Below are 109,207 nucleotides of genomic sequence, written 5' to 3'. Positions count from 1 at the left end.
AATTGCCGGATCCTGAGTTTTATTTCCAGTTATTCCATTTTAAGTAACGCACCGTGGCCGTGCGGTCTAAGGCATCAGGCTTCGGCTATGGGACACACGCAGGTTTGAGTCTCCTGGGGAAAGTGCAACAACTTTTCTCCTGCGACTTCAGTCTTTGTAAGGGACTGGAATCGTGAGGAATTTGGGGAGCTATGAATGAGTGGTATAACCTACAATAACGAGTGGGGGTTCGTCCTACTGATCGCACGTCACCCGGTAACTGGTTGGATGATGCCCTGGCACTCAAGGGCTGTTGCGCCATGGGTTATCATTTACTTGATTCCATTTTTTAAATGTAGGTTCTGGTAGACAAACCTCTTTGTGACATTTTGTTAAATACAGCATGATTCTTTGTGATCCAAGTTGCACTGTATTGTTATTTTTCTAATGCATATTGAGGCAAAATTTAGGCCTCGATTTTTGTAAAAAATAATAATATGAAATGTACTAATCCAGTTGATTCAGTTCAAAAGGAACAAGCATAAAAATATTTAACCTTTAGCAGACATGAGTCACTTCCATATGTTAACCTCTCCAGCAGACGATCTGTTTTCACTTGTACGCATTTCAAACTTGCTGCAATGTACAAAAAAAAAATCATGCCAGAAGTACCATCTTTATGCGTGTATAATGTGCACCCTGATTTGTGATGGGGAAAAGGAACAATTATATTTTGTATACCGGGTGAGTTTTTTAGCTTGACACAATGAAATATCTCGAAAAGTACGCATCTGATCAAAAAAAAGGTCTGAATGAAATTTGTTAGTCTCGAAGGGGTTCATCCAATGATGCCAAACTCCAACCCCCCACCCCACCTGCTGGGGGTGGAGCAAGGGGCAACTTTCAAATCTCAAATGGGAACCCCCATTTTTTTATTGCAGATTCGGATTCTCCAGACAAAAATGTGTAGGTTTTGTCAAACTTTTTGTTGGATTTGTGATAGATGGTGCTGTAATCACAAAAATGAAATATTGCGGAAATGGTAAAAAATGCACTTTTAAAATGACGTGAGGCATGTTGAATTTTTATAAGAAACTGCATTTAGCATAACCCAGGAACAACGATGTGTATGTAGCAGTAATTTGTTCCCATCGGGGTGCTTGTTTTAGGTGAGTCCCCTCGCCTCTCACCATCGGGGTGGTTGTTTTAGGTGAGTCCCCTCACCTCTCACCATCGGGGTGGTTGTTTTAGGTGAGTCCCCTCGCCTCTCACCATCTCAAAAATGTCACCACCCACTTCGATACACTGATTTATCTGCACTTGGAATGATTGGACACAACTGAGAAGCATGCCCGGTGTAATCTTTCAACATGCATTGGTGATTAGCTCAATCATGTTCTCACGCATTGTTGGCAGTTCATTATAAACTTCACTCTTCACGTAGCCCCACAAACAAAAATCAGGCGAAGTAAGATTTAGCGATCTTGCAGGCCAAGACACTGGACCACCTCTTCCGATCCACCGACGGTTGTACACGCGATCTAATACTTCCCGTGCTGCAACGGAATAATGTGCTGGACAACCATCATGTTGCAACCACATTGTTTGTCGCACGTCTAAGGGAAAGTCTGCAAGCAATACTGGAAGTTCGTTCTGCAAGAAGTTTCAATATTTCTCACCATTTAAGTTCCCATCGATAAAATATGGACCAATAAGTTTATCGCCAATTATTCCACACCAAACATTTACATTCCAAGGGCGCTGATGTTAAACTTGGCGTAACCAATGTGGGTTTTCGACACTCCAATAATGCATGTTGTGTCGATTAATCGTACCGTGGTTTGTAAAAGTAGACTCGTCAGAGAACAAAACTCGAGTAAAGAAATTGGGGTCTCCTTGTATTTGCTGAAGCGTCCATTGACAGAATGTCACTCGGTTCTGAAAATCATCGCCATGAAGTTCTTGATGCAACGAAACATGAAACGGATGATATTTTCTACGCTTCAGTATTTGGCACACAGTAGTCTGCGAATTTCCCGATTCACGACTTATTTGTAGAGTACTAACGTGGGGGCAATGAGCCACTGCAGCTTATACCGCAATTTCATTATTTTCTCCAGCAATTGTTCTTCGGCGATTCCTTTTTTTTTTTTTTTTTGTTGTTGTTGTACAGTTCCCTCGGTAGAGAATTGTTAAACAACTCTGCGAAAAGAAGCTTGCGATCGCACCCAGATTTTCTCTTGCACCGTTATAGCCTGCATTAGTATAACCACTAATGGAGTCAAGAAAGAAAAACACTACTTCCGTCCTCTTCTTCAGGCTTCGTGGAACATTATGCCGTGTCTGTTTGACTAGGAAACAAGGAGAAATGTCATTAGGAGAAAACATGCGGTCTTGAAACATGCTCGGCAATCTGTTCAAAACATAGTTAACCACTTATAAAACTGTAAAACGTTGAAGATTTCAAAGCTCCGTAAAAACCTTTTACCATGTGAAAATAAACAATCTCACTTCCGCGGAATGGATCGTCGAGTTAGTCGTCTTCACAGCTAATGTTGTGCTGCTGATGTACTGCCGATGGCTGGTACTAGCCCTGCCAACTTCTCCCTCCCCCCTCCTTTTCCCCGCTACTAATGAATTATTACATCATCCCTCCACCTTGAAACTCCTCTACCATCATGAATGCTTGTGTCATTTCTTTCGTTACATTAAAGCCCATTTTTTTATCTTCTTCCATTTTGTTTAATATCTTTACCCATCTTTCCTCTACATTCCCTTTCTTCAACGTTTTACAGTTTTATAATTGGTTAACCTCGTTTTTAACAGATTGCCGAGCATGTTTCAGTACCGCATATTTTATCTTAGAAACCATTACACCTTGTTTCCTGGTCAAACGCATATTTTATCTTAGAAACCATTACACCTTGTTTCCTGGTCAAACAGACATGGCATAATCTGCGACGAAGCATGACAAAGAGGACAGTGTATTTCTAGAGAATTGTGCAAAATCTTACTTTTTGCGATTACAGCGCCATTTATCACAAATCCAACAAAAAGTTTCAGCCTAAACCTACGTATTTTTGTCTGGAAAATCCGAATCTGCAATAAAAAATGGGGGTTCCCATTTGAGATTTTAAAGTTGCCCCTCACCCCACCCCAGGAGGTGGGGTGGGGGGTGGAGTTTGACATCATTGGATGAGCCCCGGCTCGGGTACCCTTTTCTACACCCTCGATTTTTCGCACATTTCAAATATTCTCGTTACGAAAATTAGTTCTTCATAAGAAACGATGTTTCTGAATAGCGCGGAAAGTAATTTTTTTAGATCTACGTGCTAGGAAACTTACGTTTTTCAATATTTAGAATCCTTATGTAACGTCGAAACGGTTTTGCAGGGATTTCATCATGGCGCATCTTGGATTCATGTCACAGGCGCACGTCTGAACATTTTCTTTTTCTTCTTATCTTTGACTTGTGCAATGGGATAATTTGCAATTTCTTCTTGTTATGAATGACTTGTGCAATGGGATAATTTGCGATTTCAATATATTATTTATGTAATTTATTGGCGGATTGGATATTTGAGACATTGCAATTGTTTTGTGCGACTTTAGACATTGGAATTGATTTGTGCGACATTGAATTAATACAAAAGGACTAAATATGAGATTGACACACGTTCAACGGATGAAGGACATAGAGGGGTTTGTTCGACGAGACATACGGGACATTGTACTTGACTTACAGGGAGATGGTCTGCTGCCCCACGAACCATTGGCGCTAGGCCCACGAACCATTGGCGCTAGCCTCACGAACCATTGGCGTTAGCCCCACGAACCATTGACGCTAGGCCCACGAACCATTGGCGCTAGCCCCACGAACCATTGGCGCTAGCCCCACGAACCATTGGCGCTAGCCCCACGAACCATTGGCGCGTGGATAGGTTAGTTCAGTTAGGTTGAGATCGATAGTTAAAATTTGGTGTCGTGTTAGTATCACGATCTAGAAATTGGAAATAATTGCGAACCATTTCAAACGACAAAATTTCAACTTTAAACGGCTGTACAGTCGTAAATACTTCTTTCCGCGCTCCAATTTTTTTTTATTCACAAATAGGATCATATACCCTTCATAATGAAAGAAAAAAAAAATTCAAAATTCGAGGGTGTAGAATAGGGTACCCGACCCTGGGCCCCTTTGAGATGAACAAATTTCATTCAGATCTTCTTTTTGATCAGATGTGTACTTTTCGAGATATTTTGTTGTGTCAAGCTAAAAAACTCACCCGGTATAATGTGCTGTACAATTCAGGTCAAGAAATTATTTTCTTAGTTGTAGGTCGTGAAGTTGTTGCTATGCCGATCAAGAGTGAATGACATCAAACCTATTCACCTGAGTAACCTGTTGATATGTGGACCACGAGGAGAATATTGTCTTGTGTACAGAATGAGTCACCAACTCTCACCAAATTTGCAGGGAAGTACAACAAAAGACCTCCACTGGGAATGAAGCTTGGAACCCTTGATTACAAGGCAACAACATTAACACTATGCCAAAGAAAAGGCCCAAATATTTTTTTTTCACTGATGATATTAGCTCTACTAACCAAGCTTTAACTAAAGTGTAAATCAACAACCCTGAGACCTTCTGTAAACAAACGGTCTCACCGATTCGATGTATCACTCCGCGTCAGCTGATTCATGACCGCAATCATCTGCTGTTACACTCATAGTTCGCCGCACCTATTCATTTTATATAAGAGCCTCTGAATGTGAGAACCCGCTCTCAAAACATCAGACGAATATGCAGCCTCATACATTGTTACTCTCCCGGTCATTCTCTTTCATAACCCTTAAAACTGCAGACACTGACACACCACTGCCCTGGGATACCAACTTAACCACTTCATTTACTGGTTTCTCAGGATACCACTGACAAAACGTTGCATAAATATTGAGTAGAATCTGTTTCTCACACCTTTTGAAAGGCTGTCCTTGCTGGTGTTTTGAAAACAAGCTCGGAGAACACGGAGACCTTCCCGCACGCATAGAACTCGGCATGTTATTTTTCTAAGGATAAGTCAGGCAATATTACTAAGTTGCACTACTTCCTTGCTGTTCACATGATTATTTTTAGAAAATAACCAATGTTATAAAATATCATTATGTACACAAATCTCTAAGCTCATTGAAAGTTACAATGCATATTACTACAAAATGTTCACACTTATCTTGCCTTGCCATGTCACCAAGTTATTTTACGAAGTGCACTATATTTGGCGGAACAAAAATCGTTATTAGGATGCTTGTCAAAGTTTCCAACCGCAATAAATTTACGAACTTTCTTTGTCTTGTTTTGATCATCATCATCAATATATTTATTGGACTTACAGCAATGCATATGGCTGTTTATGCCCATTATATATTTTATTTACATAAGATAAAATTTACATAAAATCTACACACAAATTTCAAATGCACTCCTATCTATATCATCCTTAGAAATATACATTACCATGTTATATAATTTTGTCTAAAAAAATGCAAGTAAAATATATTCAATTCACATGCAAGAAAGAAGCCAAATTTATGGGAAATGATTACTGGTGCAAAGAGTTAACCATAAAAGTGAAGCAATAAGTAAAAAAAAGAAAGATCATTGGGTTTAAAGTGAGACGTCATTTGCGGCAGCGTATCCCACACTTCAAATTGGCCATTGGTTTACCTTACGTAATGAATCCTGTAACAACGCTGGATTTTCGTGTGGATTATTTTACTTCTATGAGTTTGCAATGCTTTCTGCATGCAAATGGTTTTGTTTACAGAAGGTCTCAGGGTTTGTGATTTGAACTTTAGGTTAATGATTTTACAATGATGTGATTTTACAGGGTGTCTACCAAAATAACAAATCTAAAATTCTTGACTTTTTCTTGACCTTCCTTTCCCCTTTCTTGACATGTGTTTGTTCCCTTTTCTTGGCAGTTTTTCCCTTTATCTTAACATTTATTTAATCACTCCCTACTTAGGTATAGTTGGAAATTAAGAAAATATATATTTTTATTGAAGGAAAAACCTCTACCACAAGACCGGTTAAGATATAAATTGAAGCTGTACCTTAACAAGAGATTTATACTTACTTTAATTATTAATGCTCCAGACTTCATCCTGGATGGGAAATGGCCACATTACTTTAATATTTTTACAAAACTTCATGCGTATAAGAATGTATTTCTTAAGAAAAAGGCAAAAAAACCTTGACCATAAATATTCGATTTTATCAAATCCCAGCAAAGGTATGTAACAATGTAAATTCACTATACTGTAAAAAAAAAACAGCAAAAAATCTTGACCACAAGCGTAATTTCTTGACTTTTTCTTTACTTTCTTGACCTACTAGCTGATTTCATGACATTCTTGACTGGTAGACCCTGTTTTACACAGGCTAGAATTTAATTGAAGAAAGTTTCATTAGTAAAGCTGAAATGTCAGTACTTCACAGTATTAATGATATTAACAAGTAATGTACACCATAAAGAAGAATTGTTGTTACATTATTACACAAACTTATGGTTAATAACATGATTTCTTTGAAAAGTTTGTTTTATAGTTTCTCTTTATGGACACACAAGCTAATCAGGGCTGAAACTATAGTTTCAAGTTGATCCTGGGAATCAAATGCAGAATCTGGTAATTTTGGAAGAAAATGGGTTCTTGTTAGTAAAACACAAACTGTTAATAACTTAGACATGTAACAGTTTAATGAAAAACAGACCACTTGAAACTACTCAATTTATGATTATGTATATAATATATAAGCATATTACACAACAGATTCTTCTCAAGCACTTCCCAGCAGGTAAAAACAAGATAGAAAAATCACAACAAAATTCACTGTACCAATGTGAAATCACTGGCATTCACAACTGGGTTCTCACATAACATTTACGTATTACCGAAACCAAAACATGGAATTCCAAAAGCAATTCTCCTGACTAGAAACTATTTAATTTACAAGTTCAACAACACTGTACAGTTAAATATGACTTCTCTCACAGATGCATTTTTCTTAGAACCAGTTTGTACAGTTGATTAAGTCCATTTACTTATATTGGAGGTAAGTAAAAATACAAACTGGATCTTGCTCACAAATCACAGTCTCAACAATTAGACACTCGTATTTATTTTAACAAATTTTCTGAGGCAATTACAATTGCTCCACATGAAAGTAATTAAATGTAATTTTTAATTAAGATATGACATTGCACAAAACAATTTAATTATTTCACAACGACCCTGTAATAATTGTAAAATTATTAGTGAACTAAGTGGATTATTCTAGCTGTTCAGATAATTAACTTTAGTGATGTACAATACAGAAACATTTTATCTCTTCCACTACTGTATTGCCATGTCTGGTTAAGGTAAAGATACCTAAAAGATAAAAAATTGATTACAATCACAAAATTAGTATGTGTACCAATGTTTAATGTTATGTAAGTAAAAATGCACACTAATTTTGTTCTCACTAGAGGATCAATAATAGGTTCAACAAATATTAATTTGTCATCTACTTCTGCTCTACACGAAAAGTGCTGCCCTTTACGATGTCTAACGCGAAAATGGAAACAGGTACCTCCAAGTATACTTTTTTGTTCCTACTCAGTTCTATCTCAATCATGATGCTTTAGATATGCATCATCGAACATCCCCAGTTCCTTAGTTATGTAGTTTGCCTTATTCCGCAGCACCTTCGCTGAATTGGCAGCTTCCTCCAGAGACTTCAGTTGTGATTCAAGTTGTTTGATTTCTGACTCCATGTCACCTGTTGCTTCGTCCACTAGATGGCACAATCTTGCAAAAGTACTGGAGAGTTCCCTGCACAACAAACACAATAAATTGGTCAACCCTTTCGTGCCAGACATAGTACAACAAACTCAACTGTACTAACTGTATGAAATACAGATTCTAAGTTCATGTTTCATTTTTCTGCGCAGCTTTTGTTCGCAATAGATTTCGCCACCTGTCACAATAGTACATTCCTGACAAAGCAACCAGACAGGTGTCAAAATTGATTGCGAACAAAAACTGTGTGGAAAAATGAAATGTGAACTTTAGAGTGAATGAAATACAGTCTCTCCCAAAAAAAAAAAAAATTCCCTGATTGTATTAATTGATTTGGATTATCTTGCTTCACTTTTCTGTCACTTTTGGCTAATTGCAAAGATGAGGAGGAGTGATGATATGATGAAATTGACCAAGGGGCAATCACAAAGAACACCCATACCCAGGCAGAGATTCGAGCTCAGGGTCCCTGGCATTGCAGCATGCTGTGCTAACCACAGAGATTGGCAATTCCCTGATTGTAGTTAGTTATTTGTAACTTTCCAATGTTACATTTGACTTCTGGTTGCCTGTTGCAGGTGCACAAGCCCCTTTATTGTGGAAGTTTGTGGGCCAGTTCTTGGCAGTTCCAAATTACGTCACCAGAAGAACAAGATAATCTCTAAATGTCACAAAACATGTAGCATGAATTAGAATACCATTTTGACATTTGGATGTCAGCAGAGTTGCCAACACTGAGTGCATGAAATGACATGAAAATATATGTCCCATGTTTGAGTTGAGTTGGTGTTTTAAGTCCACTTTATGCACAGTAAGGCTAATCGGGACTGAACCTACAGTTTAAAGTGGAATCCAAACCACCATGTGCCTCCACCGTGTATCGAACCTGGGACCCCTTGATTACAAGGCGACGACGCTACCATGCACCATCGGGGAGGCCTACATGTCCCATGTATGAGGCATGCAGTGAAAATCTGTGAGCAGTTGAAACCGGGATTATTTCTGGGACAACCTGTAGCTTATGGAACACTGTACACATTAACTCACTAAAAATGGTCATTATAAGCTTACACAGAGATGCAAGTTGTCAAAATCGAGGGGATCCAGAGGTTGGATTGGTAGCTCATTGGAATGGAAGGACACTGAACCTCAATCCTTGGCCGAGCCTTACATTTGTATTAGCTTTTCAGTAGGGATGGGACCGATTAATCGGTACTCTATCGGTATCGGCCGATATAGGCATATCGGTGTATCGGTTTATCGGTAAAATTACCGATTATTTTACCGATCCGATATATCGATAAATATCTTATAATTTAGTGCAAAATTCTGCCATTTCATTGTAATTTTTATGGATAATCTCCATGCCCTACTTTCTGAAAAGTAAATTTCTAAATATTCAACTTCTTTTGCATTGCAATCAGCTTGAAACACACATTTATTACGGAGATCAATGAAAATTTCAGGGTCTTCAAGGACCATTTCTAATTTTATATCGGATCGGTAGAATATCGGTTATCGGTATCGGTAAATTTTATATCGGTACTGTATCGGTATCGGCCAAAATTTCATATCGGCCCATCCCTACTTTTCAGTAATTTAACATTAATCTTACAGCTATTTCAGTTTGAAATTATTTCCAATGTGTGTACACATACATGTTATATTTTGAAGTCTAAATTATAGTATTATTATAAATTATAATATAATTATAAATTATATTTTCTGTAAGATGACAACACTGCTTTTTTAATATATTATTATTTTCTTCTCCAAGAAGGATCTGTCTCTTTTCAATGAGACTTTGCTTGGTTGTAGGAATACACACATCATTTTTTCATTCAGTTTGGTCTATTGTGGTGGTAGCCACAGGGGCATACTGAAGATTAATTTTTGTGTAAAATTTCACCTCTGCTAAGAGTCCTGTCATTCCGAAAAAAAATAATAATAAAGATTTCATCTCTGTGACACTTTCTCTTGCTACAATTTTTAATACCATTGCTGCAAGTTTGAAAAACACATGCCTGAAAATCCCTGTCTGGAGAGGCTTAACATGTAGATGAGGCTCCCATTCTCTAAACGTTAATAGTGACATTTTCTGTATTATTTTATAATATCTTCATTACCACAACCTTATTGAATGGAAAAATGTGGATACAAAAAATTGACTGTACATTCAAGATGAAAGGCAGCTAATATCTCCCTCCTGCATGTTAACTTCAGTCATAATGCAATTTACCCATTGATACATTTAATTCATGTCTGTAGTAATTCAAGTTAGATATTTAAAAACATTCACAGGAATGATAATTTTTTTCACTATCACTATGCCTGAGTAAAACAGTTAACTGTACTTACTGTTGAACTTGATGACTGCAGTTGGCTGATGTAAGGTCAACAATTAGACGTAGTTTCTTTGTTGCATGGTTGACATATTGATTTTTAAATGTCCTCTCCTTTGCCTTGTTTGTCCATGTTAGCCTTTCATAAAGATACAGGCAGCTATAGATTGCTCCACTAACTAATATTAGCCTCCAACCAACAGTCTTCAACATCTGAAAGAAAGACAAGGAATTATCTTAAGAGTCCATTGTACTTATATAGTTGCCAACTTTAGCAAGAAGTTCTTAAATCTAGTGGATTAATAATTCTAATTGATGAAACTGATGGAAAAATTTTCCAGACTAAGTCTGAGGTTTCAAGTTTCTCAAGGTTTGTTACAAATTTCCTCAACTTTTCAAGTTCTTTCAGGTCAGTGGGAATGCTGCAACCTAACATAAATGTAGTAAACAGTACTTACAAAACCAGCAACAAGCAATCCACCCATTGTGCCCTGAGAGCTGATGGAAGCCAAGGCTATTCTCGATGGGATCGACCAGTCGTCTGGTGAGGAGGAAGTATATTTCACTGGAAGCTTCTCTGGCTCATCTAGAGGCGACAGAATGGTAGAAGCAATCTGAAACAAAAAGAAATCTAACTTTTAACTAACAAGCAAAATTACTACTACTAGAGACAAATGGATATGACATTTCTACTGATAAATAAACAATAAATACTGATACAGTGAAATCTCAGTTATACACTTTATGGGAGACAGAAGGGAAAATACATATAACAGAAAACATATTATTGAAAGATAATTAACCCCTTACTGCATAATGGATCATATCTGAGCTTAACCACTAAAACAGTCATTATAACCTTGTTTGAAAGTTCACGATCTTTTCGTGCATGTCAGGCCAGAAATGAGCCAAGCCTGTTGGTCGCGCAATGTGTGCTGCCACCTGTTAGCCGCGGGACGAAGTTCTTGCAGTGTGTGATTGCATCTGATCCATACGGACGAAGGGCTTGGTAACAAAGGTGAGTTTTCTTTACATTATCTTGATAAATATCTCAAATTAGCCAAATATAAAAATATCTCATGATCGTTGATTATGTCGAGAACGAGAATCTCAAAAAAGTTTTGATGAAAATGTTATTATAATTTGCTACTAAGAAGAAAACGGTTTGGTTCATATATGGCCTTCCATACGTGGGTAGTTAGACAAAGAAACAGAGCGTGGTCCATATATGGCCGTTCATGCAGCTGATTGTGTGTTGCTAAGCTGCACATTATGGCGTGTGTGTAGAAAAGGTGTTGTTGTTTTTATATATATATATCACATGTGTGTTTACCATGCATATTTGTCATTGCTGGATGTGGGTATTTATTATCTTGCTCTTACGTAAATAGAAAGTGTTGGCAAAAAGACGATGTTACAAGTTTTATTCTCTATATTTTCAGATGTGTTTCCTTTTCTGAGTTTCACAAGACGATAAACATCAGTTGCAAAGATTATGGAGTGGTGTGGGGGGGGGGGATATTCTAGACAGCTCAAATCAATTATAAAATGCATTGCTTTTTCTAATGTAGCTGCCCATGTAAATCGAACAGCAATGTATCTGCACTGTAGATATTACAAACCATATAGAATATTTTAGTATATTTTTTACATTTATTGAATTGTTATACCAAGTGGTTCATTTGTGTTCTAAACTATTTTCTCATCTTTGCAGACTGGATATGGATCCTTCCAAATTCTATGGTCATTTGTCATGTGTGACAACTGTTCCTGGAGATGGTTATCTCAGTGAGGATTCAGATCTGTCGGACGATGAGGACCATAGCAAGATGAGAAAGGTGCCCATTTTAGCACCCGACTCCGAGGATGAAGATATGTATAATGTAAGAGATGCCATTATGAACCCTAATGTGACTGTTATTCCCGAAACACCCTCCGAGAATTCTGAAGGAGAATCTCAACCGACCCCATCAACATCAAGACAACAGCCTTCGGATCTTCCCACTCAAACAAGAAAAAAGAAGACAAGTGCGAAGAAAGGTAAGGAGAAGATCATGTGGAATGAGGATTCTCTCCTGTGTAATGGCAATGATGTTGAATTTGGAGGTGATACAAGTTTGCCTTTATCTTTTGAAGAACTAAATAGCCCCTTCGATTATTTCAGGTACCTATTCACAGACGAGCTAATCAACCACATTGTTCAGCAAACAAACTTATATACAACGCAACAGAGACCAAATAAGCCAGGAAATGTTACTAAACAAGACATTGAACAATTTATTGGTATTTTGCTAAACATGTCCGTGATTCAGTTACCTGCTTGCAGAGATTATTGGAGCAGTAAAATTGGACACCCTCGGGTATTTGAAGTAATGGCAGTCAATAGGTGGGAAGATATACGCCGTTTCCTTCATTTCAATGATAACACCGACTTTATTCCTGCTGGTCAAGAAGGCCACGACAAACTTTATAAAGTGAGGCCCATTGTAAAGTTCCTTCGTTCATCTTTGCTGACTGTACCTAAAGAAGAAAAACTCTGCATTGATGAACAAATAATCCCCTTCAAAGGACGGAGCTCCATCAAGCAATACAATCCAGCTAAGCCTTATAAGTGGGGCTACAAAGTGTTCGTTCTTAGTGGCAAATCAGGGTTCAGCTACGACTTTGAAATATTTGTAGGTGCTTCAGATAATGTGCTACTTCCAGGTGAACCAGATGTTGGTGTTAGTGGGAATGTTGCTATACGTCTCTCGCGCACTGTTCCAAGGAATATAAATCACACACTTTTGTTTGACAATTGGTTCAACAACATAAAACTTCAGGTGTATCTGAAGAAAGAAGGTATAAATGCACTAGGTACTGTCAGACTCAATAGGCTTGGTGACATTGATATGCCGAGTGAAACAACAATGAAAAAAAGGGGGAGGGGATCATTTGTTGAGAAAACTGCAATTGTTGATGGTGTGAAGCTTTCCTCAGTGGCTTGGTATGACAACAAGTTAGTGTGTTTTCTATCGTCGTTTTTAGGAAGTCAACCAATTGGGGAAGCACGGCGTTTCTTCAAATCCAAGAATGAATTTGAAATGATTACTTGTCCAAACGTCGTAAAAATCTACAATCAATATATGGGAGGAGTTGATCTATTGGATTCCATGTTAGGCTACTATCGGATAATGATCCGATCCAAAAAATGGTACATGAGAATCTTTCACCACCTAATTGATATGGCAATTGTCAACGCATGGTTATTGTGGAGACGGAAAACAGGGTTGTACATGCCATTAGTAAATTTCAAAATTGAAGTGTCAGACGCACTATGCAAACAAGGCAAGACCTCTGTACGGCGTAGACGCCCAAGCAACGAACTTGAGAATGAAATTCAGAAAAAGAAACGAAATGGGCCTTCTGTTCCAATCCCTCAAGTGCACATTCGCCGAGACAATGTTGGACACATCCCAAATTGGGAAACTCGAATGAGGTGCAAATATCCAAAATGCACCGGTAGGTCCTTGTACATTGTGTAAAGTGTAAGATTCCATTATGTTTGAACAAGGACAGAAACTGCTTCTTGTTATTCCATACCACGTGATTCAGACAATATGAAACTGCTGGGTTCAAACAGCTCAGAAACAATTAAATCTAGTGTACTGGAATATCCATAAATGTAGTGTACTGGCATATCCATAAATGCATGTTGTGCCATATATGATCCAAACATATTTTTTAATAGAATTTTGGAAAATAAAATGTTTTTTCAAAACTGTTTGCTATTTTTGTCCACCAATAACAAAAGTAACAACATATATTTTTTTCAGGTATTTCTAAAAAATCATGCAGAAAGGGGTTAAAATGGTAAAATTAAATGCACAAAGAAAGAAAAGGAGTACTACATATACACCAAAGTTTGCTGTATGGCACTGATCTGTTCTAAATAGTTATTGTAAATTCACAAAATCAAGAGAAATAGACAGTGAAGGCACCGAGGGGTGGAAGCAAGATTTACCCGCCAATTCCCTGCAAAAAAAACAACAAAAAAAAACATGTTGAACATTAGGATGCTTATCTCGATCTTATATTTACCATAAACCTCTTTTTCCCGCTTTATGTGTTTTCCACACCCTGCTGATGACAAAATTTGCCAGAAGGCTGTTCTGTATGCCAGGTACCCTCTCCTTGCTTTTGCAGCAGTCTCATTTATTCACAATGCGACCTTGAACTCCTGCCTAAGATTGGGGAACAAGTGCCCTATTGCCAAAACGATAGTCACTAAATGCTGCTTTCTCTAGGGTTTTAACACATTCTAAAAGTGTGACTCAGGTGTCTTTGTTCTCCCTCCCTCCACAAAAATGTATGTGGACAATCACTATTCACACTTCTTTAGAGACGCTTTTACGTAATCCTTCCTTGTATACGGGAGAGGGAGGGGACTTGCTTCAAAAGTTTTCCTTTAATCTAGTTTGCTGGGAAAGAAATGAGAAGAATTTGCCAACCCCAGTTATCCGATATTGGTTTATGAACGAGTGACAAAAGTCACTAATCTCCTCTCACAACAGATAATTAATCTGCAACTGCTGTGCAGGGGTATACAATAATTTCATGAAGCAGCCTTCTTTTTCATGCAGCTACCTGCATAGGAAATATTGCTCGTGTGTCCCTTACAATACAATAACCCTTCCCCCCCCCCATTCTTTCTGCAACTAGGTTTGGGAATAAGCACGCTGCTGACTCGCAGACTAAAAAAAAATTAATGCTGTACTTTAGCTTTTCTTGTCTTCAATGGCACGCTTTAAAACACGTAGAACCTTCTATTCCGCCACCTGTGTGTTGGTCCCAGTCTGTCTGGAGGGAGGCTGGTACCGGTGCCAGCTCTTCCAAAGCAGTTCCTTGCAGATATCGCTTTTCACAGCAATGACTCATCAAACATAAAGGATGCAATTTTTCGTTCTTGCCCTGCCTTCTCATAAATAAAACCGTAACTCTTTTGAACAATAGAGCCAGTGGCATGACCAGGATTTTTCAAGGGGGCAGGGGGGTTTATGTATACAATTTTTTTGCCTCCCCAATGGCATCGTGGTAACGTCGTCACCTTTAAATTAAGGGGTTCCAGGTTAGATACCCGATAGAGACACATAGTGGTTCGGATCCCACTTTAAACTGTAGGCCCAGTCCCAATTAGCCTTCTGTGCATAAAGTGGACTTAAAACCTTTAGCGGACGGAGCTTCGTGCGCCTGTATTCTCGTTGAAGTTGGTGCCTTTTCAAGTATGTGCTTTTCAAACTTGACGCAAGTACAAAAAAGTTGTAGCTCGAGAACTAATTGTCATGGAGAGAAGGAAATTGGTTTTGTTTTCTTCCTTAAAGGCAGGGCTTTTAGCAGAGGTAAAATTTATACATTGTTCCTCCTAACAACTAGGGTTAACTAAATTTGGAGGGAAGCATGACAAAAAGACCACTCTATGAGGATATGTAATGGTAGTGTCGCAACTTTGAGAGAAAAAATTGGAAATTTTGCGTAATTAAGGAATTTCGCTTCTAGCATCGGCCATGGATGGACTAAATTTTGAGCAAAGCACAACAAAAGACCACTCTATTACGATATGTAATACTCGTGCTGCAACTTTGCAGAAAAAAAACTGAAATTATGGCAATCGGAAATCTTGCGTAATTAAGGAATTTCGCTTCTAGAGTCAGTTCTATGGATGCTGGATGGACCAAATTTTGAGGGAAGCACTACAAAAGATTACTCTATGAGAATATGTGATGCTTGAGCCGCAAATTTGGAAAAAAAAACAAATTACGGCATCTGGAAATTTTGCTTAATTAAGAAATTTCACTTCTGGAGTCGGTCCTATGGATGCTGGATGGACCAAATTTTGAGCGAAGCATGACGAAATACCTCTCTATGAGGATATGTAATTATCCTACTGCAACTTTGGAAAAAAAAAAATAGAAATACGCCGTTCACAAATTTTGCGTAATTACGGAAAAATTCGAAATTTGGGCTTTTCCCCCGCTTTCTCCCTGGACCCTTAATTGTTGGATGTTTCTTAAAATGTTGCTTTTTGTTCATTCTTAACAATTTAGAATTTAAATAGATGCAGTGGATGAGCAGTTATAGCCTTTTATCTTCAATTTATCCCATAGTGACAAAAGGGAAATAGTGTTGTTTTTTTTGTTTTGTTTTTTTCAAATGGCACTTGCATAAGAAAATGTACACAGTGTTTAGTATGATGCTGCTTTTCTTCATTACCATTCACATGGTAAAAATAAGTCACGGTGTTCAATAATTTGTTTATCCGAGTTTTCGTTCTGAAAAAAAAAAAAAAAGAAAAAAAAAAGAGGTCTGCAACTTCTCTGTTTTCATCAACCTTATAATCTTTAAATTTCACGGTAATAAGGCACAGCCGACGAACTCCCTGCAGGCCGCTGTTGACTCCCTCTACCTTTCTTTAGCTTGTTTGTAATGTTTATGACAGGCTGAGAAGTGTGGCGCCAGTGACTTGTCTGACAGCTTGAAAGATATCAGTTTCCAATCTGCTTCAGGCAGATACGACTTGCCCAACGCAATGCAAAGAACAAAAGCAGGACTATTTAACACAGATAATATGGTTTAAGGTTGTATTGCCCATTCCATGCCCTCCGATGCAAGCAACAAAAATAGAATTCCAAGTCGAGAGTCTGGTTCTGTGGTTACAGCTGATAAGAAAACCTGGAACGGGTGGCAGATCTTATCATCATGGAAATCTTGAACTCCAAAAGCAGCAATTTTTCCAGCAAGAACAGTTAAAGACATATAACTGAAGTCTTTTCCTTGTTGGGACTGAACTCGTTGAACGTATCTGGGAAAATCATGTATCTGAAAATCGTATAACTGAAATATAATAGTATGCAGCCTTAGGGGAATTGACAGAAACTGCCAGAAAAAAAGTACTAACGAGAAAAACATACTATCGCAAAATGTATAATTGAGATTTCACTGTATAACATTTCAAATGTCTGAACGGTACAATCACTTCCTTAATTAATATATTTATCCAGGTGTGCTAGTCTCCATGGGAGAGTGGTTGGCACAGTGTACAATGATGCCAAGGATCCAAGGTTCAAATCATGGCAAGGGCATGGTGTTCTTTGTGACTGTCCATTCATCAATTGATCATATCATAGCCAAAAGTGTCAGAAGAGTGATGCTAAAGAGAAAAACTAAAAAAAATAGAGTTGATTGTAATAAGCTCTACCTTAGGCATTAAATTTACAAAACCAGAGTGCATGAATTTTATACATTTATATTAATTTAAAATATACAAAAATGGCAGCATTTAGCACTAAATTACAGGCTCGTTATCAGATTGGTAAAAAAATTTACAATGTAAAGCTACATTTGCTGACATCAATTAATCTGTCCTATCCCAAGTACATATATAATATCCTACAAAAATATAAATGTAAACTTGGTGCAACATTAACACAAAAGTAAATGTTTTCAAGTTCTCCCAAGACACCATTTCCCAGAAACTGTTCTAGAACTACAATGGTTAGGAATATCTTATTACATAATGCAATGCACTCATCAAGAATTCATGAACTGGAATTCTGATTTTCTTCCCAGATTTTACATTTGCTCACATTATAAGTTCATCAATCAGTGCCCTGAAAAATGTTACACTGTAAATAATAAATGCAATACACATCATGCAAACAAATTAAGGTGTTAAATTAGAGGAAAGCATTAGCTTACCCTTTGATTGTAATTAGCCAATGCTATTTTGTTAGCATTCTTCCCAGATAATCTAGCGATAAGAGAGGTAATTCCCCACGAGAAGCGGAACTCAAGATCTTCATGGAAGTCGGCGCACAAATTATCACAATTCAGCCTGTAGAGAATCTCAAAGGGTTCTCTCCTTGGCAACACATTCAAAGACACTTGCTTCTTGTCGAGTGGGATCAGGGCTGACATCCTTTCTGCAAAACAAAAATCTCATTACAATACTACTTCCATCACTTAATTACTTATTTACATACAATGTAGATGAACAAATGAACATGGTTGAACAATATGTACTACGTAAAACACATATTATTCTGAAGCTGTATACAGTGGATATGTTTGCAGTTAAAACATGAAAGTTTGGGCACACCATTAAATTTATTTTAACATCTTTAACTTGGTACATGTTAATTATGTGATTTTACAGTATACAAAATAATGCATACTTTTCTTAAAAGATGCCAGAATGTACAGATTGTTTCAAAAGACAGGGCAAAATTCTAGGGTGCTAACCAAGATCATATGCCACAAAATGTTACTTTTCCACTTCACATATGATATTGCTATTTCTGAATTTCATAGAGTGCTGAATTCTAGAAATTTCTGTGAGTAAATGGTAGGACTGAGCCCATACCACTTTGAATGGATAATCATACGCATGTTAATGCTCTTATCAATTCCCATCTGTACCGATGTTTCAAAATATTGATTAATTGTCATGGACAGATATTCCACTCCAATGATAAGCTTCAATTTACCAGTTTTACTACAAAATATTCAAATATTGGGTTGATGCATAAGTTCGTAGTATTTTTTCACTGTGGCGAAAGTATTGTTATTTGATACTAATTTGAGATAAACAAAATACAAATTAATCAGTAATATATTTTCCTTCATTGTCTATGGCTGTCTACCAACGCTGGGGCAGTTTTTCAATTCAATGCCTGAAGAAATCAGCTGATTTGGGATTTGAAGAGCATTTTCGTCACCAAAGGAGCTTCCTTGAAGATTGGTGGATAGAGAGCTGAAAAGGTAGTATAAGCACAACAATGCCACTCCAATTGATGAACATTAAATGATAAACAAACTCCTAACACCGCAGTGCTACCATACCAAACACAAATGCTACGAACTTATGTATCAACCCAATATTAAAATGTACGGTATGTAATGACAAAATAGTTTCACACAATATTGGTGAGAAATTAATGGAAATTGAATTCTGCAAAATTTCCGGATAATTAGATTCTGCAAAAGTGTCGTGTGACATTTTTGCAGATCCTGTGAAAGACCCAATATGCCAGAAAGCATTGGCGATATTGGCCGATACTGATAAAGCAAACCTGGTGTAAATATCTCTTGCAGTGTTCAGGTTATAAGTGATAAAAGTTAGAAACATAGGCAATATTCAACTCCAAAGCAAACACCTAAAAATTGATGTGTAAATAGAATGCTCTAACATGTGCAAAAAATTTACCCGAAATCTGAGAAAATCCTAAGTGTACATTCACACATCCCATTCCACTTGCCTTTTTACTAGACTGAACCAAATATACATAAAATGCATAAATATTTAATAATTCCATGGCTAAAAAAAACTGTGTGATAGAAATGTGTTCCTTTAAGTTGCAAGAAATACTCAAATTATTGTTGTAAGAATATTTTGCAACAAAACTCTGATAAACAATAACAATCATGGTGAGGTTGTAATGTAATATTTACATTATAATGTTCATTGCATATGCATAATTACCAGTCATTTCCCTTTGATTGTTCTCAATGTTCATAGCCAATGCCGTCGAAAGTCGAGCCCGAAGGTTGCTTCCTAGCCCATTCTCCACATGGTGATGCAGTTCCTTCTTGTATACATTCAATACCAGAGGTTCTGGATGGAACTGTAGATTGAATTCATCAACTAACACAGATAATCTTCTGATTTCCTCACTTAAGGCCTTGGAAACCTTTATAAAATAATAATAATAATAATAATAAATCAGATTCACAGATCCACATAAAAATGAACAAATGATTTTCTTGCATTAGTAACACATGCATCAAACATGTGCAATAAGAAAAAAATTCATTTCTGTCAACAGCTCAAAGGTTCTTCATAAAAGCTTCACATTACATTACAGTACATAATATTGATGGATAGAAATGTGGCAAGTGCATTCGACAGCAGAAGAAACTATACAATGTTTGAACAGAAACTTGCAGAAATCTGGTCACCCTTCTGTTATACTATCAAATGCACCTGCCATATTTCCATCCATCTGGAACAACTATCAATGAATAATAAAAAATTAGAAAAAAAATATTTTGTTTATGGTTTACAATGTCTAACAAGCCTTAAAATGAAAACTTCCCTGTATTAACAACAATCATAGAAGGAAATTCCATTATAATGGAATGGCTATGATGTCTTTCAATCTGCAAAATTTTTCATAAAATTACCCAATGGCTATTGAAATGCTGTAATGATTGTAAAGTATACTCAGGGTGATGAAGAATATAGATAGATCCAAAAATCCAGAGGAAAACTATGCAGATATGTATTGTGACTATCAAAGTTAGGTTACGATACAAGTGACAAGTGTTTTTTTTTTTTTTTTATTTTTTACACACACAAGCAATATGAATTCAGCTTACCTTCTGCTCTACATCTTCAACCATTTGGTGTATTTTATCTTTCATCTCCTGTGTTAGTAGATGAAGTTGCTGCTCAGTGAAATTCAACTTCTCCTGAAGCTCCTTCCTTCCAACGGCCTTTTCCGATTTTAGTTTCTGAGCCTCGTTATATACACCATCCATAACAGTTTCAATTTCCCTGCAGATGAAATAGCACATGCATTATTAACAAAATCAAGCAAAAACCAAATCTATTTTTATAGTTCAAAATCTTTTTTTGAAAAAACTTATTTCTTTTCATCGAGATTATATACCATAAGCAGCTTTAGTCTCAGGGTCAAATAGCAATTCTGCTGTTCATGTCAGCGATCCCATAAACAATTCAGATAATTATTTAGTGTTGTTGTTGATTTGGTTCATTTTACTTCGTATTTCTGCCACTTTTGGCTAATTGCGATAAAGATGAGGACGTGTGTGATGATATGATGAAATTGATGAAGGACACTCGTAAAGAACACCCATCCCCAGGTTGGGATTCGAACCTGGGACCCCTGGCATCGTAGCACACTGTGTTAACCAATATGTAGACACACATAATTTTGGTAAATAAAAAAAGGAAAATTTCTGTACAAAAAACCGAGTCAATGTCAGGTTCAAAAGCAGTAAATAAAATAAAATTTCGGTGTTATAGCAGTGAAAAAATAGATGAAAAGTGTTATATAAAAATACATTTTGGATTTAAAATTGTGAATAAAATCCTAAATTTGAATTAAAAACTACACTTATTACACAAGATTAGCATTTCAATTCTAATAATACTTTTCAAAGTATTAAGTTTATTTCTGTGCAAAAAATTTAAAGGTAAAGTGCTCCCCTGTGCTTAGCAGCATACCATGAAGGCGTATAGGGGGTGTGGGGGTAACGCCCCACTTTTTCTTGATCCGGTCGTGAGTGGGTATGATGTGATCAGCATCATGACGCTGACCACCTTTACCCCCCAGGTCCCCATGTTATTCTTCGACGCTGGGTGGGTGCCAGGGCCGCTTCCAACATTATACAAGTTAGCATGGTAGTCAGACGCGTTACCGACTGAGCCACTGCAGCCAGTGTAAAGGAATCCATTTTTGCTTCTCCAATATTAACAGCAGAATTAACTAATTTTCCGTGAATTGCATATCTTCAGGACCTCAGAAGGTGTTGTGTCTGTAAATAAACCCTAAATTTCGTGTTTTAGAGTTTATTTCGCATTTTGCAGTTCATTTCGGATTATTTCGTGACAAAACATGGGAGCAAAATGCATCACACACCTTTCAAAAACATGAAAAATTAACACTACAATGTGTTTTTTGACATTTTGTTTTTTCGTCAAAAATGAAATATGCATGCACCTACCTATCTGCCACAAAGCCCGACAACAATTCAGATAAAGTATGCATGGTTTCTGTAAGTACATTCGTTTTCCAGTACTGTCGATCCAAAGTTAATATAGGATCAATCCATATGAAGTGGTACAACATGGTTTCTTGACCATGTGTGGTGTGAGTCTCATATGTTGACAGTTCAGAACCACTGTTATTTTAGTTTTACTATCACCGATTTCAAGATGTTGGGGATTTTTTTATCATGGCATGCTCCATTCGTAAGCATCAGCGGCAATTTTTTTATCTCAGCTCTGGTAAGTCCTAGGACAATGAGACAAACTCTGTGATGTTAAGCACATTATAGGCTACAATTATATTTGTGCGAAATTTTCTAAATATTATTCCTTATAATAAATTTTAAAGTCAAAATTGTGTATTTTAATCGCTCAAACTGATTTTTTGGACATTTTTTGTAGGGGAAATGCAGTTTGTTTTACACTTGATTTTCTTTTGTACAAATACCTGTGTACCAATAGTGTATGTCAAAATTATTTGAAGCTTGAGACTTTAATCCTTTTTTTCTACATGGTCATAAACATGTACTTTTTGTTAAAAATCTGAAATTTGTACACAATACAGTACTCCATGATAAGTAACTTCAGTAAACGTTTTGACATTGATATTCAATTGGTTTAAGAGATACAAAACTTGTGAAAAATTCAATATTTTGCATTAAATATGGTATGCCTAATTTCATTTCTTATTAACATTTTGTGTTAAAATTCTGCAAACTGTAATTTGGAATGTCAATCAACAACATTACAATCCTGAAATGGCTCTGCAATATAGTATATATATGAGGGCATGTTGAAAATAAAGCTTTTTTTTTTAAATGCATTTTGGATTTTGAGTAACCATATATTGCACTTATAAGACTTTCCTGCTTCTCCATTGAAGGTTTCAAACTTCTATCGCCAGGGGGTGCTGAACTATAGCGAGGAAAATGGCAACATGTAACCATGCAACGTTGGTCGAGCACCTGAAGTAGCGTGCAGTGATCGAGTTTCTAACTGCAGAAAATGTACTACAAATTGACATTCATCTGAGACTGAAGGAATTTTATGGGGATGAATGCGTAGACATCAGTACTGTGCGATCTTGGGCTTTTCATGCTCGTTAAGAAACCCCCAGCTGAAGAACTCTCAGCGTATATGAGAGAATGGAGTGGAAGGCCACGTACTGCAACTGATGGAGGTCATCGGAATCGTGTTCAGCTTGGTTTTTCTTTACGAGCATGAAAAGCCCAAGATCGCACAGTACTGATGTCCACACATTCATCACCATAAAATGCCTCTAGTCTCAGATGAATGTCAATTTGTCTTTAAGTGCAATGTATGGTTACTCAAAATCCATAATGAGTTTACAAGGTAATAAAAAAATAAAAACATAGGAAGGCTTTACTTTTCAGCATGCCCTCGTATATATACTTTATTGCAGAATTTTAACACAAAATATTAATAAGAAATTAAATTAGGCATACCATATTTAATGCAAAATATTGTATTTCTCACGAGTTTTGTTATCTCTTAAACCAATTGAATCTCAAACTCAAAATTTTTGCTGAAGTTACTTATCATGGAGTACTGTATTGTGTACAAATTTCAGATTTTTAAACAACTGCCCACCAGAGATATTTAACCTTGAAGTTGGATTTTTTTTAACAAAAAGTACATGTTTATGACCCTGTAGAAAAAAAATTAAAGTCTCAAGCTTCAAATAATTTTGACAAACGAGGTGTGGCTAGAAAAAATACGGATTCATGTTGCTGTCGACAAACGGCAAGCACGTCAAGGTCAAGTGGTGCATGAGTGTATAACGTGATATCCTGCCTATCGACTGTGTGATTGCCCAGGCTGCACGGTGCTCAGTTCCCCTGTAGCTTGTGAATGAAGTGAACCGTACATCTGTGCTCCTTCGGAAAAATGTTAAGTATGAAAGTAGAACAGCGTATCAATTTAAAGTTTCTTATGAAACTCAAAAAATCCACCACAGAAACTTATGGTTTGTTGAAGGAAGTGTACGGAGATGAGTGTTTATCACGCACGCAAGTGTTTGAGTGGTTTCAAAGGTTTAAAAAGGGGCGAGAAGTGTTCGCGGACGACTTGCGTCTTGGACGGCCTTGCATGTCAAAAACTGAAGCAAACATTGCAAATGTCGGTGAATTGATTCGAATAAATCAGTCGCTTGAGTATTCGAGCTATTGCAAAATAACCAACATTATTACATCACTGTGCTGACGATCCTTCGTGAGCAAGTAAGAAGGTGACGACCTGATTTGTGAAAAAGCAAGTCATGGATTCTTCTTCAGCACAATGCTCCTGCCCACACGGCATTGTCAGTCAAGGCTTTTTTGGCCAAGCATGGGATCGCAGTGTTAGAACATCCACTCTATTCATCGGATCTCGCACTGTGCGACTCTTTTTATTCCCAAAGGTCAAATCAGCACTGAAAGGAACCAGATTTACGACCGCAGAATCTGTAAAAACAAAAGCGACGGAGGTCACGAACATGGTTTCAGAAAATGATTTCCAGCAATCGAAGATTCGTATGGAGCGGGTTATCGATAGTTCAGGGGAGTACTTTGAAGGGGATAATGATCGCATTGTACAATATAACCAATAAGAGATTTTGTAGCAACAGTCTGTTTTTTTTCTAGCCACACCTCGTACACTATTGGTACACAGGTACTTGCACAAATAAATCAAGTGTAAAACAAACTGCATTTTCCCTACAAAAAATGTCCAAAAATGTCATTTTGAGCGATTAAAATACACAATTTGACCTTAAAATTTATTATGAAGGAATAATAGTTAGAAAATTACACACAAATATAATTGTAGCCTATAACATCACAGATTTTGTCTCACTGTCCTAGGACTTACCAGAGCTGAGATAAAAAAATTGCTGCTGATGCTTACGAATGGAGAAAATGACGCACGCCATGATAAAAAAATGCTGGCCATCTTGAAATCGGTGATAGTAAAAATAAAAGAACAGTGGTTCTGAACTGTCAACATATGAGGCTCACACCACACAAAATATAAACTTTTTTAAAAATGGTCAAGCAACCATGTTGTACCACTTCATATGGATTGACCCTATATTGATAATTCTGATTCAAGAGTAGACTATGGAACATTATAAGCTCTCAAGTAATTTTATATTTTGCCAGAAAGCAAAGCTTAGAGTTTTTAATTTTCTCGGAATTACCTCCCTTACCACTAATATGCCAGTGCATCTTACATTATAATATTTTAAATCATTAAATCACTTGAATCTGCAGCCTAAAGTTTAAGTAACTGCACAAGTTTAAAGAGGCTGTACCACCCTTCCTTTTAATACACCAAAAGAACAAAGAATGTGGGTCTATAACAATCCTTTAGAAATAGCCTATCTTCATGCAAATTTGAGACATCATGTGTAGATGAAGCTCTGATGTATAACAAATAAAACAAGGTGCGTTTCACTTTAGTAACATAATTTTAAGTGGCAGGATATTTAAAAAAGTAGCCGTGCATTCCAGCATGATGCTCATTTGCATCACTGGAAAGTGTAACAGTAAAGAGAAATGAACACACAGCACCATTGTAAATCAATAACTTACAATCCACATCTCCTTTCAAAGGATATATACAACCTCTGACAAAGTTCAGTGAATGATCCTGAACATCGAAAGTAGACAAATTCTTAATGAAACCTACCTTACTGTCCTTCGAAGTAGTCCCCTCCCATGGCTATGCACCGCTGAGAACGGCTGTACATGTCCTGGAAACTTTTAGAAAAGTCTTCTTTCGGGATGGTGTTCAAGACCCTCATCACGTTCCGTTGGATGTCCGGAATATCCTCAAATCTCTGACCTTTCAAAGCGATTTTGAGGCATGGGAAGAGAAAGAAATCTGGAGGATTCAGATCCAAATTTCTTGCAATGCATTGCTACAGAGGATGAGAGCTGGTGTGTGAGGTATGACCCTGAAACGAAACACCAAAGCATGGAATGGCGTTCTCCTGCATCACCCCGTCGGAAGAAGGTCAAGGCGTAAAAATCACACATGAAGACGATGCTTATCACTTTCTTTGACAGTGATGGCATGATCCACAAGGAATTCCTGCCAGAGGGAACAACATTTTTTCCGCCTTGGCCTTCTTCCGACAGGGTGATGCAGGAGAACGCCATTCCATGCTTTGGCGTTTCGTTTCAGGGTCGTACCTCACACACCAGCTCTCATCCTCTGTAGCAATGCATTGCAAGAAATTTGGATCTGAATCCTCCCGATTTCTTTCTCTTCCCACGCCTCAAAATCGCTTTGAAAGGTCAGAGATTTGAGGATATTCTGGACATCCAACGGCACGTGACGAGGGTCTTGAACACCATCCCAAAAGAAGACTTTTCTAAACGTTTCCAGGACATGTACAGCCGTTCTCGATGGTGCATAGCCATGGGAGGGGACTACTTCGAAGGACAGTAAGATAGGTTTCATTAAGAATTCGTCTACTTTCGATATTCAGGATCATTCACCGAACTTTATTGTCAGAGGTTGTATATCCTTTTGTTATACTTCATGTGATTTATGCAATGATTGATTTTCTTTATTTTACTTTGCCCCTTGTGCCACTTTTGGCTAATTTGCGAAGATGGGGATGAGTGATGGTATGATGAAATTGATGTATGGACACACAGAAACATCCATGCCCAGGCCGGGATTCGAACCCAGGACCCCTGGCTTCGTAGCGTGATGTGCTAACCACTCTCCCACTGGGGCTGGCAATTTATGCAATGAAAGTAACAACAATTTGGCTCTTGCATCCCCTATTGACATGTATTAGCTAGATGTAAGGAGAGACAAAATTTCCAAATGTCTTATGTTTGTACTCACTCACCTTGCTATATGCTTTCCTCTCTGTGAATGTTGTTCGAACTTTGTCTTGACTGCTGATTTAGATATGCACTCTTCAAATTTCCTTTCAAAGTCTTGGAATTCAAAATATCTTGGTTGAAACCCATCTGCTATTGCACCAGCTGAAAAGTAAAAGTAAATTATTGTTATATGTAATGTTACACCGATATTATGTTTTTGACAATACCAACATAAAATTTATCAAAACAGACAGTCAACCAACCTGATATCAAATTGCAAATGTTTCAAGAATAACCTCCTCAATTATTTTATAAAACCAGGGCAGGCTATATAAAATCTTCATAAAATAATTTTAAAATAGTCCAACTTTGCACTAAGTTCCAGATTATTAGAGAAATATTGGATTGGTACTTGGTTCACTATACCAATATGCCTAAATCAGTCAATGCTGATAAAGAGTGCCAATTAATATGCCCCACCCATACTTAATACATGCATGAACATGAAAATTGAAAAAAACCTATTTGTCTTGTGAATGTATGGCACTCAGACGACAAGTCCCAAATGTTCAGCACAGTGTCACTTGACATTTCTGATCACATTTAGTGGAGAAAGTCCTCCAAAATATGTGTTCCATGCAACCCCTCCAGGATCTGAAACAACAACGATCAAAGACTAACAGTATGTGGCACAAAATGGAGTCATCTTCAAAGATTGGTATGAAATGCAGGTAAGTAATTTAAGTCAGTCAGTACCTGTAAGTATTGTACTTTCCTTTAGTCTGTGTTAGATCAATGTAGTAGTACGTTTAGAAATTTTTTCATAGCTTTTCATAACTCACACCACATATGCCAGAGTATCAAAAGTAAAGGGAAATTTTTTTCACAGGGCCAGTCACAACAATGGATATATTGAATACATGTTAATTTTTTTGGCCTGTTAGGTGACAGACTAACTAAATATGGCACATCTGCACATTATCGTTGCTTTCATATGGTATTGGATTATTGATTTGCATCACTAACCATCCAGCATATACCTTCAGGAGGCGACACAAAAACCAGTGCAAAAACTTTGATTGGATAAATAACTTACTATGCGCAGGCAGGCCTTTCTGTTCTTGAACACGGGCTTGAAGAACTTCCTTGGCCGAGACAAAGAAAATACGCTCCGTTGCTTCTTGCCTAGAACACACTTTCAATTCATTCACTAGAAAATCAACCGCCCTTTCCATATGTTGTGCTCTAACCTGAAAAATATAAGGAATTCATTCTTAGAGCAACTACACTGCCGTTGAGTCAAGTAAATTCAGTACACTACAATCTGATGATGACATGCACATCTTAACTACTATAAATTATAATTAGTTATTATATGCAAATAAAGTAATAAATTTGTGCTTTGGTTTATACTAACAGCCAGCAGTACATGCAACATTATAGATGAACTAAAATTGGCCAGTGTATAGACTTCACACACCTTTACTGCAAGTACATGGATGATGGCCTGAGACAGCACTTAAGCTACGACTCATCGAATGAACCAACATTTCACATTTTTATGCACACTATTAATTTATTTGTTAAAACACTAAAATAACACACAAACAGCACGATAAAAAACACTTAGGAGTTCTTCGAAGCTTTCAACTCCTTCACGGAGTCATCTTCAGGGCTGGTCGAGGAAAGACTGAGTAGACGCGGTTGTCGTTACACTGGCGTTTGTGTTATTTTAGTGTTTTAACAAATATGTTGCCGGCACGTGACGTAAGAAGTTTCCTACTATTAATTTATTTGAAGTAAGTCTTGAAGCTTTCCTGCCAAGGAATAATGAAAAGTGAAGTCTACTTCTACCCTGAAGATGAGTGTGATGTTAGCACTGGAAAGCTTGGAATGTTTTCCACAACTCACCTGGTCGATAGCCCAAGAAATCTTTTCATTAATTTATTTATTTGTTTCGGGAAGTTGCGAGAGATCTTTGTTAATTTATTTATTTGTTTTGGGAATATAAGGCACAAGTCTTTTCTTCCTCTTAACCGTTAACCATGAAAATTAAGAGAACTGCATAGTTTAAGGCAGGGGTTCCCAAACTTTTTTAATTTCACGGCACCCTAGTGTTTTAAGTCAGAATGTAGGCCTATCTAACACTTGCAATGTTCAGTTAGTGTGGTTAGGTTGCTTGCCTAAAGTTAAAAAGTAAACACATATTTCAAATTCAGAAATATTTTATATGTAAAAAGTACTAAATAAGCTCATATTTGGATTGATGCGATGGTCCGATTCTAAAACCATGTGTAGACTAACAAGTGTCATTTCAGTGAAAATAGTGAAACATTTCGTGGTGGCCCTGTAAGCCAATCATAGTGTCCCAGGACACCACGACACACACTTTGCGAACCACTGGTTTAAGGTTAGTGTTTCGGCATTGCCTTATTTGTTTCCATTCATTTCAAAGGGCCACTGCCTTTATTAAGACAGTAGGTTGTAGCATACAGGATAGAGGTGGCAGTGTGTCACTGCTTTGATTGCTCCTGGTTAGCAGTAGTTCTGATTTCCACCAACTGCATCACTGGATGTTAGGTGCTAGGTTGTATGATGAGATATCACCTTCATCCTGATGCTACAACCTGTCTTAACAATGATGGTGGTCCTTTGAAATTAATCAGATGACAACAAAAAAAAAAAGCACAGTGGAAAAACAGAACTTTACACATTTACTGCACCAAACCATGTAAATAGCTAATGTTTGCCACTATTTAAAGGAGCTACAATGGGTAGCCCAACACTATACCCTCACACTCTTAACAAATAAATTATAATGCAGAAAGTGTTTTTTAAAAAAATCATTTCACAGAATTTGCAAAAGCAACAGCAGCTGCTTATTAAAAAAAATGCATACAAAGTTATACGGACTATAGTATGAAGCAACCAGCTCACTAACTATAATATGGCAGTGTGTGTACACATTTTGACAAAGTTCTCACTTCAGTATGTTCCTAGACATGGTTCACAATTATTATGGAGTTTAAGCTAAAATAAAACAAAGATATGTTACAACGCTACAATTATGAGGATCTTTATTATTATTTCTATGGCTCATCCAGTATCACATTTATCGAATGCTTATACATAGGAACACAAACTGTGGTAAATAAATATCGACGAAAGCAGTAAAAAGATGTATTTTTCTTCTGCATGATAAATGGGAAGAAAATACAAAAGGTTATAAACTGATAAGTTACTTCATTGTGCATAAAAAGGGGAGGAGAAATGAGACAACGTGCTTCCCATTGGAACTGTTTAATGCAAAAATGAGCTAACTTGACTACAAATAGAATTACTTCATTTTCAATCGGATTTCATTTTTTTAGGCCACATTTGTGCAACAGGGAAAAATAAAAACATTTCCCAACACTTACAAGCAAAAATTCATATGACCTTGTCAGCCATTACAGTGGCACCAGTTTGCTTGCAATGTGTCATCTGCTCAGTTGAGCTATGCAGTTGAACTGAAAGTGTGGAAGTAAGAGCTGCAAGTTTTCTTTAAGTTTTGCACATGCGATACATTCTCATAGCTTCCTGCTTAACTTGCTGTGCAGGTGCACTTGAGCAATGTAAAAGAATGCTGCAGCTCTTGCAAGTTCCATGTAACTGAAAACTCTGATAAAGACCAAGACGGTGACAGGGGAAGAGACACTGCTTGACACTTGCATGTCACAAATCTACAATTTGAAGAGGGAGTCTTCCATTGTGATATTTTGCATGTTTCTGACCTAATTCAGTACTAAAATGTTTACTTTCTGTCATAGCTTCAACTTCCAAAGTGTTCACAATTCAATGGAGCAGATTCCCCTTAAGTTCTAGATCAGTTTCTATTTGCCTCTCTCTGCATAAAGTGAAAGTTTCTTCTACCAGTTCCTAGTACATTTCAGCAATTTAAATCAATTAATATTTATGAATGTCAGAAAATTGCAACTTCAAAATGTTAAAATGTGCCGGCATCAACCATGTTATTAGTAAGAGTATGGCTTCAGTTACCTGCTGAATGTTGCTGTTGGTTGGTTCAATCGTTTCAATTCACCAATTGATTTAAAACTTTCAATAGGAATTGAACCCACAATCATTATATTGTAGTTTAAAATATGCCCACATGACAAACTGTTCATAAGACTCAAAAAGCCATTTATCAATTGCCTCCTTTCATATTACACACAAAGTTTTATTTACTTAAAAATAATTTGCAACAATGATAACAGAAATAAATGTATCAATCAAAATGTCCACAGCTCTATACACAAAAAGCTGCTTATATTTTTCATTTGAAAACAAATTGCATATACAGGAACGAAAAGCTCGTAACTAAAGCTAAAAGTAGGATCTGAAGAAACATATCAGAATGTACACTGCTGGACAAAAAAAACGGACACTTGCATTTTTTGTGATAATGCATAAATTCTGATTCAAAGTCTAACTAAATGTTGCAGAAATTATTGGAAATAAGAAAACCTGAATATATTCAACAGAAAACAAATTAAAATTTATTGTTAATAAGTTAAATTAGAACAAAAACGAAAGCTACAGAAAACTACCTAAAAAAAAGGAAAACTTGCAATATTTTTTTTTTAATATTGTTAACTGGTACTGGTGGGGTATACAAGCTGTCTAGTAGCGGGTGTTACCTCCCCGGACATCAAATACAGCTTATTACAGCTTGTAACAGTCGTGGCATACTTCAAATAAGGTTGTCAATCACTTCTTGGTCCAATTGCTCTCATTCTTCTTGAATAGCACGTCTTAGCTCTTCAATTGTTTCTGGAACTATTGCGCGGTTTCTGATATGTCGCTTCAGTTGATCCCAGACATGCTCTATCGGATTTAGGTACGGACTTTGTGATGGCCATTCTAATTGCGTAATCCCAACTTCATCCAGGTACTCCATGACAATATTCACAATGTGAGGACATGCATTGTCATGCATAAAAACAAAGTCCGGAGCTATGAATGGTGCATATGGTACTACACGATCTGCCAAACATTCTGTAATATACCTGTGAGTTGTCATTGCCCCATTCTCTACAAGAACCAACTCTGTACCTCCTTGTAATGAGATACCTCCCCAGACCATGACACCACCACCTCCAAAGGGTTATTTCAACAAAACAACATTGTGCATAACACTCATTAGGTCTTCTATACACATGTTCACGCCTGTCTGATGAATGTAGGTTGAATTTTGACTCATCGGAGAATAAAACCTTTTTCCACTGCTCCACATTCCAATGTACCTGTTGTGTAGCAAATTCCAGTCTTCGCTTCCGGTGACGTGCTAACAACCTGGTACCTGTAGCTGGCCTCCGAGATGATAAACCACTTTCATTCAGTCTTCTACGAACTGTTCGTAAAGAAACCACAGCTCTATGAACATTTCTCAAACGCTGTGCCACAATATTTGAAGTCGTACGACGGTCTCTTAAAACTATGCATTAAACTATCTTCCCGTGCTGCTGTGCATGCATCGTTTCCGACCAGAACCCAGTCTTCTACCATAGGAACCAGTTGCATCAAACTGTCCGAGAGCTTCACGGATAGTACTTCGTGCTATATTAAGCACCCTAGCAATATAGCGCACACTACGACCATCACGAAGAGCTACTGCTTTTACTACCTCTTCACGTCTCATTTTCAAGCTAGCAAACTTACAATACACTTGCAAGAAAAACACCAGCAATGACAATGTCAATAATATCTGTTACTATGGTTACTATGAACCAAAATTCATGGCTCTCTAGACATCAACAGGAATTGAAAATCAATAAATTAAAACAAAATTGCATGAAATTGATTTTGAGCCTACTAGGTGTTTCAAATAAGTAAATACGAGTAAATAAATAAATAAATAATGAACAGAAAAAGTATGGAAAATTTACAATAATGAATGTTCAATTGTTCAATACTTAACTGAGAGCGTAATTCATAAGTAATTGCAATTCAGATGTCAAATATTAAGGTGTCCGGTTTTTCTTGTCCAGCAGTATATTTAAGCAATAAGCACACACAAACACATTGAAAGAGAGTATCACAATCTTACCTCCAACTGTTCATTACGTTGCTTTGGAAAAATGGGAAAAATTTGAATTACCATCAACATGTTGCTTCAAATCCTCACACACGCATATACAAAAGAATATATTGAACAATAATACAGAAAACTTAACAAGAAATCTACTAACAGTGATCATAATTTACAAACCCACCCTAATGCAGAAACAGTTTCACAACTTGTGTTAACCATGTGAACATGTGCATTTGAAAAGGTTCTCTTTACTTTAATTATGATTGTCAATATAGTGGCAATTTTTTATTATATTAACGTTAAAGTTAAGAAATATCATTGTATTTTTGTATGTATTTTTCTTATTTTAGGTCACTTTTCTGCCTCTTTAGGCAAATCATGAAGAGGATGAATGATGATCAAATTAAATTTATGAAGGGACACTTTGTTACAAATGAACACCCAAACTCACATGGGGACTTGATCCGCAGACTTTGGTGGTGAATATGTGAGCTGACCACTGAACTCCCTCAGCACTGACATGGCTTATACATGCCAATTTTGACCTACATTTTATTATCAACCAAAGGCAGTGTGTACATTTTCATTGGTCTCCGGTGCTAATAAGTAACAAATACACTTGTTCCAATCCTTATACATACTAGTTACATAATATTATAAATTAATGTGCAACTTGAAAAACTGAAAATGTACTTAACAGGAATGAAACAGATAAAAAGATGATCTTTTAAGAGATAAAAACCAGCTTCTTAAAAGATGCATGAGGGTGAAGCAATACAGGTGTGCGAGAAAATATAAAGAATTCAATTCTGGTATGTCAGATAGTATACCAAAGACTGCACTGAGTAGTCACATGATATGCTGTGGTAGAAGTAAAAATTGACTGAATAGCTTGATAATGACATTGAATGAAAAACTGAAGCTACGTGGATTTGTGAAAAAAAGAACCAAGAACACAAGCACAAATGATGGGAAAATAGGATCAAAAAGGATATCCATCATGAAGAAGCATGTCATCCTGATTTGTGACTTCACACACCAACACCAATGAACAGCACAACAATTAGGAAATTCACACTGCCAGAGGACATATTACCATGCATATACAGTTACAAAAAGGAAGAAAAAGAGTTTCATGACGAGTCCAACAGCTATTTTATATTGCAACTACTATTACACTGATGTACTGTAAACATGTTTACAAGATAAACATTCTTCACTTACACAAAAATATGCAATAACTATGCGTAACTCTCAAAAATAAAATTTATTCAACTATAGGTTTTGGTGACTCATCGCTATCATTTACAGAAGGCTGATGAATAAGCAATGTTGCTTGTATCAAATATCAGTTATGTGGCTTGACAAAATACTGTAGAGTATAGAAACATCCCCAATTTAAGAAACATAGTGCTTCCTTCTGCAACATGTGATTTTATTATTGTAAAGTAAAGAGTGCAACAAAAAATATGCACATGAAAAAGAATTATTACTTTCAAAATTGTTTACAACCTCCAATTCACTAATACTAAGAGACCTACAAATTTCGTTTCATACATTAATATTTTTTATATTACTATAAACTCCACAATAAATGTATTAATTCAGGGAGATGTCGGGTGACGTCAAATGTGCATTTTTCTTCATCAGAAGATAATTTCTGGACACAATATACAAACAAAAGCACTCCAGTACAAAGTCGGATTTTCAAAATAAGCTCCAGCACTCTTAGGTTAGGAAGATTACAATTCCACGTTAAGTGGTGGATTATCTGCCTAGTCTAGTGATACAACTTATAAGCTATTTAGTTCCCTTAAAATTAGTGCTTTCCGAACTCAAAGTTACGCTTACCCACTATTATTAATCTTCACCTACGTCCATAATGATTCTAATTCTCCATGCCAATTCATTACACCATACACTTGACTGAAGAGGAAAGAATTTGGCTAACTATTACTAAGCAAATTGTAAATATCTTAGGATAAGTAATCTTCTACATTCGATTCACACCATAGCATACCCAAGCATGCACTGTCGTCCATGCATATAGAAATGCAATCACATAAATTTCCTGTGAAATTCGGACACTGCAATAAGGGTCACTGGGAAAACAACTTTTGTCTTTTAATAAATATACGTAAATAAATTACCTGGTCTAGAAACTCGGGTTCTGATGCTGAAGCATCCCATCTGTTATTTAAAATAAAAATATTTGGTTTTGACAATCTCTGGGAAACTTTATGGAAGAAATTCTTCTCCTGTAAAATGCAGAAAAGTAATAAGTACCAGTAAATGAATTTTCCAAAACTTTACTTGTATTATATCTCCACAAATACATGCTCTTGCAAGCTGCAAATATATTTGTAGAAGTATGATATTGCTGCATGTAAAATTTGGCAATATCTATATCGCTTCCTCTATTTTGCATTTAATCACGCTCCACCCTCTTACCAAATGGATACTACTTAGTTCATCATGCTGTCATCCTCAGTACAGAAACCTTATTGAGATGCATACAAAAAATAATACTTTTGTTGTACTGTTTGAAAATTGAGAACATGATCATTTTTACATGAAATACAATTATTTGATTTATTTCACGAAAGAAAAAAGAGAAAATTAATTTCAAGGTTTCTTCCATTTTATTTTTGACACCTGAAACTTTTACTAACACACTGAATGGATTGTTGTTAGCTAAGAACAAATTGGCTGATAAGTGCATCTTCTTGCTTTATAGCTCAATCCAAAAATCACACACACATTAAACTTATCAGCGTCGAATTGTCGAATCAATACCAGAACTAATGTTTAGCATAAAAATTAACAATATAAAAAATTAATGCATACTTTACTGTTCCATGAGCAATATAAGTTGCATTAATAATATTTATGTAAAATAATTTATCTCATTAGTATTATTTAACACATACATGTTTTCAGAAACTGTTAATGCAGCGTAATATCTATAAAATCTTGAAAAATTTAAAGTGTTACTGTCCACATTGCAAAATTTAGTTCATTCTTATTTGTACTAAATATTTCTCCACATTACATACAATGATAAAAATGTCCACAATCAATCAGTCTCGTAATAAGAACATTTTTAATACAAGCAATAAAAAATATCCTAAATAACACTAATACGTACTGTAACCATTAATGTTGATTCGGCATTAGCTACCAAGACAAATACATCTGCATCCAGGCAGTGATTGTCAATCCACTCATCCAAATTTGGTGAGACATCTATTCCAGGAGAATCTACAAACACCACGTCATCCCGAAGCAAAAGGCATTTCTCCTTGGGCCAAAATATCCTCACAAGCTGACTCTCACTCAGTTTTTCTTTGCACAAAGCATGTGCAAGATGGCCAACAGACTGAAAAAATAAATGTTTCGGTGATTGACCATTACACCAATTCACACATCACATACTTATCCATAAAGTATGACAAACTGGCCTCACGTGATCCTTATAAAAATTGCAGATACTTTTAAACATCTTAAAGATAAAAGAAGTCACCCTTTTTATCACGAAACGGACAATCAGTGGCATATGGGTTAATGCCTCTGAATTAAGGAATCTCATTTCCAACATTAAGACCAGTTAATGTAAATGTCAATAAATGATGAAAACTTTGACTTTTAATATTATTGGAAATAAAAAGTATAAACATATCAGGGTATATCACGTGTGATTATCTTGGCTAAATTACAATCATTAGAACTTGATTGTGTCCTGCAAGGAAGAGAAGATTTTCATTTCAGTGCTTTCAATAACCTTTTTGCTGCTGAAACTGTAATAATACATTCCATGAAATATGTCTATGCTGAAACCACAGATAGTGTATAATCAATCTATTTTTTCTGATTGAAAATATTAACTTAGAATGTGGACGGACATGTAGGAACTGAATGGAATAAATTTTACACTGGTTCCTATCCTTGAGTGGCATGAAATGGTACAAGTTATTACTGCTATTGCACCTTGCTAGCTATGTGACTATAGGAATCCCAGGGATGTCAAAAATGATTTCTATCAGTAAGTCTCATTATCTGCACTACCTTACAGAAGCAGAAATTGAAGAATTACCAACTACAAACAAATCAGATTATGAACATCCTGATTTTGATGAAAAATTTAGTTCTGACTGTGACGATTTAGATGGCCTCTTATTGGACACCTTTTAAAAATATAAAACTCGTTCAATGTTTGTTTCAATTAATTTGGTGTGAGGATTTCCAAGACATCTGGATATTGTTTGATCTTCACATATAATCTAAGGTAAGAATTGGTCATTTCTGAGTTCATTAAGAAAAAAGGTTATTAGAAGCTATACTGTAGATAAATTGTTTTCATGTTGTGTTTACCAATTTCAGAAGGCTTCACAGAGTCCAATGCAAATTGTATAACATGGCAATTTCACTTGAAAATTGAAGGATGGCACATTTTACATTGTAACTAAAAAATGACCAAAATGTCACTTACTATGATTTACACCCAAGCCCTTCAATTAATAATTGCAAAATTTTAAAATTGTTCATTCAGCATAATTTTATATTGTCAGCAGTGAAAGGGTTTAAAGAGCAGCCCACACCAAACCGAGACTGTGATTACTACAAATATACGAGATTCATAATCTCAATTTAAAATCATATTTTGCCATGACTTAATTTTGAGCTATTATGTTACATTTGAATCACTGTATGTACACTGATTGTTCAACTAAAACCAGAATTAAATTGAATCTTCATCATGTGTTCTTCCGGTACCTGTCAGGAGTATTTAAAATGCAGGAAAGTGAAACTGGACATGTAAAATCGGGAGGGTGTACTGTACTGACCATAGAGTAAGGAAGACAGAGCCTAAGCATGTTTTCTGGGTGAGGGGAATGAAGCCATGAGGGGAAGGGGTGAGGTAAAACTGCCATCTTGGGATGTGCCACAGTTACAGCTGATACAATGGTGGACGTAGGGATTTCAGTGTGGAATGTTTGTTTATAATGCATAATATTTGTACATTTCAGTGACACTGCGAGTAGACAGTGCACAGCTTTCGCATGCAACAACAGAAGTGGCAAGAAATGTTTAAAAAATACAAATTAAGAGATCCAAGAAGATTATGTTTCCCCAGGTAAACATGCTTACAACATATTTACATTTATTATACATGCATTTGTGTTGTGATTTTGTTAATGGTATGTACAAAATTTATAATTCTGATATATCGGAATAGCAAAAATTATTCGCACGTTTCCTAAAGATAACTACTGCGAATGTTTATACTATACGTGTAGCGAACTTTGTGGAATGTAAATTCATTGAACAAACAGGGAGACTTCAGACATGTGACATGTGTTGCTTGGAAACCAACCATCAGAACCTTCCGAACAGAAGCGACACACCAAGCTACACGAGTCACTCAGACTGGGCAGTTTTCTCAATACTGTCCATTGTGTCATCATTGTTGGTGGCGCACAGTTAATTTTTTTGGTTCAGGCTGAAGGGGCCTGTGTTGCTTGTTGCCTCCAATAAGGGAGTTTTCAGATCGAATAGACATGTGACGCGTCGTGTGAGAACAAGCCAACCAACATTTACACCTGCCTCAGTGGCAAAACAGGCTGCACAAGCCTGAATTGGATAAATCCTCAAAATGGCATGTATCGCTTGTTGCTTTGGTGTGAAATCTCTCTATTCAAAAAAAGCGACAAACAACACATGCCACTTGGAAGCAAATCCTCAGTAATCAATGCAACTTTTCGAACCAAAGCGACACGGCAAGCTGCATGTGTTACTCAGACTGGCCAGTTTTTCCAATAGATATATGGTGTCACCTTGGTCTGTTGGAAGTGAAAGTGCGGTGAATGCTTGCTTTTAGGGAGATTTTACACCGAAGCGACATGTGACATATGTAGCTTGAGGATTTCACCATTCGAAGGAGGGCTTGTGCGACCTACGGTGCGACACATTGCGGTTGATTAGCTCGTTTTTAGCCCCTTCAGTCTAAAGCAAAACATTCATCACACATGCACCAACAACACACCAAAGCGACACCATGCTCCAGTCTTTTGTAGTTTGTCACCTATCAAGTGTCGCTTATTGCCTGATGTTTTGGTCTGAAATCTTCCTAAGATCTCGACTTAGGCTTACTTATTGAAGTGGCGTAAATTGTGTTGTTAAATTGGGTTAAACTAGGGATGTGCCAAAGCCGATTACAGATGTATGAAAATCGGCCGAAAATGACATATCGGTATCGGAATCGGCAATAATCCGATATTTAAACCGGTACAGATTATACTAGAGTTTTCCTTCTAATAAGTTTTATATTCTAGTTTTGTAAGTTTATTGAAAATTTGGTTATGATTCGTCATTATTGTAGAGTTTTGGTAATAAAATTATTGCAAACTCTAATTCAGAGGATCAACCTAACTATAAATCGGAAATAAAAGAGTACATTGCTGAACCAGGATCTGCTGTTGCATTGGAAATTAAAAAATGAGTATTCAAAACTGAAGCAAGTGCTGAGAAAATACTTGAGCATAAATGCTGCATCAGTATTCAGTGATTGAGTGATCAGTGTTGCTGAACAGATTTGCGATAAGAGAAGAAGTAGGTTACTTCCTGAAGTGCTTCCAAATCTCGTGTTTCTGAAGTTGAATCTGGCAGAACAGGAATTCATTTTGCATGTCAAAGAACTGCTTGTGTACTAATGTTAAATCTCTAGATTCACATAACCTTTTGTAGATGCAAATGTACATTCGCATATATATATGTATATACATATGATATGCATTCCATATTTAGAAATATACATACCAAATTTATTTTTGTCATGCAGAAAATAACATCCCATTTCTGTTTAATAATCTTATGTATCGGAATCGGTTAAATATCGGCATCGGTATCGGTTCCAAAAATTATCGGTGAGTACATCGGCATCGGTAAATTTTCAGCTTCGTCACATCCCTAGGTTAAATCTTCTGTACACAACTCATATTTTCATATTAATAATGTTTTGTGACGCACTTACAAGTGTAGGAGTTATAATGCAACTCCTATTTTGATTCTAATGTTATTTCATCAAACTCTTTCTGGTGTACCAATGAGATATAATAGAGCGTTATGTATGGTAAATGATCATGCCCTAGCACATAAAAAGGTCTAGATGTTTGTTTTTTCATCGAAATTAGTTACTAAGAACTTAGTGTTATTGTTTCTGACGATTTAAACATAAAGATACACAACAAGGAGCCTTATTTTTCCCAACGAAATTTCCTCTCCTGAATGTTAACAAATGGACGCAACAGGTGGGTGACAGCACTCACCGCAACCTATCTTGGTTTCAGCTGACGTAACACATGCTCTCTCTATTCCTTCTATACTGACTAATCAATATCACACCGGATGTCAACTATGAAATATATTTAGGGACACAAAAAAAGTAAAGAAATAGTCAGGCTCATCAAAAGATTCAACTGTAGAACACTGAAATGCGTTTCAATTACATTACTCCACTATCCTATCTAATGAAACCTATTGAATTTCTCATAAAACAACTGGCAACAAGCACATGTAGCGAAAATTTCAGCATAGTAATATTTAATATTTTTTAATGTAATTTAGGCCAAAGTCAATATTAGAAGGTATTCAATTTGAAATTATGTTCACATAATAAAAACTATGAGAAAGACAAAACACACCTTCACATTTTGCCTTTCACTAGAATCTGCTGTCACGAGGTATGCCTCACTGCTATCAGAACCTTCGACCTGAAGGAAACAATTTGTCGTGTGACCAATTCCGCTAGGCAGAATTTTGTCTCGTAACATTGAATTGATGACTGTGCTCTTTCCATTGCTTGTCCTGTAAGAAATCCCAAACATTGTCATTTTTGCAATGAAACATGCCTATTTTCATTTAGATCATATTGAAAATTTGGCTGATTTTTCTGTCCAAAAACATTTACATTTTCTCCATGTTGAAGATCAAGTTAATACTTAATGCACATGCAATATTTTAAAGCAGAAATTTTAAAATAGAAATTTCATAATTTCACAATTGTTACAAAAATTGATGTAACCACCATTCCATAAATGTATATTCTGCTTATTTTATGTGTAACTACAATAATCGTGGGTTTTGAGGATGGATATGAGCCATTAATACTAATAAACTTGAAGATACTATACCAATACTGATAATTGATCACTGTAACTTCACCATCTCAAACTAGCAGAATACCTACTACTAAAAACATATGATAATCAAATTGTTAATAAAGCATTCTGGCAAAGAATGAAAACTATGCACTGTGCTTGAGCTTAACAACCAGACTGGAATCCAGAACTGCTTACTTCATTTTACATGCCTCATGTAGTATACTAAAAATGATGCTCATTGCAACAATTTTTGCTCGAATAAATTTCTATAACTTTGTACATTTTAAACAATAACTGAAAGTGTCTTTGATACAAAACATCAGAACATATTAATGTCATGGATTTCAAAATGTTTATATTCTTAAAACAAGTAATGGGTATATGATTGGTTATACCAAACTGAGAATAATAAAACAGTAAATGTCATTTTCAAAAATGTAACAATACCATTCTGACACTAAAATAAATGTCATAGTTTAATTCTTTCACCCCAATACCTATAATTTGATATGAAACACAATAAACATAAAAATGTGAAATACGTCTACTTTGTTTACTGTTCTACCAAAAGTTAAGAAATAAACCTCTTGAGTTTGAAATTGTTGCATGGGAAACTGGACTATTATGTGGAATGATGTTAACTATTAGATGGCTCTGTTACAAAATGAAGACCTACTCAGTTTCAGCATCCCCCCCGAAAAAAAAAATACGAATAGGCAGGGCTCGAAAAATCCAGGTCGGCTAAAAATTTCAGCCTGGCGACTGTGATCTTATGCTGTAATATGTACGAAATTTTGATTTATTCTATGTTCAAATTGCAGTACAGCGTAAGTTAGTAAATTATTTTTCTTTTAATCAACATTGTGAACATTCCAGAGTGTCAGTAATAATTTCTTACTATTTGTCCCCCAACACAACAATTTCCTGTTTTTTCGAATGATTTAGCAACGTTTTGAATACAGTGATGCTCAGCTTCTTATACAGTGTGTTTGAAAAGTTGCACAACCAAAACTTTGAAAATGTATATTCAAAACCGTAAGAGATATTTACACTGGATTTTCTGTATTATAAAGTCTCATCCATTGAGATATTTGTCAATGCTTAAAATTATCAGTTTTCTCCATACAGAAAATTTAGATAAATTAATAACTGGCGGAAGGCAGCGTTATTTTTTTTTCCAGAAATGCACTTTTGAATGAGAAAAATACGTAAGAAATTATCGAAGGGTCATAATTAGATGTCTGATGACTGACGCCATGCCAATGTGTCATTTGCGACCAAAATTGGTCATGTGCAACATTTGATGGCTTTTTTATTGGCGATTTTATGAGTTGAGTGAAAAAGTGCCATTTTTGGGACATATATGGCAATGCTACAAGGTCGAAATATTGTCAACAGACGCATGCCACATGTGCCTAAGTATTGACTATACATTTATGTAAAAAATCATAAACCAAGATTTTGTGCCGAAATTTGAAATCCTAGTAGTCTGCCTCTGGTTACACTGAATTCTCTTCGCTCACTTTCGACGCTACTATGCCTGTTCTTTTAATTGATTCAGCATGGTGTATTGTTTGGAGCAGCACGTGTGCATTGCTGAAGAGTATTTTACTACTCATTCTTACACTCATGTGCAAGAGGTTTTCCAAGAAAAATCCCCTGCTTCAGCTGTACCTCACAAAACAACTGTTTTACGACTAGTCAAACACCAACAAATGATCCCACAAATTGTTAAGAGTTGGTACACACACAGATGTACTACGTAGAAATGTTCAGCGTAAAAAGCAGGCTTGACCAGGACTCAAACCTGGGTCTCTAGCACACCGTACGATACGATTTCTCTAACGACTGAGCTACTGAGCTGGCCTGGCCTCGCCTGATTTCTCGCTGTCGCTGTTTTACCTGTGTGGAATTGTCTCTGCCAGTGCTACCGCAACGGGATCTGTTGACTTTGAAACACAGTAGACTTCGACATTGCTTGGTTCCTCCCAGCATAGAGATGTTAATGCATTTTTCGCTTAAAATTTCTACGTAGTACATTTCCTGTGTGTGCCTCATCTTCAATAATTAACATCTCTACGCTGGGAGGAACCAGGCAACATTGTAGTCTACTGTATTTCAAAGGCAACAGATCCCGTTGCGGTAGCACTGGCAGAGACAATTCCACACAGGTAAAACAGCGATAGCGAAAAATCAGGTGAAGTCAGGCTGGCTCAGTGGTTAGAGCAATGGTACAGTATATCAGAGACCCATGTTCGAGTCCTGTTTGAACCTGCATTTTTCGCTGAAAATTTCTACGTTGGTATATATTGTTGAAAATCAATTCTCAGATGTTTTCAGCAAATTAACAATATTTTTTAAAATAATGTAATTGCTCTTATTTGGATACATGCGAACATAAATTTAATAACCCAGTGATAGCGTACATGATTAGTTTAGTGCAGAAAACCTGGTGTAAATATCTCTTACGGTTTTCATGCTATACATTTTCAAAGTTTGGGTTGTGCAACTTTTGAACACACTGTAATATGCACAATTGCTAGTATGTAGTTTCCTGGCGCCTGATTTTCAGAGTAGGCACCTAGCTTTGAAGAAAATTTTTCGAGCACTGCGAATAGGATAAAATTATTCATTTAACAGAATTGCTGTGCTGTTACTTTTAAAAGAATATTTCCAACATACCTGCCAAAAAAGGCTACCTTCATGTGATCCCTAGCAAGAACATCTCTGATGCCTCTCACTTTCTCAATATAGCCTGCAACATCCTTCACTTCATTTTCTGGGATTATGTTTCTTTCTTGAGAAACAACTATTATGAAAAATAGGTAACAATTCATTATTTTCATAAATAATACAATATTAAATTGAGGTACAACTTAAATAAGCTTATAAAACTTATAAATTAAGTCTTCAACCTATACTTATAGTTGGCTTTTTGTACTATATTCTATGTGCGGCAGAGTATAGGGGAGGGGGGAATTGAGTGGGCAGAGCGAACCAGTACACGCTGCTGCGAAGGCTGGTAATTGCAGTCACTTTTCCCCTTCCATGCAATCCTATTTCCTCTTACGTGTTCATTGGTGGAGCAGCCTCGATTGCTTTGTTGATTTGCTTTATTTTACTTCACTTTTCTGCCACTTTAGGCTAATTGTGAAGATGGGAATGAGTGATATGATGAATGGACACACAAACATCCATGTCCAGGCTGGGATTCAAACCTGGGACCCCTGGCTTCATAGCACGATGTCCTAACCACTCCGCCACGGGGGCCTGGAGCCGTCTCGAGTCACTACTTCTGCAGATACTTGCTTATGTTTGCTTGCTCCGACAGGGTATACCTACACAACTTGAGTGACTGAATTCTCAGATTATTCAACATATAAGTGTTTTGGACTTCAAAGGGGTTCTTCATGACCAAAAACATTTGTCCAAAGAAACTTTATTTCACTTAAAACCTGTCATATTACTTGATTGATATACAGTGGACATTGTGGCCTTAGAATGTAAGATAATGGCTATAAAAAAAAGGACAATGAGATGATTTAAAATATTTAAATGGCATTCATACTAGTCTTTTTCTTTAATTGGAAATTGCCTGCATGCAATGTGGCATAGATTAATGCCAGATCACTACATGAAGTATTTGTTTACTTGCAAGACTATTGCTAAATCACATAACATGTATGGAGCTGCAAATTTCCTATTTTCACTTCATACTTATAAAAATGACAAAATTCACATGAAATACTAAAAAATCTTGTAAAAATTTGCATTCACATGCTTTGGCAGTCTTACAAATGTGATGAGCACATCATTTTATCTAATTGTAACCACTTTCTGGCAACAATCAAAGTTTTCCAATGTTACTGCAATTGCAAAAATTTACGTCCCTACAAATTATGTATTTTTAAATACACAATGAGTGATTTACATAAAGTGACTTATTCATATGTTTTTGTACACAGTATATCGACTGCATCACAGTCATTAAAGTGAATTTTAAAAAATGAGTCACATATTACATGGGATTTCAAAAACAAAGTCAAACAAACCACAAAGACTAAACAGACAGAAGAAAAGAAATTTAAATGAATAAGAAAATTTCTTACTCTTCAGATAGCTCACACTGTCCCTCACATAGTCTTCGATTTCAACAAAGATATCATTGATTTTCTTTTTAGCTTTGACAAATATCTGCAGAGGAGAGGAATCTCGGAAGTTCCGGGAATCACCACTCATCAGGGAGGGTCTCACGTTAGGGCCATCCCCCGCCATCAAAGAGATAGTGCGATTTACATAGGCAGCCATAACTCAGGGTCATGCAGGCAACTGAAAAAAATATATAAACAGAACTAAAACTTAGCGTGATTCACACCAACTGCTCTCTACATATACACACATATCTTCAACTACTATTGTGATGTAACAGTACCACACAACGTTCATGATACAGTGGAAAAATAGCTCATTTAAAAATTAGCACAATGTTGTCAGTGCTTGTCTTGAATCACGTCTATCACTATAAGGTACTTAAAAACTGGACTACAATCTATAACATTGCATGTGTCTTGTGCTTTTGAAAATGTACAAAACAAGTAGCTAAAGTTTAAGGTGACCTTGTTTCCAGACTCGATGATAAATTAAGTTTATTCTGTGCATCAGTTTTATTGGTTTGAATAAAGTCCTTTAATTCCATAAAGTATATGAGAACTTGCTTGTGATTTTAGTCACTCTAATGACATGTATGTGTAATATCTTAGATATTGTGGTCAAAACATGATGTCACTTATTGTCATACATGACGATTCAAGTGCTGAAACTTGCATAGTATCACATTAAAGCTACTTTAATCCACTTGCTGGATGATGCAGGGAATTATGGAAAATGTTTTTCTAATACATGATGCAAGAAATTGCTGGGCTGCATTATCTGTGTAGGAATATAGCTTTGGTATATATATGCATAGTTTAGGTTAATGGTGATACAAAGATGGAATATTCCAGCGTTACATGTGTGACATTCACACATAAAATGTAAGGTTTTAGGCATGCAATTGAATTATAAAATTCATAATGAAGTGATTTCATATAATTATGTAGTACTTGTGGTGTCTGCTAAGAAATGAAAAAAAAATGAGTATGACAAGATAGCCTGAATGCATGAAACGTATAAACGAAAATGTGTTACATGTGTGATGCTTTAAAACTGTAGCAAAGATTGACTTAATTTGCCTGTGAAGTATGCAGACTACAAATGGTAATAATTTTGATTGGTGAAATGTGCAAATTATATGCATTCACAAAAATTTAAACATTCCAGAGTGGTATGTACATTAGTAGGACCACTCTTCATGGAATGCCCCACATGCACAATAAACTGATGTACTCACTAAACTCTACTACCAGCTATTTATTGTATTTTCTATTTTTTTTTTAAATTACATAGCTTTTCTGCCTGTTTTGGAAAATTGTAATAATGATTATAAAGAGACACTTAAAAAGAAATGCTCAGTCCAGGACTCAAACCTTTGGTGGTGAAGCTGTATTTGTATTTTCATTATTAGCTGTGTTAGCTAGTGACAAACACGAAAATCAAAACACTAAACAAGGCTCCTGACAGTTACTCTATTTTTTCTATTTCTTGATGTGCTATGTTTCTGTTGACTTTCTAATTATTTGAATCAATCACGATAATAAAGATGCAAGAATAGAAGGATAAACCAAGTGGTCATTCCTTGATAATTCAATCATAATCATTACACAAAATAGTTCTCAGTCTACAATCAAACCAGGAGCTAACATACATGCTGCCCAAGGGTTTCATAGGATATACTGGTGATATAATGTAGGAATGCATAAACTATTTGTTACACACTCACTTCTACAGGAATCATGCAACAATTGTCTGTAAAGAAAGTTTCAATGCCGTGCACATGAATATCAACAACTGAAAGTCAATAACAGACAAAAACTATTTTGGAATTTAAATAACTACAACAATTTCACCACTAACAACTATCCATGCTGCAAAAACACTGCACAAGAAAAGTCAACACCTAAGACCTGATACATAGAGGCAAGCATATTTAGTTTTTGACAAAAACACGAAATGTGAAATAATGTTCATTTTTCATATTTCTGAAAGGTGTGATGTGCATTTTCCTACCCTCTTTTGTCACGAAATGAACTGCAAAATGAGAAATAAGACTTAAAAACGAAATTTAGATTTTATTTACAGACACGACACTTTCTGAAGTTTGAATTATCCTGCAAGTTATGCAATTCATGGAAAGTTGATTAATTCTGCTGTAAATATTTGAGAAGCACAATTGGGCCCCTTTATACAGGATTGAACTTAATGCTCTGGTAACTACATAAATGTGCTATTAGAAGGGATATGTTTATTTTGTGTAATAAGTGCAGTTTTTAACTCAAATTTAGGATTATATTCACAATTTTAAAACCAAAATGGCATTTTACGAGGCTTATTTGTAAAGTAAGTACCGTTTGCAAATATTGCTGCTGTAGCGATGCAGTCGCGACCGTGTGAGTTCTCGCTAACGTCCTTCATACGTTAAGTTAGCCACAGGCATGTGTGCTGGTCATGCTTTTTCTTCGTAGTTTTCTGAGGGTTTGAAACGTTCAAGAAAATCAATCGGCCTGCCGAATGTCAAGTCCGGTCAGTGATTTGTTTTCTCAATGCAAGAATGGTTGAATTCTTGCCTAGAGGACAGATCACCAACAAAGATGCCTGCTGTGACACATTAATCTGGCTGCGTCAAAACAAATGACGTGGAATGCTTAGCGAAGGCATTGTGTTGCTTCACGACAATGCTCGTCCGCATACGGCCCAACAAACTCAAAATTTCATCATGTTATTCGGCTGGGAACAATTTGTTCATCCGTCAACAGCCCTGACTTGGCACCATGTGACTACCATCTCTTTCTTCATCTGTAGAAGAACTTTCTTGCTGGTCATCATTTCGACGAGGATGACGACGTCGAAGCAGCAGTGCATGGATGGCTTTCGTCACAGGCGGGAACATTCTATGATGATGGGATACAAAAACTAGTGCCACGCTACGACAAATGCTTGAACAATGGTGGAAACTACATAGAAAAGTAGTTTAAGGTCTGCAATGCAAATAAAAAAAAAGGTACGAAACTATATTTGATTTGATTTGTTGTTTTAAGTCCACTTTATGCACAGTAAGGCTAATTGGGACTGGACCTACAGTTTAAAGTGGGATCCGAACCACTTGTGCCTCCACCGGGTATCGAACCCGGGACCCCTTGATTACAAGGCAACGATGCTACCACTGCACCATCGGGGAGGCTATTTAACTTTATTTTTTACACCCTTTCGGTACTTACTTTCTGAATACGCCTCGTATATGCCATTTTTGATCAGATTTTTATAACAAATTTTATATATATATCGAAAATTTGCTTTTTTTGTTTACCAGAATTGTGTGTCTCTACTGATACGTAACAAGATTGATGAATGTATTTCTTGGAATAATAGCAAGTTGCTTTTCCAACATTTGTTGCTTATTAAAATACAATTTTTGAAAATATCATAGTATCCAATGAATGGAGCATTTAATAGCTATAAAATGTTATTCCCAGCATGTACTGGAATTTGGTGCAAATGTTGTACAAATATTAGCTACAGAACTGAGAAACTTACGAAATATAAAGCTTCTTTACAATTTAATGTACAATGTTTATAGTGTTCTGAGGATATGAGTATGTAACTCTCAAAAATTACTGTATTACGGCATTATTTATTTGTGCAAACATATGTTTAAATGATTACGCACACATTTCCTGTTTAAAAAAGAACTTCTGCTCTGGAAACTCTTACCCTGGTCATGTACACAACATATTTATATAAGTTGTAAATCTTAAATGGCTTATGTTCAAAGCACTATTATAGCTAGGGTATTCTATAGCGTATGTCACAATATCAAAAAGATATATCTTATCACAACATATCTTCTTCAAAAACAAAAATCTCATGTTACATAGAATTCATGGAAATTCAATTAATTTGTTGTTTTAAATTAAATTAAAAACAAAAATTTTTAAGTAGAGTTCATTGACACTCAATTCAATTGTTGCATTAAATTATTGTTATTATTAATCACTAGGTCACGTGTTTAGTCACTGTGTGGGTGTTAGACTGGGCAGCAGAGTTCATGATCCTTCCTACAAAAATATAATTTCTAAGGTGAGTAGATCAGACGGTTATGTTCAATGGCTCCCCAATAATCATCATCTAATAACCACAACCATCCTCAGATTTTTCCATCACCCTATACTTTATGGTGGATCCTGTTAGTGTTTTCTATAAGAATCAGAGGTCGTGACCTTCAGAAAATAGATTAGCTGGTGAAACTATATATTTCTACAGGGTGGGGCAAAATGAGGTAAATACCTTTGGGATGCTACACATTTTTAGTAAATGTTATTAAAGACAAACTTGGCCCATTACATTAAAAGAGGAACATGAATTAAGAATATTTGAAAATAAAATCCTTCGAAAAATATTTGGGCCTAAAAGGAATGAGGAGACAGGTGAGTGGAAAAGGTTACATAATTTAGAACTGCATAATATATGTATTCATGTCCACATATTATTAGAATCATTAAATCAAGACAACTTAGATGGGCAGGCCATGTGGCACGAATGAGAGGAGATTCTTGTTGGGAAACCTGAAAGATGGCCAAGACGAAGATGGAGGGATAACGTTGAGATGGACCTAAAGGAAATTGGTAAGGATGGAAAAGATTGAATTGTCAGATGGAAGCCTTGTGTTGCCACAGCCATAAACCTTTGGGTTTAAGAATGTTAGAGAGTTAGTTTGTTCTTAAACATGCACTCTAAAAGGTTTTTTTCCTTTCTTTGCAGATAAGCTCGAAAACACTTGTTGGCAACACATCAATTCAAGATGGCAACCAAGTACAAAAGGTAGCATCGTGTTCATTGTGGAAAAGTATTTGGAGAATAAATCACCAATCTTTGTGCAAAGGGAATTCAGAGAAAGGTTTCCATCAACGTACACATGATACTAGTCAGAATAAAATGTTTACTTTTATAAAGTCAACCTGCCATCTGCCAGTCATTTCGAGTACATTTTCACAGTTGGAGATGTTTTTGTATGTCCGTGTTAGACAGCTGTTGGAGGATCTCAATTTTACACTGGAACAGATGCAGTTCCTATCGAAGTATTCTTTGTAACGATCTTACAGAAATGCCTAGCTGCATGAATCGCCATGGAGTAGATCTTTTATGGTTCTGTACCCCACACTGTCTCACTCCACATTTTCATCCATCACCATGGTTCCTGGTACACCCGTGTTTCCTTTCTACTGATCATTCAAGCTTCCCATTTCATGGATTTTTTTCACGAGCAGAAATTATTCTTCTAGTGAGAATGCTCCCTTTGCACGAAGATTTGTGATTTAGTCTCCAAATACTTTTCCACAATGAACACACGATGCTCCCTTTGGTACTTCTTCACCATCTAGTGTTGCCAACAAGTGTTTTGATCATACCTGTAAAGAAAACAGTTTTTGAGTTACCGTTCATTACTAAATAAAACAGAATTTTTGAGTTACCGTTCATTACTAAACAAACAGTATGTCTTTAGATCATTTATTAAAAACTTGTAGCATCACAAAAGTGAAACTAGGCATACCCCTATAAAAAAAAATGAAATCCCTGCCTAGGAATTGAACCCAGAACTTTTGTGAAGGAGACTGCACCTGCTCAAAATTCTATATTTACAAAACCTAATGACTGAAGCAACATGCATGAAAATATGAGAACTACTGAATAGCATGCATAAATTAAGCAATACCAACAAACTGTTCTGTACTAACATACTCGCACAGTGTACATTTGTGGGGTTCATTCTATGGATGAATTGTTCTATTGTAGTATTATATGCAAAGAAACTTCTTCTAGGGATACATGAGAAGTTTCCTGATCAATCAAGTGTGTTTCATAAACTGAAACTGCCATTACAACAAAAATCCTTTTAATCAACGTTGTAAATATTCCATAGAATCGGTAACAATTTCTTACTCTTTGTCCCCCATTCCCTTCTTTCTCAAATGATTTAACGATGTTTCGAATACCGTGATGCTCAGCTTCTTATACAGAATGTTTCAAAAGGCATACAACCCAAACTTTGAAAATGTATATCATAACAACCCTAAGAGTTATTTACACTGTGTTTTCTGCATTATAAAGCCCCATCCATTGAGATATTTTTCACTGCATAAAATTATCAGTTTACACCATACAGAAAATTAGATAAATTAATAACTGGTGCAAGGCAGCGTTAAAATTTTTCAAGATATGCACATTTGAGTGAGAAAAATATCTAAGAAATTATCGAAGGATCATAATTAGATGACTGATGCCTAGACTGCCCCTGATTATGATGAATTCTCTACGCTCACCTTCGCCGCTACTATGCCTGTTTTTTTTATTGATTCAGCATGGCATATACATTGGAGCATCGCGTGTGCGTTGCTGAAGAGTATTTTACTACTCATTCTTAGTCATGTGCAAGAAGTTTTCAAAGAAAAATACTCTGCTTCTGCTGTACCTCACAAAGCAACTGTGTCACGACAAGTAAAACACCAACAAATGATCCCACAAATTGTTAAAGAGTTGGTATTTATTGTTGAACATCAATTCTCAGATGTTCTCAGCAAATTAACAATGATTATTTCAAATAATGTAATTGCTTTTATTTGGATAAATGCTAACATAAATTTATTAGCCCAGCGATAGCCTACATGATCAGTTTAGTGCAGAAAGCCAGGTGTAAATATCTCTTACAGTTTTCATATTATACATTTTCGAAGTTTGAGTTGCGCGACTTTTGAAACACACTGTACCTAGTCTTACCATAAATACTGTCATAAAGTTTTAAGTAAATTGACACAAAATGCTGAGAGATATTGTAATATCCTAATAACATTACTGAAATCGATGCATGACAAATCAAAATCACAAATCATTATTCAAAATGGCCTCGCTTAGCACGCACACATTCCGTAAGTCTTTGTGGCCAAGCATCAATTGAATTACGCAACACATCGACTGGAAAATGAGCAACTGTCTTCAGAAGAGACCACTTTAAATTTTCAATATTGGGATGACTCTTCTTGCAAGCCATCTCCTGAAGCTTGGACCACAATTTGTAGTCCAAAGGGTATAGGTCCGGAATTGCAGAAAGCCAATCCAAAGTGGAAATTAAGTCTGGTACATTAGCCTCCAGCCACTGGCGTGTTGTTCGGGCCCCATATGTTGGGGCTGAATCCTGCTAGAAGCTCCAGTTCTGACCATGGAAGAGAGTGTTGTTGACATTCTTGACTAGTCTCTCAAGCACTGTCTGCTGGTACACTTTGGCTGATGTTTTTACCCCTTTTTCACAGAAATGGTGCGTGCCCTCATAACAAATGTTCCAGACTTCAGTTCCACGTCAGATTGGCCTTCTGCAAGTCCAGACCTATACCCTTTGGACTACAAATTGTGGTCCAAGCTTCAAGAGATGCCTTGTAAGAAGAGACATCCCAATATTGCAAGTTTAAAGCGGTCGGTCTCTTTTGAAGGCAGTTGCTCATTTCCCAGTCGATGTGTTGCGTAATTCAATTGATGCGTGGCCGCCAAGACTTATGGAATGTGTGCGGGCTAAGGGCAGCCATTATGAATGTTGATTTGTCATGCATCCATTTCAGTAATGTTATTAGGATATTAAAATATCTCTCAGCATTTTGTGTCAATTTGCTTAAAACTTTGCGACAGTATTTATAGTAAGACTAGGTAGTATGCACAATCGGTAGTAGGTGGTTTCCTGGCACCTGATTTTCAGAGTTGGCACCTAGCTTTAAAGAAAATTTTTCGAGCACTGCTCAACAGCATTTCTACATCCACCATACGACGTGTCAATGTTAGCATTGCACTTATGTGTAGAGTATATCCACATAGTTACCAAATTCATTCCCACAAATGTTTTGTTCTTCACAAAATAGTGTTGCTTCATGGGAGAGGGAAAAAGAGAGAGATATCACAGTATTTCATAAAATGTCCTGATTATTGTGATTTTAGCAAACCTATAATGCAACATGCAACACTGATATATGTTCGGAATTTCAACAATAACTTGAGATGGCATAAGATGGCCCTAAATGAGAAGCTCTAAGTGAGACACCTTTCACACCTTTTCATTACGTGGCATCCTGATTGTATTATCATACACACATCTGCAAAATGAAAACATCAAACATTTGAAAGACACTGTTCAAGATTTGTACACATTAACAACTTGTTGAATAATAAGTATTCCAAAAAAAAAGTATTTAAAAAGAAAATATTTAAAAAAAATACTAAACTTATTTTACTTACGATTAGTGATTATGTAAAATTTCCAAACGACCTTTCAGGAATCAATTGTTTCCTTCATCAGGTTCCTTCTTGACAAGCAAGATCACCTCATAGCCACACCAAATTGAATTAAAAACAAGTATAAAGGGAGCAAATTTGCAATATAGAGATATTCTCCAATTTTGTTAATATTTCGCATACTCACTAATTTAGGCCTCAAAACCACAAATCTGAGCTTAAAATTTGGGGGGTCACATCTAGAAATCAGAAAATAAAGGGGTCCATGATCTCAACCAACAATGTAGAATTGCTCATTATTTATCGCAAGATCTATCGTTTCACAACGAAATATACATATCCCTGATATACAGGGTAAGTCAAAATGATGGACCCGATTTCAGACATTTATTCTGTGAAATATAATAAACAAATGTTATTGTGAGACATGTGCTAAGAAAGATAAACTGTCAAAGTTTTTTTCAAACAAATCACAAGTGTTCTATATGAGCACCTCGCGTAACATGGCACACATCAAGCCGATAGTCTATCTCCTGCCAAACCTTGTGTAGCATGTTGCAGTCAATATCAGCAATGGCTGCTGTGATGTGGGCAAACAGGTCATCCAATGTTGGAAGTGGTGGTACGTAAAGATGATCCTTGACAAAACCCCCCATGAAGAATTCATATGGGGACAAGTCTTGGGAACGAGGTGGCCAATGAAGGAGAGGTCGATCCTCCGTAGATGAACGGCCTATCCAACGTTGTTCCATGGCCCCATTGAGACAGTCCCGAATGCTGGCATGGTAATGCGCAGGGGCACCTTCAATTGGAGAATGAAATCTGCGCTATCCTCTGCAAGCTGTGGAAGGAACCATAGTTGCAGCATATCAAGGAAAACAAGTCCTGTCACAGTACGTTCATGGAAGAAAAAGGGCACATAAATCTGTTCATGAGAAATGGCACAAAAGGCATTCACTTTGGGAGAATCGCGTTCGTGTTCCACAAATTCATGGGGGTTAGCAGTTCCCCAAATCCTCATGTTGTGCCTATTCACTTTCCCTGAAAGGTGAAAAGTTGCTTCATCACTGTAAATTAACCTCTCAGAGAACCCATCCGTTTCCATTAATGTAAGGAAATCAGCACAGAAGGACGTGCGCAAAGCATAATCAGTGTATTTTAAGGCTTGAACTAGTTGCAAGCGGTAGGGTTTCATTTGTAAATGTTTCCGCAGAACCCGCCAGACAGTTTTCTGTGGAAGTTGAAGTTCTCTCGCTGCCCGGTAGGTGGACTTCCGTGGACTCCGCACGAAACATGTGTGCACTCGTTCCACTGTCTCTTCCCCAGTCGATGGACGGCCAGTCGATTTTCGTTTACAGATGCAGCTCGAATCTCTGAAATGTTCATACCCCTTACGAATGGCCTTCCCCATAGGTGGTTCTCTCCGATATTTGATACGGAAATGCCATTACACACTAATCACAGACTTGTTCACATGATAATCAAGCACATGGAAAGATCTCTGCTCTGTTCTCCAGTCAACGCCATTTTCCTGCTCACTGCTGACTCCTAGCGGTAGAAAGTGTAAACACTGCACGGAAACTAAACTTTGAAAGTTAACCTGTCGAAGCACATGTCTCATAATAACATATGTTTATTAGATTTCACAGAATAAATTTCTGTAATCGGGTCCATCATTTTGACTTAACCTGTACTATGTGACGTTCCTTTCTGGTGTTCGCGAGTGGATCACTACGTCACGGTAGCTACCCAATCTCCTTGTACGGCGGAGTTGTGAGACACTCCTTAATGTTATGCTACAATGAGCATTCTCAGGACGTAACGATTTGAAAAATAAATAGCTTCTTGCCATTTTACAAATTTAATAATACATTTTACCTTTAAGCAATCACTGCAAAATAACAACAATATTCACAAACACAATCACCTTTCAATTAAGCTGCGGCTTTTCCTTTATAACAGCGTTTTTCACAAAATTAACATCATCTCACGCAACTCAACTTACTTTTTCCTTTTCACGCACTGTTGTCCTAGCAACGGAATCAATAAAAGATTAGACAGTTCTACAAATGTTTATAAACTGGAAATGACTTTCGCTTCCGATATTGCGTGTAACAAATATACAGCAAAAATTACAAATTTAAATCAACACAAACAACAGTATTGAAACTAACAAATAAATCAAACAGAAAACAAATAAAATATTACATATGGCCAAAATAAACAAGGCGTATCAAGTTCTCCTCCCATACAAACAAAGAAAATTGAGGTAATGTTCATGTACGAAATTTTCTTTGCTACGAAAATTAGCAATAATTCCTGTGTTCTTTCGGGTGAACAATTAATTTTTTTCAGGTTGGAAAAATTTTCCCTTACCATTAATTTTTCCTTCCAAGGATCCAGCAAGTTAGCTGTGTTGTGCTTAACATTCTCGACTACATACGGGCCAACGAAGTATTCAAAGAACTTGGATACTTCTTTATCTTTAGCTGAACTTAATCTGTGGTTCCTTTTTAAAACCAGGCCTCCTTCTTTTAGTGTGTACAAATGGGGATTGATCCATAGGTTCTTTTTGTTCTTCTGCTGGTTGTTTCGCCTTTGTGCGATGAATAATTTGGTTTCCCAGGTCAGAGTCTTCCACTCACTGTCTTCAGGCCAGTCTAATTCCTGCAGTAAGTTAGCTGCTACAGGTCGATTATAAAATAACTCCACTGGGACATAACCGGTAGCCTCGGATATAGAATTATTGATGAGCCAACAGACAATCCTCACTTGTTTGCACCAGGAATCATGTTTCCGATTGTAAAACATCCTTAGAAGTCTTACAATCTCCTGATTGCTTCTCTCAATCAGATTGCTTGCTGGGTGATAAGGAGTGGTCCTAATGGGTCTAACAGAGTGGTTTTCCATAAATTGGCTTCCCCTGTCGAACAGCACATACTTAGGTTTCGGATAATGGGTGAAGTATCCCTGCTCTAACTTCCTAATAATTTCACTAGTAGTGGCTGTTCGTAACGGATAGGCTGTTAAGTATCGGGCTCCTACATCAATCAAGGTCAGGATATAGTAGAATGATGGTGGTTCCCTTGCAATGATGTCTATAGACAGAACTTCGTGTGGTTTCTTTTGGGTCGTGGTAAATTTCTCTCTACATATCCCAAGCTTATCGGGCTTGTTCTTTGAACATATTAAGCACTATTGAATATATCGTGAAATGTCAGACTTCATATTTTTCCAGAAGTGCTTTTTCTTACTCTCTGATAAGTTTTTGTAAACCCAAAATGGCCAGTGTTATCATGTTCAGCCTCCAACACTTTATCCTTTAAAATTTGCGGAACCACTATACAATGGAATTTCTTTTTACCTCTAGAATTCTTAAATAAAAGGTCTTCCCTCATAAGAAAATATTTAGCCTCTTCATCTCCATTATTTAACTTGTCTGATATATCTTTACACATTAGATCTTAACGGTGGGACTCCTTCCACAGTTAGATCTCCTGTTTAAGTACGAGTTTTCTTAGCTGACCACACCTTTAGAATGGTGGGAGTGTTTTCTTCTGTCTCCAGAAACCCTTCAGCCACAGGATAACAGCTTAGTACATCAGCAATCTTATTACTCTTTCCTTCCACATGAATGATCTCATATTTATATAGTTGAAGTTTCAGAGCCCATCGCATTAATCTGCCATTCCAGTTGCGACTATTTTCTAACCATATTAGATTTTTATGATCAGTATAGATGAAAAATTTCTGACCATACAGATAAAGTTTAAAATGATCTATCGCAAATAACACAGCTAGACACACTAGTTCTTGCACTGTATAATGCTTCTCATGGGGCTTTAATTTTCTGCTGGCATACTGAATAACGTGAATCTCAAGTCAGTTTTATTGGAGTTTCGTGGTTTCCTTGAAATAAAACTGATCCAAGTCCTAACGAAGAAGCATCACACATTACACAAAACGTCTTAGAAAAATCGGGTTGCGCTAACGCCGGCAGTTGCACTAGTTCCTGTTTCAATCTTCTGAAACAGTTTTCTCTTGCGTTCCCATTTAACATTCTTTGACAACAATTGTTCAAAGGGGCAGATTTTTGTGCCAAATTCTCTACAAAACGACGTCTCCAATTAATCAGCCCAATAAATTGTTGCAAATCCTTCTTGTTCCTGGGACGTGCAAATTTCAAAATGGCTTCGTTCTTCTTAGGATCAACTCTGATGTATGTTCCGGATATAATATGGCCCAGATATTTAATTTCTTCCTTTCCGCCCTTCTTCTATCATCTTCCTCAGTTCATTCTTATCTTCTAGCCTTCCTTCTTCCATTTTCTCAAACCTCTTTATAATTTCATTCTGATCTTCTTTCCTTCCTTCTTCAAGGATCTTCCTTAATTCATTCGTATCTTCTAGCCTTTCTTCTTCCAATTAATCAAACCTCTTTATCATTTCATTCTGATCTTCTTTCCTTCCTTAATTCATTCCTATCTTCTTTCCTTCCTTCTTCAATTCTCCTTAACCAGCCACAAAGTACCTCCATATTTAAAGTAGCACTATCCGATTTGCAATTTTTACAAACTAAGTCACAATCAGGAAGAAATTCTCTGGATATTGGCAAATTTGCACACCCTAAATGGAAATACTCCTCGCATTTCCTGCACTGAACTATTTCGTCCAAGGGCTTATCTTTATCATCACAACAACTCAATTTATCCATTTTCTTCTTGCTCTTGCTTCTCAAAATTCTCGTACTCATACCTTGACATGTCTGCAAATTACATGACTTACGTCTCTGTGTTATCAGCCTTTGTAACGCTCCTAATGACTTCACAGTGCACAAAACACACTTTTTATATATATATATACAGGATATTACAGTTACATTTATCCTTTTAAATCATCGGTGCCTTCACGTTGCTCGCCAAATTTACCTGTGACGTTCCATTCTGGTGTTCGCCACTAGATCACTACATCACGGTAGCTACACAATCTTCTTGTGCGGCAGAGTTATGAGACTTTCCTTAATGTTATGCTACAATGAGCATTCTCAGGACGTAACTATTTGAAAAATAAATAGCTTCTTGCATTTACAAATTTAATAATACATTTTACCTTTAAACAATCACTGCAAAATAACAACAATATTCACAAACAATTAAGCTGCGGCTTTTCCTTTATAACAGTGTTTTTCACAAGATTAACATCATCTCGCGCAACTCAACTTACTTTTTCCTTTTCACGCACTGTTGTCCCGGCAACGAAATCAATAAAAGATTAGACAGTTCTACAAATATTTATGAACCAGAAATGACTTCCGCTTCCGATATTGCATGTAACAAATATACAGCAAAAATTACAAATTTAAATCAACACAAACAACAGTATTGAAACTAACAAATAAATCAAACAGAAAACAAATAAAATATTACATATGGCCAAAATAAACAAGGCGTATGAACTACAACCACAAATTTTAACTATGTTTGTCTAACCCAACTGCAACTAACCTAACCTTACTGTGAATGGTGTGTGGGGATATTAAATGATGCTAATGTCCTAAATAATCACTTTGTGAACGTATGCCGCGACTTGAAAATAAACCAAGATAAAGTTTCTCAGCAGTGTGAGCGTTATTACGCTGGCTGTTTCAGTGAGAGTACGGCTGATTTCAGTTTTCGTGAAGTGGATGAATCCGTTGTCAGAAAATTCGTGTACAAAATCCGATCAAACGCGGCCGGAGTTGACGGCATATCTGTAAAAATGATAAAACTCTCACTTCCCCAAATCCTTCCGCCATTAACGCATATAATTAATTATTCCCTCCTCACAGGCTGTTTCCCGCATTCTTGGAAGGAGGCAAAGGTCATTCCCATACCTAAGAAACAGAACCCGAGCTCTGTAAATGACATTCGCCCCATTAGTATTTTGCCGGTACTCTCAAAAATCATTGAGAAAATAGTAAACGATCAAGTTCGTAAGTACATTGGCGACTATAACATTCTTCCTCCACAACAATCCGGTTTTCATCCTCACTATAGCACGCAAACTGTTCTCCTGAAAGTGACCGACGATATTTTCCATGCAATGGACAAATCCCATGTAACAATGTTAGTTTTACTTGACGTCAGTAAACTACTTCTTGCAAAGCTACAATATTACAAATTCTCTCCAATAACACTCAAATGGTTCGAGACGTATCTCTGTGGAAGGCAACAGCGTGTATTAACAGATAAACTGTCGTCGCCTCTGCTAGTGGACGCTGGCGTCCCTCAGGGTTCAATCCTAGGTCCTTTGTTATTCACGTTAGCAGCTGCCGACTTGATTACGTCAGTGAAATATTGTAATGTGCACTGTTATGCCGATGACACGCAATTGTATATATCGACAGATATATTTAATTTACAAAATGCGATTGCAGTATTAAATCAGGACTTGAAAAATATAAGTAACTGGTGTGAATCAAATGGCTTAGTTCTAAATTTAAATAAATCTACATTTACTATTATCGGCAACAATAATCTCGTGAAACAAATAAATCTCAGCAAATGCAAAATATTAATTGAAACGAAGAACGCAAAATTCTCACAAACAGTACGAAATTTGGGCTTGACCATGGATCAAAAATTAGACTGGTCTGAACATGTACTGAAACAGTGCGGTAAAGGATATTCAGTGCTAAAGAGCCTCTACACCCTTGTTGACTTTCTTTCACCCAAAATTAAATTAAATTTGGTCCAATCTTTAATATATCCTCGTTTCGATTATTGCGATGTTGTTTACGGGCCAAGAATCACAAAAAGGCTCTCAGGCAAAATTCAAAAAGTCCAAAATGCATGCATGAGGTATGTCTACAGATTTAAAAATCACGAACACGTTCTACCTGTGCTTAATCAGCACAAAATTCTCAACATGGTAAGACGGAGAGAACTGCACATGGCCTGCATTGCAATGTTATAAATAAAAACATACAGGACTATCTGAGTGTAAAGCTTAAAGCCAGGAGTGAAACACACTCATACTCCACCAGAAGCGGCGCTAATCTCCATATACCTCGCAATCTTCATTCAGTTACATGGCACCTAAAATCTGGAATGCACTCCCGAACGAAATAAAGCAACTGAACTACACACACTTTCGTAGGGCCGCATATGATTCACTGATTGATGATCAGAAGCAAAGTAAGACCACATATGATTAAAAACTGTTTCCTGTGAATTATTGAAAAAACTGGACCGAAACTAAGTTAATACATATATATTATTATCTTTTCATTTATTAGCACACACGCACTGTATATATTTTGTCATCTGTTTTCTTTTTTGTGATTTTCTTTGTGTAGTAGTAGTTTTTCTTTATAGTTTCTTTTATATTATTTTACTTATGTAGTGTCTTATAATCTTCATGTAAAATAATGTACCTAGGTACTTTGCTACATTTTTCTTTGTCGGGTTAGGTGGTAGATCAGCATTTGCTGAACCTCGCCCAAGAATAAAGACCATTGAATTGAATTGAGTATTCGCCAATGGTGCATCACCTATGTGTGCATGGTTCGACGACCCCAAATTTTAACTATGTCTGCCTAACCTTCCTGTGAATGGTGTGTGGGGCCAATCGCCATGGTTCTACACTTCTGTAGCATGGAACTGGTTAAGAGACATTTTTAATCAAAGGAACTGAATCACAGTTTTCAAACTTACCTGTAATTAAAATCCACATTCGCGCACGGTTTCTGTACAATTTCAAAGCTTGCCTGTGTGGACACATGTAACTACCCTCCTTCAGCAGAACACAAAATTCCATCAATTTGTTAACCAACTACAACCATCATCTTCTACACTCCACGTATATAACTGTAGCACATTAACAATCTTTTCATTCCTCTCCGCCATTCTTCCACGAGAAATGATGTGAACCAAAGAGAATAGATCTGAACAGCGTCACAACGTTCTAGACAGCGGAACGGACATTGTTCATCATTTCTTCACATCAACAAACATGGTTCCTATGTTTCTTTATGGGGAATCATCGCGATAATTAACAACGTTATTTTACAAGTTCTACAACTCAATGTGCAATTTAAACACGTTACCCCTAAATATTATGTGCATATACGTAAGTACGACTGCATATTTAGTGAGTATAACAACAAGTAAACTAATTATGCAATATCTCTATATTGTAAATTCTTACTGTATAAAGGATATAGGAATAACTATGGTACAAAAGGAATCCTGAAACCCTGCCCAATCCTGTTAAAACTTCCATACCCACTACTATCCCTAGGTAAAACCACAAAACTTAAGAAGACATTCTTAAAAGAACATTACGACTTGAAAAATTAAAAGACGCACGCCAATTCACTTTCATCCGTGAGGGTTCCGGATTGCCTTCTTGCAGACATTTTAAGAATGTCTTTTTAACTTTTGTGGTTTTACCTAGGGATAGTAGTGGGTATGGAAGATTTAACAGGATTGGGCAGGCTTTCACGATTCCTTTTGTACCATAGTTATTCCTATATCCTTGTTTTTATCCTATATATCCTTGTTTTTAATTCAATTTGACGTGGCTATGAGGCGATCTCGCTAGTCAAGAAGGAACCTGATGAAGGGAACAGTTGATTCCTGAAACATCGTTTGGAAATTTTACATACTCACTAATCATAAGTAAAATAAGTTTAATAGTATTTTATTAAACATTTTCTTTTTAAATACTTTTTTGGAATACTTCTTATTCTGTAATTGTGAGTAATTCGCACAAACACAAGATATGAATTAACAACTTGCAATGTTATTTGTATATTATCCATGATCTAGTGCTTCTACTAGTTATTCTTAATCTACCACTATGTTTTGAGCAGCGGCGGCTCGTGACTTTTTACAGATGCGTGCTACAGGTAGATGTTGTTTCTTGCACTTACAATTATCCCCCTCCCCCACAAAACACATACACATTTACACACTCACTTGGAGTTGCTAGCGTACGCAGGTTTTTTCCCCCCGAGGGGTCTGGAATTGTAAAGATCAGTATCACACAGCTGCTTTTTATGTACGGCCGGAATAAACTATAAAATATTTTGCAATCACCGATTTAAGCCTTCATTTTAAGTTATTCAAAGACAAAAATGGTAATCTGAGATTATTTTAAGGGGTGTTTGAATTTAACACTTTTTTTTTTCGTTTCAGAGTTCTTTGCTGCTTTCGTCTGACACTCAAAATTTGGAGATGGGATGTAGCCCCCATCAATTTCCTAGCCCCAACCTCTCGTACGCCACTGCTTGGAACAACAGAGCACAACTGTCCTTTACAATGACTGCTCCATATGCCACGTGCATGACTGTGAACCGCAAGAAAAAAAATTCGTGTCTGATTCTGTAAAGCTACCTGCAAACTTTCTTTCTTCTTATACTGGGATGACAACACTTACTGTGCTGTGAATCTGTGTAGCATGCTAGCAGACTAATTTCGCGAGCCGATTGGCTCCGACCCTACATCTCCCGTAGAACAGATGGGTATTCGGCCAAATTCGGCATGCCGCGAGGTGGCGAAAACATGCTATGAAGCCAATAGCATGGTATTCGTTGTAGGTTAAGAGCGTGAGGAAAATAAATAGCACGCTGCAAATTTTTAAGCCTCTTAACGTGAGAAGTTTCATTTCACTGCAGTGTTTTATTAAACTTCTTCAATCTATGAAATGTGTCCCTTTCTTTCTTTTCATTTTAGTAAATTGAGTAGCGTGATACAGCACGGTAGAACGTATTATGCAGCCGCCACTGGTTTTGAGAGAGCACCTCTTGTCTTAATGTGAACAATTTTTTACCAGTAGTGGAGATCAAACAGACCTGCGATGGTGCTGGTGACCTTTGTACACATGTGAGAAAATTTTACATTGTTAATGAAGATTGTGTTTCATAGGAATGTCTGTTGTCGTTTTTGGCTTACAAGGGATACATTTTAAGTTGTAATGGCCCAAGTTCCTTTTGTTTTATTGTGATTTCACCATACTACGAATGAAATTTTTACATGTTTCAATTTCAATTTGCGTCTGTTGACACATACTGCGGAGTTTCACCGATTAGTTAAGATTTTGTACAATGTATGCTTTCATGGTTAGGTTAGGCAGGTCAGGTTTCGCTCCCTTAGCATTAAAATAAATTCCCTAAATTCATTTTACTAAGGTTTCGATTTACATCTACAATTATTCTCACTAGTCTAAGTTACTTACTGTCGCTTGTCAACGAAGAATACCTTGTCCATTGGAAGCGCACATGCATGTGTGAGGTAATTTTTAAGTTGTTTTTTTCCAACATAAATAACTTTTTCTTCGAATCCAAACAGTGCTTATTACTTTAAGGAAGGTTAAAATTCCAAAATTCTAAGATTATTAATCTTTCTGCTAGGAGAATTTGAAAAAAAAATTAAGAAACAATCAGAACCGTTACTGTTGGAATTAGTGATCTCATGTGGCATCCATTTATGTGGCCACGGCAGACACCCAGCGTTGAATGACATGGGTACCTGGGGGAAACCCTGGGGGGTAAAGGTGGTCAGGGGCATAATGCTGATCACATCACCCCCACTCACGACCGGATCAAGAAAGTGTGGGGCGTTACCCCCACAACCCCTATATGCCTTCATGGCATGGTGCTAAGCACAGGGGAGCACTTTACTTTTTTTTATCCATTTATGATCTAATTTCCAACTCCCTACAATGTGAATTGCATGTGGGGAGTAACTTGTCATAAGTTTGTTTTTAGTATTGTGTATAAAGCATAACTGCTGTAAAGAACAGAAAATGTAACTTGCACATGATGTTACACTTTAGTGCATATAATGTAGCATTATTATGAGTGCCTGTTGTTGAAAACTGGCCACAACAATGTAGTATCATCGATCCAGTTGTGGCTTAAACTAGTGACACTATTGCCACTGCTTCCATGTCATGGTTTCAAATGCAGTGGTGGATATATATCTTCTGTTGTTGTGCTTATCGTACAGGCAAAGCTTGGAAAACCCGTGAAAGGCTGAAAGTGTCAAGTTTGTTCCACTATTTTTCAAATCTACTTTTTAAAAGTAGTGCAGGATACAAGAATATGGACATACTCTGGTCACACTTTGGAGCTAAATATTCAGATTATTTGTGGCTTTCCTATCTTGAAATAAATTTCAGGCTGCATACAATGTAACTGCCTTGTCAATAACCCTTACAGTATGATGCATTTCTGAACATTTGATCCTGACAGTATGATGCATTTCTCAACATTTGTGGTTGATGACCAACCTTTATGTTAACCTCTAAGAAAAATGTGATAAGCTAGAAGATTGGGTTATGAAAAAACAAAATGTGAAAATGAAGATATTGGTTTATTGCAAAAGGTTGTAATATTGAATGTAACAATTTATAAGTTATATACAGTATTAAGTATTTTTCATTCTTTTTATGCAATTAACGTTGCATAACGTTAATATTTGTGGTGTATTTGTGATAGTGAAAAACATATATTGGTAAATATGTGATAACAACCGGACACCTTTCACTCAATTATTTCCTTAATTTTACCACTGGTACTTACCTATTTTGCCTTGCGGAACATTCTTTAAGGTGAAGTTATGCCTTTTTCCATAAAATAGTGACAACTTTTCATATTACGATTGATTATTTGTCTTACTTGTTCCGCTTCTGTAATAGACAATATGGCATGCACTCGTAATGGATCATCGCGCGTCATGACGTGCCAGCTCGTGTTTTGTCGATTTTCAGTGCGCAAGCAGTGTTTCAAACCTTCATGACGGAAAATTACATACTATTTCGATTTTTTTTTTCATGTTTACTTCCACAAACCATGCAAGTTAGCCCCAAAAACCATCCACGGGTAGCCCCACAAACCATTGACGTTAGCCCCAAAAAACATCCACGGATAGCCCCACAAACCATTCACTCAAGGTTAGGTTAGGTTCTATTAGCACTCATTTCACACCTAAATTCATCGAAAAAAGAAAGTGCAGCTAACATAGTTAAAAATAGAAATTTTCGTAAAAAGAAGGCACGTTTGAAAACACTGCAGAGATCGCGTGACTTTCAACGCTCTCGCCATCTGCACGCACACATTGGAAACAACGGCATAATGTGGCAGACAATGCCAATTTCTTAAGTAAAAAGTGATTAATTCTTGTTCGGCAGCATTAAACTATGAAGTTTTTACTTTCCGTGAAAGAAAATACCTCCAAGAACGTCCAGAATGCTAAAGAAACTCATTTCAGGGTAACATTATCGTATGAGGGAAACGGATTCCTTCAAATTTACAGGAGAAAGTACTTACGGAAATCATTTTCTTTAGCATTGTGGAAGTTCCTGAATATAGATTTGATCCATTTTAATGTGAATGCGTGTTGTTTTCTGCCTAAATCTCTGTCCGACACGCTGATTCTGCTCCCGCCATTTGCTTTCTGCATGAGAGTGCAATGTTCCGTGTGTTAAGATAATGCAACCCCGTAGCCAGTGTTTTAGCGAGTATTTTTAATTATTTTTTTTTAACTATGCTTGCCTACCCTAACTTAACCTAACCTAACCTAACCTTACAGAAAATGATTTTTGGGGCTAACGTGAATGGTTTTTGGGGCTAACGTCAATGGTTTGTGGGGCTAACCTCAATGGTTTGCGACGTATTAGCATAATTTCAAATCCGGGCACGAAAGTAGATATTTTCCGGTGAATGAGGTTGCAACACTGCATAAAGCGACAAAATACTCTCGGAACGCCCCCTAAACCAGTACGCTATCATGGCCATAATGTGTTACAGATTCGAAACAACAAGTAACAGTAATTACTTGTAAATAGAAGAAATAGACATTATCTTAGTTAGAAATGCATTATTTCACCTTAAGAAATGTTCCGCATTCGAAAATAACACGTTAGCAATGTAAAGAAGTCCGAAATATATGATTCGTAGGTGTTTCCCTCATACGATAATAGTACCCACTTCAGTAAGTACTTTCTTCTGTAAATTTGAAGAAATCCGTCTGGGCGATATCGCATATTTACCCATATATTTTCTCTGCATGTATAGACGTTAGTGTAATCTAAGTATTTGTGGTTCTTTGCCGTGTTAAGCAAAACTTGAGAAGTCCGATTATGGGAAATTAGCATACTTAGGACATTTACACTCAAGTCTAAAGGTGCGTATCAATATCACGTGCCACTTGACCCAATTCGCCCCTGCAAATACGCACATGATGTGATTTAAAAGTATTGGTAATTGTACATCGTTAAGTTAGAAGTGTTGGATTGGAAAATAACTTGTTGCTGAAGGTTTTGGTTTGACTACAATAATTGTCCACTTTGGATTTTCAGGTATTCCACTGTCTTGTAAAGGTTACAGTGTTTAACAACAATTTGCAGAGTTTATGAACCTATTGTTTAAAGTATGAAATCAAGTTTCCAGATTATTTGTTTCGCGAAGATCACATTCAAGAACCACGATTAAATTCATGCGAAGCAAAGCTAAAGACATGCAGATACTTTCCCAATCGAATCCTATACGGTCCCTCATGTAACTCTTTAAGTCAGTTCTTGTACCACGAGCATTGCGTGTTCCACAAAACATCTTTATAAGTGTACATATGTATTCCTCCGTACAAGAAATTCCGGCTTGAGCATCAGTCATGTGCGTAATGCTTCAGTCTACGTTACGTAACGCGAACTTCATTCTACTCACAATACTAGAATAGCCTATTATATTTAGTAACTTCAATCAATAATTGCTCAAAACCACCACTGCAAATACCATCTGTGTAATCTTACCTCAGCTACGTTTCTCTACATTCGCATTACCTGTTTCCCGTTCTTCGCGCTAGACCTATTCCTATTCATCTAGCCATTCACCATGACATCTTTGTTGATGTACGAATAGACCAAACGTAACTAACCTTTTAAATTCCATATTTAGCGTATTTTATACTTTAAAAAACACATCTTGAGAAACATAATAATAACTACAAAAATTACGAACAAAACTCAAGATAATATAACAAAAAGAACCGTGAATTATAATAAAATAATTTGTACATTCTTGATGTACAAATAGCATCCTTATTAATGGTTATAGAGTCGCGATTCGTCCGGTATCGGACATGGACAGTAAAGTTTTGTTTTGGTTCTGAATCTAGCTTTCATTTGCTGCAGCATGAAGCTTTCCGTATTTCACCGAAATTGACGTCAATTTTGGTGCAAAAGTCTGATGCACGCTGGTGAATCTGGAAAGCGCGGAAAGAGACACATTCGACGTCAGCTGTGACGTCCAATCAGCTTCCCATAATTCCTTTAAGGTTTGTTGACCACACCACACACTATTGCACAACGCGCTACCAACTTCTGACGTCAGATGGTCAATGCTTACGTTGATAGGTTTTCGTTACCATAAATACACTGCAAATTTATTACTTATGTTAAGAGAACTTAACGCAATAAGCCTAGCCTAACAACATAGGCACTTAGCCTAAGAATGATAGTTTTTCTGGTGACGTCAGAACGCAAGGATGGTAGCGCTTAGTGCGATAAGGGTTGCGCGTTATACGTGGTTGCCTAGCAACGAGCGATTATGACGCAAATTACCTTGACATTGAACGTGTTATTGCACAGGTTGCACCTTAGGCAAGGTTGCGCTGATTTCGGTTTATGTTGCGCAATAGTGAGCAATATATGCAGTATAAAATTAGGTGAATTGTTTCTTGTAGAGAGAATAGGTGTAGGAGTACTCTCTACTGCTGGTACCTCTCGCAGACAGTACGCAGAGTGTTGAAACAGGTGGTTGTTTTGTGACAAACAGTTGTAGTTGTATCAGCGAAAACAAAAGTATGGAGGGCGAAGCGAATAATGACGTGCCTGTACACCAGGATGACACGGCAATGGAAATTGCTAAAGAAAAGGAAGACATCGATGCAGTGAGTTCCGAAGAGAAGATAGTTTGTTCATTTTTTCTAGCTGGAAAATGCAGATTTGGTGACAAGTGTAAAAACGTGCATCCAGTTAATGCTTCTACTCCTGAAAATAAAATGAAGCCCCATAAACAAACTGTGCCATGTGAGGAACTAGACGTCAGCAAAAAAGAGAAGCCATCATTGAAAACAGCTCGTGATGTGATAAACCGTATTCTGTGGGACGAAAACCTGCCTGAAGAGTACTTCACAATAGGTTATAAAGATAGGTTTATAGGGCTTGTCGAGAAGCCTTTTACAGAATTTACATGGGGAGATTTAGGTGCAATGGATTTCGAAACGTTTGCTATTCCCCAACATAGGATTCAGTTTTTCAAGTACAGAGGTGAAAAAGTGTGGGACAGAAATGACAAATTAGATATTGTATTTGGTAGTACAGGTTGCGAACAGACATTTCCAGATTTTATGACTTCCGTTGACGAGAAGTTGAAAGCACATCAGAGAGCAACAAGTGTAGTATCTGAAGACAGTGACAGGGACAGGGAAGACAGTGCCAATGAAGATTTCGATACAGATAGTGATGATGATGTTGATATCAGTCTTCCATCAGGTGGTGTATGTGTTCCCAATCAAAAGATTTTTGTTGCAGAAGAGGACAGATCAACACATTTTTTGGCCATCAAAATCACTAGTGATAGTATTAGGGACACTGCAATTAAAATTCAGGAACATATTCGTTCACAGGAACCAATTTTGGGAGACTGTTGTATGAATCCAAGCTTGATGCATGTTACCCTGACAATGCTTAGGTTAGAAGGTCCAGGAATAGAAGCAGCATATCGTTCTGTGAAGAACATGGAACAGGAAGTGAAGAAAATAGTGTCTGAAGATGAAGCTAACATTGAAATTAGAGGATTGGACACATTTGGTCAGAGAGTGTTGTATGCAAATGTGTTGCCATCACCTAGTTTCTGGGGCTTAGTGGCTGCTTTAAAATCAAAGCTCATGTCTTTAGGTAATGGTGTCAAAATTACAAGTCAGTTTGACTTCGTGCCTCATATGACTATCCTTAAAGTGTCACGACCTGTTTCTGCAGCAAGAAGATCAAAGTATATTGATCCTTACTTATATATGAAATTCAAGGATACTGATTTTGGCATTCAAAAAATTAATAATGTCCAACTGTGTGTCATTGAATCATCTACTAGAGATGATGGATTTTACAGGACATTGCTGGAAATAAAATTGTAAAACACAGAGGTGTCTCACTTCGGATGATCAAGTTGACTTTGCCACCAAAAATACAAAATACGAGGTGGGGTACCAGTTTCATAGATCGGAGACACATTAAAATCGGATAATTTGTGTTTCGCATGGTTTGCACTTACCAATTGTGTATTGCGGAACATAGTTCAAGGTGCCATTATTGTTTTTACACGAAAAGAAACACAATTTTTCACATATTGAGTAATTTCTTTGACTCCTTTTTTCTCTTCCATAACACAGAATATGGCGGGTAAATCTTGACTACCATAGTGGACATGCAGTGTTTCCAACATCCTTCACCGAAAAATACTTACTATTGTGTTTTTCACTTGTGCAAATTGTACATTATGCACGGGTAGCTGACGGATAGCCCCACGAACCATAAACGGATAGCCCCACGAACCATTTCCGATAAGGTTAGGTTTGGTTATGTTAAGCAATAAAGGTGTTTGAAACACTGACAGGGGCTTACATTATCAAACGTACGCAGCATCTGGTTGTCGTAGGGCAAGCAAATAAAAGCAATGGCAATTGTGCTTCAACGAGATATTTCTCTTGAAAAATACATGATTTCCCAATTGAATATATTCCACGATGAAAGAAAATACCTCGACGAACGTTGTAAACCTTGGAGAAACTCATTTCCATAAGTAGTTTCTTGTGTTAAATTGAAGAAATGTGTGTCCGATGTGTGAAACTGTTACCCAAGGTGGATTTAATTACTCTCTCACATATTTCACATAACTTTTAATGAAATACTGTTACTATAAATTATTTTCTCTGGCGGTGTGGTGTTGTTTTCATTGTAAGAATTTTTTGTGTGCCTTACGAGAAGTTCAAAATGGATTATTTTTTTTTTTTGCATGACAGTATAACTGTTAACATTAAATGATGAAATATTTCAGTACCAATTTGCCAATTGAAAATTCCAAAAATAATGAAAAAGTGCCGGCTCACATCACCATAAACATAATACATACAATCACATGATGGTGGAGATACATTTTTACATAAATACACCATGATCATTGCTAGATTCAAGCCTCTCGATTTTAAAAAAGTGCTATTATCCATTATACCCGAGAGCCATGATGCTTTAGTCTGTAGGGTGTTTTTCAAGCATAAAAAGGTGGCACGAGTTCCCCAGCCTCAAATCAATGGGTAACAGAAAGGGTGATTAAAGGTGGCTGGAGCACTGTGTTGAGCACATCAGCCCCAAAATGTCCGTGATCGAGAATATGTTGGGAAATGTGCCTTCATATGGTATATGCAGAGGGAACTTTACCTTTATCCAGAAAAACCATAAACTACTTTTTTCAACCTTTTACAGTGTGCTTATATTTTAAAATTTTTCGTACCCAAGTAACCAAAAATGGTTGGCCCAACGTTGGGTCAACGTGCTGTTTTTACGTTGGGTTAATGTTTGACTACCTTGGCCCAACGTATGGTTTTACTATGTTAGCCCAACGTATTGTTTTACTACATTGGCCCAACATATATTTTTACGTTGGCGCAACGTGCTGAAAACTAAAGAATTGATAGGTTTGTTTTCTGATATATACATAATTTATTGTGAAGACAAATGTAAACAATAGTTAAAGTTACTTACAAAAATAAAAAAATACACAACACTTTGTCATGCACATGATTTCATTGTTTTGAAGGCACCATACCTTCAAGTGGTAGCACAAAAACCTTCTAGAATATACTTAGTATTCCACCTTTCATGAAAATTAGTCTGCACATAACATTGTTTAACCACCTTCACAATAATACCTGTAAGAATGTTCTTGTTCTACTACAGCTAAAGAGACAAACAATAAGCAATTCCCAACACATCTTTCATCCATGGTGGCTGACAAAGGACTGGTGAGTGACTGCAAGTGAAAAATAGCTTGTACTTTCATTAAAAATATATTATATTTCTAGTATGTGGTGTGACTGAAATATTGAAAAGAAACACTGTTACATGTCACTTATTGTACACACTAGAATTTCCAGCATTCTGCTGAAAGTTGTCTTAGCATTAAAAAGTTGTGTTTAAAACTGATTTTGACTCACGTTTCCATGGTTGGGCAAACGTTGGCCCAACGTAAGTCCAACGTCAATTTGCCAACTAACGTAAAGCCAACCTTTCCCATGTAAAAACTGACGTTGGCCCAACGGTTACTTGGGTACTTATTTTGCTATGCCCAGCGTTTGAAGTGAGCCAGAACTCACTACCTACTGCGATATTGGACATCAATTTATTTATTTAATACACTATATGAAAATCATTTGGTACAGTAATTCTTGTAAACAGTAGATGAAGAGAAATAGATAAAGTTATTGTACTAAATTTCACTCCTCTAGGTGGTCAGTCTGGAAATTTAGAGGGGAAAAATATATTTTGGTTAGTGCTATTCATTTAAGATGTTAACCTGAAATGACAGATGTGATAGATTTTGTGTTTATGTGTTACTATGAATGCAATAATAATTGGTGTTTTTTTTTCTGTTGATATGCAACATTATCCAATACTGACATCTTTATATAGGTGAGAATAAAATTATTTTATTTTAATGAAAGTTTTGTGTGTGTGTGTGTGTCTACATGGATGCATGATTATTTACGAATGTACCGCAATATTTAGTAGTTCTTGTCATGAACAAAATAACAAACCAACTTAAAGAGTGCCAAAAGTTTTCTGGCCAGAAAAGGAAAGTACTGAACATTTTTAATATATACCATTGTTATTTAATATATAATAATATCAAGGTGTCCCACGTTCGATAACCGGTGGAGGCTCATAGTGGTTCAGATTCTATTTGAAACTGTATGTCCAGTCCTGAATAGCCTTACTGTGCAGAAAGTGGACGTAAAACACCAAATCAACCAACCTAATATATATTAATGATTTGTGATTACAGTTTTGGCTACTAGCCGAAACCACTTGAAGCACTGGCTATGCCAAAAAAAAAATCTTTTGTGGCATGTGCATATGTCCAGTAGAAAAACTGCAAGTGAAATATTCTCTTCAACATTGCATGTAATATTGTATTTAGTGTGTCTAGCTCAATATGTGGGCTGTAAATATAACTTTTCATTCCACCCGAGATTTACAATTTGTTTTGTATCTAGTTGAAAATCTAGGGACTGTGCCCCCTCGAGAAGTACATTAAAAAGTCACACACCCCAGGTACAAGGCCACTGCAGTGTGCAACATGGAAATGGTGATGACCAATCGTTATCAGGCCAAGGGGGAACCACATTGACGCCACCCGCGTGGTCGGCGACCATCTTGAATTCAACTTCAGAATTTTAAATGGAGAGGGGGTGATATGATATATCAAATCAGGCTAGAATTTCACGAGAAATGCAACGGTGAAGGTTTTCTCGACGTATCTTTAACCAGTAAAAAGTTATGACTGAATTCTTGTACCAATTTGCTCCTTTTCGAGGTGTTAGAAAAATGCCTTAAAATTTGTTTAGCGCATCGGTAACGCATCGAGATCAAAGTGATGTCTAGGGAGAGAAATTCGCATGCTATTGCACAAGATTTTAATTGGTTGAAGAGCTGCACATTATGAATGGTTGTCGCGAACAATTTACAGTGTAACGCTTCCATTGAATTAAAAGTCCTTCACAGTGACAAGGCTAATGCTTATGTTCAAGGAAGTTCATAAGCAGAATATGCGACCCTTGTCATCTGATAACTAACTTTGGACAGAAACTGCTTCACAATGTTCCCATAGTGTTCTGGAGTTCCTCCCTATTGAAAAAAAAAAACTGTAAAAAGTACCTTCTTGCATAAGCAAGGATGAAAAAAACTGTTAACAAATCCAAGTAGCCCTACGCATTTAAGGTTCCGTTGATGAAAAATTGACTAACCAATTGTGTTCCACACAGCACGCCACACCATTAACTTACCAGCACTAATCATTCAGCTTTGATCTGTCGAAGATGGGTTATCAGATAAAAAGCATTGAATATTCTGTTTATGTACTTCCTTATGAACATAAACATTAGCCTTGTCACTGTGAAGGAGTTTTCATTTAAGGGAAGCGTCACACTGTGATTGTTCCCAACAACCATTCATAATGCACAGCTCTTCATGGTTCTATCTGATTAAATTCTTGTGCAACTTCTCTCCCTAGATGTCACTTTGATCTCGATGCATTACCGATGCGCTAAACAAATTTTAAGGCATTTTTCTAACACCTTGAAAAGGGGCAAATTGGTACAAGAATTCAGTCATAACTTTTTACTGGTTAAAGATACGTCGAGAAAACCTTCACCATTGCATTTATCTTGAAATTCTAGCCTGATTTGATATATCATATCACCCCCTTTCCATTTAAAATTCTGAAGTTGAATTCAAGATGGCCACCAACCATGCAGGTGGTGTCAATGTGGTTCCCCTCGGTCTGGCAAGGATTGTTGCGCTCTGTAGTGGTCTTGTACCGAGGGTGTTAAGTGACTTTTTGAGCCACCCTGTATAGATAACTCTTTAACATATTTAACGTCAGAAAGTGCATCATTTTTAAACTGCTTAAATTTATATGAAATAACAATGTGCGTATTTTGTTAAGAGAAAATATGCTGCATATTTGGAAATACAATAGGTAATTATAATTATGTAACTTTTTACTATTTATTTCTTGCGCTCATTCATTAAAAGAGGTATACGAACAAAATGTACAATTGTTTTCCTAGTAAGAACTAAAAAACTTAATGTTTTGTAGAAAGAAACCAGTTAATCGTATATATTGAACCACAGCTTACAGAGTACATTTTTATGATGACATAAGAAGTTGTCAGAGTATCACGTGAATGGTAAGCCATATTACTCTTTTATCTTTGTTTGTTGATAACTCATTGAAAAAGAATATCAGAAGTAGAACGTTTGTCCTTTTTTCAAATTAATGTTTATTTACAAGACAGCATTGATACTAGAACAAACTTGAGTACGAAGATCTTAAAAGAAGCTTTGCCTCTGAATACTGGACCTTGCAAATGTATATTTATTATTTCATCATTTGGTATTTGTGCAAGAATGACACACTCACTACACAAAACAAGCAAAGTTGAAAATAATGAATCCCCCAAACTGGAACGCAACCTACTTTTAATAACCTTTACTCGAACATCACCCCAAGACCATGGATACAAAACAGTTCATCATAATCCCCCAAAATAGTTTGGATAAATATTTAACAATCAGGCACGTGCCCAGGATTTTCGTAGCCCAGGATTTTCGTAAGGTGGGGGGGGGGAGGTTATGAATCCAACACATTTTCCAGTTCACAGGTCAAATTTCTTGTAATAAATTAGATAATTAATATACTTAGATTTTACCCCAATGAATGCAATCAATGTATTTGCTATGGATGCTTCATGTTTTTATTGCATCATATAAAAGCACCTGCTTGAATATTCCCAAATTGTTAATATTTTATATTTAATTGCTCAAATATAATTTTTAAACAAAAAATATGTACACTCAACATTGTAACAACATTAAAGAGATTAAGACTACTTGATGTCTTAAAGACAGTAATAAATATGGTACCACGGTTCAACAATTTAAATTCTGAAATTTAGGCATCAGGGTTTCTGTGCGAGTTCTGACAATATGTCGTCACAAGTAACTTTTATATCCCGGTGAATGTTCAGAGCAGCTAACCCATTTAATCTTTCTTCGCAAATGGTATTTCGAAGATAGGTCTTCAACCGCCTCAAAGTTGAGAATGATTTCTCATTTGATGTTGTTGTTACCGGGATTGTACATAATATGCGCAAACGTGTGTTTACCCAGGGAAATATTACTTCCCTGCACAAGAGCATTTACTGGACGTGTTTACATTGCTGCAAGATGACGATACCATAGTCTCATTTCAGTGTTAGTGTCGTTGCCTTGTAATCAAGGTGTCCCGGGTTCGATACCCGGTGGAGGCTCATAGTGGTTCGGATCTCACTTTAAACTTTAGGTCCAGTCCCGATTAGCCTTATTGTGCATAAAGTGGATTTAAAACATCAAGTCAATCAACATTGTACTTGTTGTGGGGATGATTTTGCTAAATATTGTGTACATTTTTGGCATTGTATTATTATATTATTGGTCAAAACATTTGTTTGACAGTCGACAAACAAATACGAACCCCTTCAGTAATTAACATTTTCTACGACAGTGTCATTAATGTGTCATATTCATTTTCATATTAGGTGGAGAGGAATTTTGTATGTTGTTAACGTTATGGAACTGCGAAACCAACTGTTGATGGGGCCACTCCCCCTCCCTTCCCTCCCGAAGCCCAGTACCGCACCGCAGGATCTGTCACTGAGCCTGACAAAATCTTGCCAGACAGTGCTCGAAATGGAAATTCCTAGTTGAAAAGGGAGGGGATATTTGATCGATTTTGGAGATACGAGGGGGTACATCCTTGTATGGATCAACATGGAGACAATACAGTAGGTGGAGGATGCTCAATTTGCAAATTATTCTAATTGGGGGTATGCTTTGTGAAACTTTCTTAACTGGAGGCAGCATCCCCTACTTCGACCACTGATGCCAGAAAAGATGCTTTCGGAAAATGAATTTATTACTTCACCCACATATTACTTATTGTATTTGTTGCGTTTGTACAAGAGAAATATTCAGAAGATTTGTAAGGAATATTTACAGTTAATAGGATGCCTACCTAGTCTATCCCATGTTGTAATACAAATTTTATCCCTTTCCTACAAAATAATAAAACTGTCCATGGCAACCGTGATTTTATAATGTGGATGCATACATATATAGTAGCACCAAGCTTTCTGGGACCTCGGAAAATACGTGAACCACAGGCTTCCCCGTGGCTTTAACCAGCGACACTAGTGCCACTGCTCCGATACAGGGTTTCAAATGCCTTGGTGGATCTATAGGATAGGTAATATCGTTTTCCGAGGGTTCGTGAACAAAACAAAAAATAAATTGTTTTAAAGTCCATTTTATATTCCGATACGTTAACCGGGACTAGACTTATAGTTTAAATCGGGATACGTACCACTGTGCAATGCACCTTCACAGAGGATCAAACCCAGGACCTCTTTGATTACACCACCATCGGTGAGGCCCCTGAAATCATTGAGGAAACTTGTTCATCTTCATGTTCTCTTGCCCTGTGAAAGTTTATTGGTGATATAGGGTGACATCCTACACACGTCTTCCAGACGTACACACGCGTTCACCCTCCTCCCCTGCACACACACGTTTGTATGCTTACAGCACATGCTGTGCCCTCCCAAAAAAACAATTCTAAATCCGCATATGGATATATGTGCTATCAAATAATGAACGTCACTTACCTCGAGACTTCCTTGACATAATTTTGCAACAAGGTTTGCAATATCTTCTGTTATGCCTTCTTGTTGAATATCAAGAGTCTGAAAATTCGCACGTTTCACTCTCGCAATTTGGATGGAATTCCTCTGAACTTAAATCGACCATTTCTGACGTTCTATTTGTGGAAGGTGAAGCTTCAACTTCCATTTTTTGTTTATTTTGGAAATAATCTAATAATGTATTTCTCCTCTTTTCTCTATCCATCTTTAGTTGCATGTCAGAAATCTATTACACACGCAGAAACGTAACACACAACACGACCACTTCGACTTGCTACCTTGCAGACTGCAACTCGCTACAACCCCAGTGAAAACCAGGACTTGGGACAAAGAAAAGGGGGCGAGTGTTTGTGGTCCCGGAAAGTCGAATGTCTGAACCATATATCCAGCTTGGTCCAGCTCAAATTACGTCACCAGTGTTGACAGCAACCAGTAGTGTTGGCAACTGCTAAATTATTTACGCAGAAATTCAAGTGAGATCTTTCACAAATGTTACAAGAAAATTCAATAAACTGAAGGCTGGAAATTGGTTGAGAAAAAAATATCTAATTTGTAAAGACCACAAGAGTAAATCGTTTAATATTTTGGCATATTAATTGTTTTTATTTTATTTATGAAACTGACTGGGCCAGTTGGGCTATATAACGCATCCCTCACCCCTCCCTCCCTCCCGGCATGCTATTGTACAAAACATCGCTTGCCTACTTCGTAAAACCATGCTTCACTACTGCCTGCAACAATTATTATTATAATTATTGATATTTTGAAATAAATATGCATCCAGGTGCGATATAAGATTTTGACTTACTTTGCCTACTAATTGTAGTGATTCAAATCTCACAGAACTTTGCTCTACTGGCGTAAATGGTATAAGAAGGGGAAAGAAAGAAAAGGGAAGTTAGCAGCATGGCCGTAACAGAAAAGGGAGGGTCATTCTCTTAAGAGGGTCATCGTGGGTGAAAGAAAGGGGAGGACGGATTCCTTCAGTTTGCATTCCAAGGGTTACGACTCTTTTCTTGACCATAGTGAGAAGGAAATTCTCCTTCCTTTTCAGTGACTAAGGAATGAATGAATGCCTGTGCATTACTGTAACTCAACTCCAATATTATCAAAAGTAATTGAAGAAGCAAATACATTTCTCATTGCCAAATGTAAACATTTTACAATATTGGCGATTTGGTACTCAAACACATTTATGAAATAAAATTTATTTTTGCTTTGAACTTTTTTAAATGACGAAACCAATGGTGGGGGTTAACCCCCCCCCCAACTCCCCCTCCCAGGGCACGCCACTGGTAACAATTGATGTTAATTTGAATACAACACCATGTTAAATTTCCATATATTTTTAATAGTTCAGTTTTCGAAATAACTGTAAGCTAACACATTGATTTGTTAAGTGTAATAAGTTAAATTATACAAATATGCATTTAAACAGTGTTTGTGAATGGAGAATAAGATTTATGACATTTATAAGACCCACAATTTGAATATTTAACAGAAATTGTTACACAACTTATGATAGAAAATTCAACCTGGGCAAACCAAATAAGGTGCTGCAGCCGTGTGACCGATTCACGAAACATTATAGAACCTTAGCTAGAAATTCCTAAGCTAATGATGAGAATTTAATACGTTCCTCCTCCAAAGAACTCTCCCCCTTTGCTTTAGGTAAATATAATTATTTTAGTAATCCATATCAATAATTACGTGCATTCTATCTTCAGTGCAAATGCCACTTGTTAAAGTAAAATTGTCCTGCTACAAGATGTTAGAAATGCGAAGGAATTTGATATTATTTATTTTTATTTTTCTGTTTTATCGGGTAACGTGCAAGGTGTTACTGTATGAAGTACACTTAGTACAACTAGTACAGCATACAAGGAATCAATACTACAATAATACTGCTAATAGAAGTACATCATCCAAATGATGCACCTGCTTTAAATTAAGCAGAATACCAACACTATAAGCATTATATTTTAAGAAGTGATGTTATGCAAAGCAGCTAAATTATGAAAGTTTAGTAAAATGTGAAACATGCATTTTCGTAACTCAAAACTGCGAGCGAAGCGATGAAGAAAATTTTTTACATCCATTTCTTTGCAGTCTTTCAAGAATATTAATTTAATGGGATGTCAGTACTTCCTTATGACCCCACAATATTTTTCCAGCTTCTGTTGTATGTTTGACACCAAAAATGTGTGGCGTTTGGCACCATAAACGTGTGAATACCATATCACTAAATATAAAATTCGAACTCTCCGCTACTACAGAAATCCATTGACAATCTTAAGATTTAAGACTTTAGCAAGAGCTTCATATCTCCCCCCTTATATTTAATACTCGACACTCCCACCAAAATATCCGTGCCAATTTTAGAACTGTTTATGTTGAAGAGTGGATGTTGTCTCCTCCAAATCAAATAATTCTCAGCCACCAGAATTTTCGCAACAGTCTAGACAATAATAATATACAAGAATTGGATACCCCATAAATTAAATGCTCGAAAAATACCATCTATAATCTAAGACTTAACACAGATATTCAAGAGTTGGATATTGCCCCCCCCCCCCACGTTTAATTCACAATTCCCCCCAGAATTCAGGTGTTAATTTTTATAAGAGTTAGATATTTCCTTCCACCCCCTATCCCCCCTTTCCGATAATACATATTATCCTTTACAATTCCCTTGGACGTCTACATATGCAGCTTACCATTGATCCAATGCCATATTGTTCACGCCAAATTTCCATCATAAAATTCCCCCCCCTGCAAATGGATGGACACAAACCCACCTGTGAGCACCGCCCTTAAGTACTTTCTTTACTTCATATAATGGATTAAATAAGGTGCTTTTAAGGTGTAAAATTTTTAGATATATTTTAAAAAATATATAAATGTTGAATATTATGCTATTTGAAAGAGAAGAAATCCCCCCCCAAAATCATGGACGGCATAATCTGCACCATAGTTCCCCCCCCCCCTGTGGGCAAACCTCTGTGTGTGTGTGTGTGTGTGTGTGTGTGTGTGTGGTGTGTGTGTGTGTGTGTGTGTGTGTGTGTGTGTGTGTGTGTGTGTGTGTGTGTGTGTGTGTGTGTGTGTGTATATATACAGTGTGTACAGCTTCGTTTTTCTCTAAGATATCTGTTGTGTAGTCTAGAGCTGTGTTGTTTGATTTCCCTGTAATCCATTCTGGTTTCTGTTTATTATGTTGTATTCTTTACAAAAGTTTGTAATTTTTTTAATATAATTTTTTCTAGTATCTTTGGAAAAAATGAGATGTTAGGGAGATAGGTCTTTAGTTCTCATTGTTGGTTTCAGTTCCTTTTTTACATAAATACAGTACCTGTTGTGCTACAACTCTGTAAAAATTGTATCTCTTGAGAAAAATTCATGTTTGTGGAATGAAATTGTTAAGAATATATAAGAGTTGTTACACAGTAGAAACATTAGTTATTAAAGAACTGATAATTATTTTTGTATTAACATTGAATATTGCATGTGTTTCAGAAATTTTGTGAATCACATTTTGTGTGGCACTTTTCAATAAAAACTTGATTTTTTCCACTTTTTAAGACAAGTTGTGTCATTTTGAAATTGTGTACAAATGATCCTAACTAGTATGTTGTAGAGTTATATTTATGGTATTCTCAATCTCAAATAGTTCAACACTTTAGTCTTTGTGTAACAATGCTGGCTTTGAAACACAAGGACATTCAGTGATGACTACAATCTAGTTATAACACCATTAAGCCTGTTTCCATGATTATGAAAAACTAAATATGCTGACCAAGGCAGTAATTTATTTTATTAAAAACATAAACTAAATGTAACGTTTCAACCTTCTAGCAAGGTCTTCTTCAGACTCTGTATGTACAAAAGTAACAAGATACAAAAACAGGGCATTATACAGAGTGCTCGGAAATTCCCCTTACAAACTTCTAGGGCAAGTAGAGGGGACTGAGTAGACAATATTTGGAATAGGAACCCATGTCCAGAAACATACAGTTTCCGTGCTACAACCATGACAATGTGTCGGATGTGCCTGTGTTGGTATGCAACCGGGTAGGCAGTACATGACGTCAGAAGATCACCTGATGGCACGTGACGTCTACAAATTGTTGCGTTCCACTGTCGACACAGGTGTTGATCATTGAATACAGTAGTAGGTTTCTTTTTTGTTCCCTTGGCATTGTTACCAAATAAATTTGTTTGTATTATGGACTGAGTCACACGTCATTCACTTCTGTACCTTACGTAACACCTCATTTGACATGGTTGTAATAAATGATGTCACTTTAGGTCATCAGGTGATCTTCTGACGTCATGTACTGCCTACCCGGTTGCATACCAACACAGGCACATCCGACACATTGCCATGGTTGTAGCACGGAAACTGAATGTTTCCGGACATGGGTTCCTATTCCAAATATTGTCTACTCAGTCCCCTCTACTTGCCCTAGGAGTTTGTAAGGGGAATTTCCGAGCACCCTGTATATACACAAACATTACTCCCTCCAGACTATTTAGAAAGTTGTTTGGAACTTTCTAGCAGGTGGCTTTCACTTGCCAACTGTACTTTCACCTAAAAGGCTAAACACAAATTCCTTCCATATAGAATGTGGTGGGACTTTTAATCTCACGCTCTTCTTCCTTCATTTTTCTTCCTTCTCCTCTCCTCTTTTTCTCTTGTCCTTTCCACTCTTTCTAACACCTTCTTCCATTCTTTGTTTAACTTCAGTCCCCCATTCCAGTTCATTGTGTCTTCTTCACCTTTCTTCTCTATTTCCTTGGCTTCCTTCCATTTTCTCACTAGCATTCTCTTCTCCCTTCCTATCTGCTTAGCCTCATCCCACTCTATGTCATGTCCTGTTTCTCTCGTGTGTTTAAATATTGCATTTCTCTCTCTCTTAAGTCGTACATCATCCCTATGTTCTTTCAACCTGTCTTTCAGCCTTTTTTTCGTTTCTCCTATGTATACACTCTGACATTCTTTACATGAAAGCCACCTGCTAGAAAGTTCCAAACAACTTTCTAAATAGTCTGGAGGGAGTAATGTTTGTGTATATATAATGCCCTGGTTTTGTATCTTGTTACTTTTGTACTTGATACAGAGTCTGAAGAAGACCTTGGTAGAAGGTTGAAACATTACGTTTAGTTTATGTTTTTAATAAAATAAATTACTGCCTTGGTCAGCATATTTAGTTTTACAATCTAGTGTTTTTGCATCCTACCATATACATGTAAGTTGGTTGTTTACATATAATAATAACCCTTAGTATAACAGCCAGTGCCTACCAACTGACTGCTTGCCTCACTCCCACCACAGGTGGGAGGTCATTCAACCAGTTACCATATGACACGTGGTCAGTGCAACACACCCACAGTCATGGTTGTGTGTTATCTATGACCGAGTTACACTACTCATTCATAGCTCTCCAATTTTCTTAACAATGGTGGGTAGCCACCAGTCTCATAAAGAGACCGAAATGTGAAAAGAAAAGAAAAGTTGTTCCACTTTCCCTCGAAGACTCAAACCTGTGTGCCGGAGGGCAAAGCTTGTGCCTTAGACCACCCGTTCATGGTGCAGAACATGTTTACATATGAGTTCATCAAAAGAGGGGTGGATGTCGCACAATTTAAATGATTAAATGTCCACTGTTTAAATTCCTCATGAGTCACTGATAATACTTTGTGAGCCATGGAGATAATGCAACCACTTGTACTTATGTGAAATTCAGAGTCCATGTTGCTACCATCCATAGCAGGGTGTACAGATACAAGTTGCTTTCCAGCTCGATATTAAGCCTGAAGTAGGTTAAGACGGGAACAGTTTTGATTACACTTTTATTCGCATAAACATTCACTGTAGACTCCATCACTGTTTGCTATAATTATAATAAACTTGTGGCATCACCAATCACTAAGACATCATCATAATGTACAAGCACTTTAACTGTGAGACACAGCCTCCCTTTACAGCCTTCTCCCTTTTCCCTGGTGGCTGTGTGATCCCCAGGCCACTTTATGTATCAGGTGGCCATAATTGAAGTATTCAAAGCCCTCTGTAGCCTGTTCAAAGCATCTTATTGTGGTGAAACTTGATATAGAAGCTATGGAGAGTATGGCGAAGTGAATGCTCATGTAAGAAGTGAGTTCAAATTTTCAGCACCAGGTGCAAATACATAAATAACAAAACAACCAGAAATCGGACATGCAAAATTTTATTTTAAGTTTATGTCAATACCAGTGGCGTGCGATGCTAAATCAGGCAGGGGAACAGGTAACCTGCACTTGCCCCCTCCTCGCCTATACCTGTCGTAATAACATGAAGCGTGTTAAAATTATGAAAATACCAGTGTTAAAGCAAATATGATATAATGTAAAGAAAATATTAAAAACAAAATTTGTTAATGCGCAACAAAGGAAAAATTAATAAAAGCAATTTATGAGTGATCAGAGAGAAAAAAAAATGTTTTGTCAAACCGGTTTCATATCTCTATTTGTAGATTAAGTTGACTTTTTTTTTGTAGAGTTGGGCATTGTAATTCAAACGTCCTTAATGCAATAATGGCAATCAGATGGCAGAGTTTTTTCATGACGTCCGCTAGATTTGTAGAAATTGTGACAAAACCCGAACTGTTCCAAACTCCCTTCTCGGGAACAAACAAGAACAACAAAAATTTGCCACTGGAAGAGTATCCAGTTAATCATTTTACAGAGTTGTAGTAACTTGTTTGAAGATGCCGTGTGTACGATTTCGTTTTAGTTTCTAATTAGGTTAGGATAGGTGTATGTGTGCTGTGTTTTCTGTAAAGTTCAATGAACTAAAAGCTTTCGTCTTTAGCCGGTCGATCATGCAACATTCGCTTTCTTGTCCTGCGCTGCGCTTGTCTTGCTGATGGAACAGGTGGATGCGAGCTGTTCCCTCGGAAGCTATTTCGTAGCGTTTAGCTAAAGCATTTAGCAGACGCTTAGACTCTAGAAGATTTTTCCAGTTCGGTATGACTGGCAGATGCAATTTTGCAATGAGATTAGGAAACTATAGACTTACTACACTCAAAATTATCACTACGACACAATTAAGCTTTAGAACATAGCAAAAACTCGAAGGAAAACAAATTCGCTATGTCTCTCTTAGGGAACACCTTGAGAGTTCAGCTTCCGCGGTGGGAGGTGGCACCATGAGGATCGTTTACCTTCACACGTGGTCGGAAATACTCAGCGTCAGAGCAGAGGGTGGGACGACGAGGGTAGGTGAAGTAAACAAACTTCCAGTCAGGGTGAAAGTTTTTCTTCGGCATGTTGATTTCGGAAAAAAGAAGTGTTCTTGTTATGTTATTATAGATAATTTAAATAGCTAAAAAGAGCGATAAGTAGGAGGGAACAGCCTGTTCCCTCTGTTCCATGGAGGGACCGCCACTGGTCAATACATAAGTGTTCCATATGCATGGTGTCAATGTTATTGACCTTTTGGAAGCATCAATGATTCATCGGCAGGATGTTGTTCACTATGCACTAGATTTCATCATCACTGGTGGCGATGGTCTCCATAGAGACTATGCCAAGTTTTACCACAGTCAGACTCTTCAAACTGGTTCCAGAGAGCTCTTACTCTTAGTAATTATTCCCACCTGGCATGACCTTGTTTGAAAAAATCTTGCCTGATATTATCAAATGTGGGTTCCTTGTATGGTGGTCAGATAACCTACCAATTTGACCATTACAGCTCCAAGGTAAACACCTACTGTCAAATAAACAATTATTCAAAGAGAGTTATCCTTTACACAACTAAAAAACAGCACTTTTTTGTCCTCATGACAATAAAAAAAGAAGGCATACTCAAAAAAAAAATGTTCAGCATAGATTAACAAAGGGTTGAATAAGCTAACTCGTTTTGTGAAGGTCTATGGGTTACTTTTTAATTGGAGTCCAAACTCTAGTATCTATAATTTTTAATCCGACTGTAGATATCTATCTAGTTATCACAATATACTATTGTGATGTATCATATTCCACCTACAGTTAATGTGGTGGTAGAAATACTCAAACTAAAAAATGAAACCTTGAATATTAACAAAGATGACGAGTTGAAATTCATCTTTCATGTTCCTCTGATCTGAATTAAGGCTTGAACTTGTCTAATGGTTAACTCAATACTGTAATGCATAAATGCAATGCATTGATTGTAATTGATATGAAATATTTAACTAAAATAACATAAGATTCATCATTGGTACTAAAAAAATCAGATTACCACTACTCCCTTTGTAAACATCTGCTCTTGGTTTTTTATCAGTTTGTATGTTTTCTACCTTTCTAGCTTAAAAGTGAAGGTGAGTATAAACAAGGAATTGATGAAATCATACATGAGGAACAAACACAGTACCATACATAGGAACCCCCACTGTACAAGCCAGCGAATGTTTAGTTCAGAAAGTCAATATGTACATATAAATTATTCAATATATTCTTCCTAACGGTAGTACAACTAAGATAATTCAATACCAATGTACATAAAATTCAAGAATTTAAAAATTCGACTATCCTTATTTTTTGCCATTGACAAAATGTGTGTTTGAAACTAAAAAATAGCATAATATCATTGCTTTTTGGCTATGGTAGACCACAGTTGCATATGCTACACTCTGCTGTCAAATGTAAGAAGTATTACCATCTTGTTGGTTTGCACATACACACGAATGATTTCTGGATTTTAGGACCAAAGACCTATGCGTAGCAAAATATCGCGAGGCCCAGGGCGAGATAAGAATGTGAGGTACCCCCATCCATTTTAAATTTTAAATCTCAATGTAAATCGATACAAAATCTTCGGGGATACGTCAGCAATTTATCATATTTAAATAATAATATATTACTGAACAAAATTATATTTAATAATTTCACTCATCCTAGAAATGTCTTCCTTTGTTTTCTGGGAGCTGAAATATGAAGCTATAGGAAGGAAGTAAGAACTGATTATATTATCCATTGCCTTCTTGATTGTAAACGACCCAAGCATTTAAATGCCTCGCACGTGTTTCGTGACAGTTGGAGGTGCTTTATTGTTAGTGACCATAACATTTTGGCCCAAAAACGGGATTTCCCAAGAATATCAGTTTACCCCCCCCTTTTTCCTGAAAAATCTGTTACACCTAATTATAAAATTATTGCTATTATTAACATATTCTTATTATTAATTAAAGGATGGATCACATAAATGATACATCATAAACAATAAATTAAATTGATCTCCCCTTGTCAAAAGGTATTTATGATTATAATCTCGGTATCTTGTCCTTTCTGATCAACCTTTATGATCAAGTTGAGTAATGCCAGAAGTATTTAGTAGAAGAACCTATCTTCTTGGGAACAGCTTTATTCTTCATCAACCTTATCCCACATAATAAGGCACACAACTTAGATTTTTATTTTGAGTTTGTGTCAAGATGCAGGAACTGGAAATTCTTTTTGTATTTCCGTAATGAAACTGCATGTTTATTCACTGCTCTACAAATAACGGAAGACATACAAAATAATGCATATTTTTTAGCATGAAATGTCTCTCAAATTTAGACTTGGTTTTCAAGATTACTCCTACAGTTTTATAAAATGGGACAGATAGTGGCTTCTTAATAATATGGATGGGACAACCGGGACATGCCTCTGAAATGGGACTGTCCTGGTCAAACAAGACGTATGGTCACCCTATTTATTGTTAACATATTGAAATCGGGAGTGCAAGGTCGAGAGAATGAAGAAAAGACAAGACAAATTGCTTTTTATTCGAGTAAAGAATAAATAGGTAAAAAATGTCCGCAAGTTATCGTGAATTTTTGCGTAAATGTTTCACATGAAAAATATGACAATAATGTTACTTTTTCCGGGCCCCCTTAGGCTTAGAGCCTGCCCGCCTGTATGTTATGTCCCTGATTTGACATATTATAAAGTTTAACTTAGAATTGAAAACCAGATAAAATCATAATGTTTTAATTTTATTACCTACAAAAATAAGTGTTTTCCATATTTTTCCCCTCACTTCTATCTAAAACATTTTTTGTATCAACCCCATGAGACACGAGGCCCATTCAGGTGCGAGGCCCTGGCCGGTTGCCCATTTTGCCCACCCCTAGCTACTCCACTGCTATTAGTTGCAATTTAAATGCAAAACACAGAACAATCCTGTTTACTAATGTATTTATTTCATTTAATCATTTTTCCTTATCATGATTTACTAAAGAGATAGCAAAGAACTTGTAAATTTTAACAAAACTAAAGTTTCAGAGGCAAGTGCCCCCTTCCAATTTACACCTATGGCCCTGAAAGTTCTTTTTTAGCTGTGAATACTCATCGGAGTGCAACATGTAAAACCTCAACCTTAGACTTGCCTATAGATAGGCAGGGACCAAGTGGAACTGAACTTTACGTGGCATTGCAGTGAATTACATTTTTCAAGCCTCAATGTTTGTCTTAAAAGTCAATAAGTACAGTTGAATATAACAATATAATACAATAAATTTAATTTTTAAAATAAAGAACCATGTAAAATTGTGTATATCTTGGTACTGTTAACATGAAGTTTTGGAATGCTGAAAAAATTTGCTATATATTTTGTAACTTTTAAATCTCCTTCAGTAGTATTTATTCGCTTTCTTGCCATGAAATGCAGTGATAAAATTAAGGTTCTGATACAGAACAAGGAAAAATCTTGTTTTTGAAATTGAGGTTTTATTGTAACTCTTTTCGTTCATTGCAACAACAGGGTGGTATGGTAATCAGATGAAACCATAAGCGTGTGCAGACCCTCTGATTAGGGGGGCAAAAACCTTCAGTCGGGAAAGAAAAACCTAATGTGATCTCCCTGCTTAAGTTTTATTGCATCGATGGGTGTGTGCATATATACACTTCCCCCCCACACACACAAATATATATATATATATATATATATATATATATATATATATATATATACACACACACACACACACATACATACATACATACATAATCAATTCATCTGTCCCATAACAAACCAACAGCAAGAATCATATAAATTGTCCCTCAAATGTGCATGCTCCTTTTCCTCCAAACAATTGTTTATGCATTGAAGAGAAATCCGTTTAGCAGCAGCAATTCTCTCCCTGGTAATTTGCAATGCATTACAGAAAAGAAATTTTGGGCAAGAAAATTTTCATATCCAAATTTTTGCAAAATGAAAAAAATATTGATTTAATATGGTGCAAAATTTTTCATAAAGCGACATGGCATTATCTTTTACAATTTTTTCACATAGATCGATCAGCACCCAGGCCCAACTCCCGCCAACCCCTAGCTACGGCTCTTAACTTAACAAGAATGCAAGAAAAGCAGATATTGAGAGCAAAGCGAGCAAGAAAATTTTACAAAACTTATTTTTATTTGTATAAAATTTGAAATCGAGGGGTCAATTGCAGCTCTGTGGCCTCCCTGCAGGTGCTCTTGACTGTATCCTTTTGTCCTGCTACTCTTAGATTCTGCAAGTGTTGCTTTCCTTTACTTTCATGTTTGCCCCCCGGTCCCCTAAAATTGATTTCCATCCAAGGATGTGTACCAATGCCTCTATCTTAAATTTCTAGGTAAACATATGCCTTGTAATCAATACCCGGTGGGGGCACAGAGTGGTTTGGATCCCACTTTAAACTGTAGGGCCAGTCCCAATTAGCCTTTCTGTGCATAAAGTGGACTTAAAACACCAACTCAATCAATCAAATCTAGGTAAAAATATAATAATATATGGGCATGGACGTTTGGAAGGGGGCAAGGATGGCCACATCTCCCCTTAGAAACAGAATGTCAACCTAAAAGTACATTTTCACGCGCATAGTTTGATTTCAGTCATAATAATTTACATTAATTATTATAATGGGATTGCAGGATTTCGATAATTTCAAATTCAAGAGGTGTTTTTTGAGGGGCAAGAAAACTGCAGACCTCCATGATTAGGGGGCATTTGCCACCCTCCCTCCCTCCCCTGAGCACACCTATGGATGAAACTGATTAAGGAATGCTCGCAAAGAAACACCCATGCCCAGAGCTTGAACATATGGAGCCTTTGGTAGTGAAAGGACAACTCCTGTTGACAACATTATATATCATCTTAAGAGGATGGAGAAGTCAATGTCCCCCCTCCCCTCTGCGAAAATATCTTATTTTTTTCATAACATTGAAAATAATTTGCATGGCTTTTGTAAAATTCAAATATGATTATTTTAATTTTTATCCTTGCATGAAAATACTAATCCTGCTGGAAATTTCTACTGTTTACACTAAACAAAATCAACTGTTATCAGTTGTAACCTGCTGTGTTTCAGAAATTACTGACACCTAAGGGTTTTTTACTGTTTTTGTAGGTCTAATGTATGCTAGTAGTACATGTACAGTAGATTGAAAATATGAATACAGTAGATGCATAAAAACACCTATTGATCTACTGAAAACAATAGACAAAATTTTCAGGAGGGAATAATATTAATTGAGTGGGAAGAAAATGTTTAAATTACTCACATTTGCCAAAAGAACACATATGGATATTCATGTGCATGCACACAAGTATGTTCATTTGATTCTGTGAAAATAAAGTAAATGCACTTGGAATGTCATTTTGTGGTAAGTGTTAACAGGCATGTATCCAGGATTCCTTTTGGGGGGAACACCATTCTTTAATGCGGTATAGATGAACCTCACGATGTTTAAGGCAGTGGTGGAAATTGGGTTCCAAAACAGGGGTGCGGGTGCGAGGAAAGTATACTTTATCTTGGTAGACAAGGCTTAGCATTAAGAGGCCATAGTGATAGTGTGGAGGCAAACATATGGGGAGCAACTATCCCCTAAATCGTCGCCACTGTTTAAGGCTGTCATTTTAATCGGAAGGTGAAATCGGAACATTTCTTACCAATTTACTCATGTTTCCATGCACTAACATTGTGTGTCGGAACTATCTGAATATGTGTGTATGTCCATTTCTTCTCATCGAGCATCTAAACATCTATATACCAGAAGTGTTTTTATGAAGCTGTTACATATGCACAGGATGGACAATCCACTAGACAACGCGAGATTCAAACTGTAGGCTGCGAACTGGATGCAGACAGTTCTCGAATATTTCTCTAATGTGTCTAATGTGTATTGTCCTCCCATGTTTGCAGCTCTTATAAAAGCCGAAACCCACCTAATTGTTCATATTCAGGCCTAAGCACTCGCAAGAGTTCAAAATTGTCTGTCATAGTTTCCGCAGTTGTGTCATATATCGGCACAAAACAAAGGAAGTCTTCTAGAATGCAGCTGGATCGGGAAACTAATGCACAGTGAAAACCCTTCCATTCCCAACACATCTAATGTTTTGTTTCCCAATATGACTCATGCTTACTAATTTATATCTAGTTATGTGCCCAAGGAGGGTTGGTTGGTATTTCTTAAAACAGAATGTCAAAGACAGGATAAGATGGAAAAATTAGGACTGACCACCAAAAATAGTATGCGTAACCCCTCTCTGTTCCGAAAATCCTGGGCATGCCTCTCTTTATCTCTGACACATTTTTTTAAAATCAACTCACCAGAAGTTTTTATTATTTCGTATTGGAGACTGAAGATGCGTTCTTTCTGCAGCCTGCCTTCGCACCTAACCTTAACAAACCCCTAATTTTCCATCCTTGTGACTAATCTTCAAGAATTAGGAAGATTTCAGACTGAAGGGACAAGCGGTACATGTCGTTTGGAATGAGCCAATCAACAGCAACGTTTCACACCGTAGCGACACAAAGGGCTGCACAAACCTACTTTCGACTTGTGAAATCCTCAGGCGACATGGTGTGAAATCTCCCTTAGTAGGCCACTGTCATCGTCACCTAGAACTCCTAGAAGTGGTAGCTCTTGTTGACCACGGAAGAAAAAATTCTCAGTTTTCTTCTTTCTCTTTTATTATCTGTGCTTGTTCACTATACAGGCAACATCTTACAATTTGACATACACGGGACATGTACTATGTAGACATTTTAACGAAAAATCAGTCGAAGTCAGGGTTGGCTCGGTGGCTCATGGACACTGACTGATCACTAATCGACTGTATGAACTGAAGTCTCATTAACCAATTCTGTTGTAGAGATCAATCTGGAAATTGAAGCTGCGTTTGTACATACTCATTATATACTAGAATGTTCTGCACATAAAACAATTCGTAAATATTGCCAGTAGTTCGACTCTTTCTCTTATTCAAGAACGTTCCCTCTCGCGCTTTCCAAAGATTAAAAATTACAATGAATCGCCCTACATCTGGTGCTTCTTTTGTTGTGCAGCTTCCAAATGCTGACAAGTCTCTACATAGTGCTCAAGTTCACTGCGACAACACCGAAAGTGCAAGAAAAGTTTACGTGCAATATTATCAATAACAGGGTTACAGAACATTCTCCATCTTGCCTTGATAAGTATTTTTCTCCTTAAATTAGCGTCACATTATTCAAGAAGACAAAAACCTAATTTTATGTAGTGTAAACTGAAAAATTTCCTGAGAGGTCTCCATCCCCCTGATCCCCACCTTGGATATGTGCAATTAACAATAACAGGATTATAGAACATTCTTCGTCTTGCCTCAATAATTATTTATCTCCTTAAATTATTGTCACATTATTCAAGAAGCCAAAAAACTAATTTTATTTAGTGTAAACAGAAAAATTTCCTGAAGGGGGCTCGAGCCCTCTGATCCCCACCTTGGATATGTGCTATTAATGATAACAGGATTATAGAACATTCTCCGTCTTGCCTCAATAATTATTTATCTCCTTAAATTATCGTCACATTATTCAAGAAGCCAAAAACCTAATTTTATCTAGTGTAAACAGAAAAATTTCATGAAAGGGGGGGGGGGGCTTGAGTCCACTAATCCCCACCTTGGATACGTGCTATTAACAATAATAGGCTTATAGAAAATTCTTCGTCTTGTCTCGATAATTATTTCTTTCAAATTATCATCACATTATTCAAGAAGTCAAAAACCTAATTTTATCTAGTGTAAGCAGAAAAATTTCCTGAAGGGGCTCGAGCCCTCTGATCCCCACCTTGGATATGTGCTATTAATGATAACAGGATTATAGAACATTCTCCGTCTTGTCTCGATAATTGTTTATCTCCTTAAATCATCGTCATTATTCAACAAGCCAAGAACCTAATTTTATCTAGTGTAAACAGAAAACTTTCCTGAAAGGGATGGGGGGTGCTAGAACCCCCTAATCCCCACATTGGATATGTGCTATTAACAATAACAGGGTTATAGAACATTCTCCGTCTTGTCTCGATAATTGTTTATTTCCTTAAATTATCATCACATTATTCAAAATTTATTTAGTGTAAACTGAAAAATTTCTTGGACCGGGGCTGTAGCCCCCATACCCTACCTTGGATACATGCTATTATCAATAAGAGGGTTACAGAACATTCTCAATCTTGCCTCGATAATTATTTTTCTCCTTAAATTATTGTCACATTATTTTATTTCATGCAAAAGGAAACCAAAAACCTCATTTTATGTAGTGTAAACCAAAAACTTTCGGGATGAGCTCGAGCCACCTAAGGCCCCACCTTTGGATATGTGCCTGAATGTTAAGTTTTCATGTATTGTGGATTTCACTAGAGCATTTCATTAATAATAAGGTGTTGAAGCAAGTCATAAAAACTCTTACAGATATTGGAAATAAATTCCAATTCTCCAGATTATATTGTACAAATTCATAGCATATTACAAATGCGTGAATTAAGAATCATTTTTTAACAATGCAGCACAAAACAAATGATTTGGCCCACAACCCAAGACCCAATCATAAACTTTCTGGAGACATGACATAAAAACCAGTGTGATAATTAATGGAAAAAGGTATGCTGGGTTCACCCCAGACTAGTCCCAAGTATCACCAGCAATGACGGTAATATTTCATTCCTGCCAGGGTTGATTTTATCCCTCTACCAGCATAGCAATATAATAGATGAGAATGTGCATTGAAGTATGAAGCACTTGTATGTAGCTGAGAGTATGTACCAGTTTATTATGAATAATAGTTAGCATAGGCATAACTTGGGCCCAGTGACATAGTGGCTGCCCCTGCAACCTTCATGGAGCTTGGGGGGGGGGGGGTGTAGGGGCCTCACAGTGTTCTTTCTCTGCTGCTGAAATTTTGATTAATCCCAGAAATTTATCAGATAATGTCACTTATTTAACTAAACATATGTAGGACAACATTGTCATAATTCAAAGAGGAAAGTCTTGAGGTGAACACGGACTGTAAGAACCTCCTTTTTAACCTGTCGGTAAACTTAGAACATGTACCAAGAGAGTTCATTGTAAAATATGAGTAAAAGGCACCACAAATAACTTCATGACTCAGTGTTCATCATCATTATTTTGTAGGATGTGATCGAGTAGGTTCCCTGTAGAATATAGTACGACAATGACTGCTATGATAAGCAGAGGGGCTCTGGCAACTTGTCATGTGGGTCCCCTCCAAAATGCTAAATGAACTTATACGTGCTCACAGATGGTCATCAATGGGGGGGGGAGATTCTCATCACATACATTTATTCATTGTTTGTTGTAGGCTTATACGAGGGTCACTATTTATATTTTGAGCCTTGGCAACACTGATTGAAGTTAGGCGTGATTTGACGTTTGCACGGAATCGTCTGGCATTATTGACCATAACATACTTCAAATGTTTTGTCAATAGCTTCATTTGTGTTGTTTATGTTACCTTGGAGATTGCGTGACAACAATAAAATGGAATTAACTCGTGAACATTTTCGTGCGATGATTTTTTACGATTTTCGATGTGGATTATCAAGACAAGAGTGCATCGATCAACTTACTTCCACATTTGGCGATGAAGCCCCATCCTTTGCCACTGTGAAACGCTGGTATAACGAATTTAATCATGGCCGCCATTCGCTCACCGATGAGATTCGCGAAGGTCGTCCAAAAATCAGTTGTTGTTCAAGAAAACATTGATGCTGTGCAAAACCTAATACTGCAAGATCGTCATGTGACATACTGTGAGATTGAGGCAACCATAGGCATTAGTTCCACCAGAATATATAAAATATTACATGATCATTTAGCTGTGAGAAAGGTATGTTCTCGTTGGATCCCACACAATTTGACAAAAACTGAAAAAGACGCTCGCGTCAATTGGTGCAAACAAATGCTCAATAAATACAATCGTGGTGCTTCAAAAGACGTATATAAAATTGTAACAGGTGACAAATCATGGATATATGCATATGAGCTGGAACGTAAATAGCAGTCGACTGTATGGGTGTTTCACGATGAACCCAATCCAACAAAAGTTGCTCACGCTCGAAGCACATCGAAACAAATGGTCGCCTGTTTTTTTCGGGAAAACTGGTCATGTGGCAACTGTGCCTTTCGAGGAACGTAGAATGGTCAACTCTGAATGGTACACAACAATTTGTTTGCCAGGAGTCTTCGGTCAAATACGGAAAACAAACAAACACCGTCGGATCATTCTTCATCAAGACAATGCCAGCTGTCACACATCTCGTCTAACAACCGACTTTATGAACAGTCAAAAAATCGAATTGATGGGTCATCCACCATACTGTCCTGATTTGGCACCCAATGACTTCTTCTTGTTCCCGAATGTCAAGAATAAATTGCGTGGACAACGATTTTCGTCGGCGGAAGACGCCGTTGATGCGTTCAAAAACCATATTATGGAGGTGTCTCAAGAAGATTGGAAAAACTGCTTTGACAAATGGTTCGAACGAATGCAAAAGTGATTGACCATGATGGAGAATACTTCGAAAAACAATAAAGCAGTTTTCAATATCAAATTCCTGTTTTTTCATTGTTAGGCTCAAAATATAAATAGTGACCCTCGTAGAGTGTAAATGGCATCATTAGACTTACGATTAATCCAGTAGGAAAAGTTACTTCCTCAACTTTTGCCACTTCCATTAGTTTTGCCTCTAGTATTTAGAATGGAGCTTCCCACCAAATATTTCCAAAAGGCCCCAAGTCTTTTCATATACAAATAAGAGCTAATAAAGATTCTCACATAGTCCACATCTGACATGTGTTACATGTCATTCTTAATTTTTAGCTATACCTACTGTGACAATGTAGTTGACTTTTCTTGTAACTGTTAAGCACTTCAGAGAGGTCCAAAAACCCAGTAGGAAGTAGGACCCAGAGGGCAGTTACCTTGCCCTGAGGGCCAGTCCCCCTCTTCTATCGTACAGGGTACATTATTTTGGAGGAATTTTGTGAAATTCATTTTCTCCAGTACTGACATTTTTGTGGAAATTTCTGTCAAACCAATTCTTGTCCAGTGTGTTATGATTTTATTATGATCTACAATGCTCCAAGTGGAAATTCAAGCTAGGAGTGATAAATGAAAGATCAACTTGGAGACAATGCAGTAGCTGGGGGATGCTTATGCAAATTATCCTAGCTGGGGGGGATGCTTTATGAAAGTTTTCTTAACTGGTTGATAGTGTCCCCCAACTTCGAGCACTGATGAACTATTTTAGAAAAAGGTCTTGTTTCATGAAAAAGTCTAAGAAAAGTATATTCAGTGGTATCCTTAAAATTAAGATTAATACTATAGAAGTTCAGCAACATTAAAATTAAACTCCATGTCTTTTGTGGCAACCATGTTTTGGGGGCTAAGTCCTTCCACTCGGCTCTTCCTTGTGATGCTGACCGATCGACTTTTCTATTGAATCTTGAGCTAGCAAAGCCAATGATGGATTTTGGGGCTGAAGCCCTACCCATTTCAAAATCTACAAAGGAGTGTTATCTATCATTTCAACAATTCCCCAGAACAGAATTTTTTTCAAATATCTGTGTATGCATATATGTAATCTATTTGTTTTATTAATTATCAAGTGAAAAATACAAAAGATGGTGCACTAAATATTTAGCTGCATGAAGTCTCCAAGAAAGAATCCTGTCTGCACCACTGCATTGAAGTAATAGCAAATATTTTCAATATCCTCTCCAAGTTATTTATCAGAGATTCATATCCTGATTTCATTTTCAAAAGCTACTACACTGATGAATATGTCCTAAACATGGCCGTAGGCAGGAAAAAAATTCGGGGGGGGGGGGTTCATTCATAATTGTTCCCATGGGCGTCGCCAGAAATTTGAATAATAGAAATAATAACAATAATTGTACAATAATAATTAAAATTTCATAATAATAAAACAATTTTATTCCATAGTAATAATACTAATAATAATTATTATTATATTATTGTTATATCCTTGAGGGGCTTACTCAATCCAGCAGATAAGTGAATATCCAGCACAAGTTTCTTTTTTTTTTTTACGTTTCATACAGTGTTTACTGAAATACACAATTATTATACTTCGTCATTAAACTTTAGATACCTTCAAGAGAAAAGCTTTAAAAGTTAGATGGAAATTTTAGTCATAAAGCTTTTGTTGTTTGACTTTAAAATTAAATTTTTGGAATTTTGAAAAGTGTGGAACCAGTTATTATTTTTAAAAACTTAGCCTGGTGCATGGATTGTAACCTCAATCGCGAACGTAATGCGCTACAAAACTAGAGATCCTAGGTTTGAACTCCTATCAAGGGGGATTTTCGACTTTATCGGACAGGGAATTTAAAAGCTGGAAAGGGAATTTTGGGACAATCATAAGAGAATCTTCAGTCTATATTCCTTGTGACGCAGGAGCAACACTGGAAAGATGACAACAGAAGTGATAATGTAGGGGTCGCGATTCTGAGAATAAATCCTGTTTCACTCAAGTTTCAGAATTCCAAATGTATGAAAATTCTAGCTCGATCGTTTCAACATTGTCTCCATGTATTTTTGTGATGCTTCGAAAAAAAAATTGAAAATTTGTTACAGATTTTGGTTTCTGAACTTCCATTAATCCAACATGTCAGAAGTTTCGGGGGTGGGGTTTGAACCCTAGAAACCCCCCTCTAAATACGGCCATGGTCCTAAACCAGTGGCGTCTAGTGGCCTCAAATTTGGCCGGGGCTTATTTTTTAAAGAATTTAAAATATGATGACAATTCACATGAATTACAAAAAATAGGTATTTTTTCTTCTAGACTACAAAACTGGACTTACTTTTCTGAAAGAATTTAAAATGTAATGACAAATTACATGAATTACAAAAAAACGGGTATTTATCTTCTTCTAAACTACAAAACTGGACTTATTTTTTTTAAAGAATTTAAAATATAATGACAATTCACATGATTACAAAAGAAACAGGTATTGTTGTGAAACATACCTTTCTACGAACGTTGACTCCTGTTCTTCTTCTCAGCAAATTTTGTTATTACTTTTTCGTTGAAGCCCTCTATGTTTGTAATGTATTCTATCTCTATTGTAAGCAAGTGCCAAGGCATTTGGTCTGTCTTGTCCCATTTCATTTCTTAAGCAGGTTTTAATACGCTTCAATGCGCTGAAACATCATTCAGATTCAGCTGTTGCCACTGGAGTTATTAAAACTATGTTTGTCATTTTTACTGTTTCTGAAAAGGTACCCTCAATAATTTTAAATAAAAAATTAATGCAATCTACTGACAGAGTTTATGTTTTTCAACTCTTCACTACAATAAAGAACACGAAGTTCCCTCTTTAGTTTTCACTCTTCTATGAAGGGATAATAAATCTGGGAAGATGCCTCTGTTTAAAGATTGCTCTCTTTCATTATGTCTTCTTAGAGCAAGTTCATGTCGACCACAGAATTTTAAGCAATCGATAATTCTATCTAATATATGCTTATTTTTCTGGACAAATTCATTGTGTCTTGTAATTGACAGCCTATGTCCTTCATCAATTTGTGTTCAAACATCAACCCTGCCAAACTCACTCCAACATAGCGAATGAAAGCCACCAAAACACTACAGAACAACACGCGAGATTGAACACGATGCAACGGAACTAGCCCCGAATCAGCACTCAAATCCACTGCACTCATACCTCCTCTCTCTGCTAGCACGTGACCTTCACTGTAGCGTAGGTGGGTATAGGCCATGCCTTCCTTTGCGATGTGCCCCGGAAAACGATAATTGACATCAATGCTGCTAGGAGCACTGTCGTAGCCATTGCAACAGACGATGAATTTACGTGGGTAAAAATCGCCTTTTAAAAGACTGTGTGATAGTTATGTGTTATGGTGATTGATAATTACGTGAATACGTCCGTTTTTCTTTAGGGGCTAAGGCCCGGAAGCCCCAAGAGACGAGATGCCACTGTGCTAAACAAAAACTGGTAAGACAGGGTACTTGCAGCAAACATTAATTTATTGTACACCCAATAACAATAGAAACAATAGGCAAATTTCCATCACTATTTTCATTCAGTTTGCTTTCCACATTGTGATAATAATGAATTGAAATAAAAACATCAATAAGTACTAGAGGCCAACACCTGCTTTGAATTTACAGAATTCCATTCAACACAGGATGTAGAATAAAAAAATGAAAATGGCGATGAACAATTTGCCTACTACTATCTTTCCTGTTGGCAGTACAACTGTGTGTGTGGGTGGGGGGGAACAACTAGCTAACATCCATCGCTCTAGACTTGGCAATGTTATCTATGTTATAGTATTCTCGTTAATTTTTTCACTCCAATATTTTACTTGTAGGGGTGGGGGTGGGGGCACAGAAGCCTGCAATACACTACTGCTTGGGCCCTAACTTTGAGGCCTAAGAATCGAACTTGGAGCTTAATTTTGCTTACCCCAAAAAATATCATTCAGGATAATTTTGATAAATAACTGTTACATTTGTAAAAATCATAAAAATTAGTCGTTACTTTGCTCCTCAGGTTCCAGGAGGTTAACAAGAGTACCATTAACTAGAGTCGACGAGCGATATGAAAGCGGCTGACCTTGACAAGTCCGCGCAGAGAGAGAGGGAGATACATTTCCGCTGTTGCCACCTACTCACCGTTCGAGGTTCTCGCCATTCTTTCAAAATAAAAAAAACAATGGCTTACATTTGAACAATTGTAAATTGCCGCTGCACGGCTATTATTGCAACAATCGATACCAATCCAGCACGAGTATTACAAGAAAGATTTAGACAATCGTATTGTGTTGTAAATTAAATGTGTAGAATCTTGAAAGTAAGTGAAAGAAATTAAATATTTTATTGACCATTATTGTATAGAGAAAAAGTTCTCTTGCGAGCCGATTTTTATTAAATTAGATTTGAAATAACTTCCAGTGAGAAAGTTACAAAGAAAACTTCAAATTTTAAGTTCGTATAATATTTACAGCGATATGTTATTTGGTTACTGAGAAAACGATAGAAGAACTTGATTCATTCTTTCGCGGCGCGGCAAAGGCAACTTCGTTTGCCGCAGATACCAGGCGCCGGTCTTGTGCCACTCGCAATAACAAAACAACTGTCTGGCATGCATAACATGAACTGAAAATAAAAAATAAAATGCCATTTACTTACATAAAGCTCATTCCGTACTGCTGTCAATCTCGTCACTTGATTCAAGTTCTTCGGAATCCGTGTCTTGCAAATTTATAATGACCTTCTCGATGACATTCTCTGACTATTTCACGCTGGAAGTCATCTTCTTGTATTTTTTCTGCGTGAGCCACACAATCTGCCCACTCGGAAACACCTATTCTGTCTATTGCTTCGTGAGTCAGTTTCTGTACGTCGGCAATTTTGAAAGACTTGTTCTTGTCAGCTTACGTACCCCTTCACCTGGGCCCAAATCATTTCAATCGGGTTGTACTGACAATGATAAGGTGGGAGACGAACAACTCTATGACCATATTCTCTTGCTATTATATCGATTTCGTAACTTTTGTGAGTTGGTGTATGATGTTTCACCAACTGCAACAATTCTGCTCGGGTTTACGTGCTTGTGTGGGGAATGTTCTTGTTACAGAGCCATGCCATAATATCTGCCTTCCTTGTATTCGAACAAGGCGTTTTATCCACTTGCAAGGAATGTATGCTCGCGTTGTCCATTACAATCACGGATTCGGGAGCGAGAAACGGCAAGAACTGCTCGCAAAACCATTTTCGAAACACGGCCGACGTCATTTCTGAATGATAGTCAGTACTGTTTGTTTTGGAGCGGAAAACCAATTTACTTTGGGGCACAAAGCCTGTAGCAGTTGAACCAGCATGACACACTATAAGACGAGCACCTTTTCCTAATGGCACCTTTAACCCACCAGAACCATCACTCATTCTCCAGCAGCTCGTCTTCGTGTGATTCTGGTTGACCCAGGTTTCATCTAAATAGTATATATTTGCAGTACCAGCTTTCCTGATTTCGTGCATGGTTCTGAGGAAGATCACTCTCGCAGCTACAACATCACCCCTCTCCATTAAAAATTTCCTCCCGTCGTTGCCTTTCCTATATCTGAACCCCATGTTTTTCAAAATTTTTAACACTGACCACGTACTGCCTGCAAACCCGATAGCTTCCTTCAATTTAGCCCTAAGTTTCACTGCAGTAGGAAATTCGCCATTTGCGTACATGTCAAATATAATATTACGCAATACCCCTTTATCAAAATCGTCCAAGTGCGTAACATTCTTTCGCCGATTACGACGTTTGCCAGGCGAGCGAAAAGAAACCAACCCTGTATCACCGATCGACGACCTGGCTTCCTTTGCAATCGTCTGAACTGTACGCAGACCTATCCCACATGGAGCCGCTGTACGTTCCTGACATTTGGCAACACCGCTCCCTGACGAACACGAGGCACTGTCTTCACTGCGAGATTCACTTTGGAAGAACTGATACACTTTGTACACCATATCTCGTGCTTGTTTGTGTAGAATACGACGCTTAGGTGTTTCTGTAGCCATCTTGCACACGTATATTGACAAATTTTTGTGATCACACTGAAGAAACACGAACAGTCACAACGAAAACCAAACCGATTCTTGCCGCTCGTAAAACAAAAGAACGACATCGCGCGTTTTGCACGGCAGTCTCCACCACCTCCTTTTGCTACTGCGCATCGAGGCTTGTTCAAGGTCAGCCGCTTTCATATGGCTCGTCGACTCTAGTATATTTTCATAAACTGGACAATTTTGGTAGGAAAGTGTCCCCTTTCCCCAAGTTATGCCTATTGATAATTAGCAATATTTTAAGTATTCTTTTCTGTCAACTTAAGTTCATAGGACAAAGATTTACATTGTTGCAAGATTTCTTGTTGGGCCATTTTCACATTAAATCATTACACGAGAGGATGGAGCTGTGGAACTTTTACTGAAATTTGTTGCATATCTTACACTTGTTAAATTATTTTAAATACTGGGTTTTACAAATGAAATAGGTAATACAACATGAAAATTACGAGATCTCTCCCATGGCTCAGTGGTTACATCGTGACCTTGTAATCATGTGGTTCAATGTACAGTTGAGGCACATGGTGTTTGGATCCCACTTTAAACTGTCAGTCCAGTTCCAATTATCTTAAATCTGCATAAAGTGCGCTTACAACAAAACTGAAATGAAAATGACTAATGTATGTGTTTCAAAATGTGATAAGTCACAAAAAATGAACATACAATACAAAAGTAGTCTGACCGTGAATACTCTGGAAATATGTTCTGTATTTGTGTGAAAAATTAATTTTTATTTTCACCTTATTTTAAAGTTATTCCTGTGTAGGAATGCCTATACTCAGCAATGGATGATATCGCTTGACATTCCCCTTCAAAAGCAAATTTTAAAAGCTGCTTGGAATATTGCACCATGAATTTTATTTGTAGTTTAGTTTTAGGAGCCCTGGATGTCAATTCATCCAGGCCATGTCACCCACCATCCCCGATTTTGATTAAGTTTGGTATACTTATAGAACTGTTAATGCTGATTACAAAAATGATAATTTTTTTAAAGATTGGTCAAGGTGTTCAGAAGTTCCGCGCTTTTCAAAATCTCTGTGTATGCCACATGCGGCTCCACTTTGAATGACACACATTAGGTTATAAATGATAGTATTTTCCCTCAGGTTTGCCGCAGAAACTTCAAGTGTGTTTTCTTTTGTTCAGAATACTGTAAGCTTTCATTTAAATAAGATTTCAGATGAGTATCAATAACCATGTATTTTTATGTATAGTTTCATGTATTTTTTTAGAAAAATAAATGATTAACTTCAAGAGCGAATTTTGTGCAATAACCCCCCTTTCAATTTCCCCCCAATTTTATATGTAGGTAGCTCAGAGTGTGTACTAGTGCCTGATGGAAAAATTGGGATGGGCAGTTTAGAGGCGGTGATAAAAAAATAATTTGCATCAAATGACATTAAAAGTAAATATTATTAAAAATGCTTATGTATTTAGCACACAAAGCCTGTAGTACAATATGTTTTAAGGTATAATATTCAAAATTTCTGTTCACCATGTGTGTAGGTAAGCATAGGTGTAATCTGGTTTGGCCAAAAGGAGCCCCCTCCCAAATTTATACATTAATTAAAATTTACAAGTTAAATATATTTTGTGAACCTGGCACTTGAACAAACAAATATAGAGTAATAATTGTGATATTTCAAATGTATTTAGCAAATAATTTTGGACACTATTTTTATGGGATGGAAAACTTTGTGATTCTCTCAACCCAAAGATAGTTCCCAAGTTACGCCCATGAAGATAGTGCCTAATAATACTTACTCTATTGTACTGTATGCATTGCAAAAATTTCATGTACTATAAATTGTGCCGTTTTCATTTTAGAAGAATATTTTGACTATTTCGAACACACTAAATTATTCCATACACAGAATACTTTGTGGCCAGTAGTAGGACGTTGATGAACCAAGTGGATGCAAGAATTTAATTACTGCATTTCTTTTTTCACATGGACTTTTGAAACAATCATACAAACAAGTTTGAGCACACACACAAGCTACTACATAACTGTTTAGAGTTGGAATGCAGAAAGTCACCTTGTGACGTGCACTGAGGAGTAGCTAGTCTAGCAGAGATAGATCAATCAATCTCACATCTCTAATTATTTTCAAATCACAATATTTATTTGTCTTGTTAAAGCCAGAGTTCATATGCAACACCTTTTTTGTTTCATGCTCTTCTCGTCCCTCGGTGCAATCTGCGGGCAATGTTGGCCTAGCTTACTCTTCCTCCGCCTCACCAGTTTCAGGTAGAAACCATGGGTAGAAACTGCCGGCCGAAGGAAAAGGGAAGATTTCTGCCTTTACATCCCTTGCCCCCTCGTGCCCCGCTGCAATGGTTGAAAGCCTGTGTTTTCAGGTCCACCAATCTATCTCCTATAGGACAGATAGGGGATTGGTTTCCCTTCGATTCCTTTGTAAATCCTCTAAAGAACTCAGGGACTATTTTCTGCAGTACGTATGTTCTCTACATTTACATCACAACTTTTTACACATTGTACAATATGTTTGTATAATATGGGATGTAATTTTATTATTTATGAAATGGGAACGTGTTATGTGCAGACAGTAATGTAATACTTTCTTTTCTTTTTTTTTTCAAATATGGAATATATAATGATTAAATTACAAATATATGCTCAGGCTCTCTCTCTCATTCTCGTTTTAGTAGTGTTTTATTTAAATATACTAATCTCTTGGCCTCTAACAGTCATAAATACGGATGTATTTATTTGGGCAAGAGAACGTGCGTTCATATTGTTGTTGGTTTGGTTTATTTTACTTCACTTATCTGCCACATTTGTTGCAAAAATGAGGAGGAGTGATGATATGATAAAATTGATGAAGGGACCTCATATGAACAATGCAGGCCAAGATTCAAACCCGTGATGAGCGCACATTCTTGTTCCTATGTGTTGTACTCTGCAGTGAATAATGAAATAATTTGGAATGAAAATGTACGTATCTCAGAACTCAAAAAGCCAAATGAATATGAAGAAACTACAAAAACTGTATTTTGTTACCTGTTTTTGTTTCTGTGCATAAAGTGGACTTAAAACACCAAATCAATCGTGGGGGAGTGGTTATCACAGCACGCTACGACACCAGGAGTTCCGGGTTCAAACCCCAACCTGGGCATGGGTGTTCTTTGTGTTTATCCCTTCATTACTTTTATTGTATCATCTTCGCAATTAATCAAATGTGACAAAAAAGTGACGCTAAGTAACAAAAATGAAATCAAATCATTGAGTGATTACTTGATTTGGTTTATTTTACTTCGCTTTTCTGCCACTTTTGGCTCATCACGAAGATGATACGATAAAAATGATGAAGGGACACAGTCAAGGAATACACATGGCCAAGCCAAGGTTCAAACCCAGGATCTCTGGCTTAGTAGTCAAATCAAATGTTTTTTTTTATAATTATTTTCGAATGGGGGTGGGGGTTATGTGTACTTTTCTTTAGTACTCATTTATCATTTTGCAATCTTTTCCTGTCTTTTTTTTTTTTTTGGAATGCTGGGCCCTAAAGGGGGGAGGGGTATGACCCACACCAACCCCCCCTTTGAGCATGCCAATGATTGCTACCCCAAGTGTCGACATCACACCACGTCACTCAAGCCACCTCATCACAACAATCAAACCATACAGTTGTACAATGTACAAATAGTAAGTACTTCAGCACTTACTATTTTTGAATTGGCTGTTAAACAACCAGTTTTTCTTGTATGTACGCATTGCTTGCATGATAGAATTATTTTCCTGTAGTTTACGGTTATTACAAGCATAAGAAAACAGTTTTTTCTTTGTGACGTTTCAGGAGAACACACGCTCCTTTCATCAGACATTTATTTTCATTTTGACTAAAGATACAGTTATAACAATGGTTAGTAAAAATACAAAGAAAAAACTGTTTTCTTATGCTTGTAATAACCGTAAACTACAGGAAAATAAACAACCAGTGTTTGGAAGTAACTGGTTACAGTAACAGTTTCTTTATATTTAGGAATTTTAACTGTAACTAACGACTTTTAAAAATAAATAAATAACTGTATCATTTACAATGGTAACAAAGTTACTTTTTGCAGTAGGGGAAGAGCTAAATTTGACAATTCTGTTCCCAACTATAAAAAAAATATATATACCTTCTCTGGATGCTACATAAAAGGATTTTCTTGGAATTGCTGGCTTGGCAAAGAAGCTATGCTTTATTGCATGCTAACTTTAGAACATCATGCTTTACTTCAATTCATTTCTAATTGTAATTATGTGAAAACTTCAGTGTTTTTGGTGGACTGCTGCATTCGTTTGGAATGTGATTGTCGAGCTAGGAAGTCATTGTCGAAGATGTAGGTCTTTGGATCTTATTGAACTTGGAATGGAGGAGAAAGAAATAGGTGCAAGTGGAACCAATGACACCATATTCAAAATACCATAGTCAGCATACAAATGATTTCTTAATTAAAATTATTCAAGCAAAGCTGACACTGTGTTCCATCATTTATTAGAATTGCAATGTAAATATATGAAGACATATTATGTACTAGAAACATAAATAAATGCAAATAGAAATGCAAGTCTTCATGATCATTGATAGTGTGTAATTTTTACACAAATTAAGTAACTCTAAAGTAATTCACAGTTACTTTCAAAATACCAGTAACTGTAACTGAGTTACTTTTTAAATAAGTAACTGTAACTTGGTTACTTGTAAAAAATAACTTACCAAACACTGTAAATAGCCTGTAGCCTAAGTTCAAAATACTGCATACTTAATCTTCCTGGTGCTGCTGGATAGTACTTTGCAATCGCTGACACATTATACTGTGGGTTGTTGTCATTTCACCTTACATGATTAATAAGAAATTTATGCCTTGTATACTATTTCTACGGAATTGGTACATCATTGCCGCACTTGTTACTTGATAATGTAGAAGTCTATACAAGTCTTTTTCTGTGGTATGTAGCAAAAAAAATCCATTTGGAAAAACTTCAATCAGTACAAATGTGTATTATTAATTCATGCTTCATATTACATATCCCCGTGAAGAGTAGCCAAAAAAAGAACTTCCATATTGAGATAAAATGCACAAAAAGAATGTTCTTGAAGAAAATTTGCTAAACTTGGGAATCCTAATAATGATGATTATCATTTTTAAAAAATTGAAGACAGTGGAAACTACCTTAGATACAGTAGAACCTCGATTTTACGTTATTCAGGGGACCAAGCCGAAAAAACTTAAAATGAAAGAAAATGTAAAACCAAGGAAAATTTCTTAGCAATTTGCTATGTTGTGACCATCAAGATTGAATGTAAAATGCAGAAAAATGTAAAATCCAGAAACTTGAAATCTGAGTTCCACTGCAATTATTATTTGTAAATTTTAATTAATGTATAAATTTGGGAGGGGGCAAATGCTTCCTTTTGCCCCTGACAGGTTACGCGTATGCTTACCATCACACATAGTGAACAGAAATTTTTAATATTATACCTTAAAACATATTGTACTTCAGGCTTTGTGTGCTAAATACATAACAGGGTGTCTACTGACCTGGGAAGCCTGGAATCTACTTTTGTACCTGGATAACCTGGAAAAAGCCTGGAATTTAACCAGAAATCTGGATTTTTCTCAAAGTTACCATTTTCACTACATATGTCCACTTCACTTAGGGGCTTATGTTTTGTGAGTACGTGGATCACGACCACATGAATACCTGAGCATAGTCTGTCACTGTAAAGTGTTGACGTGATATTTAACGTCAGTATTCCTTGGTCATTGTACTGCTCAAGATTTGCTGAATGCATTTTTAAACACTTTGAAGGAAAAGGGTCTCAATTATTCTAAGTTACTACAAGTTTCTCTTGATGGCCCCAATGTTAATTTGAAATTTCTCAGCGACTTGAAGACCTTTATGAGTGGAGAATTTGGTGATGGTCCACAGCTCTTGGAAACAGGAACATGCTCATTACATATTGTTAATGGGGCTTTCAAGACTGCGCACAACAAAGCTGGTTGAAAAAAAAAAGAGTTTTTGAGATCATTGTACTACTTATTCAAGGACTTTCCATCTAGAAGAGTGATCAATCATGCAATGCTCATGATTCCTGCCTTAAAAATGTATGTCAATGCAGTGAAAACAAAGCCACCTGGAACATCAAACTTTTGTAAAGTCAAGACCCACATCAGTGACGTACTTTCACCTGCGGAGTTCCTTTCTTCTATATCTGTAGAGCTAGAAGAATTCCTCTGAAAGTACCAGACAGACAGTCCACTGCTTCCATTTCTTTGGAATGACTTAAACACTTTGATACTGAGTTTGTTAAGCTGCTTCATAAAAGGAGATATTTTAAAGGGTGCATCTACATCAAAGAGTATGCTCTCATTAGATGTTTATGATAAGGAAATCTTAAAACCAGTTAGGTTAGTTGATCTTGGATTTTCTGCAGCTACATATCTTAAAAGAGTTATGGATATTAAAGTTCTCAGTTTTAAAGAAGAATGCAGAACATTTTTGCAAGAACTATGCAAAAAGCTTATGGAGAAATGCCTGTTGAAGCTCAAAGTTACGAGAGGCGCAAATTGCTTATCACCAGAAACTATGGTCAATGAAACCCTTCAAGAGTCACGAATCACACTTGCTCTTGAGACATTTGTGGAAAGCAGCAAATGGCACCTGTAGCTGCTGACACGGTTAAACGAGAGTATTTAAAGTTATGTTTGAATCCTGAAATAACACAAAAGTTGTTAAGTTTCAGTGAAAAAGACGAGAGATTAGATTCTTTCCTACATGATTTGTTCACCAAGGAAGTCGTTTCTAGTGATTTTAACACCTTCATGCATAAAATTTGTGTTCTTTTTCACAGCATCGCTGCAGTAGAAAGGAGCTTCTTTATTAACAAAGAGTGCTTTGTGGAAAATCTACAAGACGAGAGCTTGGTTGCTCAAAAAAGTGTGTTAGATGCTGTACATGCTGCTGGAGGAATATCCAATGTTAATATCACGAAGAGCATGATTCATTATGTTAGAAATGCATCAAGGAGGAGGAATGAGTATTTGAAAGACTCTAGTGAAAATTAAGTCAGAGAATCTCAAGAAAAGAAAAGCCTTAAAGAGAAAATAAAAATGCTAGAAATAAAAAGGAAAAGGCTGCTGGCTGATGCTGAAGCTGAAGCAGTTCCAGAAACAAAAAAGTTAAAAGCCACGTTGAACTCTAAAGTATAAGAATCAAGATTATTAGGTTTTGTTCTGCAATTTGTTATTTGCCTTACACAGTGTGTGTGAACATGTATGAGAACATATGCTTTCATTTATAGCTACTGGTAATATTTTTAAATGTCAAGAAAAGGATGAAAGTTATACTAGAAAATGTTGTACTCAAAGAACTCCAATCTGAACACATTGTTTTTGTTACATACAGAATTATTGTACAAGCTCAAAGTACATTTTGTATGAGTATATTTTATGAATAAATTTGTATGAGTATGAGTAAATTTTGTAAAAATAAAGTAACTGGCCATTCCCTATCCAAGAAGAATATGCAGTAACATGTAATTATATAAATTAACATATGCTTAGAATTTAAATTAATAATTTTTCGAACTTTTGTAGTAAAAACAAAATGTAAAAAATATACTGCTACCAAAGGCTTTGAATTACACGGCAGTTAAAGGTGAGAACTCAGCTTGCTTTTGTTAGTTACTGCAAATTTTTCTCAACGGGCCTTCTGGTAGGGTTTATTAACAATAACAACTTTTCTTTTTTAAAAAATTTAGACTTGGAAAATAATATAAATAGACCTGGACAAACCTGGAAAAAACCTGGAATTTAAAAACAGACATTTAGTAGACACCCTGCATAAGCATTTTTAATAATATTAACTTTTAATGTCATTTGATGCAAATTATTTTTTTTATCACCCTGTCTCTGAACTGCCCATCCCAATTTTTCCATCAGGCACTAGTACACACTCTGAGCTACCTACATATAAAATTAGAGGGAAATTGAAAGGGGGGGGGGGGTATTGCACGAAATTCGCTCTTGAAGTTATTCATTTATTTTTCTAAAAAAATACATGAAACTATACATAAAAATACTCATCTGAAACCTTATTTAAATGAAAGCTTACAGATTTCTGAACAAAAGAAAACACACTTGAAGTTTCTGCGGGAAACCTAATGTGTGGCATTCAAAGTGGAGCTGCAAGTGGCATACACAAAGATTTTGAAAAGCGCGGAAC

At 36.7% G+C, this 109,207-nt stretch overlaps 2 protein-coding genes across 5 annotated transcripts; one reads left to right on the top strand and one right to left on the bottom strand.

The window, feature by feature from the left end:
- Positions 1-6,712: 6,712 nt before the first annotated feature.
- Marf (Mitochondrial assembly regulatory factor) lies at positions 6,713-67,410 on the bottom strand. 4 transcript variants are annotated; one of them, XM_083120561.1, is made up of 15 exons: positions 67,307-67,410; positions 45,170-45,389; positions 43,743-43,869; positions 40,602-40,764; positions 36,050-36,280; positions 35,052-35,159; positions 32,917-32,937; positions 27,925-28,078; positions 26,852-26,990; positions 20,574-20,751; positions 19,678-19,885; positions 17,895-18,118; positions 10,619-10,774; positions 10,177-10,373; positions 6,713-7,851 (listed from the first exon to the last, which is right to left on the bottom strand). In XM_083120561.1, exons 2-15 carry the CDS (start codon positions 45,366-45,368, stop codon positions 7,647-7,649), a joined length of 2,310 nt encoding a protein of 769 aa, XP_082976687.1. In that variant the 5' UTR covers positions 45,369-45,389; positions 67,307-67,410; the 3' UTR covers positions 6,713-7,646. The 4 variants fall into 4 exon arrangements, with proteins under 4 accessions (XP_082976687.1, XP_082976688.1, XP_082976689.1 ...); XM_083120562.1 differs by having other exon boundaries at positions 67,277-67,376; XM_083120563.1 differs by lacking the exon at positions 67,307-67,410 and adding an exon at positions 53,302-53,344.
- A 918-nt stretch (positions 67,411-68,328) lies between these two features.
- Positions 68,329-69,660, top strand: LOC145986950 (leukocyte receptor cluster member 9-like). Its single transcript, XM_083121415.1, has one exon. It carries the CDS (start codon positions 68,329-68,331, stop codon positions 69,658-69,660), a length of 1,332 nt encoding a protein of 443 aa, XP_082977541.1.
- Positions 69,661-109,207: the final 39,547 nt, after the last annotated feature.

The sequence above is a fragment of the Lepisma saccharinum genome, chromosome 4, assembly GCF_977018435.1.
Source record: "Lepisma saccharinum chromosome 4, izLepSacc3.1, whole genome shotgun sequence".
NCBI classification, from domain to species: domain Eukaryota; kingdom Metazoa; phylum Arthropoda; class Insecta; order Zygentoma; family Lepismatidae; genus Lepisma; species Lepisma saccharinum.
This window is presented reverse-complemented; position numbering and strand designations above follow the sequence as displayed.

Coding starts and splice junctions, on each gene's coding strand:
- Marf (XM_083120561.1), bottom strand. CDS start 45,368: ATGGCTGCCTATGTAAATCGCACTATCTCTTTGATGGCGGGGGATGGC. Junction 10,374..10,618: donor GATTGCTTGTTGCTGGTTTT/GTAAGTACTGTT, acceptor TCTTTCTTTCAG/ATGTTGAAGACTGTTGGTTG. Junction 7,852..10,176: donor TGCAGTCATCAAGTTCAACA/GTAAGTACAGTT, acceptor TTTGTTGTGCAG/GGAACTCTCCAGTACTTTTG.
- LOC145986950 (XM_083121415.1), top strand. CDS start 68,329: ATGGAGGGCGAAGCGAATAATGACGTGCCTGTACACCAGGATGACACG.